This window comes from Panthera pardus, unplaced genomic scaffold, assembly GCF_024362965.1.
Source record: "Panthera pardus isolate Hobbes unplaced genomic scaffold, ASM2436296v1 HiC_scaffold_11, whole genome shotgun sequence".
NCBI lineage: Eukaryota > Metazoa > Chordata > Mammalia > Carnivora > Felidae > Panthera > Panthera pardus.
This window is the reverse complement of record NW_026526666.1, coordinates 32,115,204-32,259,382: the sequence shown is the minus strand read 5'-3', so window position 1 is coordinate 32,259,382 and position 144,179 is coordinate 32,115,204. Positions and strand designations below refer to the sequence as shown.

Below are 144,179 nucleotides of genomic sequence, written 5' to 3'. Positions count from 1 at the left end.
GACTTTAAACTTTTATTAAAAGACATTTTTTGAATCACTTCTTTTGCAGTTTACTCTTTTGCTGGTTTTTACAAAATAAGGGAATACTGTGGTATTTTCAGACTGACACCTTTAACACAGTATCTGATATCCTTTTTTACCTTTCTGAGGCAATGCATCAATGTCATAGTGTTTTGAAATGTACAGAAAAATAAGCCAAAACATGAGCCCAAATATCACAGAATAATCAGAGCAGGATTCATTTAAGATATTTCATCAGTGGTTAGAGTCCAACAAACTATAGTGTGGTGTTCAAATTGACCACAATAGATATATCCTATAACATTTATCAGAGCCATTCATTCCTAGAATATAGAAATTAGGTTAACTATCCCCAGGGGTAAGAGTGGATACCCAGAAAGGTAGTCATAATGGCAGAAGGATGTGCCTCCACCATCTTGGACTGGAAGAGACTTGAGATTTTATTCATATAATCAGATAACTCACTTAATTCCACTGCTACTATGTCAAGGGCATCCACCCAAAGACCATGTGAATGTCTTTGTGACTCATCGTCCCCCAGATGTCTCAGGGATGCTCATTTAAACCCAATTTCACCTAGATAAAAATGTGAAGGGAGGTGAAGGGATAGGTATGAGGAAATACAGTAGAGTGAGATCTTGCAAGCAGATAACACTTCTAAACAAATGACTTACTAATTTCCAACCCCATGCAAAAATTATTTCACAATGGTTCTAAAGGAAGAACTCTCTAAAGCCTGGTCATAAATGCACTACAGAAAAGATTTTCTTCACCTAATTGCAATGTTGCATAGTGTTATTTTCTTGAGACTACAATATCTAAGACACATGTATCTAAAGACTCATACTTCAGAAAATAGGAATGTCAGCCAAATGTTAAAGAATCAAATGTATAAAACTGACCTACATAAGCTATTGTGGGCTGGCTCTGTGTGTATGTGTGTATATGCACATGCACACATATGGAATTGCATATCTTTGTTTGAATATGTGTATTTGTAGTAAACAAGCAGTTATTTTATCCTAAGCATGTATTCAGCAGAAGTGAGATGGTGTTAATACTACCTGATCCAACAATTTTGCAATCTGTGCCCCACTTACAGGTTTTCACAGAGAATTAATTTGTTTGCATTATGACTAAATACCACATTCTCTAAGATGAAAGGAAAAGGGGATTAAGTATAGTATAAGGGGAGTTATATACACTTTAACCTCATATAAGACAGGTATTACTGCATCTGTATACAAATGGGGAGAGTAAGACCCAGAAAGCTTAAGTAACCAGCCTATGATCACACAACTAACAAATAAGAGAACCAGAATTTTAGAGCACATAAATTTGGCTCCAGGACCCAGGCCTTTTCTCACTATACCAGAACATCATAAAAATTTCTTAGAAAGTAAAAGGTTTAATCAAATTAGTTAAACCATCAAATAACTAATTTAACTTATTTTTAGTTCATTTATCACTCAAAAAAATCATATCTGACCTAGTGCCAAGAATGTCTGTTTCATGAAAAACTGTGAACCAGATTCTGTTAAAGGAAGCTTAGGAACAAATGTGTGCTCAACACTCTGCCCCTTTTGTGTGCCATGTTATCGATTAGAACCTTATTCCTAGCTCCATTTTACCTCATTCTTTTTTCTGTTTTTCCAATTAGTCATGTTTTACATACTCTTGTCAGTGACAAGCAGTGCTTTCTGGAAGAAAGCATACCATAATTGAACACATTTTCTTCTTGTGCATTACTCAGTTGTTTGGGTGGAACACTGGGTCAACCAATGTTTTAAGAACCATTTTCCCTGCCCCTAGTTTCTGAGATAAGGGATATTTCATTGACATGTCTACACTGTACTTAACACAAATAAGTGATACTATATTGTAAGATCTATTAACTTTATATCATAGTATATAAGTATTGTTCATTTTACATCATAGTTTTAAGTGATGGGATATCAATAATAAGTGTAAACATCAGGGCACTTGGGTGGCTCAGTTGGTTGAGCGTCTGACTTCAACTCAGATCATGATCTCATGGGTTCGAGCCCCACATTGGGCTTTGCGCTGACAGCCTGGAGCCTGAAGCCTGCTTCAGATTCTGTGTGTGTGTGTGTCTCTCTGCCTCTCGCCTGCTTGTGCTTTCTCTCTTTCTCAAAAATTAATACATGCACATTTTTTAAAAAAGAATAAGTGTAAACCTCACTCAATGAATTCATCTCCTCTAATGGGGAAATAGTGCATTTGTAGTTATATGGAAATTACAGTCTTGTTGTCTTTATTTGGAGATTAAGCATGGTTAAAGGAGATGAGCACCAAGTTAACAAGGGATGGGTTTGTGATGGTTAATTTGTGTGTCAACTTGACAGGATTCTGGGTTGTCCAGATATTTAGTTAAACATATTTTCTAGATGTGTCTGTGATAGTGTTTCTGATCAACATTTGAATCACAAAACTAAGTAAAGCAGATTTCTCTCCCCATTGTGGGCAGGATTCCTCTAATCTGTTGAAGACCTCAATAAACTAATAAAGGCTTGCTTTCTGCCTGACTGTCTTAAAACCGAGAGACATCAGTCTCCTCCTACCTTAGGTCTTAGATTTGAACTAGAACTTACACTATTGGCTCTCCTGGTTCCTAGGCTTTGGACTCAGACTGGAACTATACCATCAGCTCTCTTGAGTCTCCAATTTGCCAACTGTACATCTTGGAATTATTAGCCTCTAAAATCATGTTAGCTAATCCCTCCTGGTAAATCTCTTTTTATAATCTGTACATGCACATGCATATGTACACACACACACACACACACACACACACACACACACACACACACATTGGGGCTTTGGGGATGGGATGAATGTATTTTTCATGTGAGAAGGATGAATTTTGGAGGGCCAGGAGTTGAATATTATGAACTGAAATGTATGTTGAAGCTTTAACACAAATGTGATGATCTTTGGAGATGGGGCCTCTAAGAGGTAATTAGGGTTAGACTGATTGGGTCACAAGGGTGGGGATTCATGATGGTATTAGTGTCCTTATAAGAAAAGATACCAGAGAGTTTGCTTGCTCATTCTTCCTCTGCATGCATGCACTTAGGAAAAGCCACATGAGAACATAACAAGAAGGTAGCCATCTCCAACCAAAGAGGGATCCCTCAACAAACCCAACCATGATGGCACCATGATCTTAGAACTCTAGCTGCCAGGAAAGGAAATCTATTTCTGTTATTTAAGTCACCCAGTCTATGGGATTTTGTTGTGGCAGTCCAAGTAGACCACGATATGTATTTTTAAAGGCTAGAGTTGAATTCTATCAGTTCCTACATATGCCTTTTCCAATTATGTATTCCAGAACTGGGGGAATAACCACAGGATGGGTTTGTGTCTTAGTCCATTCAAGCTCCTATAGCAAAAATACCATAAACTGGGTAGCTTACAAATAACAACTGTGTATATCTCACAGTTCTAAAGGCTGGAAGGTCCAAAATCAAGGTGCCAGCAGATTCGATGTCTGCTGAGAGCCCACTTTTTTGTGCATAGATGGCACCTTCCTGCTATCTCCTTACATGGTGGAAGGAACTTGGGAGCTTTTTCTATAAGGGCACTAATCCCATTTACAAGGGCTCCACCCTCATAAACTAAGCACCCCTCCCAAAGGTCCCACCTCGTAATACCATCACATTGCACATTATGTTTCAACATATGAATTTAGGGGTGGGGAGCACACAAACATTCAGTCCATAACAGTTTAGGATCCACTGAACCCACTGTGAGATGGCCCCGGGCCAAAATTCCATTCAGCACTTGACCTCCTTTAGCCTCAATTCTGACTGGTAGACCACAGTGACATTTTCCATCTCCTGGAATTAATGTCAGTTCAGAGCCAGTGTCCAACAATCCCCCCAAAGTGTGACTATTTTCTTTTTTTTTTCTTCCAATGCACACTAATGCTGATAAAAGGCCATAGGACCCTTTAGGAAGGCTGGGGAAAAGGTTAACAATATAAATTTTGGCAGTGTAGCAGGGCCCTTCACCAAGGAAATTCATGGGGTTCTGGGTTTATAAACAGACTCTAGTCTGAGAATTGACTGAGTCCTCATGACTCTCTGTTTTGATTATTAAAGTTAACTGCTATTCACTTGACCTAGAACTCTCTTATTTAACAGATTAGGTAAGAATTTAGTAGCCTGCCCATCTACTTCACTGCTAAGGACACCATGATGAACTAACCAATACCATAGGTCTACACAACTCAAGACTATTCTGAATACTGCTTTGACTCTGTTGGCCATTATAATAACCACACCCACATTGTCTTTGGCAATTAAAGACCACAACATGGTCCGGGCCACCTCAGGATTCAGTTATCGCCACTGCACTTAGTTGTCTAATTTAAAAGCTGCAATTCCCGCTGTAATTTCTACAAAGAAGAATGAAGAGTCATTCAGGATGCTGGGGCTCCCTTCACAAGTTTATTCCTCACAGTGGTGGTAAAAGTTGTGCCCTCTGGACTCTTTTAGGGTAAAAGAACAGGCCTTCCATGATAAATCTACTCTGCCATGCCAGAGTTGGGTGGGTCGGTATGTATGAGTGTGTGGCCCAGAGTACAGGGGACAAAAGATAGTGTTTAAAAATTAAAACAAAACAAAACTCTCAGGTAGAGTTTTCCATTACAAAGTGCTTTACCCCTTGCAGTACTAATTCTAGCAAACCACAATCTTTGGAGCAAGGACTTGGCTTTTTCTTTTAGTTGAATGCAGTCTTTCCAAGGTTGGGACATCTCAGTACCCTTCACAAACATAGTGTGAATTTTCCCTATCTTCCAAAGATAGTGACATAGCTTTTTTTTTTTTCTTTCTATTTCCAAGCAAGAGGTAAGTGCCTACAAATATAAATGAGCCACAGCTTGCAGATGAAGGGCCTGATTGTCTTTTCAGACGCTGGCATGAATCAAAGCCAAAGGGGAGGAAAGTATTACCAGTCCGGCATTGACACTATCAACAAAACTTGAAGAAAATTGAATTCTGTATTTAAAATGTCATTAACTGTGAAAATAATCTAACTGACATGCTAAAGAACAAAAAACAAATTAAAAAAATTTTACCCCAATATCCATTCTAATAGTTTAGCTTCACCAGTATACACAGCAAAACAGACTGGTTTTTTTTTAATTAAACTTGCATACCTTCAAATTAAAAAATCATCTGGGAAAATGATTTGCATATTACACAGTATAAGTGCTAAGACTGCAATTGGTTTGCCTCCTAGGCTGGTGCATTTGAGATACAAACTTTTAAAATTTATTTTAGTGAATACTGTTTATATCTGCATTCTGATCACGTATAAGGCTATTTTTCTCAGAAAATTTTGGAAACATTTGGTTTTACAAAATAAAAAAAGCCAACCAACCATTTATTTTCTGTTCCTTCATCTATGGGTACTCTTTAAGTTCATGAATATGGGTATCAATGAGTCACTTTATATCATTTAAGGACAGATATGGAAAATCTGAATTTTAAATATCAAACATTGTTTTTTAATTCCAACTGATATCTACGATCGCATATCCCATCTTATTTTAATGATCTATTTATGTTTCTGTCTGCCCCGCTATACTGTGAGCTTTTTGAAGACAGATTCTGTCTTACTCAGTTTTTCACATCCAGTGACTAGCACCAACCCTGGCATGAATCTTTACTGGCACGATATTTTCAGCCTAAGACCTCTGTATGAAGATTTTTCTTTAGTTCTTACAATTGAATGGAATGCAGCATTTCAGTGCAGTAGGATTCAGATGAAAAAACATCACAACACAATCTTGCTAGCAAGCCAGCTGCTCCCTTGTCTGCAACCTCTATTAGCATTACGAAAATAATAACTTTGTAGTAATTGAATCCTAGAAAATCTCCATTTCCATTTTGTGTAGAGCCCAATGCAGAAGTCCAGGAGCAGGAATTCTGCAATCCTGCTACTTCCTCTAAGACCCAAGATGTCAACCCTATCCCTATCCTCTTCCTTTTTTTTAACCCCTGGTACATAGAATTTAGTTACCATGCACTCCAGTTTATGACACATGAATTATCATCTGTCCGTACCAAAAAAAACCCCACTCATTTCATTTGCCCCTGCTATAATGTATTAGATATATATTTCCTTAGACATAAAAGTTTCCTTGAAAAGTAGAGTGTACTTGGTTTATTTAAACTTAAAACATAATTTTTATATATGTAATATTTAATTACTAAATGTACTAATAATCACATGCTATTTCCTATGTGTTCACCTAACATTATGCTTTTTGGTTTCTGTTCATTTTGCGTGTCATTGAGTGAATATAATTCATTAGTTCTGACTTCTGTATTCCATCATACGAATCTACTAAAATTTACTTATCCACCTTTTCAATACCTCTTAATCTTTGCTACCACAAATAATCCTACAATGGACATACATTTCCACTTGTGGACCTTATCTATGCTTTGTTTTTTTGAGTAGTATAAGATTTCCCTCCAGGATGGAGGCACCGGTTTATACTCCAATTAGCAGTTTTTATAAGTTCCCATTTCTCCATATCCCTGCCAATATTTGATATTAAGCATTTTTTAATCTTTGGCAATTTAATGGGCATAAAGAAATATTTCCCATATATAAAATAGTTTGTGTCTTATTTTCTAGTTAGTAGTTGTTGCTCTAAAGAGATGTTACTGTTTTCCTTTTGGACTGTGATACTTGCTGTATTTTTCAGTGGATAGACTTTTTTAATTTAAGGAATACTTATTATTTTTCAAAGAAGTGTCTCCAATAAATATTGAGAACTTAATGTATAGTAGTCACTGTGTTAGGACCTGCAGATACAACAGTGAAAAAAAAACCAGACAAAATCCCTGTACCCAAAAGATCTTGTGGTAAGAAAACCAGAAAATAAACAAGGTATGTAAGGTAGATGGGGAGCATGTACTAGACCAAGATGCTGAATTAGCACAACTTCTGGATCTCTCCCCTAAGGCCAATCCTACCAAAAATATCAAGATACTGAGAACACTTTGAGAAAATATTTGGGACATTGCTGTTGGAGAATGTAAGAAAGTGGACAGATTCACAATGTATTTTGGAAAATCTAGCCAGTGACTATATGTGTACAATGAGTTTCTAAAAGAAGAAGTGGTAACCATTTTGATGATGGTGACTAACTTCTTAAAAGTCAATAACATCGTGGGAAAGCAGGACAATAGCCATGCCACACATATGACATCTTTAACCCTACTCCAACCACAAATTAAATATCCAAATTGTATTAAAATTGGTATTAAACATAAATAGAATTAATCACAAATCTCTCAATAATATATTTCACGTTTGTGAAGATACTATTAAGTGCTTTTTGCATTACTGCCAGGTGTTTGTAACTATTCCAAAAATTCCTAGACTGAGATGTTTTTAAATAAGAAAAAATTAGATTTCATTTTTGTCACACAGGATAATCCAGCTACCAATCTCAGGTGAGGATTCCCACCACTTGAAGGCAAAGAGCGTAACAATGCCAACCAGCAGAAACATGAGCCTACTGACACTGGCCCACTGCATCTTCTATGGGTTAGAGTTTTGGGGGAATAACTCAACACACAAGACACTAGTTGGAAAAATGCTTTACTCACCAAAAGAAGAAAAGACACAGCAAGATTGGTGTCTGCACTGTGAAGCCAGTTTCTCATGGCCAAAGGGTCTCTCCCAATAGCCCAGGCATGGGCTATTTACCCATGGGCTACAGAAGAGTGGAGAAGAGTAGGATTGGCCAGGTGCCACATGAAAGACACACTTAATCAATACAAGAAATTCATTGCACACCCAGGACAGGGAAAGATTACTCCTAATAAGAAAGAGGAATCTGGGGCCAAGCAATATCTTGGTACCCAGCTTCCACATTAGGGAACGGTCGAGGCCCAGGGCACTGATTGGGTAATCCCCTGGTGTGCAACAGGTCACGTGATGACTGTTCCCCCAACAGTTTTTATAGGCAGCCACAATTTAGTCTAACTTTTCCATTCTTAAGTGCTTTTTTACATGTGCAATAGAAGGGCTACTGATATGAAATCACAAACACTATTAACAAAAAGCTATCCAAATGTTGTATGACAAATTCAGATTTTTAATCCATCCTTCTTCTCCAATACATGTCATGTTAATTAAGAAAAACTGCTGATTTTGGAAATAGGAAAAATCAAATTATACTGATTTGTAGTGTATCAAAACAAGTGTATCACAGAGAGTTGAGTAAAGCTAGGAATAGAACAAAAATTTCATTGAAAACAAAGGTATCTGCAAAAAAAAATGTTTTTCAATGTTTCAAAAGCCACAGGTGGGTTATGGAATTCTACCAGAGCAAGTAATTTCAGTCTCTGTTTGGAGATAAAATTGCTTAAATCTATATCACTCTAATGCTTACCATATTTGAATCAGAACAACCTTGTTAGATACCTGCTAAGAACCTTCTCTCAAATCTCCTCCTCTCCTGCTAGGCTTATTGTCACTGGTCCACAGAGGACTGTTCATTTTTGTGAGTTTACATATATCACTTATACCTTATTTAATAGGCTCTATCAATTTAAGAGCATCAACGAAACTTGTATCAAACTGCAGGTAGGCAAAAAATCTAATACACTACCAGGGAGAGCATCCATGGAAATATATTGAAAAGGCCAAAAGGAATTTAATGCAGGCTTCTTTTAGGCACTCTAGTTGTGGAATGGAAAGGTGTCTATTCCTGGGGCACCTGGGTGGCTTAGTTGGTAAGCATGTGACTCTTGGTTTCAGCTCACAGTTCATGGGCTCAAGCCCCATGTTGGGCTCTGTGCTGACAGCGTGGAGTCTGCTTGAGATTCTCTCTCTCTCTCTCTCTCTCTCTCTCTCTGCCCCTCTCTCTCTCAAAATGAAAGAAAGAAAGAAAGAAAGAAAGAAAGAAAGAAAGAAAGAAAGAAAGCTGTCTATTCCTTAGAAAGAAGAAGAGGTCTACTCCCCAAGTATATAGAGTTCACATACCATGTGAACAAAACAAAACAAACTGAGACAAAAAGGACTCAGAGTTCTAAAAGACAAAATACACTTCTCCTAAAATGTAAAAACCATACTCTGAGAATCTGTAGCCAGTTTTGGACTACAATCTAGCGTTTATAATCTTTTGGAATGATATTTTGGTAAACCATGCTACTAGGACATTTCTGTTTTCAGTTATACTATTGCCCATATTTGTGGCTATGTATGTTTCTCTCACTTCAAAGTGCAAACTTGTTTAGGACAGGGAATCTGGTATCATGGAAATAAGATGGGTTCCAAAATTGGAAGACTTGAGGTAGAACATCATACATGACACGTCCTGTGTACTGCCACTCAGGCAAGTCACTGAGGCTTGGTTTTGTTCTCTGTAAATGAGGACAGCCATATAGCTACTTCCCAAGGGTTTAAAATGAGAATCTGTCTAGAAAATGTGTAAATTGTAGAGCATTCTACAAATACCGATGACTATTATTGCACATTCTTGTGTCTCCCAGAGTAGCACAGTGTTGTGAACATTCACAGCACTCAATACCTGCTTGTTGACTGGGATACACTTGTTGGAAATAGTGAATTCATCTTATATGATAAGAATTGGGAGGTTTCTTCTTCATAAGACACATTTCAGGGGCAGAGGAAACTCAAATTGTGAAGCCAGCCTAGTTTTCCCTGTGACCCACGCATGTTTAGTGGCCAAAGATGTCCCTCTGGTGTCCAGGAACCTTTTATTTCCCCAGTTTAGCACCAACCCCTCTCCAATCCTCAGTTGCTACTTCTCAGAAATTTTAGTTACATAAAATTCAAAAGGTCAGTTAGCCAACTGGGTAAACTAAGCTTTGTAAATAAGGAAGAGAGAAGTAGAGGATCCAATAACACCCCCACTTGCTGCCATTATCTCACTATTTCCCATTTTGTACACATCAATTAATTTCTCACAAACCCTGGGTCCCACTCAGAGCAATATTAAAAGCCTACTTTAAAACATTTTAAAAGTATATTCAGTTGTTGTATTTAATAGTGCTTTGGCCTTATAAATTTCTGTAATTGTCATAAAAACCCTAGGTTCCACCTGGACAAACTTGGGGCTCCACCAGTAGTGGAGTAGTACTGGCCACCAGTTAAGAATCACAGATCTAACAAATGAATGAATGATGATTCCTAAGAAACATTTAAGCTCAAGGATGACATACTCTTCAGATGTATTTTCTTCAGGCAGGTCTTCATGGGTCTTGTGCCAGAGGTTTTCAAAAGCTCACAAATACAAATAAAACTCTATTATATGGTATTCTTCTCTTCTTCCACTCAAGAGTGCTCCATGTTGGGGCGCCTGGGCATCTCAGTCAGTTAAGCTTCTGACTTGGGCTCAGGTCACGATCTCATGGTTCAGGTTAGTGTGTTCGAGCCCCGTGTCTGGCTCTGCGCTGACAGCTGGGAGCCTGGAAGTTGCTTCGGATTCTGTGTCTCCCTCTCTCTCTCTGCCCCTCCCCTGCTTGTCCTCTCTCTCTCTCTCTCTCTCTCTCTCTCTCAAAAATAAATAAGCATTAAAAAGTGGTTTTTTTTTAAACAGAATGCTCCATGTCTAATCAGCAAACCATAACTAGGAGTAAAGAATATGAAGTCAACCAGTGAAAATGTGAATATCTATTACTCATTAGTTATGTGATCATATACAGGTTGCTTAGCTAGGCTATAAAGGGAAAAATACAAGCAACCACCTCTAGCCCCACTATAAACCCACTGGGACCTTTAGTGCTACTCCTTCCTCAAAGTACTATAAAGTACTATATATATATATATATATATATATATATATATATATACACATATACACACACACTATATAGTATTATATATATATATATACAGTAAAGTACTATATATATATATAGTATATATATATATATATACAGTAAATATATATATATATATATATATATATATATATATATATATATAGTGTGTGTGTGTGTGTGTGTAAAGTGTTACTGGCATGTGATGGCATTGGCTTCTCCAACCTTAACAAGACCTTCAAATGATACTGTCACAAGATGAGGCCCCAATGCCTACAAACAAAGCAGATGCTGCCATAGACACCCAAAGGGACCAAGTCCAAATTCATCCAAGACAGGAGAGACTCTTACCTTAAGGATTTCTTCATTTTCCATTTTTTAAAAATCAGAACATTTAAACAAAAGACCTCTCTGTATCAAAAAAATACACACAGATGTGTATATATATATATATATATATATATATATATATCTGCATGTATATATAAATGTACATCGACCACCAATGTGACTGATACTTCCTACACTTTATGTGGTATATCACCTGCGAAGCCATGTGTGGTACTAACCCCCTCTTTATAAGTAAATGAGATTTTATCTTGCCATTTAAAGCCTTTAGAACAAATTTCTATTATTCAACAAATTTCTATTATTATTATTGTTTAGTAATGCCCAGCCTATACATCTATGATACAAAAAGCCTGTAACATTAATACTGTCTTTCCCAGACAATAACACAACGTCATTATAATCAAGTTCCACCATACATTAAATGCCTTGCACTTTCTAAACGAGAAAAACAAACATTAGAAACATTGAAACCACTTTCTAAATACTTTTCAATATTTTGGAGTCTGGTAAAATTTCTAGTCAGTCCAAAATGTTTACATTGCCAACATACACTTACCAGTGCCACTCTAGCCTGCCTTTTCTCTGTTTGTCTTCTCATATTTCTTATATTAACAGAAAACAAGCTATAGCTGTAGCAAGGTATGCTTATAGTTCAAATCTGGACAAAGATTCCCAGGAAAAGCAAGCACAAAAAAATAAATAAATAAAAAGAATCAAAATATGTTGAAATTACATTAGATTCCCCTGTTAAATTGAAATAAAAATTTCTTTGGAAAGTTAAAATTCTCTTGTTTGTTCCCTTTAGTTTGGTTTTGCTAATTTTATTTGTTTTTAGGGTAGGGAGGGTTGTTAAGGATTTGGAACAGGAGACAAGTACCTTTCATTTTTTAAACATATTGGGTTTATGGACTGATATTAATTTGTATATAGGTATGTTAAAGAAATCTTTGGGTGAGCCTTTGAGCTCCAATCTCATGGCCATACCCGAGTCTAGAAGAAACTTCATTCACATTAAATGCAGGGAGAAAGAACATGTTTATAATCGGAAAAAGAAATCGTTTATAATTAAGCAGAGCTGAATGCTCGAACAGACAATATGCAAGGAATAAAAATGAAAAACATTTCGGTCCTTCTTTTGCTTTCTTGGTCTAACACATCTCTCCTTGATGAGCTAGTCTGACCACAGCTGGGCTTTACATTTCTGTAATTAGCACAGCAGAAGCCCAGGCGAGGGCTCGGCTTTACTTCTTCTATTGTTTGCACGTTGGGGGGCAGGATTCTAAATGTCAGATGCTTCTTCCTATTGCAAAGTGGCCTACTAGCTCCTTAAAACCAGTTTGAAAACCTTTCAAGAATCATTGAATTGGGCCCCATATCCCACATTAGATAGAGATTCCAGCAGCAGGGACCTCCAAATGGCTTGTCAGTTTTCTCAGGAAAAAAATAAGAATAAAAATAAATGAGCTTTTAAGCTGCCTTGTGGAAAGCTCGGGTGTAAATATAGAGGTACTGGACCCTGCCCCTGGGTTTCATTTTCATGTCATTCCACAGAGAAAGGATGCTTTCTTTTAAGTCAGCACAGAAACCTGGAGGAAAAGCCAAATTGTGACTTCTGTGTGTAAGCTTTAGAATTCTGAGATGTTCATTTTCATACCTACTTACTGACAGCTAGGTCTCCCAAGTCAGTAAATAACTGAAGAAGAAAAAGTTTGGATTCTTGTTTTCCTGACAGTTATATAATATGTAGGCCCTGTAAAACACTAGGCACTGATTTTATATCACTAGAAAACTGCCGGCTATCCAGACACCTAAAAGTTTTATATAGTCCTAATTACTGCAGCATAGAGTGGTAGGGAACTAAATCAACTGTTCCATTTTTTTTCCCCTTGTGAGTTGCCAACCCCTGGAAATAAAGCTGAGGATTAACTTAAATGGGAAAGAACCCCTATGTTGCTTAGGTTATTTGAAAAGTCCATGCAACTTGGACACACATTCTCTTCCTCTTTTTCTATTTTTCTAGGTTAGATGAAACTCTAAAGACCATGATGAAAAACATTACCCTGGGAGCCATCCAGGTCAGCCTTGTCTAAGGCCCATTACTGAGTAAACACGGTATAAACTTCCATTGAGCAAACTGGGCACACCACCACAAAACCAAGGAGCAAGGTCACTGATTCCTAACATGAAGGGCAGCGACCAGGATGATGGGGGAAGGAGGATAGAGTAGGATAACTTTTCTTTCACCCCTGGTGGGTCTTGAGCCCACCCCAAATTTGAGAACCACTACATCACACAAAATTTCCCAAACTCTACTTTTCTTGTACCAGAAAGGGAAGAATGTGGTGCCAGCACCACCATGACAAGTCTTGATGGAAAGACGAAACCCTATTTAGAAGATAGGAATCATTTCACCGATGAGTGACAATTTCTTTCTCACATATCAATAATCTCATCAAGCAGTCAAATGCTTACCTAGGGTTAGCTTTTAATTCTTAGAGAATGAAATGAGGTAGACAGCTTAAGGAGAGGAAAAGTCATTAGAAAAAAAGAGTAGCACCTTGTACTCACTTGGGTCTGCTCCACCTTTAACCGTAGTCTCTAGTGATAATGCTCACCACTCCCCGGAACTTCCATAATTTCTCTTCAGACAAACATATTATTTGGCCTACAGTAGAAAAGATATTGTGGAGAGTCACAACACAATTCATGTATTTGGATCCATTCCATTTCCCTTCCCTTATATATGTGTTTTTATGTGTGTACCTACATGTATGTGCATGAGTGTATGTGTGCTCATGCATGTATATGTGCCTGTAAAAGCATTCATTCTCAACAATACAGCTCAGCACAGTTCATCAGAATTTTCTATAATGGTGGAAATGTTCTACATCTGCACTGCCCAATATGGTAGCCACTAGCCACCTGTGGTTTGTGTGACTGAGAAATTAAAATTTTAATTAATTTTAAGTTAAATAGCCACATGTGACTAAATAATGGCTACTGTATTGGCCAGAGCAGATATAGAGGCTCAATGTCTTTATTAGATATAATAATGGCACATGTTGGCATAAATATATGCCAGTATAAATGTTTTAGTTGTCCACAGATCAATCCCAAATACATAGAAGAGTAGATTGCATGTGGTATATATAATACATATATACAAGCATATGAATGGATGAGTCTTGACCAGCTCATTTGTCAGAAATAAGCTATGTAGTCATTAAGGAATTCAGGATACCAGCAACTTCCATGGTTGTTCTAAGGATTGCCATTCCATTTAGCCGAAATGGGAGAAAGCATAGAGGCTATGTCGGAGGTTTTGATAGGTCAGGCCTCCAAACAGGCTACTTCCACTTATGTTTCATTGACTAGAACTCAGTCACACGTGCTTCTATCGGCAAAGATCAAAAATATAGCTATATACTTAGAAAGAAGGTTAATAGATTTTGATAACCAGCAGTATATGCCACTACAAGTGTATATATATACGTATATGTATATGCACATATTACTTGTAAATAAAATAAGATGTTTTCCCCCCTCTCATCCCAAGGTGAAAATTGGTGAGCCAATTTTGTCCCCCTGGCAGCAGTATCACAATAAGATAAGGAATCTGAGTCCAGAAAGTGTAGCTACTTCTTCAAGGTCACAAAGCTAATTAGCTGACCAATCAGAAATGATTCTCAGGTGTTCTGACCGCCAATCTAGTGTTATTTCACTATACTATAGTGAATCCTCATATTAGTGAATACACAACTCAGCATCCCACTTGTCTCCAATGTAAATGAGAGAGAGAAAAAAATGAACAATGTCTTATAAGATATGATATAGTAGCTGGTTGGGGTATTTTTGTTTGCTTGCTTTTTGACTTGGTTGTATTTCTTTTAGGGTTTTTTTTCTCCTTGTGTAGTAAATAACACAGGAAGAAGTATACCCAGAGTTTCAATAACCATCATTTGTAAAACTGCTGGGGAAGAGGAAATGGAAATCAAGTCCAAGAAAAACTCACACCCAGTCAGCCTGCTAATGACCAAATGACTTCTACACGTCACAGTGTGTTTTGCCATCTTTGCGCCCCTCCATGACAAAGAATGGTAAGTGTCAGGAAGGGTGGTTTATACCTTCCCAAGTGCAAATCTAAGATTTGTTAAAAAGAGAAAGTTTCTCAGGGTTTCCAGTACCAAAGAGATCAAGGATGGCTGCCTTTTCTAAGGAAATAGCATGGCCGCTGTTTCCAACCAAGCACCAGCTAATGGAAAAACAATTCAAAACGGCACAGCTCACAAGCACCTATATGAAACATGCACTATGTTCAGAGTAAAAAACAAGGGACGGATGTCTGTAACATTAGAAATGGCTTTCGAAACCTATGAAAGTAATTTTAGAGCTACTTTAAAATATTTTATGCAGGAAAGATAATGGTACTGTTATACACATTAGAATAATTTGACAAGAACAAAGTTGATGGTCCTGATGTTGCAGCGGGTTGAAAATAATGACATTTTTATCAGGTTTTATTAGAGACTATTGTAACTGTATTTGAGAGTGAGAAGAAACTGTAAATTTTCAGAATTATTTTAAAGTCTTTTAAAGTACCTCCAGAAGTAAGCATAATCCAACTTTTCCTTTTAGTGACTGCTTAATCTTGTATGGTAAGAAAAGTTATATTCTTTCCTTTTAGTAGAACAGGTAAAATTGTTACTTAGACCATCAAAGCCATTAAATTTGTTTTTCAAAAGAACCATCTCTTAGATTCCATAACACTGTCATTCTAGATACCTTCCTACTACCATTTTAATGAAAGAAAAAATCTGGCTAAAATTGCACTATCTGACCTTCGCATTAATAGTCTTGCCTCTTGCCTGTCAAGCTAATAAAGAGTTCAGGGAATCATAAGGACTCATCTGGAAACGATAGAATTTCTGCTTTTGTCTTTCTTCCCTGGACACTAATGGCTTTTTGTCAGTCTTCTTCACTCAGTGTATGACACATGAAGCCTTTCCATTTTAGATGTCCATTAACTTCAAGCACTATGACAAGAACAAGGCAACCCCCTAAAGAAACTAAACTCAAACACTCATATTAAATTTCTCCAATTCCTCAGCTTATAAGGTGCTGTTTTCAATTGTCAATAATGTTCATAAGAGTAAGCGGTATCCACTGCTAATTAAAACAAGCTGTTTAAACAAACACAAAAGGTCACCAAGACTGCAGATCAACATATTCATGTTATGGTTTGGTCTCCTGGTCATTACCATGTGATGATTTGTTTCTATCTTGTAGGTACCTATTTTTCTAAGTAACAAATGTAGAAAAGAAGCACACAGAAAGCAACAGTCCACAATAGGTGCCAGGAGGCCAGGGTGCCAGTGATGCAGTGGGTATTGTTTCCTGGAGATCAATGATGTGCAGCATTATCACAGCAAATGAAAGCAAAGAAATTTTCATTTACTTTTCCTGAGTTCATAGAGATCAAAGGCATAAACTACAGCGAAAATGCAGTTTTTATTAGGAAAAGTGACACCTGTAGTTTTCTGCAAGATTTTTAAACAACCTTCTATCTATATAGATGTGCTATTAAGGCACAAATAAAATGTAATACCTTGTCTGACATGCTGAGCAATGGCTTATTTTAAGTTTTATTTTCGTGCATCTAAGACTCCTATAAAATATTTTGAAACTATTTGCTCAATCTTTGCTTGAGCTCTGACATTTGAAACTGACTTTTCTTTTAAACTTGTATTCCCTAACAGTATATTAATTACATAGAGAATATAATCTCTGAATTAATATCAAACCAATTGAGTAAGCCAGTAAAAGGAGTGAGATAGACTTTTTAAGCTTCTTAATATTAAGTTGTGTGATTCAGTTATTATAATCAATTCCAAATTATCCACAGAAGTAGAAGGGAGGAATAATTTAAATTAATGAAACCCAGAGATAATTCCCAAACCTTACTTTAGCCAATAGTATCAACAATGTCCCCCAAAGCTTTTAGCCAAAATATTTATGCACAATTGTGTTACTAATTTACAGATTTTTAATTCATTGTATTTAATTTTTTCTGGCCTAAGTTATAGCAGATGTATAAATGAATCTTGAGGGAAGAAAGAGTAGAAAATAATCTTTGTCGCTCATATTACATTCCTGTCTGAGTGATAAAAACCTTTACATACATCATCTCATTTCATTCTGTGAGGCTAGTAATATTACCCACAAATTGAAAATACAGTTATTAAATCTCAGAGTTTACGTAAGTTATTCAAAGTCATCTACCTAGCAAGGAGTGGAATCCATGTAAACACTCCAATTATATAATCAAGTCCAGCAGCCCTAGAAGTTGTCTCAACTCAATATGATCCTTTTACTTTAGCTAACCAGAAGAAATACCGAGTTTGAAAGTTTTAAATGGCATTTATTTGCAGGACATAATGGAGTTGCCTTCTTCCATTCTAACCCTATGATTATACATATCGTGACTTTGCTTCCAACTTTACAGCATTGTAGTTGTTTGGCACATGGAAACACTTCATTAGTTACCATACAGTGAAAACAATACAGCTGGATAGTAATGTTGACTTTGCCATTCAATGCAAAAAAAAAAAAAAAAAAAGAAAAGAAATTCAGATGTTTTTATCTAAAGAGCTATAACGTTTAGACATTTGAAAATTGTGGTTCTTACATTCTGAAATTCTGCAGAACTTGTAGCCATCAGTTAAACTCCACTCAACTATATTCTCATTTTATTGCCTACAAAATTAAAAAGTAGGCACTTTGGGTACATACAGCACTATGAAAAACAAGCAACCTCAAAATCAGAATCTACAGGACAGTGCATTAAAAGTTAAATCTGACACTTTTCCTACTCAGCTAAGTAGTCTCTACTCAAAAAACTACTTTTATCGAGTATAATCCAAGCCAAGATGAGTATTTTGCCAAAACTTCAGAACCCATTTATACATCACCAAATTCAGTTCAAATTGTTTTGCATGAGTAAAAGCATGACAAACTGTGTATTAAATGTTTCTATACCTTAGGGGAAAGACTAAGCTGCATACATATTCAAAATAATATAGAACTAGGATGTTTAACATAAAAATAAATAAATCAGAATATTGGACTAAATGTCCTTTAACAACCTTAGTTCATAAAGTATAATGGAAAAGACATTTCCACCTTTTTTTTATTTTCTCAAACATAAAATGACAAAAAGAACCTGAAGGCACTTTTGATGACAAGAAAACAAAAGTTCATTCAACTTACTACCGCCACATAGACTCTCCATTGCCCTTCTTTTTCTTCTTCCTCCCCACTTTCCTAGGCGTTAACATATTCACCAGAACCTTACTAGGAAAAACCAAAGAGCACAATATTCAAACCCATTGATTCTTGCTATATCTTAGCTACTCTGATAAAAGGTCTGGTGGAGAAAGGGTTTACCCCACAAAGCGAGGTGCACCATTGATGATCTGCAAGACTGAATTTCTCCAGGCAATTGAGAGCTGACTATAAATGAGGTGCCCCAATACTATTAGGGAAGCAGTAGCTCCAGTATAACATAGAACACATTTCATGAAATGTACAGTTGTTCATTACACCTTAAGAAAATTAAGACTTCATTGCATGATCACCTCTGAACATCAATCTTTATAACAAACCAGAAAGAACATAGGACTTAAAAGAACGCCTGGGTTCAAATCTCAGCTCTCATCCTTGTTAGTTATATGACCTCAGGATAGTCATTTAATGTTTCCAGAACTTAGTGTTTTCATGCAAAGTTAAAATAATAGAGCATTAATTTGTTGCAAGAACCCAATGAAAAAAGACACGTTAAGTATCTAGCACAGAATCTGGCACCTAAAAGGTACACAATAATGTCAAGGAGAACTCTGATAATGCAGTTATTCCAATAAAGTGATATGTCAGTGAAAATGATCCAATAACCTCATCTTATCGATCTTCAGTTCCCATAAAAATGACTTTATAAAAAATCCACCATATGTAATTACAGAGTACAGCACACCAAAGGAAAGAAGAGGAACTGGGTAGGCCACAGTGAAAACTCTTATATTTCTGCCAGAAGCTCATGTGCACACATTTGTGAACTCATGGTCAAGACAGGATGAGAATGGGGTAGAAATATTTGATTCGATTTTAAATGAAAACTCAGATGGCCACTTGATTTTGCATAAGAGCTTCAATGGCAAGGTTTACAAACTTGGTGGTCAGTTACTAATTTAATAGTACATAATAGGTGCATGTGTAATTCTGTCATAGATTAGAGACCTCCAGGCCATTTTAAAAAATATAACATATTTGTACATATTATAGGAAAAGTGATAATAGTGAGTGACCTGTGATTTGAGGAATGCATTGAAAAATACAAGGTCAACTAAATATTGAATATAGATCCTTTAAACAGTGTTAAGAATAAGTTCAAATATGATATATCTTATACTTGGGGTACAGTGAGAAAAAAGTAGAAGAAAAGATTTTATGACTAGTTACTTCTAGACAACAAAAATGTATAAATATGTTCTGCAATTCCATTTTATTTCTGCACCAAGATATAATATGGGAATTTAATAATAAACTGCATTTGAGATCAACAAAAAAGTTCAGCTGATAACTATACACTAGACATTAACAAATGTAATTAATATGAATGTCACAGCACAAGTATTTTAAATATGATAATGTATCATATATACTCACAAAGATCACTCTCAAAATAACTCTTGGGGCACCTGAGTGGCTCAATCGGTTAAGCATCTGCCTTCAGATCGGGTCAAAATCTCATGGTTTGTGGGTTTGAACCCCGTGTCAGGCTCTGTGCTGACAGCTCAGAGCCTGGAGCCTGCTTCAGATTCCATGTCCTCCTCCCTCTCTGCCCATCCCCCATTCTCACTCTCTCTCTCTCTCTCTCTCCCTCTGCCCATCCCCCCCATCTCTCTCAAAAATAAGTAAACATTAAAAACAAAAACAGACTCTCAATGATCCTTGCAACAGAATTCCAGTATGAGTAGGTAGGAAATCCAAAGGCCTTTTTTATTTTTAATTTTTGAAGTTTATTCATTTATTTTGAGAGAGAGAGACAGAGTGCAAGCTGGGGAAGGCAGAGAGAGAGAGGGAGAGAGAGAATCCCAAGCAGGCTCCATGCTGTCAGTGCAGAGCCCAACACAAGGTTTAATCTCACAATCATGAGATCATGACCTGAGCCAAAATCAAGAGTCAGATGCTTAACGGACTGAGCCACCCAGGTGACCCTAAAGGCCTTTTTTAATTTGAATTTCCTCCATTCCTTTTAGATCCAGTTGGCAGTGCTTCCATTAGTACAATTCTCTTAAAACTTCTGTGGGTCTTCTACAAATCTTATTAAGGTTCACTCTGCTAGACAAAAGCTACACCCACAGATCTTGTTTCAATATGTCCTTGTCTACTGCAAGTTTCCTATAATTCTGCGGCAGAAAACCACCCTAAATATTCTTAGAGGCTCTGTTGTTCAGTGGAAAGGTTTTGTGAAGAATGCTTTTCAAATATGTACAGGGAATTTTTTTTTTTCTGTTATATAGGCACTACCTTAAATCTTTCTGGGTTTTCTCACAGAGAATTTTAGAGTCAAACACATTGGTTTCACCATGTTTTCCTGACAGTGCCTGGATTATATTTGCCCAGAAGTCTTTTCTTATTTTTAGCATTGTTTGCTCTCTGGAGAGCCTAGGCATGAGAAACAATTTTTTGTTTTAACTCAGCTTCTTCATATTTAACTGAACTTCTTTGAACTTATCTTGTTCCTCTTGCATTTTACTCTAAACAAAAGAAAAGACCAGGTAGCAAAGTCAACACTCGGCCTGGAAATATCTTTACCAAGATCATCCAGCTTATTAAGTACGTTTTCCACTTTCTGTGTTATCACAAGTGACAGCGCTGAAACTTCCATAAAGATATAACAATGATCCCCTTTTCTCCAGCTGACAATAGCATGTTTCTCACTTTCTTTCCAGAATAGCCTCCTGAAGGGCTCCACTAACAGTCTTTTCAAGTCTCTTCCAACTTCCACTCACCACCCAGTCCCAAAGAAACTTCCACATTTTGGGGGTTTTGTTTTAGCAACACCCCACTTCTGGTACTAAAATCTGTATCGGTTATTATGGTTCTGTGACAAATTTCCGCAAACACAGTGACTTACCACCATAATAATCAGTTATTACCTCTTGTGATTTCTTTGGATCATGAATTCAGAAAGGTCTCAGCTGGGAAGTTATCATTTGGGGTGTCTGATGTGATTTCAGTCAGATGTCTGCTGTAGATTCAGTCAATGGGAGGCCATTTTTTATTGAAAAGGAAGGAGAATTCAGAGGGTAGAACCAAGAGCCCAGAGGCCAAAGGGAATCATTTCCAGGCTTTAGAACCGAACTTTAATCCAGGGACTGGCAATGTGTGCCTGACCGGGCTTCAGAATCCTTTGGAGCAGTGACTTGTATACCTCTCATTTTTCCCAGTCTGAAACAGGAGAATTGATAGAGGCAATCCTTGGCTGAAACATCATTGTATTTGGTTGGATGGAGAATCACATAACATATTGCTTTAGTTCAAAGACCTTCAAATAAACAACCATACTCAATGAGTGTTAGTTAAGTAGCCTTATTCACATCTGGGCCCAAGTTAGATGATGAGATCCTGGTCCTAGAGCTTGCACTGAGGCTGTAACAGCTGAGACTTTTTGGAGCCCTGAGAGGGAGAGGTTTATTATGCATTTGAGCTTGATGTGAATTATTATGGAGGGGACTGTGGTTACTGGCCCCCAAGAGCCTTATCTCCTCATGTTAATTCCCACATCCCACATTGAATTAAGGCTGGCCTATATGATAAATAGAATATGACAGAAGTGATGGTATTTGACTTCCAAGTTTAGGTCATAAAAGATATTTCAGTTTTTGCCTTAGCCTCAGGATCTCTCACTCTTGAGGCAGTGAGTCGCCATCTCATGAGGACACCCCAGCAGCCCTGTGGGGAGCCCCATATGCAGAAAACTAACACTCATGACCAATTGTCAGCAGTGGTGAGGGAACCACCCTGAAAGTGAATCCCCCACCTCTAGTCAAGCCTTCAGATGACTGCACCCCTGACCAACATTTCACTGCAAATGCATGAAAGACCCCAAGAGATGCCCACCTGAGGTCTTTCCAAAGATTGAGCACACAGAAAACATGAGAGGTGACAAATTATTGTTGTTATTTGAGCAACTAAGTTTTGAAATAATTTGTTACACAGCATAGTAGCTTATACAGAAATACCAGATGAAGTAAATGTTGTAAATAAATAATTATTCAAAAGTAAAAATACAGTAAAGAAAACATAAATTATGTTTTGTAGCAGAGAAGGTACATTGAGAAAAAAGAGAAAATGTAACAGGAGTAAAGATATTTTGACTCAAGAGAAGAAAGTTTATGTGTGTTTTGCAGTGCATTTTATTTCAGTAGTAAGATCTAATGTGGGACATCAGTAAGACACTATATAAGAGATCACCCAAAAACCACATGTGATAATTATATACTAGACATTAGCAGGTGCAATTAACCTGGAATTTCATTGTACAAGCATTATAAATATGTTAATGTCATACATATTAACAAAGTGCACTGAATAACTTTTAAAAAAAACTGTAAGGGTCTAAACTTCATACTTCACAAATGGAGACCATGTTGTATACTTTCAGAATGTATGCAAAGTTAATCTTTTTATTTTTATCATTTAAAAAATATATTGTCAAAATTTCTTTTAAATGAATTTCTTTAAATAAACATGGAACCAAAAGTTTGTTTACTCTGATTTGCCTGCAATAGGCAATATGTATTAACCTATCAACTTTACATATAAACTAATTGTAATTATTACAATCCATATAATTTAGCAGGTTTTTTTTTCAAAAATTACACCCAAGCAACACCTTTCCATATGGCCCATTAGTAGAGTTGTAAAATGCAGCAAATATATGATGCTGTATTGAACATCTGTGTTGGTTATCCTATGGGAATTTTTAATAAAGGACCAAGCAGCATATTGATGTTAATTCTACGTTACCGGGACTTTAAATAAAAAACTAAAATAAATAGCATCCATTAAACTGATCATACTGTTGTAACTCAAATTGTGTTTATTATGCTAATGGAACATGAAATTAAGAAAAAGACCTTTATGCCAGTGGAATTAATTAATGAGCTTTATGAAGGCATTGGGATGTAATTTATTTCTAGATAAGTAAGTCTAATTTGCAGTTCCACGGGTCTCTGCAATGCTGATTGTAATAGTTATTCCTGCAGATGTGCTGCTCACAGCATGTCTTTCCATTAGAACTGAACACCTCATTATATAAACTGTACCTAATTAAACATAATACAGTGGCGACTTGTTAAACTGGCCTTTTTAAGTCAGCAGCTGCCTAAGCTAATAATACTGTACACAAGATTTATATCATCTTCCCTATAACACTGATATTAAAATAGACTGCCCAAGGGATTGATAACTAATTTACCAGTATGTAACAGGTACATTTCTGATTCTGTGATAAGAGATTAAAGACCAGCAGCCCATAAAAATAAAATGAATTCAAGTCCATTTGGAACTCAAGAGTACTTGGGGAACTTTATTAAAACTACATACCTTTTTAAAAAATCAGTGAAATAGTCATGAAAAGAAAGTGAACACTAAAAGTAAAAAATATAAATAAATAAATGTGAAAGATCGAGAGGTCCTTCAGGTCTTTTTCAAGTGCATACAAAATTTTTTCAGAGTCAACATGCTGCAGTTACAATCGTCACTTAAAGTCACATCTAGATATGAAATATGGCACCTTTCCACTAGAGATAAGGAAAGTACTTAGAATGCCAGACCTTGCTCTGCTTAAATTGGGTTTTGAACTGATATCCTTAACAGAAACTATAATCATCTTCCTTTTTTTTGACTGTTAGCCAGTAAGGTGAAAATAATAGTTGTGAAGCTTGAACTCCATAACACAAAGTATAGCATACACAGAGATACCTATGCAAATTCATGTTCTCCTCCAACCCCACACTCACCTGGTTATACCATTCATCCTTCAACACTCAGCTCAGGCCTGAAATGCTCTGAAAAGCTATTCTTGACTCACCCAATCTATCTTAGGTATTTCTTGTTATATTTCCTAAATATCAGTGCTTCTATGTAATTATTGCAGGTATAACGCTGTGCTAAAGATGTCCAGGATGTCTCTCCTCCCCACCAATGAATTATAGGACAATGGCTAGCTAACATCTATCACCGCAACCTAACTCCTAACTGGATCACAGTGCTGCTTAATAAGTATCAGTTTATTGGATGATTCAAACAATCCTCGGCATGTGATTTTTCTGTTAATTCTTTCTGCATTCAACTCCAATAACTTTACAGGGATATAGCAGGTCACTGGGTAAATATTTGCCACTTTAATCCATCGATAGACACTGTTAAAACCAAAGTCCGTTTAACTTGTGTACTAAATACTAATTTCACATCAGACTTAGAGATGCCACACTTCACCCAACTTTGTATTTCTAAGTCATCTCTTTCTGGTCTCCAATAGCTACTTCCCCTTCCACTTATTCACAGGGAATACATTCTAAGACCCCCTAGGGGATGCCTGAAACCATAGATAATAGCAAATCCTAAATATACTATGTTTTTTCCTGTACATACACACTTATGATAAAGTTTAATTTATAAATTAGGCACAGTAAGAGATTAACTATAACAATATACTGTAATAAAAAGTACATGAATATGGTCTCTTTTAAAATGCCTTATTATACTATATTGACCCTTCTCGTGATGATGCAAGATGATTAAATACCTATGTGATGAGAAGCAGTGAGGTAAAGGACACAGGCATTGTGACATAGTATTAGGCTACTATGGACCTTCTGACCATACGTCAGAAAAAGCATCTTCTGCTTCTGGGCTGCATTGACCATAGGTAACTAAAATAGGAAAGTGAAACCCCAGACAAGGGGGCGAGTTCTGTATATATTATTTGAGTCATGAAAGACTCTTCTCTCAACAGTTCCAAATATCACCTATTAGAAATATTATGAAGTTTCCATATGACCACTTTGAAACATTTAAACATAAGGCATAGTAGGTTCTGATACTTACAAATTGGTATTTATTTGTGGCAAATAGTAGAGCCAGTATAATCCCTGCTGTTAGCTCCTCCTAAAATGTTTATAAACCCTGTTATTCTCATTCTAGGTTAGCAAATGGCATCAACCCCAGGTTAAAAAAAAAAAAATCCATAGACTAGCCAAGAACCAATGGCCAACATGGGCTGAAAAAATAAACTAGGCAAATCAGATTTCATTTTGGAGAAAATTAGAAAAAAAAAAAAAACATGATTAGTTAGAAATAAAGCTGCATGGCACTCTCAACAATAGCCAAATTATGGAAAGAGCCTAAATGTCCATCAACTGATGAATGGATAAAGAAATTGTGGTTTATATACACAATGGAATACTACGTGGCAATGAGAAAAAATGAAATATGGCCTTTTGTAGCAACGTGGATGGAACTGGAGAGTGTGATGCTAAGTGAAATAAGCCATACAGAGAAAGATAGATACCATATGGTTTCACTCTTATGTGGATCCTGAGAAACGTAACAGAAACCCATGGTGGGGGGAAGGAAAAAAAAAAAAAGAGGTTAGAGTGGGAGAGAGCCAAAGCATAAGAGACTGTTAAAAACTGAGAACAAACTGAGGGTTGATGGGGGGTGGGAGGGAGGGCAGGGTGGGTGATGGATATTGAGGAGGGCACCTTTTGGGATGAGCACTGGGTGTTGTATGGAAACCAATTTGACAGTAAATTTCATATATTAAAAAATAAAAAATAAAAAAATAATAAAAAAAATAAAAAAGAAATAAAGCTGCATGTGAATGAGCTGCATTCATGAGACCGGGTAAGATCCATGGTAGGCCAAAGCCATATAGAAGCTAATGACATGAAAGCACAGAAGAGACACAGTATCAGGTGAGAAGTGTTGGTCAGAAAAGAGCAGCACGATTGCTCCGTTGGAAGTAGAGATGCTAACAGAGAAACAACTTGAGCTTTCCTGTTGTGATTCCATTCCACACAGGGAAAAGTCTTTTTCTTCAGTCAGCGTAAGTACATATCTGGTTTTTTCATAGCCAAAAGAACCAAAATCAAATGCATCATTAAAAGGGAGGCATATAAATTGGTATAATGCTGGTTGCTATAATAAATAAACCCCAAAACTTCAGTAGCTGTTCTATTAAAAGTAGGCTGACGCATGCATTCAAAGGCCAAAGAAACCACTGCTTCCAAACCACTTGCAATGATTACACCAGAAGTGTGGGTTTGAAGATCTAATGAAGATACCAAGTCTACCAAGGAGAACTAATAACTCCAACAAAGACGAGAGAGGGAGAGAGAGTTTTCATTCTATTTGTTTCTCTTTTTTTAAGTTTATTTATTTTGAGACAGAGACAGTGTAAATGGGGGAGGGGCAGAAAGAAAGGGAGAGAGAGAATCCCAAGCAGGCTCCATACTGCCCACTCAGAACCCAGCACAGGGCTCAAACTCACAAAACTGTGAGCTCATGACCTGAGCTGAAATCAAGAGTTGGACACTTAACCAAATGAGCCACATAGGTGTCCCTCTATTTATTTCTTAATACAATTCTTTCAAAGCATGGAGAATATCAGAACCATATCTGAAAGGGTCATTTTCTGCACTGTTCTATCACTGTCGATCTACCTTAAAGAGGAAGCAACAGGGAATAATGGAAGGAGTCAGAGACCTGATGGAATCCTGTCTTAATAGTTGTGTAACTTTTAGCAAGACTTTTGACTATTTCTGACCTTCGGTTACCACATCTGAAAATGACATAACACCTACTTTGCAGCTGTTGTGTAAACTAAAAGGACAATATGTAAAAGTTCCTATTTTCTGCTACAGCTTTGAAAAGTACCCTGAGTGTGGTACTATTCTTTTGATAACATGATACATCTAGATTCCTTAGAGGATCAGAATTTCTCTTTTCTGCCTTCCCAAACAACTGAGTTCTCAAACTGTGGATATCACAACACAATTCTGTGAATTTCAGAACACAACTCCTCAAATATCCAGGTGATCTTAGCTGTATGTTAGGCATCTAACCAGCAGTGCAAATTATTCTCCAAATCTGCACCAGCCATGATCCATTCAGTAGAATCTTAGACACTTTGTTCTGAATGAGAAGAGACAGGATGTAACAATTGTAATTTAAAGTGTCCCCCAACCCTCTCCAAACTGCTGATAACAATGAGGTTACCCAAACCCAAATTTCACTGTCACCTCCAATCAGAGACCTCCAATCAGTCTTCTCAAGCTATCTCAGGGAGTTCTGGGGGCTGTCCCACACATTCCTACAAATACCACATCTTGTACTTACAGTGTGCCTCAACCCTCCACCCCCTGCCTCTAGGTTTCTCCTGCTTGGGAAGTCACTTGAGGGAAATTTTCACCAACATTGCTACCAGTGCCATCATTAAAAACAAAGATTCTCTGCATGGGATGCTGTCTCCTATTCATAATTTTTTTTAAGTTTATTTATTTATCACGAGAGAGAAAGAAAGCATGAGCAAGGGAGGGACAGAGAGAGAGAAAGAATCCCAAGCAGGTTCTGCACTGACAGCACAGATGTGGAGCTCGAACTCATGAACTGAAATCAAGGGTTGACGCTTAACCAACTGAGCCACCCAGGCACCCCAATGCTGTCTCCTATTTAAATTCATATATACAAAACTCCAAAGGCCACAGGGCTAAAGCAAGACTATGTTATCTTCAAACCTCACTACACTGAAGCTTCCCTAGGCTTTCACAGAAATGGACAGGATGCACACCTTTATTATTCTATCATCTGGGCCTCAAACAAAACTATTTCTGTCTTCAAGGTTTAGGGTCTTTGCAGAAAGCTAATCTACTCCTTTCCTCTAAGAACTGCATGCCCTCCTCCCCTGTTCCCTCACTCCTCTTACCCCACTCCACTTCTAACAGAAGTAGCTTGTAAATCTCTGCCCTTCATGCAAATCAACACTAAGGGCCATAGGCTCTACCAATGTTTCACTCAAGTCCAGGCATGGGAGAAAGCCAATGAGGGTACAACCAGAGCTTTGGATACAATAAAATATACAGAAATTCACATATGAGGAAAAACCCAATCAAAATACCTCTAGACTAGAAAAAACTGTCTTGTCCTGTAAGTTCCATATGCTCAATTATAAATAACATGAGACCCAAACTACACCAGCTCACAACTAAGTTGGTAATTGGTCTCTTTAAAGATTTGTCATACAGAGGTCATCACAGGTTGACCAAAGAAAACCAAAACTACTAGATGTAGAAGTGTAGCAATCAATGTACAGAGCCAAACCTTCCTAAGTCCCTTAACATCAGAAGCCAAGCTGTGCTTCCTGTAACTGCTGTAAGTGAAATATACCCAGAATTTGAAATCCATGTTTTTTGAGTTTATTTACTTTTGAGAGAGAGAGAGAGAGTGCAAGCAGCGGAGGGGCAGAGAAAGAGGGGGACAGAGGATCTGAAGCAGGTTTTGCACACACAGCAAAGAGCCCAATGTGGGGCTTAAACTCACTGTGAGATCATGACCTGAGCTGAAGGCACGTAACCAACTGAGCCACCCAGGCGCCCCTGAAATCCATGTTCTTAACTACATCCTGAAGTGTCTGAAATAATTCCTTTGGAGAAGATTCTATTTGATTCTTGTAGAATTAGCCTTTAGAGTCTCTAAAATGAGAATACTTTACAGGTGCCCTTAGAAACAAGAGCAGAAAAGTGAATGTTGTCACATCAAAACAAAAACACCATTAATTGAAGATAATGAGATCACATTTCAGTGCTTGAAGGTGGATTATTGCTATCTTGAATCTATCCATTTAGCTCCAACTTCACAACCTCCATTTTTGTCTAAGGCGCCCTCATTTCCCATCTGAACTACCACAACAGCTTCCCACTTGCTCTCTTGCAACCTCACCTGTATTCCTGTTTTCTCTTCACCCAGCAGATCCCCATGCATTCTTCAAGATGCAGTGTAAATGTCAATTCCTCAAAAAAAAAAAAAAAAAAAAAAAAAAAAAGAAGTATAAAAGAAATTCCCTGACCATTCTTGTCACAGAGAGATTAAGATCATGTGATAGGCAGAATACTGTCCCCTTCCCAGTGATGTCCTAATTCCCGGAAAATGGGAATATGTTACATTACATGACAAAGGGAGAAAGAAGAGTTTAGGTGGAATTAATATTGCTAATTAGCTTAACTAAGATAGGGAGATTATCCTGGATTTCCCAGGCGGCTTCAATGCAATCACAAGGGTCCTGAAATGTGGAAGGAGAGGAGGAGATCAGAGTAAACATGAAAAGAACTTAACCTGGGCACCATGGTGACTCAGGCGGTTTAGCATCCAACTCTTGATTTTGGCTCAGGTCATGATCTCACAGGTCATGAGTTCGAGCCCCATGTCATGCTCCACGCTGACAGTGCAAAGCCTGCTTGGGATTCTCTCCCACTCTCTGCCCCTCCCTGACTCATGTGCACACATGTTCTCTGTCTCTCTCAAAAATAAATTAAAAAAAAAAAAGACTCAACCTGCATAGCTTTGAAGATGGAGAAAGGAAAGGAGCCACATGCCAAGGAATGCAGGTGGCCTCTTGAAGCTAGAATGAGCAGGAAAACAGATTCCAGCCTAGAGAATCTAGACACCTTGATAATAGCCCAGTGAGATCCATTCTAGACTTCTGACTTCCAGAATTGTAAGATCATATATCTGTATCAACCCAGTATCAGTGAACACCACTAGAGCCCAGACTCTAGCCCCAACATACCATTTCCCTTTAAATGAAACTAAGACTGTTTAGAAAAATGGCTAACTTGGGCTCAAGGACGGTAAATGTACAAAGTTGTCTTGGAACACGTATATACCATGTCACGAGAAAATTATCAGACTAGCGGGTGATATGTATCTATATAACTCAAGAGACAACTTGAGGGGAGAAGCCAATGATCCAAAGATAGGAAAAAATGAGCTTTATTTAAGGAGGATAAGATTACAATGGATTGAAATCTATAAACTATGCTTAAATCCATGAATTCAGAAAAATTTTATTAACAGAAAAACTGAATCATCTTTGGCAAGTGACAAGAAATCAATTCATCGTCTTGAATACCAAACAAATAAAAGGAAAATACCAAGAATTAATCCTGGCTTTTCTATGTGATCTGTATCAATAGATTGTAGACAATGGATAAGGAAAAGTATCTCATTATAAAATTATTACAAACTCATAAATAAAAACAACTTGATAGAATATCACCATTTTACAAACCTCATTGAATTAATGAATTCAGGTGTTGAGTTGTCAATGGCAGTTAAAAACAACAAAAAAGCAAAAACCAGGTAACATGTGCATCCTGATGAAAAGAAATATAAGCACACCTGTAATATTGCCAAACGATTAAAAGTGAATCCTCCAGCCTCTGGATCCAGCTGCCAATATTCAGGAAAAGAAGAGAACAGAGGAACGTGTACAAGTGCTCCATGAGTATACAATCAGAAAAATACAGACTGTGGGAGCCTTAGCAAAAGCCCAGTTTCTTTAATAGATAAATTGTAAATCAAAGAAAGGTAAATTGTCAAATTTTGATTGTGTATTAAAAGAGACTCAAAAGACATCAATTTTTTTTAATATGCAAGACTAACCTATAGTGTCTGGGGAAGTCAGCAAACCATGAAGAAAGTTCAAATAAGTGATGATTATAGAAGTCAGAAGTACTACTTTTGAAAGGAGAGGCTATAAAGAGGCCCTGGGGTGACCAGGAAGTTCTATTTTTGTCTCAGATGGTGGTCACAATGGTTTTCACTTTATAACAATTTACTAGCTACATATTTTGGTGTTTTGGTGTTTGGCGATTCTTGTCCTTGCATTTTATTTTATAATAAAATGTTTTTAAAAATATGAATGCAGTTTCTAAGAACATAGACCACAGAGAAACAAAGAAGCAACTTCTTACCCCCTGATTTGGTTGTAGATACAGATAGAAATGAATGCTGAGGAGATTCAGAGTAATATAGTTATCAGTGGTATTATTTTCTTACAGATTTTTTTTTATTCTTAGGAAAATGTACTTAAAGAATGAAAGTAAAGTCAGATTCACCTAAATTGTAGAACCCTTGAGAGCCTAATCATCTTTTCCCCCATAACTTTTTGCACGATTATTGTGGTTGGGAGAGTAGATAATCATTTGTGACTGACAAAATTACAAACAGCTACAAATCTTCCAATAACATTTTCATCTACACCATGGGAAATTTAAGAATTGGGCCTTTCTTTTCTCCTTAATATTGTCATCCCCTAGGTTTAGCTGAGACTAGAGGTAAAAATAACAAATCAACTGCTTGAACTGAACCCCATCCTATTTAATTAAACAACACAGTTGACCCTTTCCAGCATAATTATTAATACTTTTAGATGTTTGCTTGAATTTTTTTTTACTTTCATAAACATCAGAATTCCACTCAAAACTAAATTTCCAAAACATAACGGGATCAATATAATCGATAATGAACCACAGAATATAATGTTTAGACCCAATTGCTATGAAGTGAAATAAAATTGGATATTTCCCTGAAAATATATTAAAGCTAATAGAGACAGAAAGTGGATTAGTGGTTACCCGGATCCGGGAGAAGGAGGGAATGGACAGTGACCTCTAATGGTTATATGATAAAAATGCCCTAAAATTAGTGCGATTCTTGCACAACTGTGAGTAGACTAAAAGCCATTGCATTGTGCACTTTTAAAGGGTGAATTTTATGGTATGTGAATTATATCTTAATAAAGCCATTTTACACACACACACACACACACACACACTCATTAATGAGCACCCTGGTGCTTTCTCTCTCCCTCGCTCACTCTTGCTCTTACCCAGTCTTTTCCTACTTTCCCTTGTCCCTTGACCTGAAAGGTAAACAAATTAATTCTTTAAAAAATCTGTTATGCGTGCTTTCTCTAAATATCAGGGCATGCATACAGTTATAAGAAGTTTGCATCCTTTTATTTTACTTACTTCAAATTAGAGCTTTGGGAATTAGTCATGCAAATTTATGCAGAATAGGAATAGGAGTACGGTCCTAATTCAATTCAGAGACAGGAGCACTATCCCTTTAAAAACCAGAACAAACCCTACCTCACTGTTATTGTGATCTTTCTGATTTCAAGAAATAGCAACTCTTTCTGATTAAAGTGCCTCCTCACTATTATATGTATTTCTAATAGACATTAATAGCACATTACACATATTACATCCATTAAGTGAAACACATATCAGCAAATTTGTGTGCTGCATGCATCGAATGGAGCAGAAATGATAGCATACTTGATTAAAATACTGGGTAAAAGTGTTTCTATCCAGAAGTCTCTAGGAGAGATATAATTTAGTTTATGTATGTATAAATTATATTAACTGCCTTGGATTCTAAGTGTTTAAGTGTGATGCTACAGTGATTTTCAGCAACATATACCTCTCCTACATTTCTCATGCCACTACAGATTAGATATGTCTTCAAAATATAACTGCAACACCAGAATTTTATCTTATCTTTTCATGACTTCTATCTATAAACCAAATACTTCAATAACGTTTTCTAAGTTCAAACAAGACTTGTATGGTTTTTGCATCCGAAATTTTAAAGATGTAACTGGGTTTTAATTGAATTCCATCTCCACATTGTCCCTGATTATTTGAAAGGCATAGCAAATTGTACTTATAGCAAATGCTTAAAGCTTAAACATTTTATTTGCGTTTGTTTCAAGGCCAGAGATTTATTGAAACAATATCAAAAAAAACATTTTTTAAACTTTAGTAAATACAGTGTCTCATTTTATAAAGCAAAATACTCAAAATTTGTGCCAGTTTTCCTGTGGTTTGTAAAATCTGGTGTACAGTATGTTTGCTGAGTGAAGCCAAATCATCGGGATAGAAAATACGGTCCCAAGTTAATACATCACTTTACCATCTAGCATTTATCAAACATGTAGAGGAAAGTAGGAAAACAGGGCTAAACATGTTTTACATTTTAAGGTAGCAAAGACATTGGAACATTTCCTTCAAATTAGATCTCTTTCCCTAAAACAAACTAGTTCTCACTCTGAAGACACATTTTTTTAAAGGAATTTTTTTTTTTTGAAAATAACAAAACAAATTAAAAGACAGGTCTTTCTGTCCATGATGATTTCTTTTTCCTTGTTAGGGAAAATAGAACACATTCACAGTATCATTGTCCCTTTTATGTCCCTATGTGATTTTAGTCACAGAGATATTTAAAAAGTAGAATTGGAGGGGCACCTGGGTGGCTCAGTTGGTTAAGCCGCCGACTTCGGCTCAGGTCATTATCTCGTGGTCCGTGAGTTCAAGCCCCGCGTTGGGCTCTGTGCTGACAGCTCAGAGCCTGGAGTCTGTTTCAGATTCTGTGTCTCCCTCCTTCTCTGACCCTCCCCTGTTCATGCTCTCTCTCTCTCTCTGTCTCAAAAATAAATAAATGTTAAAAAAAAATTTTTTTTAATAAAAAAATAAAAAATAAAAAATAAAAAGTAGAATTGGAAACACTTAGTTAAGCCAGACAACATTAGACTAAAACCACGGCATTCTTATACCCTGATTTCTTCTCATGCTGGAGTCCTATTTATGATAAATGGTTTGACCCAGTTACAGACAGTTCTGATCGGTAGCACTAGGAGGTTGTAAAGTTCATGAATCCCTTCTCTCTTTTTCTCTAAGACACTTTCTGTTTATTTCCTTTTCATGCCCCAAAATTGCCTTTTTGCAAAAGCCTAAAATTTCCCATCAATTCTGTATATTTTTAACTAAAATTGCACACCTCATGCACCAAATAACTTGTAACACTGAAAAGCATGTTATAAAGCCACTAAACATGTATGAAACCTGTTTCTAGTATGACTTGTCATTTCCTGACAACCTTATATTAAACTCAAGGCATAATCTAATTTATCACACTAGTTTTTATACATTGGTATAACTCAGACTTGACAATGAATCTCTCTGCTTAGCAAAACAATGATTAAATTAAAAATGATATTGTACGTGATAAGGGATATGCCAAAGTATTAAATATTTGCTGTTTTATATTACTAGGAATGATTCTTCAGCAAAATGAGCATGGTAGAATGTACTCCTTCTGCGAGCAGAACCTTTGTTTCATTCACCATTTAATCCCCAGAACCTAAAACAGAATCTGGCACATATCATAGGTTCACCACAAACACACTAACTAAACAGAACTCTTAGTAGTAAATTAATAAATAAATGAAATTCAGGATGATTGATAACTATCTAAAATGCTTCATGTAGATACCTGAAATTTGAATGTGCAGAGGGAGCATAAAACAATTGTGAATTTAATATATAATTTTTTTCATATCCAGTGTTAGTAAAAATGTAGAAAAATAAAAAAGGAATCATCTACTGCTGATACAAATGTAAATTGGTACATTTTTGGATGATAACTTACAATATACATTATAAGCCTGAATCCAAAAACTCTATTTCTACCAATTGATTCTATGAAAATAATCAGAGATGGGCACAAATGTTTACTGACAAAGATAATAGAGTTGTTTATAATACTAAAAAATTGAAATGCTTTATGTATCCAAAAGTAATGGAGTGATTAATTAAATTATGGAACAATCATAAAATGAAACACTATGCAGCTATTAAAAATTGTCAAAAAAGTATTCAATAACATGAAAAAGCAGTTCTGAAAATACTGTCAATTAAAAAGAAAATCACAAAACAGCATGATCCCTTTTTAAAAAAAAGTGTATTATGCATATTCACAGGAAAGAATAGAAAATACTTCAAAATACAAATGGCAGTCTTGGGTGCCTGGGTGGCTCCGTCAGTTAAGTGTCCTACTTCAGCTCAGGTCATGATCTCATAGTTCGTGGGTTCAAGCCCCACGTTGGGCTCTGTGCCGACCACTCAGAGCCTGGAGTGTGCTTCAGATTCTGTGTCTCCCCTGCTCACGCTCTGTCTCTCACTCTCAATGATAAACATACATTAAAATTGTTTTCAATACTAATGGCGGTCATTTCTTGCTGGTGGGACTGCAAGTGATATGTATTTTCAATATTTTGTTATTGCCATTTTTCAATATTTTTCCAAATCTTCTACAATAAAAAGACATTGCTCTTGAGGTCAGGTGATTTTAATGATATTCATTTAAAAGCTAAATACAAAAAAATATATATATTGAAACCAGACTAAGCAGGGTTTGAAATTAAGTTCAAACACAATTTTCTTATCCTGTCTCCTTATGTATATAAGACCATCGGCATTGCAGGGTTTGGCATAGGGCCTTGCACATAGTAGATGTTCAATAAATGATACCTAATTATGATGCCTAACTACATCCAGTTAATGCTACACACAGGTATCTACAGATGAAAGTTAAGAAACATATTTTTGGAAATTTTTCCATTTTAACATCTTTATCCCCATCTAAAACATATTTCATTGCCTGTTACACAGGTCAGATAAAAAAATAATAATTGAATATGGAAGGACCATGGAAATTATAGCCAAAGCAATTGCTACTGGAGTTCACCAATGTATTTTTGAGCATATTGCTCAAACGCTTAAAATGTAACTTAAAAAAAAAATCTATCTAAAACATTTTATAACTGGCCAGCTTCTATGACAATTTAAATTTTTCCATATGGCCAACAGCTGACAGTATTATGCCAGCTTTAGAGTTCCTCTCTTTTTTTATATAAATACGCACTTTCAAAAACAGATCTCAATTATTGAGAAGAGAACGATGAATTTTTATAGAGTTCATGTTGATATAGGGCTTTGTAATACTTAACTAAACCTTTGTAGTATATCTTTTATATCATTTTTCTCCATAGCACTCATGGAGTTTTAACTCCATGAAAATCTGGAAGAGGTGGGTTTAAGGCCCCGTTAGCACTATTGATTCCATCATACCAATTTTGCACTAATAGCTTAGCTCAGTCTGAGATTTGGCTACTGAAGGAGATCCAGACTTAGATTTCAAAGATCTACAGTTGAGTCCTAGCCCCCTCACTTCTAACTTAGTTTCCTTGCTTCTAACATGGAGATAAAAAATGTTTGTATCACATGGATAGTAAGAATCAAATGAATTTAGACATAAGCAAAACTTTGTCAAAGCTAAAACCATTGTATGAGTCTCCCAAATAATGTTTCTATAAATTGGCCCCAGCTCTGCATAAAAATGGGGTTCTGAGCTTGCATGAGTTTGGGAAACCTTTTCCATGTTGGAGAATCACTGGCACATTAACGCACTAACACTGTGATTTTCAAGATTGAAGAGGAGACTGGTGGAGAGGGGTAGAAACATTTCAAAATCACCTGGAGAGAATTATCAAAATGAACATACAATCCCACACCTCCACCCCCACATACCCAGCAACCAGACCCAGACTCATCCTGGAGAAGAGCATATACTTGTTGAGGTGAGGACAATAAATCTGTTTTTTAGAAGTATTGAAGGGTTTCTGACGTATGGTTATGTCAGAGGATTTAAAACTACTCTATTAAAGGTGATAATTTCTACATTAACATACGGGTTTAACTTTTAATCCCATTATTTCACATGTTGTTTTGAGTAATATCAATTAATAACCCACACAACTAGCATTCTTCAGAACACATCTTAGAAAACACTCTGCAATGTAAGTTAGCATTATTGCAATTACCATTCACCACAATGGCTTGAGAAAACCACATGAGTAGATAGACTGAGGTCGCTCACAGACCCAGCCCCTGCATGGGACTCTTAAGGTTCTCTATGAAGTCTTGGAAAGTTGCTAGGTAAGGTTTACTCTGAAACCAGGCAGGTACGCAATCAAAATACTCAACTAAGGGAAAATATAGAAGAAAACGTCTATTACCTGAGGACAGGAAAGGTTTTTTGTTTTTGTTTTTGTTTTTGTTTGTTTAGAAATTCACGTACATACTTAAACATAAGGCACAAGATAAATGAGTACTCCTACACAATAGGCAAGTCTAGTTTTCACAATTGTATTGTCCAAAAAAAAGTAAATCCTCACGTCTAAGTGTGCCACTTATTCTTGCCTTTGTTTATTCATTCACAAAATATTTATTGCATATCTACTACATAACAGCTTTAGTAGTGATTTTTTTCAGAGGCTTGTGTACCAGTTACCATTTTTTTTCGCAGAGAATTTCCTGCAGTGATCATATTCTGTAGCAAGACTTTTTAGTCACGACAGCTGGGCAAAATTTGAAATGGTGACCTCTCTCAATTCTGTTCTTTATACCCACTTTCTTCTTCACAACATGAGGCTTCTAGTACAAAACACCACCAGTATTCACTTCCTGACCTAGCAAAACAGAGATTTCCCCCAAAACAACAGACTGAACATTCAGGCGAGAGCAATTGCAATGCCTTGCACATAATAGGAGCTATACAATAATTTAATTTGATGTTTTTTTTAAGGTAGATCCTTTTGTTTAAAAAGTCATTTAAAAACATTTGTGTACATGTGATCAACACAGATTACGTACTATTTAACAACTGGAGAGTAGGGGATAACACAATTCAGAAATTTGCCTGTGAAGCATTTAGTATTTCTGGCGTATGAAGTCTCTGAAGGATATTGTACGTGTGCTCATGTGCTTCTGCAAGCTTATGAGCACTGAAGTGATCTGCTCATTGAGGTTGCCTCCTCTGATGTGTCTTGGTGTGTATTTCTTTGGATTTATACTGTTTGAGATTAACTCAGCTTCTTAAATCTGTAGGTTTCCTTTGCCACACTTAAAATTTTTTCAGCCATTATATCTTTGAATATGTACTGAGCCCTACGATTTTCCTCTGTTCCTTCTGGGACCCAGCTGATAGAATTGTCAGATCTTTTTTTATAGTTCCATAGATTCCTGAGGCTCTGTTAATTATTTTTCAATCTATTTTCTCTCTTTTGTTCAGACTGAGTTATTTCTAGTGTTCTATTTTCAAGTTTGTTGATTCTTTCTTCTGTCCTCTCCCTTCCACTGTTGAGACTATCCAATAAGATTTAGTTTTGGTTATGGTATTTTTCAGTTCTTGTACTCCCATTTGGTTCTTCCTCATATCTCCCATTTCTTTGCTGACACTTTCCATTTCTTCCTTTGTTTCAAGTGTACTCATGGAACTACATGCTCATGGAAGCATTTTATGATGGCTGCTTTAAAATCTTTGTCAGATAATTCCAACACTTATGTCATCCTTGTGTTAGCCTCTGTTGTCTTTTCTTGTTCAAGGTAATATTTTCCTGGTTATCAATATGACACATGATTTTGTTGTTGTTGTATTCTGCACATCGTGTGTATTATGAGACTTTGGATCTTAGTTAAGTCTTCTGTTTTGGCAGATCTCCTCTGATGTAGCAGTGGCTGGGGGAGGGGAGCTGCCTCATTTCTGCTGGCTGGGAGTCCAAGTTCAGGCTCCCTACTAGGCTTCCACTGACATCACCCTGGCTGGGAGAGAGAGAGGTGCTTCATCACTGCCCCACACATGGCCTCCACTGACACCACTGTTGAAGGGACTCACAAACTCTGGGAGTAGGTGCACGTCCCAGATTCCCCCATTCAGCCTCTCTGACACAACCTCAGTGAGGAGTGAGAGAGATGTCTCATTACTTCCAGGTGAGGGTACATGGCCAGGTTCCACATTTAGCCTTTGCTGACAAGAGAGGGAATCAGGCCACCATTTTTTTTTTCCCACTGTGTTTGGCTGGAGTAGGGAGTGGGTATCTTCTAAAAGTTTTTTGTCTTGTTAGGCTGACCCTCCATGCTCCTTTGGCTGGAGATCAAATCATTCATTTACTGGGGCTTTCTATGTGTTTGCAATTTTAGCATTTCTAGGTTTCTGGCTTCTCCAGCACCCAGTCTGGGGTGTAAGTGGCAAAAATAAAACCCAGAGAACTCATTGCCATGTTGTTCCTCAGATCCCAAGGCCCCTAACTAATCTGCCTTCTTCTGTCCATCTTTCAGAATTTTCTCATGTTTGTTTTATATGTAATATCCAGAGTTTTTAACAGTATTTAGCAAAAAGAAGGGGAAGAAGTGTGTGTGTCCTGTCTTTTCCAGAATCAGAAGTCAACATATTTGATTTTAACATTCTCTATGTTATATGTGTTATTTCTCCTAAGATTTTTGTGGCCTGACACTCTAGTGATTTCATTCATTTGGAGGCTTGCTTAGAAATGTTTTTCATGACTACCATATCTTTGCATATTTCTCCGAAAGATTTTCATTTCACCGTTAAAATTTTCTTAATCTGCAACATGCACCCAATTGCGTTTTTGCTGCAAACCCACATTTCTTGGAAGGTATCACATCCAGAGCCACAAAACCCAATTTCAATGAAAGTACAAAGGTAGTATACGATTATTCCACATGGGCGAAGGATGAGATGCTACTCATCATATCTTTCATAGACTTTTTCCAAATGCACACAACCAGAGTCTGATTATTCTCTTAATTTCAGCCTCACCTGAACAGATGTTCCTAGTTGATTTTCTTCTACTTGTGCACTGATAGTCTCATTTATTCTGATTATCATTTTGTGTTTTTATTGAGCATGATCTTCTATTTGCTCATTTTCATTCCCCATTCCTGTTTGAGCACCTCCATCATCTTTCACACAGTTTGCTTTTGATGTCTGAAAGAGCCAATAATACCCACAAATCTGCTGTGGCTCAGATGCTCACTACAAAAGTCTTTTCCTATTCAGTCCATCTCCTGAAGATATTTTCCTGGCAGGCAATAAAACAACTTTGGAGAAATAATGTCTCATTTACTTCTCTCCACTTAATTTGCTTTTTTAATTTTTTCTCATCTTGGGAATTTGCATGAGGGAAAAACTCCATTGTTTTTTGAGCCTGTTTCATGGACTAAACATAACCTTTGACAATATTTCAGTGATACGATGCTCATTTGAAAATTTTACTAAAAATGTAAAACCTGTTTGGTGTAGCATGCCATGCTAACTATTGTTATTTCCACATCTGCACTATTTTGAAACAAAGGGTTGTAAAAATCCAAGTCATCTTGTCCAGACCATTCTGTTGCTTAACAAAGGGGTTTCACGAAACTCAATAGGTAGGTAACAAATTCGCACAAGTAACACTAATTTGTAAGCTGATTTGAAGTCTCTGTACCATCTACTCTCTTATTTTCTTTCCAATCACCCAATACAGGGTAGGAAAAAAGTAAAGAAAACAGGATTAAAAAATTATAGAAACATTGAGCCCACTGCTTTGTTTTTTCCCTCTTTGTGGCATGAATAGAATTGCTACTGAAATCCTCTTGGCTCTTATGATGTCATTAGAGAAATGCCCTCTCACAAATCCTTTCCATTTGTCTCCTTCACTGCCTGCTCTGTAGTTGAAACAATTCTTTTCAAAATAATTTATAAGTTGTTTTGTATGACACCAGTGACATTTGTTACAGACATCAAGTTCAGCAAAAGATGCCAAATTATTTCCATTTAATTCATTTATCGAATGCTAAAGGCTATGGCAAGAATTTAGAGGGCATGTCACTTAGTATCTTACAGCGAGGAGGATGGTTTTGTTCCCCATAGGATGAGCTAACTGGGAAAGCATTGGTCAACAGGAAATCTTTTAGAGAAGAAGCAATGGTGGCATTGAACAGAGAGGCTTGAGACAGAGGCCAAGATTTAACCACTTCAAACAGCTGACTTGATTTGCTGTCATTCTTTTATAAAGTGGCTATTTTCTACTATTTCTTTAAAACTGTTTTACTTGTTTTTTCAAATTGTCATATCACATGAGTAAAAGTGATTCTTTAGATAAATCTGACTCTTTAACCTTAATTATTATCAAATTTTATACTAGCCCTATACGCACAAAGGGATTCTATTTGAAACATAGGTAGAAACCATGTTCAATTTCCCTCCCTGTACTGTGCGCTATATAGTTTTCATGCAATGCAAATATTTCCCCAAACTATTTCTCTCCATTGAAATTTTACTTGAAGAATTTATCATCACAGCATGGGGTTTATAGGACTCTGCATCTGTCTTTTGGACAAGAGAATGCCTTTTCATCCATCTCTGCCCCTAGTCTTTTGAAAGTGTGTTCAAAACCACAGGGATCAGTGTCTGCTTTGGCTTCATTGACTCCACCCAATGTTAGAAAACAAGAATTGTCGGATAAAACTATTGCACCACTCTCTTATTAACTTCTATTCTTTCTATGTTTATAACTCTAGCTGTACAGCTGTCCATGATGGTGTTTTACATGTAGTGATGCTCAACCCCAAAGAAGAAAATATTCCTAGATTTATACTGAATGACGTCTTCACTTGAACTACTTTTTTAAACGGAACCATTTTAACACATGTTTCACTGTTAGTTATTAATGTATTGTGGGTATTATGAGTTCACACAGACAAAAACATCTGCATGGGAATGAAGCTCTTCACTAGTCCTTACAAATGAGAAAAGATTCTGCAACTGATAAGCAGAAAACTTCTCGATGTTGAGGCATGTGCGAGATGCCACTTAGAATTGTAATAAAGACCACAAAGGAGTAAAGATTCTTACCAAAGTCAGCTGAACAGCCTTGTTCAAATGGATCCCCAACATACCTAACGAGAGGACAGCAATCACACCATTGAGTTGTCATGTAAACTGGCCTTTGACTATTACTAGGAATCCCCTGCTGTTCTAGCCTCACACTGGCACCTGCGCCCTAGAACCTTCCCTTCTCGTAGGATGGGAAAGGAGGGATCATTCATTCTGGGATGTTTAATGCATCCATGTTAAATTCTTGATATACTATTCAAACATTTGCATGTTGATAGCACCTTGAGGTCTTTGAAGTTTATTTTTGCGCATTTTCTTATCTCTTGGCCCACATATTCCCTTTCCTTCATCCATCTGCCTTTATTTCTCCCACCATATCTATCTATATCTTGCAAAGAAATGAGACTCTAACATTTTCCCTTGCAGTACTTCTTCCCTAGAGTCCGTGCCAACAAATTGCAACCATTGATGGGCCCTGGTGTGCTAGTACGCTTCTGCGCATCGCCACTAGAAACGGTAAGAGACAATAGCAAGCACAGATCGAGCATCTAGTGTGGATATACAGCTAACATCCACCACTTGGCAAGCCGTGTTCAGGGAGGCTTACTTAGCTCTCATTCCGGGATTATTATAAAAATAAATCTTTTAACATTTGTTTGGGATTAAAAGTGAGGGAATCTAGACTCACATTTTAAAATGCACATCCTGATGAATAATAAATACACTTAGTAAATATACATTAAGAGAGAATTATATTTTCTGCAGCTTGTTGTGTTCACTGAAGGCATTCCGCACATAACAATGAATTAACAGAACCCAAATACCAAATCGAGATTGGAGGAGTTGAGTGTATAATTTGTACCATCTCCTAGAGATGAAAGAGGCTGAAAGAGAATGAAAGGGTTCTGTGTGAGTGTAAAGAGAAGCAACCTGCAGGACAACCCAGGGCAGTAAATGGGAGGCTACCAGGGGGGGGTGCTGGAGAGAGGCCTGGCCTCAGAGCCAACAACGTGGGTTATACTCTTGCCTTGGCCAGCAGTCCTCTGCTTCTTGGGTTCCTCGGCTGCACTGGAAATTCAAATGCCTTTGAGGATCACAGGATCTCATGGCTGCAGAACTACATGCAAGCCATGTAGCTGACAAACATGAAAGAAGGGCCGAAGTCCTGCATTTTCAGGATCTAAGAGACAGCTAAGAAAAATGATTCCATCAAATGGGCCACAAGCAAATCTGTGAAATGAACTTTCTGCCTCCTTAGCTCCTCCTCTTTTTCCATGTTCATTTGCACAAGTCCTTCCCTTCCAAGCCCCCAGCAGTGATCAGGAGCTCATGACATCTACCTTCCCTCTAATTAGTGTTCGCTTTTATGCGCACTCCCTCATCTGCTGGACAACACCCTCCCGGACCCACCACGTCAAAGTTTAACCCCATACTCTGTTTTTTCTGGACGTCATTCTCTGTTGACACCAAGTCAGAAGAAACTCGGGCTCAGCAATCAGATAGTCTAGGTAAAAACCTAGCTCCTCCGCTTGCCGACTCTAAGACTTGTCAAATAACTTAACCCTCATGTGTCTTTGTCTCCTCATCTGCAACCTAAAGATAGTAATAGTACCAGCTTCCTAGCATTCTTGTGAGGGTAAATAGTAAGGATAAAATCTCTGGCATAGTGCCTGGCTCGTAAATAAGCCCTCAGTAAATGTAAGTATTATTTGATCTAAAATGTTAATGATGTCAGTCTAATGTCACTCCTCTAAAGCAACTCCTGATTTCACCAGCCGCCTTAACATAAAGGAGAATAGAAGTGTGTGATTTTTAAACACCATGACAAGGTGCTGAGGGAGATACTTTAGGGCAGGGGGCGGAGGGACCCTTGGGACAGGCTATTCCAACCTTTACTATAGGATATTCCAACACACCGGACCAGCCCTACTTGCTGGGATTCTAAGAGCATGTTCATCCACACATCCCCTCGTTCATTTGTGTAACAACAGAAAATGCAGAGGCCCGAACCGGAAAACAGGAGGGAATATCCATTTATCTGGACATTGTTTACTCTGGGGCCGTGTCACATGATCTGCTTTTTATCCAGAACTGGGTAAACAGAAATACTTTTGCAGAAACAAGTAAACACTGTACTGTGCAGTGATTTCACAAACAACTATTTAATAGCCCATTACCTGCTTTTCCACACAAACGATCACCAAACCTCCTTTTTTTGTGGAATGGGTGTTCATCTCTTTGTTTATGGCTTGAGGGACGGTGGGGAGGCAGAAGGGACAGGGAGGTGACACTAAAATTACTTGTCCCTCTTTGAAGCTTTCCAGGTAAGCTGTGCCCAGATTCAAGGACAATGTGTTAAGACTGACTCCTGTGTCGCCCCTGAACAGCCCTGGGAATTTTAATTGAAATTACTTTTCAGCACTGGCATGCTGCCTTATTTGCAATTTGTATTATGAAGGACGATTTTAAATAAGAAGGGCAACTTTTTTTGAAATCCAGGCGCCAAAATTGTGTGTCGGCAACCCTCCCCTCCCCACCTAAGAAATACACACAAGATTTTTTTTTCATTAAAGGACAGTAAACATCTTTGGATATCGATATTCAAAAGCCAACTAAAACAAGCACACAAGCTGTAGTGGGAGAAGGTCCCCGAAGTAGAAAGCTATTCATGGAAATGGAAACAAGCAGAAGAACAAACAGAAAAATCTCCATGTTTTCAGCCTACATTTCAAAGCTGCACTGAAGTCACCCAGTTCCCCCGCCCCTTACCAGGCATTTCCTAAAAATTCATGAAACTCCATAAAACAGACTTTTCTTTTCCTTTTTCAGTATTATTTTCCCTTCTCCATTCTGCTTTAGCTTACTTACTAATGTAACAGAATATTTCTAAAGAAAAAACTAAAAACTGGTAACTCTCCATAAATGCCCTTCCTGCAAAGGCCCCCACCCCCAGCTCTCACTTTTATAGTGTTCTGAGCTGCTGGCACACTGCTTTCCTGTGACTTAAGAACACTTTTCCCCAGGAGGAAGTACCACAGTAAGCACGATTTACTTTTTCCAGAATGCGACCAAGTTGCAGAAAATGATGCTCAGCTAATTCTGAGATATGATGGCATCTTGGAGAGGGAGGGGGAATCAAATCCTGTTCCTGAAAGAAGGCAATCTCAAAAAACCTCCAAGTTCTTAAAATGTAATAACACGAAGAGCCTTTTCTCGGGGCCCAGATATGTGCCAGAGATAATGCTCCAAGAGAATAATTATTTCCCTGTGACAGGCTACTATGATTATCTAGCCCATTATGAGTCGAGCCTTTGAAAATCCAAAGGTAAGCAGCAGTTAAACAGCTATAAACAGTGGTTAATGAGAATTTTGAGGGAGGATGATGAGGTGACAACACTGTGAAACCCACCACAGAAATGAATCCTGAGTATGAAAAGAATACGTTTCCCAAATGGCAGACTCCATACACTGCCCCGTTTTTCTTCGATGATCCTCTCCTTTGTCCCCCCATCTCTCCCTTTCCTTCTTTCTCCCGTCCTGTGTTCATTTTCTCCAGTTTATCTTTCTCTCTCGACTTCCTCTGCCTCTCCCCCACACCCCTGCTTTGTCTCTTCCATCGCCTTTTTTCTCTCATTTCCACACATATCCTATGACTTCCCTCCTCCAGTGCTGTGTCACAATATTGCATGGAAGTTTACTGTAAGCATATTTGGGTTCCCTGTTGTTATTTTTTTAATCAAAGTTAACTCTTTTATATCACTCTTTCTGGGTACGAAAGGAAGTCAAGTTACGATGCTTTTTATCTTCATATGATGTGCCTGTTTATTTGAAAGCCATTTGCCAAAGATAGGGAGCAAGGAGGTAAGGAATAAAATACATGATCCTTACCCTCAAAAAAATGCCAAAGCTCTAAGAACCTTTTCCAACTAGACTCCTTTTATTCCATCTGCCTTGTTCCCCAAATCTTTTATTTTTTTTAATATTTATTCATCATAAATTTACTGAGTGCTTAATGTTTGCCAGGAAGTGAAAACATACAAACAATTGGTTGCCAGAAGGAGGGATTGTAAGCAACGGTTTTCTACTTTTTACTCTCCAATTTATTCCTTATTTTTCTTTGGGAGGATACTAGTGCAGAAAGAAACAAAAGAGCAGGGATAACCCCCTACACACACACACACACACACACAAACACACACACACGCGCGCGCGCAACCACACACAAGCGCGCGCACACGCATACACACGCGCGCGCACACACGCACACACCACAGAGTGGCCTAAAGTATTGGAACGTCTGCTTTCCTCCTGTCCCCAGTCCTTGCCTCTATGTAGACGTCACCTGAGACTTGGCCTTTCTTCTAGGCACACTGCAGAAAAAGAATTAGGCAATGGGGGTGGGGAGGGGAGACAGTATCCAGAGGCGGAATTCTTCCCCTCCCAGGTCTAAAGATCTAAAAAAACACCAGGAAAGGAGTGCAGCCGTACCCTGATGCACATAGGTGAGCACCTGCCCTGCAAGCTGGATATTCTCAATCCCAAATGGCTGAGTTTCAGAGGGGTGAAATCGCTGGCTCAGCAGGTACATAGCAGATTCTAACCCAGTCATCTGGTACCAAGACCCCTGCGCTTCCTGCTCTACTCCAAGGTTGCCCTGCACGCCTTGACAAGCTCCAACAGACTCCTTAGCACTCTGGTTAAGTTTCCTTCCTACTTAAGTGATCCTTCAACCTCTTTCCTCAGAGCCCTGTCTCTGTCTCCATTATAACATTTATTACATTGATGACAATTATTTGCTTCTCCATTACCTCAACCCCTCACATATGAACGGCTTAAGGACAGAGTAAGCATCCTACTCATCTTTGTAACTCCTGAGATGTTTCATATAATGCCTCATACAGAGAGGTTCAACAAATGTTGGTTGCATTGAAGTAAGATGAACACCAAAATATGGTAAATTAGAAAACCTATCTTGTTCTAAAAGAATAAATGGCAAAGCAGCTAGGTTATCACAGAAAGAAAAGAGACACTAAATCCAAAAAAATTACTTATACTGCTTCAGATTGAGGTCAAGAGAAACAAGTTTTCAAGAGGGACCTATGAGAGACACAAGGACAAAAGAACCCAGTGGGTTGAGCTGGAATTGTAAAGTTGATAAATGAGGCAGAAAATGTGTATTGGCCAACCCTGACAAGGCAACAGCTAAATTCCTCAGGAGAAAGCTAGAGAAGAAACAACATCTATCAGTTGGGGTTCTAACATTATAAACAATTAACTGGCCATCTAAAAAGCCTATAATCTTGCACTCAGACATGCCTTAGACAGATGTAGAACTTTTCGTGACCAGTATTTTTTTCAGCTTTATATAATTGTACAATTGTGCAATTTGTATAATTGACACATAATATTGTAAGATATTTAGAGTGTACATCAAAGTGAGTTAATATACATATACATTGTGAAAGGATTCCCCATTATCTAATTAATTAACACATCCAATCATCTTACTTACTTATTGGGTGCATTTAAGTTATAGTCAGTTAGCAAATTTGAATTATACAATAATGTTATTAACTATAGTCACCATGTTTTACACTAGCTCCTCAGACTTTATTTTATAACTGAAAGTTTGTATCCTTATACCAACCTCTCCCCGTTTCCCCCCACCCCCAGGTAACCACTTTGCCACTCTCTGTTTTTATGAGTTTGACTTTTTTTTTTTTTTTTTTTAAGATTCTACATGTAAGTGATCCCACATAGTATTGTCTTTCTCTGTCTGGTTTATCTTGCTTGGCATAATGTCCTCAAGGTCCATCCATGTTGTTGCAAAGGGCAGGATTTCCTTCCTTCTTTTTTTTTTTAAATTTATTCTCATTATTCATTTTTGAGAGAGAGAGAGAGAGAGAGAGAGACAGAGTGTGAGTGGAGGAGGGTCAGAGAAAGAGGGAGACACAGAATCTGAAGCAGGCTCCAGGTCCTGAGCTGTCATCACAGAGCCCAACACGGGACTCAAACTCACAGACCGCGAGATCATGACCTGAGCAGAAGTCGGACACTTAACTGACTGAGCCACCCACGTGCCCCAGGATTTCCTTCTCTTTTAAAGCTGAATAATAGTCCTTTCTCAATAGAGATAGAGATAGAGATAGAGATAGAGATAGAGATAGAGATAGAGATAGAGAGATAGAGAGATATAAACATCTGGTAGAGATATAAACATCTTTTTATCCATTCATCCTTTAATGGACACTTAGTTCATTTCCATATCTTGACGATCGTGAATGATTTTAGCCAGTATTTTAATTAAACTTAAGTTGAGAGGTATACAACAATATCCCCACCCTTTCCACACTAAACTGAAGTTTGAGCAGATCTTCAAACAAAGCTCTCTTTGAACTGAATCAACTGTAGATAAAAAATGCAACCTTCACAATGGGGTAACATCACTTCTCTTTACAGCTTTTGTTCAGATTTCTATTGCTTTAAAATTTTTTTCAAAATTTTTTTCAACACATAGTGATAAACTCTTATCATTGAAATTACATAATTCTGCTGGAGGATTTTTTCTTTTAATTTGGAAGAAAATGTTATTGATTTTATCTGAAATGCTTTTGTATATGATATGCTTATATTTATGTTACTTTTCTCACATAGAGTATTGAAAACCCAATTTTATAGATCTGCAAATAAAATGGATTTAGTAAGGTAATTTATTTAGAATGGTGGAAAAATATGGTATTCTGGTTAACTCAATGTTTTCATTAATTGAACTACCCCCTACTCACCATAAGTTGGAAACTGAGCCTCAGAAACTTGGTACAATACTCTAATGAGACTTAATAAGATTTTATGTTTTAATTTTATTGGGTGTTGACTTCTTAGAAAATCATCATTCCAGACATTACAACTCATCATTGCAAATTCTCATTATACAGTTTACCAAGAGAGAAGTAAAATTCTAGCCATCGTCTATGAAATAGAAGGTGCACAGGTGATTTTTAAAGGCCCAAGGACTGATGTTGACCTGGGTCCTGGGCAAAGATGTAAATACACAGTTCATTTTAAGTGCCTCCTTCCACCTGCCCCCCCATCAATGTCTCCATTTCTTTCTTCTTTCTTCCACCCATTTCCTGTCCCCTTTCCATCCTCCAAATTCCTCTAATCTGCTTTTTGTTACAGCTCATCACTGTTGAAGTAATAGCTAAGACATTATTAGTTCATAAGAGACACAGATGAGATTACCACAGTTCCAGGAATATTTGTACTCCTGCAGAAGCTGCACAAACAGTTGCCTTCCAGACTAAAGGAAGAAATGATTTGTCCTCAATACAAAAAGCACTTACTAGCCTTAACCTTGGCTTTGTAGTTCAATCTCCCAGCATGTCCTCACACAAGCCTATAGCTTTCATTCCATCCCATACCTCCCTGCCATGCCACCTGCTTTTCCTTCTACCTGGTAGACTCCCACCCTTGCCCCCACCCCTCCAACCCATACCACCAACACCTCTCCACCTTGGTGACTTGCCCTTGGATGTAGGGCCCAAGAGAACACTGCATGGAAAAGCTTTCCCAGGCCTCCCATTCTGCATTAGATGTGCCCCCAGTGCTCTGTGCACGTTAGAACACTTACTATTTCATACAATAATTATTGGCTCCTTTCTGTTTTCCCCACTAGCTAAACTGTAACTTCCTACAGGCTTATCATTCTTCTACTTTCAACATCTAGCAAATTGCCGGGTACTCACAGCTCATTAAGGTTGAACAAATGAAACATTGCAATGAAATGAAGGAGGTCTGAGATAGCACCACTTCATGGGGGATGGGATAAGTAAATACTGGAAATACTAATTGAAAATGTTGTCACCCCCACTGTCGAATATAGGACTTAATGTGCACAGAGCCCAGGGTACTATAAAGCTTCCTGGTTTTTTGTTTTAAAAAATCCCTGATACTACCTTATTAACTTTTCATTTGTTCCCTTCCCACTAAAGTAGAGCACAAAGCAATCCCGTTATTTAGGCTTCCCAATTGTCTAAGTTCCAGATAAATAGGCTTACCGAGTTTGTGTGTGCTTTTATGCACTTTAATCAATATATTTCCCAGTTTGAACAAGACAATAAATTAAATCCTGTCTTTTTTAAACTAGTTTCCACTTACTCAAAGATGTCACTACACAACTTGGAAGCAGACTTGAATAGTGAAAAAAAGAGTTTCTTTGGCCCCAAAGTTAGTTAAACCTGCAAGTTTCAGTCCTGGCTCTGCCTCTGGCCTTGACTCTGTGGCCTTGGGAAATTTACATAACATTTATGCGCCTCAGTTTCCTCATCTATAAAACATAGGAGTTGGACCAGGTGATTTTTAAGCACCCTGTTGGTTTAAAATTCTATTATTATATAAATCTTTAATTTGAACATAGAGCAGGTGGACCCTGAAAAGTACTGGAAATGACGTACTGTACTGTCACACAAAGAAGATAATCTCCATCACGGGCAATTCAATTTAAAAATCACGGCAAAGTCAAATTTGCACGCACCATGTCTGAGTGGCCAAGAGTAATAAAACGCGCACATGGAAGGAGCAGGAAGCAGAGGGGAGGAGACCCACACACTCTGTGAAACAGTACACAGCCTAAATGTATTTTCTCACACTGATGTATTTTAAATTTGTGACTATGAATATACCACAGTGAACAGCTTGAAGTTCTTTGGAACAAACATCGTCTCTTCTAAGGTCACTCCTGAAGGAACTGCAATAATAACATTTGGCATATGTAGATAGAGTGCTTTGCAGACTGGAGCATGGAGAATTATGCTCTGCATGTTCCAGAAAAGATGATCCATGATTCAGATGGAAAAAAATGTCAGGTACATTTTTGACAGTGGCAGCAAACCCAAACAGTAGAACCATGCAATCAATATGGACGCCCTCATTAAAATCCCCAAGTAGCTGTGAGTTTGATTTTCAGCAGGGTCTGGACAGGAATAATGGATTTGGTGGCCTGAAGGAACATTAGAGGTTTTAATAAAAGGAACTTAAAATTACCAGTGTTGGCCCTGGTTCCTAGGAAGCCTGGCTCCGAGTCCGCAGCAACACAGGATGAACCTAATTCCTTGCTTCTCCGATCCGTGCTATTCAGTTTAAAATGACATTTTATATACAGCCTGATAATTCCTCCTCAAAATAAACTCATAAAAATTGCTTTAAAATTCCTGATCAATGTTTCCAGTTCACATAGATACTAAACCGAATTTCCTAAAGCCTGAAAAGCTAATTATGCATTCAATTAGAGTTTCTTAATAAAGATTAAAACTCTGAAGTCTATTACAAGCCCATATTTAATTCAACTGCCATTTTATCCATGCCATGGAAGTGTAAGTGGTAACAATGAATATAAATTATAATACATGCCATAGAAAGAATGCTATTTGTCCAAGTACGTTACTATAAAGAATTAAATTTTGCTATCAGTTCCATGATCTAGTTAAAATTGGTATTCTTTATTTGGTCTTTCAATGTAGTCCAATTTCCTACTTTGAAAAACAAATTCTAGGGAATAAAGAAAAGAGATTAATTTATCATTAAGACTCTGCTTAATTGAAGTCAATTCCGAACAAACTTGAATTCAATTTCTGCTCATTAAATTGAATGTGCTCCGCGTTCCTCTCTGCATTGCTTTGAGCAAGCAGCTGAGAACAAGGGACTAACATCAAAATTATTAAATTGAGGAGATTTTATTTGGTCTTCACATGCCAGAGCCGCTTTGATGAGGAGCTGTTTTGGCACTGAAAGGAAAGAAGAGCAGCTGGAGGAAAAATCAAATGAAACTAAGCCTTGGAAAATTGAAGAAAACGCAAGCTTAATAATATTTAATAATTAAATTTCCACAAACAATAGCGGCAAATGAAGTAATCTGCAAAGTCTGCATTTGCATAATTGATGCCGGTCCCCTGTAAATGAATAATGAAGATAATAAAAGATGTTGCTAAAAATGGGCACAATAACAGCAAATTTCATCAAGCCGCGCTCTCTGATTAATCTGCTCTTGCAAATCAGCAGCGAGAGGGGAGCGCGTGATTAACCGCGCCGAGGACGGCAGCAGGCGGCGGCGCTGCCCTTTCTCTGCGTGTCTCTGGGCGCGTCCCGCCCGCTCCCCGCGCCGCCCGCGCTCCTCTCGCCGCAGCTGCCGCTGGGGCTGCCGCGGGCGCCGCTCAGCCGGAGCGCGCCTCCGCCCGGCCCGCCCGCGCCCCGCAGCCGCGTGCGCTGCTCCGCCACCTCGCCGCTGCCTTTTGTCGAGGCTGCCCGGCCCCCGGGTCTGCCCTTCCCCCACCCCCAACCCCCTCTCCTTCCGATCGCCAGTCCTGGGGGCTTCCCGCCTGGCCTCCGCGGGGGCGCCCCGGCCCACAGCCTAGACGCGGAGTAAATGAATAAAACGTTCGCAATCCGCGTGGGGAAGGGAGTGGGTGACTCCAGTGCCAGTCGGCCGCGTGCCACCCCCCCCGCCGGCGCTGGGATAGGGATTCCGGGCAGTTGGGAATTTATGTTTGGGAACGAAGGTGAGAGGTGCTGGGTCCGCCCACGAGGGCAACAGCCTCTCTCTCAGAACCCTGGAAGAGCTGAGTAAACGTGCAGGCGCTCAGCTTCCTCTCTCCCCATCGTCACGCACAAAAAGAATGGGCCTTGAAAAGGATGAGTTTATTATGCCACTTTTAAATGACTATTCAGAAAAGATCAGGAGGCACAATAAAAAAATGCTTCCCACCCTGCCAATTCCCTTCCCTTAAAGAAGGAAAAAGGAAAAAAAAGAGAGAGAGAGAGAAAGCAACCCACAAAGGTAGGCTGGACATTTCAGATTTTTTTTTTTTTAATCAAAATAGCATTTTCCAGTTTGCGACTTACATTTTCGAGTGTATTCTTCTCAGGGCCAACCCAAGGGGCTAATAAAACCTCTGAGAGCTGTTATGCCCAAATACATTGCGTGCGGGAGTTTGTGAAAGCAACTTTGCAGAGTGCAAACCTTAGAAGATGAAAATACTCCGAAAATCACACAATCCTCTTCCAACCGAGGCGCCGCACTTTTCCAGCCCTCTAGGATAAAGTTGTCTCAGGAAAATAAAACTGTTGATAAACCATGGTTCCAGACTGTTACTTATTTTACAACCCTGGGTTTGCAATCGATCATAGCTTGGGCCTAACAGGACTGACTGGGGCTTTTCATTTGTTTATAGTGTGTGCAGTGTTTTATCCCTCAAATGTACCATGTCAGCTACGTAAAATAATGTATTATTTCTGTCCGCATCCTGGATCCACCTCCACAGTGGTTTTTGTTTAAAATAAAGGCCTTGGTTATTTTCCATTATTACAGAGTGGAAACTACAATACTAGACATCTGAGAACACATCTTTAAAATCCAGTACTGAGTTGGGAAAAACAGAGAGGAGCTCTTGTTTACTTCATTTGCAGAGCGAAATTGCCTCTATCTTACTTGACCGGTTTTAATCCAGTTTGACAAACCATGAGCTTGCTTTTCCTTCAGAAAAGCCAATATGCCACCCTGAGTCCCAAACTCCATCTTTCTCAGTGTCATGTCACCAAATATACCTGTGAACTCCCTTTTTTTGCTAAGCAAGTGGTTCATACATTGCAATTAATTTTTCTGGTGCAAAGACTACACTGTAATTTTCCCTGACTCCTCTCTAAAAGTACAAAGAAATGCTAGCATCAGACAATGTTGAGCCAGAGGGAAACTTCCCTGATTCACATGGGAGGAAACGGAGACCGAGAGAAGTGAAGTGACTGCCCACTCTCACACAGGCCCTACCGCGAGCTCCAGGTCTCTGTGCTCCCGGACCATTGGTCTCTCACCACCTCCAGCCTCTCATGGAAGGAAGGAAACTGAAAAGGGACTCAAGAGCAATATTTCAAGAAACACAGGGAAACCAAGGGAAGGCGGTAAAGAATTAATGGGATGTGGGAAAGGTTAGGAATGATAAATCCAGGTGATAAAATGAGTGTCAAAGAATCAGGAGCCAGATGGTGGTAGAGGAACCAGGGAAGGGCAGAGATGGTGTAAAAACTAATCTGCCAAAATAAGGACCGTGGAGAGGAAGTAAGTGGTTTTTAAGATGTCTCAAACATGGGGTCGAAGCTAGGTCAAGAGAAGAACAGAAAAGTCCACAGGAATGTTTGTAGACTGGCAGGAGGAGAGGATAAGTGCACTGGTGTCCAAAAGATTCTTTCTGTGCTGTGCTTCTGAGGAAGAAACGGTGACAAACTGCCTCATGAGAATGAACTAGTGGAGGATCGGAGACACACAAGGAATGGCTGCAGTCAAGGTGAATTGTAGGCAGTTGTTTGAGTTTCATCCCAAGAGCATGATGAGAATGTCAGGGCCTGACCCACAGCAAGGGTGCTTCATCTGCTCAGAGACAGTGTATCCTAAAACCATCAGCCCTCGGATGAAAAGCAGGCTGTCCTCGGATGAAAAGCAGGTGTCACCTAGCAGCCCAATGCCAGGCAGAGAGAATTTAGGCTTCCGGATCCCCATCTGTGCCTGCCGGTGGAGGACACCACTCTCCCGGTTAAGACCTGGAATTGTGCATTCGGGAAGGGCCCTGAACAGAGGCCCTCAGGGTTCTTTGTGGTTTCCTGTTCCAAATCACCCTAGTGTATAAAATAAGAATGTGTTCTACGGTGTTCCTCGGCTTATCAGTTCTCATGTAAGAAATGAACAATCCTCATGGTCACTTGAAGACATCCACACTTTGGAAACGCCTAGGCTACCAGGACGTGACAATAAAATTCATTTCAATCTGTCAGTCTTAAAAGTTAATCAGACAGGTATGCTTTAGTCTATTCTTGGCTAACATTGAAGCTATGAAAAATTAGGTGATGTTTTTAACCAACTTCTTGGGTTTTTTCCTCTCAGACTTCTCTTTTTCTTTCTTTTCTTTTTTTCTCTTTTTATTTATTTATTTATTTATTTATTTATTTATTTATTTATTGTTTAGTTACTTATTTTTTTAAAAAGACTGACAAGTTTGGGCAAGGGCCTAACACTCTAAGCAAATGAACTTGGCAGCAGTGTTTCTGAAACCCTGGGTTCTGGAATATTTTATGGCTCTTCATCACCTTTGAGAGCTGTCCTTATGAGGCCAGGAATCTAGCTGAGTTCCATGTGGGTAGAAAATGTAATGCTCTGGTTGCCTGGATACTCTGGTTAACCGATGGTGACCACATGCATTAGAAACCAGCGTCTGATTCGTAGAAACTTTGAAGGAGATGCCAGCTCTCCTGATATGCAGCAATAGGCAGAAATTGTTGGTAATCTGGCAAATTAAAATATTCATATTGTGTGATGTTTACTGTCTGTTTATATCCCGAAATTTGCACACAGTCCAGAGTTATTATTTCCTCCAAATAATTTATCTCTAGTGAATAATGATGTTTTTTGTTGTGAGCCCCTGGTCCAAATAGCAAGTCTTTCCAGTCACGATTATCTACAACTATTAAATGTTTTCCCATTCAATTAAACTTTTCTTACAGAAAGTTTTATTAAAATTGTCAGAAATTATTTAAAAATTAGCATATAAACTAAAGAAAGCAATATTTAAGTAGGATACCCATAAGCCATTTAAAGCATAATTTATGGATATATAGACATTTTAAACAATTAGGGATTTTTCCCCACTGGTTATTAATTCTTTTTGATGATAGTTTTTCTGTCTACCCTCCTCCCAAGCTAAAAAGCACAAGTTATTTATAATTCCTGGTTTGTGAAGAATTTTTGAGGCTTTATTTACAACCCCCTCAAAACGAGTGTCAAAGGCTGTGCATCTGCCCTATTTCTATTTACTCTAACCTCTGTCAAAAGCTCTGCATCTGCCCTATTTCTATTTACTCTACCCTTCTCTCTAGCAGGAAAGCCAAGAGAAAAGAGAAATAAAGGAGAAGGCTGCAATTCTAAATTCCTTAACTCCTGCTCTTTTCCTATCTCACCATATTGGATTTAATCAGCTTGTGCTGAGCATGTGACAGACACTGGGGTGAATAAATAGAATCCCCGTCCTCCAGGAGCTTAAAGACACCTGGGGAATACCTACACGGACACAGATTATAATGTTTACATAATGCAGCAAGTGCAGAAGCTCTTAGTCCAGCCCCGAAACTCTGGGATGTGTTCATAAAATGAAAAAAATGGGGGAAATGGTATGACCATGATCTCCTTGCCAACTTTTTGATGGTCTTTTTACAACCATAGACATCATCTTGCAATTCCCCATCTCCACCAGGTATTAAAAAGGATCACTTATTTATAGTTCTAGTACACTATTAGCAACATAGCTCTGATTCCAAATGTTCCCATAGAATGCACCTTTCCGAAAAACTTAGGTTAAAAAAAAAAATATGCCAAGCATACCTTGTTCAGTATTGACCTGTATGGCATCGATTTCTTAGAGTGTTGTAAATATGAGATTCATTTTAAATACGTGTATGAGCATACCTGAATATATACATGTTTCCTTCTGGATGTGAAACTTCAACTCTTATGGTGACTTGAGATGCTGTTAAGAGATTGGTCTAAAAAAACAAATATAAAAATTATCAGGCAATTAGGAATTGGTGGAAGTTCTTAAACTTTATGCATAGTATTACAAACATTGTAGCCTGAGAGCGTTGACCAACGAGTCTGACTACTGGTTGAAAGAAACCATGGCTGGAGTACGTCATGATATACTTCGGGAAATGTGAAGAAAACATAGGAGTGACAGCCAATGTAGAGTACTAGGAGCCTATATTCTCAGAGACCATACTCTAACAAACGTGTTGTATCTCGCTCTATCGTTCACCTGTCTGTAACAGGAACTCTACTCCACTGGCTTCACCAAATAGGAATTTTTCATTTAGGGGGAGGCAGGCGGGGGCTAGTTCAATGGCCCTGAATTTCCTCAGAGACTCAATTTCCTCTGTCTTTCCTATCATCCTCAGTGTGTATGTTTTCCCCTTATGGTCACAAGATGGTCCCTTTCCCTCCAGGCATTGTGTCTGCATCCCAAGTGAAAAGAAGGAATGGCAAAAGGTATGTAGCAGCTGAGTTTGTCCCTTTTAATAGGAAAACAATTGGTTGCCAAGAGCCTCCACTGGTAGAGTTTGCTCACGTATCATTGAATAGAACTAGTCACATGACCTTAGCTGTAAAAGAATCTGGGGAGGTGGGAAATTTTAACTGGCACATAGCCCAGTCTCAAACCAATCCAAGTTATCTTGATAAGGAAAAAAGAAGACACAGATATTGTAGAGAACTGGTGCCAATGCATTCAGCCTTTCCAATTCTATAAGGTGTAGCTCTACAGCCCAATGCATGCAACTTCCCTATATTTATATAAAATGTAGCACTGTCATAAAATAAACATATCAAATAATTTCCATATCTCCTTTTCTCAGTACATTTTCCTTGGGTAAACAGGAAGTATTTTCTAAATGTGTCAAGTAGCCTGACCATTTTTAAAGACACCCAATATTTCTATAACTAAAGATATATACTCCATTCTGGATCTTAACCTCACACAATGTTATATTTTTAAAGGCTTTGTGTCCTTACTGCTGGAAGTTTATTTGCTGGCTTATAATAAATGCATGCATAACATTAAGTAATGCTTTAATACACAAGGCAGGTACGAGGGTTTCTGAGCAACCCCAGGAATTGTGATCTAGGTCAGCGATAAAAGAAGAGACAGGATGATATATTTTTATCATCATATATCACTCTCATTAAAAAGCATTTGTTAAACACCCACATGCATGTATCATAGTTGTCAAAATAAAACAAAGAGATGTTTTACTCTAATCAACTCTTGATTTTATTAATCCTGTTACCTATTTTCTGTAAACCCTTTCTCCACTCAGCAGTACCTCAACAAGAACAGAGTGGGGAGGGGGGCAGAATGATAAAACTCAAACCAGTCAACATAATTTTGTTATTAGCTATAGTGAAAGGTTTGCTGAGGGAGAGATTGACGCCATTTGTAACATGAGATTTGTTTGTCTGTGGATTTCAATTATCCATGCTATTTCCCTATTTTCAGGGCTAATCAAGAGTTGGATAAATCTGAAACTATTGCTTTGGAGCAAGATTTGGTTGCTATCTGTCAGAAATCATAATTAAGATCAAAAAGCATTTATTCCACCCTACTTTTGTGCAAGGCATTGTACTAGCTGGTAACAGTTAGGGACATTTGGAAAAAAGAATGTTATAGCAGCCCTCTCACCACATGCACATTTTCTTAGAAAAAGCAAGTAATGAGTACATAAGTGTATAACCTTCAACATGACGGGAGGAAAGAGTACAAGTAGTTTTTTCCTCAATAATTAGATTCAGATTCTTAGGAGTCTGGCTGAAGGCATCAGCTGACATGTATCATCTCATCCAGTTATCCCAAAAGGGAAGTTTGAATGTTCAATTTACACAAATGTGTTGACTTAGGTTTTGCAAATTAAAGACTTTTTTTTTTTTAAATGTTTCACGCTATGTCCCACATCAGACCCTGTCTCAATCTTCCTTTGACTGAAGTACAAAGAGACGGCTCTGCCGATTTCGATGTGACCTTGGGAAAATCACTCACTTAACCTTTCTGGGCTTCCCTTCCTTCATCTTTAAAATGGGGGCAACACTGTCTATTCTGTGAAGCCACTGTAAAGTGTAATGTGTTACAGTAATATAAGGTATTGTTGTTTCATTAATCCAAATATACTGTTGAGGAATCTTTTTTAATATACCCAAAGCTTTATAAAAATGCAATCAAACAATAAATACTGTTTGTAACAACTTTCCAAACATCAGCAAATGGAGATCTATGTCATAATAAGCTATCTTATTGTACCATATCTTTGAACATGGTATTCGAACCATATTCAATTTCATGAGTGGACTCCCCTATATTGATGTTTCCTCTACAGATTCTTACCAGTTCGTAAGTGGCATTTTCTTTCTTTTTCTTTTTTTCTAATTATATAGGTTTCAGGTGTACAGCTTTATAATTCAACGTCTGTATGCACTACAAACTCATTGCCACCCCAAGTCTAGTTAATACCACTATACAGTTAACCCCTTCATCTTTTTGGCCCACCTCCAAACCCATTCCTCTCTGGTAACCACTAGTCTGTTCTCTGTATCGATGAGTTTGCTTTTGTCTTATTTTATTCATTCGTTTGTTTTCATAGGGTTTTTTTAGATCCCACCTATGAGTGAAGGCATACAGTATTTGTCTCTCTCCATCTGGCTTATTTTGTTTACCATAATACCCTCAAGGTCCATCCAGGCTGTCACAAATGCAAGACTTCACTCTTTCTGTGGCTGAGTAATAGTCCATTGTGTATATATACCACATCTTCTTTATCCATTCATCTCATCTACTGATGGACACTTGGGCTGCTTCCATAACTTGGCTATTGTAAGTAATGCTGCAATGAACATAGGGGTGCATATATCTTTTCAAATCAGTGTTTTCATATTCTTCAGATAAATACCCAGAAGTCAAACAGCTGGACCATATGGTGTTTCTACTCTTTTTTTTTTTTTTTTTTTTGAGGAATCTCCATACTGTTTTCCATAGTAGCTACATCAATCACAATCCCACCCACAGTGTTCACAGGTTCCCTTTGCTTCCACATCTTCTCCAACACTTGTTATTTCCTACCTTTTTGATAATAGTCATTCTGGCAGATGTGAACAATATCTTATTGTGGTTTCGATTTGCATTTTCCTAATAATTAGTGATGCTAAAATCTTTACCTAATGTTGGAGTCATTGAGCATTTGAGTGACTTCGAGCTTTGAATAATTTTGCTGAAGTATCACATGGTCTCAAAGACCAGACAGCATTAACAAGCTAATTGGGCATTCTCTGGTTTTTTAAGTGAGTGCCAAGGTAGTATACAATGGACTTCTGCTTCAGAAATTTTGTTTAGGGTAATCCTACTGTGGAAATGGAAACTACTTTCCAAGTTTGCTGAGGTAAATGGTCCTTAGCCTTCAGAAAGGACAGGTGGGCAAGTAGATATGGCCATTATTTATTTAGTGTCAAGTACTATTAATACTTATGAAATGTATCCAAAGAAACCTTCACATTTGTATGTGCATTTTCTCCTTTAAGGAATGCACTAACTAAAATTAAGAAGACATTGCTGAATGGTTGTTCAACTCTTTAGTCCTTGATATCATTATAAATCTTTTTTTGGGAGACTAATTTTTATAGGAAAACATGTGTGTGTGTGTGTGTGTGTGTGTGTGTGTGTGTACACATATTTCAAAAACATTTGATGGAAGAGTTTTTTTATTATTATTTCTTTCTAAACTTCTGCTCATTTCTTCTGGTGATTTGTAATGATAGGTTCATGCTAAATAACATCAGGTATTGCACTATACTATTTATAAGGCATGCTTCCAAATATTTGTGGGTAATTTCTAAAATGGGTTCTGAGCAGAGGATCTTAGAGAGGAAAAAGTATCATTAGTATCCCTCCTCGGCTAATTTAGCCAAGTACATTCCAGAACTCTCCCAATCAGTATATTAAGCAGATGTGGTCTTTGTCCACCTAGTATGTTGTGTTAGACCTTTCAACACTCTGCAGTCTTTTTATCACTCAGCTGCCAAGTTCCCTAGGGTAATCATAGACAGCTTGTCAATTTAATTGCAAAGAAACAGGCTTTCTTGTGACCATTCCAATTTTAGCTGCTACTTTAAATTGTACATGATAGTTCTTCCATGCTGTCTGCCCTTTAAACAGTGTGGATCTCTGCAAGCCTCTTAATGGTGATGGAAAGAAGAGGCAGGGATGAAAATTTGGCTTGCTGATAGAGCCTACAACATGCATTTTATTAAGTTGCTGCTTTAGGAAAGGAAGCTTTTCCTTGAGCCCTGTATGTCACCATTACATTGCCAACACTAAATTATTTTTTTTCTTTTCAGTGTTCCACTTTCATGCATATTTTCCTCCTTTCTGGGTGATAGAGGATTCATAGGCCATCTGGATTCTGAAACATCTGGACACTGAATTTCTGCAGAGGAGAATCAGAGGAAAGAGACGATCAGTGGTACTGGGTGTCTCCGGAGAGATTTAAATCAACGATGATATTTTGGTTGCTCCCTTTGGAACATTAACACAAAAAGTGAAAGGAAAAAACAACACATCACAGGAACCCAGTGTTCTAAGAATACCAAGAGTATATAAGAAGGTAGGACTTTTAATATGAATTTAAGTCAAGAACTGGATACATCTCTATATTTGATGTCATTTCTAAAACTTCCCCCTATTTTTTCCATTGTTATGCATTTTGGATTTAATGTAGTTAGATATACTTTTAACACTGCTGGGTGTAGATGGCGCATCCTTTGAACCCATTTTACTTTAAGCCATGTATAATTCAATTCAATAAACCCTTATTTATCAAGTTTTATATGTAAAGTCACAAAACTACCATACTAAAAATGCTGAGATGTTCAGCTTGGTAGAAAGACTAGTCGCGAGCACCTCTTGGGTAAATCAAGAAGAGTTACATTTCTAAGATACACAGAAGAAGATTAGAACAAAGAGATAAACAATGTTTCCTAGGACGGTGGGAGCTGTAAACTTCTGGAGCCAAAAATCAAGAACCAAGGTGATAATATATGAATGAGATAGGGTCTCGGACCTTTAGAACGTTCAAATGCTCTCTTACAAGCTCAGCTTTAGGTATGCATGTGTATACGTGTGTGTGTAAGGATCTGCAACAGGCTTAGAGGCTGCTCTGGAAATGTGCAGGGGACCACCTATTCTAGGCCATCAATCTTGGTGTTATACCATACATAACATGAGTGCACGGTTTCCATACAGTCTAGCCAACCCCAAGCAAGTGCTTACCTATCACCCTCAGGCTTTCCCCACTAATGTAGCCGGGTCCACTGCCTTCCCTGAGCTTGAGCTTCAGAACCAGAACAAGGGCCAGTTGCTCAGACTGCTCAGCGAATCTCAGGAAGCAGCCCTTAGACCAGTAGTAAAGCTTCTCCTTTGTGCAAAGGCACTAAACTCAGCTGTCAGTAAGTATGCGGAGATGTATAGATCCTGTGATTTATTCCCCACACTGTTAAAAAATTTTTTTCTTCTATTATGTTTTCTCTGGTAAATATGTGGGTTCTTAATTGATAGATTTTCTTTGCTGAAAAAACAGAAATTGCTACAAAGCACTCTTTAAAGGACATGAGTTTGAAGCAACTAATCTTCCACAACTTCAGGCAGATTTCCTGAACTATGTGATGCTTTGCCATACTTAAAAAAAAAAAAACTGTTTTAAAACATGCCAGTTTAAGTTGATTTCTAGGAATCCAGAACAGTTCAAAAGAAAAAGAATTCAACAACAAAATTTTAGTAACTATTTTTTTAATTAGGCATATCTACATTTAAATATAATAACTCTCTGAAATAAGGGACTACAGACATATTCTCTGTTTTCTGCAAGTCCATTGTGCCCTCAATTTCCTCTAACTGCATCTTTGGTGAGTCCCACAATGAAGTACAACATTAGATGTTCACTTGTATGATATCAACCTTGTATGAAGAGAATGAATAAAAAATGAAGTTCTTAGCTGTGATCTATTTCAGATTAGCCATTTTCATTTATAAAACTGTTTATTTTACTTTGTCAGCTTGAAGGTCAATCCAACTTCAAATTGCACCTTGTAGAATTTCAACAAAGATATGAGGCCCATCTCTGCTTCCTTTAAGACTAAAGGGGAAAAGCTGAGTCTTAACACGGGTATTAGGCAGAGCTTTATGAAATGGACCAGATCAACACTGATAGAAAACTTGCAAAGACACTCTAGTTTGAAGTCAAAACATCAGGGCCTGGACAAGGTGGCAGATGGCATCAGGATTAACAAGCATTAATTGTGGACATTAACCCACAGCAAGCTATAAGCACAAGTTCAAAGGAACACTTGTCACGCACTAAGGGAGGAATAAACCACAAAAAATTATAACAGCTATCATTTTACTTACAGTGTATCAGGGACTATTCTGTGCATTTAAAATTTTTTTAATGTTTACTTTTGAGAGAGAGAGAGAGAGAATCCAATGCAGAGAATCCACGCTGTCAGTGCAGAGCCTACATGGGGCTCGAACCCACAAACCCTGAGATCATGACCGAGCCAAAATCAAGAGTCAGACGCTCAACGAACTGAGCCACCCAGGTGCCCCTATTCTGTGCATTTTTAAAATTTTTTTAACATTTATTTATTTTTGAGAGAGACACACACAGAGTATGAGGGGGGTGGGCAGAGAGAGAGGGAGACGCAGAATGTGAAGCAGACTCCAGGCTCTGAGCTGTCAGCACAGAGCCGGATGCAGGGCTTGAACCCACGAGCCGAGCCGTGAGATCATTACCTGAGCCGAAGCTAGACGCTTAACTGACTGAGTCACCCAAGCACCCCATTCTGTGCATTTTAGAACGATCATCTCACATCTCCACACTAACTCTTTCAGGTAGGTACTACGGTTATCACATTGTACAGATGATGAAGCTGAGGGACATGGAAGTTAAGAACCTTGACCAAGACCACACAAGCCAAGTACATGAAGAAACAAGGACTCAAAAACCCAGGCAGAAAGACTCCGATACTCGTATTCTGAATGAGAATGGTATGTGTATATGCAGTGAGAAGAACACTATGAAGGACACAACCCAGTATGCTCAGATACTGATGTACATGAAAGCAGGCCCAGTCCCTCCTACATAGTACCATAAACTCTTACATCATCACACTTTACTATAATGATGCATTTCACGCCTGCCCCACATGATTGTAAGCTTCACTTAGAGACCATGTCCGTTTTGTTCACATTATAAGGTCAGTGCCTAGCATATCACCTTGTCACATTGTAGCCGTTTGATTAATATTTGTAGACTAAATATTCAATAATTAGATCTATTGAATATTTATTGAAATGTGATTTCTTGTGAGTCACTGTCCATTCCTTAAAGAGGCTATAAATAAGGCCACAGAAGGGTGCCTGTGTCGCTCAATAGTTTAAGCATCTGACTTCAGCTCAGGTCATGATCTCACACTCCTTGAGTTCCAGCCCCACATCGGACTCTGTGCTGACAGCTCAGTGGCTGTAGCCTGCTTCGGATTCTGTGTCTCTGCCCCTCCCCCTCCCAAAAGTAAATAAACATTAAAAAAATTTTAATAAGGCCACAGAGTCCAGTAAAAAGAACATGAAATTCAGACACAAATAACTTAGGTTCTGATCTGAACACCACAACATCTGCAGTGCTGTGGTCTTGGACAAACCACTAAACCTCTGAAATCTCAATTTTATCATCTGACCAGGAAACACAGTAAAAATACGTTTCTTAAGCAAGTTTGGGGTGTCCTACAAACTATCATTATGATAACGACAGGTTCTTCTATTTGGTGATGAAATATCTAAAAAGCCAAATATTTTTTATGGATTCTGGAAACAGGAACACAGAACAGGAAGTCATAAATACCAAATGCTCACTTCACTGAAAAGACCCTGTATCCTCAAACTTAACCTGAGTAGGCCTGGCTGCTTTTCTTGTAATATATCCCATCTTGGAACTTGTGCTATAGGAAACAGCAGCCTGGGTATGCCTCTGGGATTAAAGCATTTCTTAAGTGATTCAGATCATCAGAACTTCTGCCCCTTAAAATGGGCTGGCTTTTTAAAAAGAAGTTTTAAGTACCTTGAATTCTTTACCCAGAGCTTAACTCCCCAGAGGCATGTTAGGGCTTTTACTCAAGTAGATCTTCTCAATATTCCAACCATTCTTCCTGAAGATACTGCTTCCTCTTAGGTTGGCTTTTTTTGGGAAGCAGTCTTTTGTCTTCAGTAAGGAAAATAGTTTTGCTTTTTGCTTACATATTTTCCTTTTCCGAAAGGACCAAGCTCAGAAACTACTGTGAGATAAAATCATAGATGCACTATTTCATATGGCCTGAACCCAGATTTATTTTTTTCTTTGATGGGAATTTTAGCAATGCCCATAAAATATATGGCTTTCCTAAATCAGTCAGTCACAAAAAGGAAGTATGCCTGTATTTGGCAAGTGAATTTAAAAATGGATCCTCATGTTGTAATAATCCCTTTAAATTTTTTTTTTAATGTTTATTTATTTTGGAGAGAGAGAGAGTGTGAGTGGGGGAGGGCAGAGAGAGAGGAAGACACAGAATCTGAAGCGGGCTCCAGGCTCTGAGCTGTCAGCACAGAGCCCGACACGGGGCTCGAACTCACAAACTGCTAGATCATGACCTGAGCCAAAGCCGGACACTCAACCGACTGAGCCACCCAGGCGCCCCTGTAAAATCTCTTTATAAGTGGAGTTAGTTATTAAAGTAATTTTACCACTTTAACCTTACTTACACCGGTTTTAGCCCCAGCTGAAAACCACAACTTTTAAAATATTCTTTAAAACCAAATTCCACTATACCAAAAACTATGAATAAGTCTGTTATTAAGTATAATAAAAGCTGACATATTTTTTATGATTATAAGCATTACTAATATAAAAACAGATTTTAAAATTGCACACACGGGGCGCCTGGGTGGCGCAGTCGGTTAAGCGTCCGACTTCAGCCAGGTCACGATCTCGCGGTCCGTGAGTTCGAGCCCCGCGTCAGGCTCCGGGCTGATGGCTCGGAGCCTGGAGCCTGTTTCCGATTCTGTGTCTCCCTCTCTCTCTGCCCCTCCCCCGTTCATGCTCTGTCTCTCTCTGTCCCAAAAATAAATAAAAAACGTTGGAAAAAAAAAATTAAAAAAAAAAAAAAAAAAATTGCACACACATCTCAAAAAGTGACCTATCCAGGGGTTCTTGACTGTGGTCCATTCATAAAAGTAAGAAAGTCTTTGAATTTGGATAAAAACAAAAATTTCACTTTTATTTCCAGGTCTGATTAAAATGTTACATTTCCTTTCATTACAGATGTTAGGAACCAACCACAATAGTATTGGTAGTACCTGTGATTTTGTCACCAATACAAAACACAAACATTTTCCAATTATAGTTACTGCAAATATTTCAAAATATCATTTTTATCCATTACTAGAGCATGTTAACTAATTGTTAATAAAAAAAGAACCATATTTCTAGATCACAGCATTTTAATATTTTCTAACTGCGTTTCTGTATAATTAGATTCCTTTGTAACCCTATATAATTTACTTCATGCATTTAAACACTTTGTTCTGAGAGGGAGTCCATACACAGGCTTTACCAAACTGCCAAAGGGCTCTTTGGTGCTCTTTGGCACCAAAAGAAGTTATGAACCCCCATATTTTAAAAGCCCCATATTTAAATAATTTAGAGTATACTGTGGACTGAATTGTGTCCCCCCCAAATTCACATGCTGAGACCCTAACCCCCAATGTGACTGTATTTGGAGATGGGGCCTTTAAGGAAGTAATTGAGGTTAAATGAGGTCATAAGAGTAGAGCCTTGGTTCAATGACATTAATATCCTTATAACAAGAGATACCAGGGCTCACTCCTTCTCCCTGCTAGTGAGGACACAGCAAGATGGTAGGCATCTGCAAACCAGAAAGAGAGCTCTTACCAGAACGTCTCATGCTGGCAGCCTAACCTTGGACTTCCAGCCTAGACAACTGTGAGAAAACAAATTTCTGTCAAGCCACCCAATCTGTAATATTTTGTCATGGCAGCCTGAGCTGACTGATACAGAGTAACATTAGCTCTATCCTTTTTGAAGGCTTCCTTACCACTTTCTGTGGTTGCAAACTTGGGTGTCACTGGGGAATTCACCGTACTCCATCAAGATGCAAGCCTCAGAGCCATTTTTAAGGGAAAAGTCCTAGAAGTTATTTAAATAGATATCCTAAAAAGGAGCCAATCTATTAGACAATAATACATAACATTTTTAGATACAGCTCTGATTTGTCTCAGAAGTAAATGGCAATTGCTACAACCGCTATCAGATTCCAGATTCTACTTCCATTGGCAACATTATTTTCCCAAGTCCCCTGTGCTCCAACTCCCTTCTGAGACACTCCACTGCTCCTTGGCAGGCCCCCCCCCCGCCCCACAGGAAACCCCACAATTCACCCAATTAGGCAGCTGGATGTCCCGACTGCAGGTGGCTAATTGTGAAAAGGATTTTTGTTAAGGACCTATCTTCCTACATCAGCACTACAACCGACACACCATACCATTTCTGGTTAACCTTAAAACAATCACGTGAAAATAAAGAGGACTGTCAGTAGAGCAATTTTATAAATAGCTAAAATTAAACAGAGCAAGACTGGCAGTGCTAATGCATAAGCAAAGAACTGACTTCCTGCATTTCATTGAGAATTCCTGATAGCAAACTGCAGTATGTTTATTATACATTAATTCAACACAGCATTCAAAATGAATTTATGCCCTGGCTGAAGGGTGCAATATTGAAACTAAATATTATTTATTATCTTAATATTAGTAACCATACTAAAAAAAAATGTGTTAACAATTCAGAGTGTTTAAAAAGCTAAGGATACCATAGCTCTACTTACCAACCAACAGCTCTTGCCTTAATTTATGCAAGTGTAGCCCTATAGCTAAAAGCTTTGTATATTTGTTTCCCCATGGTATTAGTGCTCAAAAATAGGACACTCTTTCAAGGGCACCTTATAAACACAGAACTATAATTTATTTGGCAAATTAAAGCTCATATAAAATGTGCACACAGAGGTACAGATTAACATATTTAATTTCAATATTACCTGCAAACCTATTTTTTCCCATACACTGTTCTAATTAGTCATATAAAATCGAGTCTGTGTATTATAAGCAATTATTTTAGTGGAAATAGAACTGGATCTGAATTAAATATACTGTAAAAAGATAACACTTTTATGGAAATTAATATATCCATTTGTATCTAGAAAAATGTGTTCTAGTTAAATGGCAAGAGAATGTTGAGCATTCCAAACCTGATTGCGATAAAAGTTGAGTTTTTTTATGATTTAATAATACAGAATAATATGCAATCTTGGCATTATACCAATATTTATATTTTGATGATATTTCCAAGTTTCCAAATCCCCAGTAACCATTAGATTCATTTTTGTAGTGGAATTTTTCCTATTAGCAATATTAACTCCCCCTACAGTTGAACATGCAAATTGTTTGCGAACATTTTATTTAGTAATCGAGTCTTTTCCTATTTAAGCCTGTCCTGGGAACTACAGTGTTGTAGGTACCAAGCTTCCATTGCATTAACATAGTTGAAAATAGATGTTAATAAAGAATTATGCCTGCAGGTAAATGGAAGCTATAACTTTAGTGGCAGAGGCGTTAAGCTTTCTAAAAGTTGTCATAAACGGACATAAAGGCTTCACCACATAAGGAGATTTTTGAAAAGGACAAATTAAATTGAAGACACCTTGACCTAACACCGGGCATGTGAGTGGAGATGATCTAATGCTCAAGACTATCAGCGGCTCAGATAACCTCCCCAGAGAAAACTTCCCTAAACACCTGATCTCAGAGGGCTCTCCTGCCCTAGCCACACCCATTACTTACCTCCCCATCTGGTGTATTACTTTCATAGGACAAATCAAAGTTGTTCATTTCCTTGTTTACTATTTGTTTTCCCCATTAAAAGAGACTCTGTAAGGATAAAGGCCAATCAAGCATTTAGTGCTTCTCCTGGCACAAAGAGGAGCTTGATTACCATTTTTTGAATGAATGAATGAATAAGTGAATGAATGAATGAACAAATGAGTGAGCTAATGAGATATTTCTTTAAAATATTTCTGTAAGATTATCTAGTATTTGACTGTCAAGTAATCTCATAGTTCTTAAAAGGTCTTTAAGCTATTCCCTTTGATTCAGGATTAGCTGCCCATTGTATTCACAAAAACAGGGGCTAGAATTGTGTCCTTCCCCCTTTGAGTACCCTCCCAAGCAGATGAGAATCTGCCTTGCAAATTTGCAAATTACAGTGCATCTTGTGTGAGGAGAACCCACAGAACTCCCTGAATGATACATGATTGTTTTTCAGCTACCCATCCTGGCCTCAAGTAACTCTTCCTGCAAAACACCACCAAGTCCCTCTCCTGTCTCTCTGTGCTAACTAAGTCTCATCACTCTCACCTCGTGAATGGTTTCCTGGTTAGGGGCAGTTAAAACTAAGAAGTCCAACTAGCAAAGCATGCTAAGATTCACCATAGTTAACTAATTTTGAACATTGTCACCCTTTGGTCTGCCCAGCTTCTAAAGACTTTCAGAAAAGGCAAGCCCACAAAATTTATTATCATGTGTTATAATGTCAAAACATTCTTCCTCCAATATCCCTCAATCCTTAGTAGAGGCTTTTCTTTTTCTTTTTGGATTTTCATTGTAGACAGACTATAGCTTGTCACCACTCGTTAACCGTGCCCTGTTCTAACATTACAGCAAAGGACAAACAGGTCCGGCCACCTGGTCTCTTCTGTAGCATTCATTATTTTACATGCCCAGTTCCATTCTTCTTCCCAACTTAAAAAAAGGCTTCTGCAACTCTCAGTCTGGGTATCACACCGCCAGCCATACCATACCTGGTTTCTATTATTCCTCTCTAGCTTTTATGAGGTTTTTATCTTTTTTTAAAATAAAATGACTGCAAAATTAAATATTACTCACAATCCCACCTTATTTTGGTCTCAGTCATTGTACCTCTAGAGCCGGTTTTGCAATTCTGCCATTCATTCATCCTGCTTTCTCCCCTTGTATTTAATACACATTTTAAGCAGAAACTTCCATTACCCTGTCCTTGAAGCCCTTCATTATTCACTTCTTTCCAGCTAAAAGATTTTAATTCATTGTTTTATAGTCTTTTTCTTCTTAGCATTTTGAATGGCTTCCCACTGCTCATGAGTTCAAAATCCTCACGTGGCCCCTTACGCAATCTGGCTCCTACCTTCCCTTCAGCTGCATTTCACATCACCCTCCCATGGCACACCATGTTCTTGCCCCACTTGCCCGTGATCTGTTCAGTGTGCACCCGCCCCTGGCCGCCCCAGGTTGCCTGCTCAGACAACTGCTCTGTCTTAGTTGGCTGACTCCTTCCTACTTCTCCTTCAGGTCTCCTTGAAAGCGCCACTTTCTGGGGCATCTGGGTGGCTAGTCGGTTGAGTGTTCGACTCGGGTCATGATCCCAGGGTGGTGGGATCAAGCTCTCACTTGGGGCTTGACACTGAGCCCCTGCTTAGGATTCTCTCTCTCTCTCCCTCTGCCCCCCTCCCCCACTGGCACTTGTGCTCTCTGAATGAATGAATGAATGAATGAATAGTGCCACTTTCTGTGGGAGGCTCACCCTGAGCTGACCGTCTTCCACCAGAGCCCCATGAGGTTTTCCTTCATAGAACTTTCTCATTATTGCAATTACATCTTTAGCTCATTAAGTATGTGTTTAATGCCTGAAGCATGAAGACGGCCTGGGTCCCTGGTCCTCTTGTCTCTCTCCAGCCTCACAGCTTTGGCAGTCTCATCCACCTCAGGGTTTTAAACACCATCACCATACTGACAATTCCCAAAACCAGATGCAGGCATACATCCACTCCAGAGTCCTTTCCCAAACTCCATCCGGCCTCTCGAATCTAATTTCCTACTTGGCAGTTGGCCTACATAGACTTAAAGACAGTATCAAACTTCACACATCTACCTCTGAATTCCAGCCTTCCGCCGAAAACCTGTTCTACCTGCAGCCTTCCCCCATACCCATTGATGGCAACTCCACCCTTCCAGGCGCTCAGGTCAAAGAACCTTGGAGTCCTTCTTCACATGCCCTTCTCTTTTACCTTCATCCAATCTCGGGAAATCCTGTCAGCTATTCCTTCAAAATATGTTCAAATTGTATCCATTTCTCACTACTTCCCCTGGACCTTCCTGGGTCTGAGCCACCTCACCACTCTCCTGAATTAGTGTGTGAGCCTCCTGGCTGGTCTGCCTGAGAACCTTGTCATCCACACTCTGTTTCAACACAACAGCTGCGTGGAACTTCTAAAATTCACGTGAGATTGAGTCACTCTGTTGCTCAAACTCCTGCAATAGCTCCCTATTTTCCTTTAAGGAAGAACCAAAGACATTACAGTGGTCTGTATTGTCTGTCTGACTTCATTTCTTCGTTACTCTGCTTCAACCACACGAGCCATTTTGCATTTCCTCAGAGGGACAGGCACATTCCTCCTAAGGATCTCACACTGACTGGGCTCTCATCTGGGAATGCCCTTCACCCAGATATCCCCATGGATAAGCCCTCACCTCCTTCCAAATTTATTTTTCTTCTTCTATACTAATTATCACCCTCTAACATCCTATTTAATCTACTTGTTTTTTTACATCTGTTATTTTTTATCAACAAGAGTATCAAACAAGGGTTTCGGTTCTGAAGTCACGGGCTTTGTTGACTGATACATCGCAAGCAGCTGAAACACAGTAGGTTCTCAACTGTTTGGGAGATGAATAGAGAGGAACTTCCTATACAAACTGGACTTACATGTGTTTCAAGGATAAGAGAAACAGTGTGTGAGAGAGTGCTTTGTGGGTCCAGTCCTCTTCGATGAAGACCTCAATCTTTATTCTTTCTACAGAAGTCTGCACCGTTGTCAATGGTATATTTTTTCCCACATAATCTATTTACATATACCTGTAACAAATACACTATTGTTTCATGTGAGTTTTTAAATAATGAACAGCATCATACAACTGAAAAACAAAAACTCTTTGCAACAAGTAAAGTTCTAAGTGTGTGTGAGATTATTGTTACTTGGGGGTGGGGAATAAGGGACTCTCAAAACAAGTGATGAAATACAGATTTTTGCAGTAACCCTGTACCTTAACTCCAGCATGACCCTTGAATATCCCTCTTCTGAAAATGGAGTGCCCTATGAAAATAGAAATAAATGCAATTTCCTTAAGGTTAAGGCAAAGATTGAGGAAAATAAAATTCACTTTTCTAAGAGATGGTCTATTTGGCTTGTTATTCTCTGTGTGTTCTAAAGGATTCTGGTGGGATTTATATTCTATTTCTGAAAAAAGTGCCGAGAGTTCTGGACTTAAACACATCACAAAGGATGTTTTCTCAGTCTTCTAAACATTTGATGCTTAAGTCTACTTCTAACTCCTGACCTCAAAGTTGATGTAACTTATAATTTACATAATATAAATTATATACAATATATATAATTATAATCTAGCATTTACTTGTTTCCGGAACATTTGACTATTTTTAGACTAACTTACTGCATTATTCATCTTTATTATCCACATATAATAATCAGATAACACTACCTTCAATGGTCTCTTGAATGAAAACCATTAATTGGTTCCTTTGAACTGCTTTTCCCCTACTGAAAGCTACTTATTTACCTTAAAAGTAGATTATGCCACTTTCTCTTTTAAAGACCTTCTCCCATTATTAGTTTTTGTAACTTTGCCAATTTTTGTATAATTTTTGCAGTCTCCATCAATATTTTTAAATTAATTATGATTTCTAAACAAGTTAAAATAGGCCTAGAATAGGTTCATTGTCATTTAGCCCGATAAATCTAGCAAGTAAAATTGAAAGCCGGAGTCAATGAAGCCACGTCGGGGTATCATTGCCAATTTAGCTATCAAAAGTAATCCATGATGATAGAGTTTATTACAAAGTACATTTAACACATTAATTATTAATCTACAGTGCAAAGCTTTTAACAAAAGTCTGTCCTTGATTGCTTTGTTTTCCCAAGTAGTTAGAGTCTACAGTTTTGTAATCTAAGACTAGTATTTGGCGCCTTGATCAAATTCCCAAAGTTCTGTAATGTCTCTTTTTATTGCCAGTAAATCCAGATGGAAGTGGCTTTTAGTGTTGTGATTGAGTGTGAGTTTATTAATGTTATCTATTAAACACACACTGCACATTGCCCATGTAAGAACTTTCGGAATCATACTTGATAAATGTATTAAGCAAGTCCAAAAGGTTTCAGAACAAAATGAAGACTTTAGTATGTAAATTAAAACACTTTGTTGGCACTTAAAAAGCATCTTGGACATAAAGTTCTGACTCATTAATTATATATTAGAGCAAAGCCTCTCATCAATAAAGTTTTTTAAACTCTAGGCACAAGTTCCCAAAATGGACTTTAGCTGAAATTCAAGGAGAAGGAGAGAAAGGAAGCCAATCAGAAAAATAGTAGCTCCTCACAGGGGAGGAAGGTTGGGAGGTCAGGGGACAGATGTAAACTGAGCTGTGGGCATCATCTACTATTTTGGAACATTTCTGCGTGAAAAGACTAACAGAGAATTGATAGCGTCAACTCCCACAGAGTTGTCAAAAAAATAACTTTGCAGAGGCAGGTATATATTCTCCAACTGTTGATCCTTCCATTAAAGACCCAGAAAAAGTCTCCCTGTTCACACTTCCAAAACTTAACACAGATTTTTTAAAAAAAGGAAATCATCAGTAGATGGAGTATTTAAAATGTTTTACATCCTCCAACCTTTCCTAATATTCTTTCCTTGAATAATTTTCCTTTAAAAATCAAGTTGTTGGGGTGCCTGGGTGGCTCAGTCAGGTAAGCATCTGACTCTTGATTTTGGCTCAGGTCATGATCTCATAGTCGTGAGATCGAGCCCCACATCAAGCTTCATGCTGGGCGTGGAGCCTGCTTAAGATTCTCTCTCTCTCTCTCTCTCTCTCTCTCTCTCTCTCTCTCTCTGCCTCTCTTTCTCTCAAAAATAAAAATAAAATTAAAATCGAGTTGTTCACAATAGCCAAATTATGGAAAGAGCCTAAATGTCCATCAACTGATGAATGGATAAAGAAATTGTGGTTTATATACACAATGGAATACTACGTGGCAATGAGAAAAAATGAAATATGGCCTTTTGTAGCAATGTGGATGGAACTGGAGAGTGTGATGCTAAGTGAAATAAGCCATAAAGAGAAAGATAGATACCATATGGTTTCACTCTTATGTGGATCCTGAGAAACGTAACAGAAACCCATGGGGGAGGGGAAGGAAAAAAAAAAAAAAAGAGGTTAGAGTGGGAGAGAGCCAAAGCATAAGAGACTGTTAAAAACTGAGAACAAACTGAGGGTTGATGGGGGGTGGGAGGGAGGGTAGGGTAGGTGATGGGTATTGAGGAGGGCACCTTTTGGGATGAGCACTGGGTGTTGTATGGAAACCAATGTGACAGTAAATTTCATATATTAAAAAAATAAAAAAATAAAAAAAAATAAAAAATAAATAAATAAATAAATAAATAAATAAATAATCGAGTTGTTCACTTAAAAAAACTAAAAAAAGATACAGGCCATTATTGTTGCTGAGGTCCCAGAACAGAGGCCCCAGATGTGCATTTGTTGCAAAATCAAACCCATCTGGGGCTCTGTCTGATAGGCAGTGGGACTGGAGATCACCTTCCTCACCCCTTCATCCCCCAGCGTGTAGATGAGCTTAGGGGAGAACAGGACAGTGTAGATGGAAGGTCAAGGAGGCACAGGGGTCAAGCTAAGTTCCAGCGTTAGGGCAGGGGCTAGAAAAGAGTGTGGCTTTAGAACAACACAGTGAAGAGCAACAGGATGGTCCTCAACCTGCACCCCATCCTTTCCCCCTGGGTCAAAGCCAAAATCACAGCTAGAAGAATCTTGTATGTGAAAAGCAATATAGAACAAAGCCCTGTATTACTCAGGTCTCTGTAAGCATACAGCACACATACCGAATGTGCTTGGTGGCCTAACACCAGGGCTGACACAGGTGAGAAGAAGGTATGCCTCCACGCTGACAGGGGCCAAGGGTCCCCAGCTGGGAGCAGTAAGAGATCATGTCATAACATTGGAGTGCAGGAGATGCTCTTTCTTTACCTCTACCCCTGCCCAAAGACTTCCTGCAGTAATCAGAAAGGATTTGGGTCAGGAGGTAGAGATTAAACCAAAATTTACTTTTTGACTCCTCTTGGGACCCTATCACACAGACTTGACTGTGACACCATCACTCCTTCCCCTCTGGAACCTGTCACGGCCTTGAACACCACCTAAGTGAGCGTTCAAATCGAAATGTGGAGTCCAAACAGAATCCCCATAGTTCAACCAACTAGCTCCCTCCAGAAATTCCGTGCTCAGACAGTGAGAAAAAGGCAGGTGAATGCACTTCTTACCTGCCTCTGTGAAGCATTGCTGAGCTTGGCACCTAAAGCAAGTCATTTGTTTACAGTACACTTATAGTAAAAGGTTGGGGTGACCAGTTGTTACATCTCTCCCCATCCTCTGCCGCTCTGTGTTTGAGTCTTTGCTACTAATTGACAGTTTCTAGGTGAGGGATCATTCATGTAAAAGAGTAAAGATTTGTTACTTTACTTGCACTTTGTCAGCAGGACTCACTGCCAAAGTTTTAGGTCAGAAGAGCTCTGGGCAGCTGGAGGTGACCGCTCCAGCCATCCCAGGAGTACAACTGGGGCCTCTTTTTTTTTTATTATTGTAAAAGAGCACAGGATATGACAGTTGAACCAGTGCATCACCACAAAGTGCAAGTGGAGTGACAGACAGAGTGACAGACAAATTAAAGAGTAAGTTCTGTCTAGCAATTTTGGGTGACAGCACTTAAAATTTTTAGCTCTAGGATTGTTTAGGAATGACAGTATGCAGCTGAGAAAGGCAGCCTACCCACTATAAAAAGGAATTTGTGTGCGAACTTAGAAAACGCAGCCCTCCAAACTGAAAAAAAAAAAATCTTTACGTATGTTTTTAAATAGTAACCCATTAACCTTTTACACAGTCTTCAAATCATCTAAGGCCACATGTCCTCATTAGCCCAATGTTTGGATCAAGGCTTTCAGACAGATTTTGTTTCACCACCCCTGTAGAAACCCCTAGAAAATGGATTTCGCATACATGTGTTGTTGTCATTGTTCTGACCAATGAATGGACTGTGCTATCACAAACATCAGCTTCTGACCAGAAAAAGGCATCATGGTAAAACATCTTCTTGGTAAGGCGTTCACTGCACGAGATGACAAATCACACCAAAATTTGCAATGATCTCCTTGGGAGTAGTACTAAATAGGGATAAGTACTCGTCACTCACTGAGTACTTACCATCCACGGGAAAACTGTGCTAAGTACTTTGTACTTATCCATCTCTGACATATCTAATGGACACTTAAGAAGTGTATGTTGGCAAGGGGCGCCTGGGTAGCTCAGTCGGTTGAGCATCTGATTTCGGCTCAGGTCATGATCTCACTGTTTGTGGGTTCCAGCCCCACGTCAGGCTCTGTGCTGACAGCTCAGAGCCTGGAAGCCTGCTTCAGATTCTGTGTCTCCCTCTCTCTCTGCCCCTCCCCCACTCACACTCTGTCTCTTTCTCTCCCAAAGATAAATAAACATTAAAAAAAAAATTTAAGGGGCGCCTGGGTGGCGCAGTCGGTTAAGCGTCCGACTTCAGCCAGGTCACGATCTCGCGGTCCGTGAGTTCGAGCCCCGCGTCGGGCTCTGGGCTGATGGCTCGGAGCCTGGAGCCTGTTTCCGATTCTGTGTCTCCCTCTCTCTCTGCCCCTCCCCCGTTCATGCTCTGTCTCTCTCTGTCCCAAAAATAAATAAAAAAAAATAATAATAAAATAAAAAAAAATAAATAAAAAAAAAATTTAAGAAGTGTGTGTTGGCGTGTTGGCAGGAACGAGGAAAGGAAGAGAGTTTTGGTGTAATTTAAAACTTTCACTGAGCATTTACTCTTTTGTCAGTCATTTTAAGAACCCAAAAAGCAAGCTGTTAAGCAGACAGCATTATTCCTTTTTTCCACTGGAATTTATTGAAGCAGGTCCCACACCCAGCCAGAAACATGCCTAAATTGCCTTTTGAATATTTGCACTTGTGGCCTTCAATCACAGGTAACCCGGCTGCCGACAACTAAGACTAATAGCTCAGAAGTTAAAGGAAATGACCCCGACTTTTCCTCACTTCACAGAAACTCTGAAACGGCTCCAGATACCATGAGCTCCTTACTTCCCCTTTGCTTTTTTCACTCTGAGGATTTGAAGGCAAGCAGCACCCACCCCACCCCCCAGGTGTGAACAACAGGAGATTACTCATAGATGGTATAAACAGAAGGTGAGTGCAAAGGTCCAGGCCGGGCCTCAGTTGTCATCTAAACAGACACATCAGCTACAAAGCTTGTCCAAACATTCATCACAAACAGGTTTCAGAATGCTTTATATGGATCGGAGCCAGGTTTTTACCTTGTCGGTATCCCAGAAAGATGACCTATCTCAGTGCAATGAACTTTCAAATAACAATAAAAATTATTTGATTAGAAGAAAGAACGGGGCGGGAGGGTGAGCCTCCTGTGACTCACACAGAGCCTGAGCAAGGCGGGAAGAGCTGGCCCCCTACAGAATCCATACCACAATGCAGATTGAATTCAACAAGCTATTCAGGATGATTTTGTGACTAAGCATGAAATTGAAATTACACCGTCTCCTGGGTCAGAGTGTTGTAAACACTTTTTCCTTCATTATTTCAGAATTTTTTTTTAATACCGGTGCTTTGTTAGAGCTCACAAAATAACTAGTTTGTAAACTACAAGAAGAAATGTATGTCTTCTTATTTCCATTGTGTTGGAAGGACTTGGTAAGGAATGTTATTGTTAACTATCACTTACCATGTTGTCACTATTATTATTAATTATTATTACCAACCTAAAGCTCGTCCTCCACAACCACACACTTTGCATCTGCAAAACAATATAGACAAACAGCCATTCAAATATAATTTGTGTTTCTTCCTTTGTTCCCAACCCAGTCTGATTCCAACTGGTTTCTTTTTTTTTTTAATATGAAATTTATTGTCAAATTGGTTTCCATATAGCACCCAGTGATCATCCCAACAGGTGCCCTCCTCAATGCCCATCATCCACTTTCCCTCCCTCTCCCCGCCCATCAACCCTCAGTTTATTCTCAGTTTTTAAGAGTCTCTTATGGTTTGCCTCCCTCCCTCTCTAACTTTTTCCCCCTTGCCCTCCCCCATGGTCTTCTGTTAAGTTTCTCAGGATCCACATAAGAATGAAAACATATGGTATCTGTCTTTCTCTGTATGACTTATTTCACTTAGCGTAACACTCTACAGTTCCATCCGCGTTGCTACAAAAGGCCAGATTTCATTCTTTCTCATTGCCAAGTAGTATTCCACTGTATATATAAACCACAACTTCTTTATCCATTCATCAGTTGATGGACATTTAGGCTCTTTCCATAATTTGGCTATTGTTGAAAGTGCTGCTATAAACACTAGGGTACAAGTGCCCCTATGCATCAGCACTCCTGTAGCCCTTGGGTAAATTCCAACTGGTTTCTATTCACCTCCGGACTCATAGCCCAGACTTTCATTTGCTGCTCATTCGTATCCTTTCAGGCTTGATATTAAGGGGGGGGGGGGGGGGTGAGGGTGAGACATAATTCTCTTAAAAAATGCATTTAAAAAGTATTTAATACTTATTCAAAGGTTAATTTTAAAACCCTGTGAAAATTATGGCTAGAAATAAACTTTCTTAACCTGAGTAATGACATCATTGTAAAGCTAGAGCAATCATAATATTTAATGATAAAATTATAGAATAACTCCCATTTAAATCACAAACAAAACAAGATGCCCACCATCCTATTATCACTGCTTCTATACAATATTATCATGGGTGTTTTACAATAATAAGGTAAGAAGGTAAAATAAAATGTATAAAAATTAGGAAAGATAAAACTGCTGTTTCCATCCAACATGACTATCTATAGAGTATATTCAAAATTATCTACAAACTTTTTAAACCAGTAACAGAGTTCAGCAAAGTGATCAGACAGATAAAAGTAATTTAACCAGCTAACACATATTATATTCTTATTGTGGGCCAAACACAGTTCTAGGTACTTTCCATATATTATTAACTAATCCATTAACTAATCTAATACAACAGCCCTCTGACAATAATACAATTACTATTTCCAAAGAAAACTGATGTACAGAAAGATTAAGTAACTTACTGTTAGAGGTTGAACTGTGTTCCCCAGAAGACACGGTGAAGCCCTAACCCCTGGTACTTGTGAATATGACCCTATTGAAAATCAGATCTTTGCAGATGTAATCGATTTAAGATGATACCGTTAGGGTGGGTTCTAATCCAACATGATTGATGCCCTTTTAAGAATAGGGAATTGGGGCACAGACATGCACAGGGAGATCATTATGTGACAACAAAGTCAGAGAGTGGAGGCATGCAGTTGCAAACCAAGGAATGCCAAAGATGATTCGCAACCATCAGAAGCTAGGAAGAGGAAAGGAAGGAGTCCCCTGCAGTTTTCAGGGGGAACGTGACCCTGCCAACAGTTTGATTTCAGACTTTTAGCCTCCAGAACTGTGAGATAATAAATTTCTGTTGTTCTGAGCCACACAGATTGTGGTACTTTGTTAGGGCTGCCCTACCAACCTAATAAACTTGCCAAGAATCACACAACTAGTAAAATGACAAAGCTGGGACATAAGATCAGCATACCAAAATCAATACACTCAACACCAGTAAAAACAAGTTAGAAAATGTAATGTAAAAACAGATACTATTTACAATTACATAAAATACAAGGTGCCTTAAAATAAATATAATAAAAAATGTTTAGGCTACAGTCGATTCTCATTATTCGTGGTAATTATGTTCTATAAAGTTGCCACATACACTAAAGTAGCAAATACTGAACCATTGCTCCTAGGGGAAATACAGGGAAGGGTTCCTGCAAGTTTCTGGTCACATTTTCACTGACTGATCAATATATAACTTTGTTTCATGTGTGTTTCTGTTTTAAAAGACCTTGGTTACTATATATTGTTGATTCATTAACACTAAACTCACAGCCAACAGCACTATAACTCATCCCTGAACAAAGCTTACATAACACATGTATTTTCTCTGAAAGGCACATCCCAGCCTTCTTGCCCTTAGGAGCACTAGATAACACTTCAGCACTATGCTTGAGGGGTATTTTAAACAGTTAAATCACTGGAAAAGGGCAGAACAATATGAAAAATATGGCACTAAATAAACTGCAGAAAGGACACTCATGTTTACAATATGAGAACTAAAACAAGAAAACAAAACATTGCTTTGCTGGAACTCAGCTGGGAACATGGGTGTATGTTAGTCAACTCAAATTTTTTGCTACTCTGCACGTGTTTGCCAATGACCGTGAATGCACGGTGAGTATTGATGTGGAAGACCACAAATAAATTTTAGGAAGTAGACAAATTCACAAATATGAAATCCACAAATAATGAGGACCAACTGTATTTATGGATAAAATTATAAAACCTTATAAGGGGACCAAAGGGAAAAAAAAAAGACCTAAGTAAATGGAGATAGAATATGGTCATGAATAGGGAGACTCAGAATTATAAAGATATTAATTTTACTACAAATTAATTCCATCAAAATCCCAAGGAGTATTTTTAAAGAACATGACAAGCTGATCCTAAAGTTCAAAGAGAAAAGGAAAGAACCAAGAATCACTAACATAATTTTGAAAACTAAGTGTAGAGACTTATTCTATAATATATTAGAATAGTTATATTAATTAAGATATACAGGTCTAGACAGATAGAACAGGAGAGCAGAAAAAAGAGACCAGAACCAACAAACACTTACATAGAAATGTTGTTTGTGTCTGAGATGGTATTACAAATCAATGAAGAAGGATTAATTATTCAGAAAACATGATCAAGACCAATAAATTATCCAAGTAGGAAAAAAGATAGCTTCCTACTTCACATCATATCAAAAATGAATTGGAAAAAAAAATGAAAGATCCAAATGTAAAAAGTAAATAGTCAAAACATTTGGAGGGGCGCCTGGGTGACTCAGTCAGTTAAGTGTCAACTCTTGATTTCAGTTCAGGTCATGATCTCACGGTAGTAAGTTGAGCCCACAGCAGGCTCCTTGCTAGGTATGGAGCCTGCTTAAGATTCTCTCTCTCCCTCTGCCCCTCTCCCACTCACGGGCATTCTCATTCTCTCCCTCCCTCTCTCTCACTTTCTCTCTCTCTCAATAAATAAATAATGAATAAATAAATAATCAATCATTGGGGAAAAAATAGAGAAGATAATTAATGATCTCCAGGAAGGAACAGGTCCATTTAGTAGGACAGAAAAAAAGCACAAACCATAAAGGAAAAGATAAATAAATTTGACATTACATTTTTAAAACTTCTATTCAAAAAAAGACACCAAAGTTAAAATGCAGTCTATGAAGCTGAGAGAAAGTATTTGCAATGCACATAATGAATAAAAAGTTAATATGCAACATTTGTATACAAATCCTATAAATGAATAGGAAAAGGACAAAAATCGATTAGAGAAATAGACAAAGAACATGAATGTACAAAAAATACTCAACAGCATTAGTAATCAAAGAAATGCAAAACTTATTTTTTTTAATTTTTTTAATGTTTATTTTTGAGAGAGAGCATGAGTGGGGAAGGGGCAGAGAGAGGGAGACACAGAATCCAAAAAAGCAGGCTCCAGGCTCCGAGCTGTCAGCACAGAGCCCGACGTGGGGCTCGAACTCACAGACCATGAGATCATGACCTGAGCCAAAATCAAGAGTCGGACTCTAAACTGACTGAGCTACCAAAGTGCCCCAAAATGCAAAACTTTTAAAATTGCATTTCATACTCATTCGATTGCCAAAAATGATCATACTTCCTAGTCTGATAATCCCACACTTTGGTAAGAATTTGAAGGAACAAGCACTTCCAACAATTCTGCTGGAAACTGAACTGTAAGAAACACATTAAAAAAAAAACAATTTGTCAATACCTACTAAAGTCAAAGTTGTGTGCATCCTTATACTCTGCAATTCATCCTCCAGGTAGAACCTTGGAGACACTTCTTCACGTGTGCATAAGATGACATGTACAAGAACGTGCAGTAGAGCATGATCTGTAACAGCAAAAATCTGATTCTACCTACATGTTCATCAACGGCAGATTTGATTAAGTATGGTTACAGTCACATAATAAAGTATATAGGCACTAAAATGGATATATCAAAAAACTAAGACGCAGAAGGATGTATAAGAATTTCATTTATAACAGTTTAAAACAGGGGCACGTGGGTGGCTCAGTCAGTTAGGTGTCTGACTCTTGATTTCAGCTCAGGTCAGGATCTCACGGTTCATGGGATGTAACCCCATATCAGCCTCCATGCTGTTGGTGTAGAGCCTGCCTGGGATTCTGTTTCTTTCCTCTCTCTGCTCCTTCTCCCGGTCTCACTGTCTCGCTCTCTCAAACTAAATAAATACACATTTTTTTTAAGTTTAAAACAAAGCAATATTATATATTATTTATTGATATATACATATATCATAATTGTATGAAACATTCATGGGAAAGATTTAGAACAGTAATTTTTTCTGGGGGAGGGAACAGTATCACAGAGGTCTAGTCAATGGCATCTACAATTCATTATTATCTTTTTAATCTATAGAAGGTTAAAAGTTGATACAAGACAGACTAGGTGAGTGTTTGTTGTCATGTCTTATATAATTTTTTGGGTGCTGGCAATATTTAATTTAAACAGAAAATGTTAAAGCCTGTTGAAGTTGGAAGAACTTGGTGTCAGGTTAAGTCCTAAATTCAGCACTTGCTGTTGAAATTTAGAGCCTGCCATCAAGTTCTATAAATAAGATAATAGAATGTAGGAATTACACTTAATCCTCTAATTACTCTCAGCTTTAATCAAGCCTTTATTAACATAATGTGTCTAGCTCGGGGTCTTAAAACCTGAGAGGGGATTTAGGGAAGAGTAATCAAAACAATGAAAAATAAGTAGGTGATATAAGGAAAGGCAAAGAGAACTGGGATGATTTAGACCAGTGAAAGAAAGCAAAGGGGGAAATATACTGAGGAAGATGCACAGTTTGCTCCTTTTACACTGTCTGTGCCTCAATTAAGGCTGAATAAAATTAGCTGTTTTGGTTATCTACTGCTATGTAGCAAATCACTCTAAAACATAGTGTTTTAAGCAATGATAATTCGTTATTTTGCTCCTGAATCTCTAATTTGATCAGGACTTCAGTGAAGATGGTTCTTTGTGGCTCAGTGTGGCATCAGCTGTAACAGCTCACCCCAGGTGATCCATTTGCACAATGCTCCACTCGCATGCTGGCAAGTTGGTGCCGGCTATTGGCTGGAGCTACACTGGGACCACTGGCAATGATCTTCAGTTCTTCTCCTTTGTGGGCCTCTCTATGGGTTTCTTGGATTTCCTCACACCATGATGTCTGGATTCCAAGAGGGAGATTCCTATGGGGGCAGGGCACGGCGTTTTTCTATCCTGTCCTAAGAAGTCACAGTCACTTTCACCAAACTCTATTAGTCCAAAAAGTCATAGAGACTCACCTAGTTTCAAAGGTTAGGGGTGGGGAACTAGCGAAGAGGAATGTGCACTCCACCTCTTGATGGGGGCATGGCATGGTTATAGAAGAAGTCTGGGTGGGAAGATATTGTTGTTTCCATGTTTGTAAAATACAATGTGCCACACCGACGTACTTGCTCAGATCTCTCTCTGGCTCAGTCTCTTATTCTCACTGCTCCCATTGAGATCTGATCATGCCATTCTCTTGTTCAGCAATGAGGGACATTGTTCTCCACTCTTCACACACCAGATTTGTTCTGTGGAGCTGCAAGGCTTCATGGAGTCTTGCAATATGTAATATTTTATGTAATAATTTACATGATATGTATGGAATAATTTATGGAGGGACCGTGAAACATTCACTTCTGTGACCAAAACTTAGGAAAGGCTGACCAAAAATATTGATGCTTCAGATGCTTTTCTACTTGAGGTTAGCTAAAATAACATGACAGGACATTCATATTTCATGTAACCTGGTTTGAGCCCATGTGCAGACGTATCAGCAACCCCGGTGAATTTGGAGGAATTTGCACAGCAGTATTTCTGCCACACTCAAGACATTCAAGCAGAATGTAACTCATCAATCAAGTCAGATTTTAAAATATTTTCTAGCCTAAAGAAAGACAAGATAGGCCTTGGAAAGTTTTTCTTTAAAGTACTCTAAGGTGTTTGACCTGGGTTTTTTCAGCACAACAGTCAAAAGCGGTATTTGTCAATTCAAAGATCTGATAGTTGGTCACACCATTAGGCTTCCATTTTCACGCATCCACCAAATGAATACATTGTTTTCTTGTTTTTTTTTTGCTAAACTCAGAAAATTACCTACCACTTTACACCAGAAGTCCTACCACTCCTTTCTTATGAAACTGTTAAATATGCTCCCTGAATGGATATCAGCTAGACCTGGCTGACATGTGAGACTAGTTTGCCCTAGGGACAGATAGGACTGAGAGGGTTCTTGGACTCTGCCTCTATTAGGTTGGACATAATAAGTTGCTGAGAATCAACCAGTTTTGTCCAACAAAAAAAATGGGAATATCAAATGGCTGTATATATATGCATTGTTCAGAGTGAAAAATTTCGTTGCAAAACCCAAGTCAGGGATTTGATTCAAGGCCAGTCTAGAATGAGCCCTAACTAAAGATTCAAATGGTTTTTCCATGTACATAATGTTTTTATGTAAAATCCCACGAAAGTAGTATCACTAACTGTTAAGTGAGTCCACCACTTCAGTTCTTCAGCAAACAACTAAGAAATGCCTGTTTATCTGGGCTGTCTTTTAGCTGCTATGCAAATTAGTCAATAACATTTAAATAGGACAGTCTCTAAGAAGACATGTGATATTACTGGATAAAGCTGTTGTGGATTTTTTAATGGACCAAATTTCACTGGAACGGTTGAAGATTTTTGTTTTCTAAACTGTGAAGTGGACAAACTAATCTCAATTTACCCCAGAAGTTAGAAGTAATGAGAAGAATCCTTAAGCAGTACTTAATAAGTACTTAATAGTATAATTATGATCCATAAAATAGATATCCACAAAAACATGGCCAAAATGATTGGGAATTATGATTAGTATAACATAATAATAAGGCTGTGGCAGAGTTTAGAAGGTAACCACCTATTTCAATCGTCACCAAAAAACCCCACCATATGCTAAGAAAATTAAAATCAAAGAGACATATAATTTAAAAGCACATTAACTTCATTTGATAATCTTTGGGAATAAACATAGGCTTGGGAGACCTTTGTGAGTGTTTCTGGGGAGTACGAAGTATACTGCAGTGGTTAAATATTTCTGATGGCTTTTGAATTTCTCCTGTCTTTATAAAGCCTCAACTGTACTAGGTGTGCTCCAAGTTGTGGGTTTAACAATGAAAGGATAAAATTGTGCATTGCACTACCCTGAGCTTCTCTTCTGAGTATAGTCAGTAGCTGACAGCATGCAGTCTGGATATGTGAAAAAGACGAGCCATTTTCTACACCCAGCCATGCAGTTCCATCCCAAAATTCTTCTCTCCAAGCACAACCCTTGGTCCGGAGACAGAAATATGAGGACAAATTCAAAACTTCATATTTTTTTCACATGTAGTGACAAGAACCCCACGATCACTGTCCCACCACATTTGAATCTGTACTGCTCATATTTCTTTGAATTCCTCAAAACTTGGATAAAGTATGCCTTACATGATCTTCAAGTAACACATTTAGCAGCATTTCTGAAAATATGTTCCATAGAGGTCTAGCTCTACAACATGTTAATAAAATGATTATGACATAAAAGAGTTTATGTCAATGCTGGGTTAAGCAAATTTATTTATTTATGGTAATTCCGATCAGAATTTTTTATATACCAATATATATTATAAATCTTCTAGGGTATATATAGCATGTTGTATATAGCATTCCAAACTTGTTTCAGTCATGGAGACCATTTTGCAAAAATATCTCAACAACCAAAAGAGTATCTTGTGAAACTTGGATCTAAGCCATTTCTTACAATATTTTTTTGATACCAATGTTAACTATAGGTTCCTTACTGATAAAATTCCTTTCCAGGCTTCTTACTTCTCTCCTTCTGAATCTACTAACGTCTAAATATTTGTTTGGGAGTTTATTTATTCAATGAATACGTATTAAATGCCTACTATATTCAAACCACTATTATGGGCTTTGGAGACACAGAAATGAGCAATTTTTTTGACAGTACAAGTGGGGGATGGGCAGAGAGAGGGGGACAGAGGATCTGAAGTGGACTCTGAGTAGACAGGCTGACAGCAGCAAGCCCAATGTGGGGTTCAAACTCACGAACTGCAAGATCATGACCTGAGCCTAAGTTGGATGCTCAACGAACTTAGCCACCCAAGTGTCCCAGAAATGAGCAATTTTTAAAATTTCCCTTTCCTTATAGAACTTACATTCTAAAGGAGATGTCAATTTACACATAAATAAAATTTCAAGATTGCAGATATGGATAACAGCTAATGAAAAAAAATAAAAACAAGATAATGAACTAGAGAGTTTCTTGGTGGTAACTAGAGTGTTCGTGGCATTTCATAAAAGCAATCAGCATGATTTCTTTGAGAAGGTAGCATTGGAACTAAAGGAATATAAAATGAGCCTTTCCCTTTACTAATCTTTCATCCTCTGTATTACTTTTAATCAAAATAATACTTGTACATGGTAAAAAAAATAAAAATATAATGAACAGTTTATAATAAGAAATAACTGCTGCTCTGACACTCTGCATCTTAGCTCTAATTCCAGAAGCATCCTCTTTTAATAGTTTATTATGTGAGATTTTCTCGCGATCACCATTACATGGAACCCATAGATGGAGTTTGACAGAGCAACAAGATGGAAAGATCATGGGTTTCTCAATGATCTTGAGAGTATTGTATCAGCCCTAAAGTTCCTTCTTCCATGCAAGAGAGAAATAAATCTATCTTCCTTAAACCTCTGATATTTATCTATTACTTGTAACCAAACCCCATATGATACAGGATCCAGTATTATATCCCAGGCAACTCAAGGGAAAACATTCATAACACGCAAGTCAAATGCATCACATTCTTCTATTTCTACAGAGATAGAATCATGCTACATTTTAGTGTGCTTCCTATTTGGGTTGTGACTTTCCTGTTTCTTGTTTGTTGGTTGGTTGGTTTCCCCTTTTCTAATTCTCTTTTCTGTTTTCTTAAAAGAGAAGAGATGTGCCTGCTTCACCTGGTCATTCATGACATCAGCTCTTAACCCATTCTAATCTTTAAAATGTGTCTCTTCTACTTGAGTCATGCTTCCAGGGTGATTCAGAAGCTTCCAGCCAAACTGTCATGCTGCAATATCTTTTCCCTAGACTCTTGGTTTAATGCCACAGTTTCTTTTATGGCCATTTTTCTCTTTCATGGATATTTACCCTCATTTTTCTAGAGTACACCATAATTTTCTAAGCAAGAAGAGTGCCTGGAAGTAAATGTTCCAGGCTCCTAGATGTTTGAAGAAGTCTGTTTTCTCTTCATACTTTGATTGGTTCTATTTTTTTTTTTCTCAGAACACTGCAGGCTTTGTATTGCTCTATTGTCTTCAAGACCCCATACATTTGGGATTGCCACCTGCCAGCCTTATTCCTCTTCCTTTGTTTTTGACCTATATTTTCTTTCTGGAAGCTTCTCAGACATACTGGTTATTTCTGATATCTGAAGTGCCATGATGCTGTTTAGACAGGTAGTTCTTTTTGCAATCATCTCAACATTGGGTGGGATTTTTCTTTCTTTCTTTCTTTCTTTTTTTTTTTTTTTTTTTTTTAGGGCAGAGAGAGAAAGAGAAAATTCCAATCAGGCTCCACGCTGTCAGCATAGAGCCTGAGGTGGGGCTCAAACTCAAGAACCACAAGATCATGACCTGAGCTGAGATCAAGGGTCAGACGCTTAGCCAACTGAGCCACCCAGGTGCCCCTGGGTGGGATTCTTCAAGACCAAATATTCAGCTCTGGATATTTTTCTTCTAATGTTTGGTTAATTTCCTTCCCTCTGTTCTGTCTTTCAAAAACACCCATTAGTTAAGGTTAAATAACTAGACAGATGCACTGTATTTGCTAACTCTGAACTGAAGTTCCTTTAGAGTTTTTCCTGGCAAGTCAGATCTTTCCATTGTCACAGTCCCTGCTTAAGTGTCCTGGGTTGGTATTTTCTCAATTAAAAAAAGAAAAAGGGGGTACCTGGATGGCTCAACCAGTTAAGCCAACTCCTGATTTCTGCTCAGGTCATATTCCCAGGATTGTGGGATTGAGCCCTGTGTCGGGCTCTGCACTGGGCATGGCGCCTGCTTAAGATTCTCTCTCTCCCTCTCTCCCTCTCTCTCTGCTCCTCTCTCTCTCAAAAAGAAAAAAGGAAAAGAAAAGAAAGCCATCAACAGCCTTCTATTCTCCTTTCATCTTTTAGAAATTTGTTGAAATAACTCATCTACAGATGGCATCCCTCCTTTTCTTTTGGTTTATTCTTTTGTGTTTACTATATTTTATTTTCAGACCTGTGTGTGCAGTCTGCCATCTTGCTAGGAAACTTGAAGTTTACCTTGGGTAACACAGTTGAAATTAAACTGCTGCACCATACTCTCAGCAGTACTATTTTTAAATATAAGAATATGTTGTACAACGTAAGTAACACCAAAGCACAAGTTTAAGTATTCAAGTATTTTATCACTATAAAACAGGATACAAAGGGCAAAATACACCCAGGTTTTCTTTTCTTTGAAAAAAAAACTGAACAGAGTGCTATTCTTCTTCTTCTGTTGTTATTTTTCATTTTCATGTAGAATGCAGCTCTTGATATATAGCTTTAAAAACATTTTTTTTTTCATTTAGGTGATATCATAAAAGCTTCTCTGTACAAAAACTTAAATGATTTTCAGTAGCAATTTTCCCTGTGTCCTTGGACCAATTTCTGATTCTTTTAAGACATGTTACCCACTGCGATATTAACGTATTACTATAAGAGTTGCAACAGCAGGAGACAGCTTTTTTCTTCCTCAGGAGACATAGAAGGGATGTGTGCCTACACTTTGTATGAGAATTTTCTTGACATCTAACTTATACTTTTGGCAGCATAAGTGCTCTATAGTAACACTTCTCCACTTTAGCAAGCTTCTTCTGATGAACTCAAGGATATGTAGGCAAAACATATTTCTCTATAACTCTCATAACTAGTTGTTTATAGATAACTGAAATATATTTATTCAATAAATATTAGAGCTGAACACCATATTTTGTCCAGGGATACCACAGTAAGTAAGACATCATGCCCTTCAGGAACTATTGTGTTTAATGAAGAAATACAATGAAGTAAACAGTAAATTTCAAAAAAAAAAAGTCACCATTGCTATTGTAGAGTAACCATAAGATGCCATTAAAGCATATAAATGGAACAGTGAACCCCATGGAGGCGGAGGGGGAATCTAGGTGATAGATAGCTTCCTGAGGAGGTGACTCCTGAGCTGAGTGATCCTCAAAGGACCAGCACAAATTAGCAAAGGGAAGGAAGTTGAGATAGATGGGATAAAAGGAACATTCCAGGTGTTCAGAACAATGCGTGTGAAGGCCAGGAGGCAGGAGCAGTCATGAGCAACAAGCAAAGATGGTAAGAAATGGAACTGGAGAAGGAAGCAAAGACTAGATTCAAAACTATTTCCAGTATTCCATATCTAAGAATGTGGACTTCCTTCTGAAACAAGCATTAAAAAAAACTATGCTCAGTATAGAAGCAAATCCTTCATACTCGCTTTGAGCAAATTCTGATTTTTTTTTCCATAGGTGAAATAATAATGTCACAAACTTCCATTACAGGTTCACTGCGTGCAAGATACTGTACTTGGCCGGTAGGAGGTAATAGCATTCAGCCTCAGGAATCAGTGTGAAAACAGAGCAGAATATTTGGAACTGCTGTGTATCCTGGTAAGAAGGGAACCTGGGTAGCAAGAGTGCTGGGTGGCAGAAGATAAAACTGAAAAGTTACAGGGGCACCTCTGAGGCTCAGTAGGGTAAGTGTCTGACTCTTGATTTCAGCTCGGGTCATGATCTCACTATTCATGGGATGGAGCTCTGGCATTGGGCTCTGTGCTGACAGCATCAAGACTGCTTGGGATTCACTCTCTCCCTCTGTCTCTGCCCTTACCCTCCTCATGTGCTTGCTCTCTCTCTCAAATAAATAAACTTTTTTTAAAAATAAAAAAAAACTGAAAAGTTATGTTACAGCTTATATCATAGTAAGGACTTGGACTTTAAATAATAAATATGCTATCCAAGTTTTCTGAACAAGAAAATGGACTCTGTGTGCGTTTTACCCAAAATGTGTATTCCTCCTCTTTATTACAGTGCACAAGTCGGGAAATATATCACTTGGCTTGAAGCAATTTAAACTCTACTTCTCTTTTAGTTAATTAAGGACCCAGGCTACCTAAACGAGCCACAATGGCTTGTTTTAAATATTGATGCTGGACACCACTCCTCCAAATACAAATGGAACATTCATTTCAACTTGCCCTCAAGGAGCTCGTAGTCCAAAGTTACAACCCAAAGCAGTTTTCATAAGCCCCCACCATATTTTTCTCTACTGTTCAATGACAGTGAAATGGAATAGCCATCAAATTTCATGGTAATCCCATGGCTGTACATCTCTCCATCCTTTCCTCTGGGCTTCTTATTTAATGAACAAGTTAAAGACAGTGGGTTAAGTTGACCCACATTCCTTCTCCCAGGGAAACTACTGAGACACCATTATCTTCTAATAACCAGAAACTCTTTCTACCTCCTTCTTACAAACAGGAGCTGATTCAGTTTGTTTGGACATGAACTTCATTCATTTGGGAGAGGAAAGGGACTCTTTAAGAAAATAGAAGACAAAATTATATACAGATTCCTAGCTTTCCTCTTTTAAGAAGTTGGAAGGGATCCTCACAAATAAAGGGCCAAGCTTTATTAGCTTCGTGGCAAATTCTCCTCTCAGGAAGGACAAATATATAAACATGCAATGTACTTTAAGAGTTATTAACCAAATGTGCGCCTACATTGGGTGTAAGAAATCTATCAGAAACATGAAAACTCCATTAAAATCCCCTGCTTTCTGCTATCATCATCCACATTTGCCAAAACCTTGACTTATCACAGGAAGCAGTTTTCACCTGAATATTGAATCAACAGGGAAATTTTTGTGCACAGCCTGTCCTTTCTCTCTCTCTCTCTCCCCCCACCTCGTATTTTAACAATTTTACTGATTCTAGATTCCACACCTTGACACTTTAGCAATGAACATTTGCCTCATATATGCCCTTTCAATAAGTTCCATCCAGAGAGCTAGGCCATTTTCAAATGCTGGCACCCATATAGCTAGGATAATAAGGTAGACGAGATGTGTTTTATCAGGTAGAAAAAAACAACAGGGGGAAAAAAAGCTGCTTTGGGGCAGTGTCCTTAAAAGTCAGGTTCTGAAGCCAATGTTGGCTGCTACATTTAGCTGCTTAGTTCCGTGGAAACCAGTTGTATGACTCTGCAGATAAAAGGCTGTAGACCTCTGGAATACAGGCAAGTAGCACCTCATTATACAAATAGAAGCAACTCAACTATGCATGCCCTCAAACTGAGCTCAGTGTTCTGCTGCATTTCAAAAATATCCATCTGTTCCAAGAGAAGAAACAGGAAGTTTTGTTAATTATCTCTCACAACCCACTAGTTAGTTTCCAGAAAAATCACTAAAGCCATCTTTCCTGAATAAATTTAACAAGTAAGTTACAAGATGCAGCACAGTAGATAAACCTTCCATTACTCCTTTTAAATGAACCAAATCTATCAGTTGGCCAATTGCACACTCACTGCCTCTAAATCCCTTCCCGTGTCCTCGGTGCTCAACAGCCATAATTATTTCCTGGACATAACTTTTTTTCATGTGGCAATGTTGATTAATAAAGCAATATCACACTAGATATATGCAAAACACTAGATATTACACAAGCATTCAAGAGAGATTTTCTGACTGATTTGCTTTAAGCACAGTTCAGGGTCAGGATTCCATTAAAATATCTCACAAATTTTCACACTATTAGACAAAATAAACTCATGGGAAATATCTTCTTCTTGGTTATTAGCTAATTTAAATAGGTGTCTCTAAAACTTCATCCCAGTCCAGTTACGTCGTGTTGAATAAGATCCATGCCAGAGTGCTATAATGGTATTAAGGATACACATGCCCATTTGGACTCCTGCCATCATTCTATAAATCATTGCCAATTATGCCAATAAAGCAGCCTGGGCAATGATTGATTTCTTAGTTATGCAGTCAGCTGCTCTTCAACACTTTGTTTCCCTTCAAATGTCTCAACCATGGCCTTGTTTCCTGAAATCATGATGGCTTACATACCCCCAAAAAAGAGACAACTGTACACATCTGTTGGTGAGAAAAAGTTTAGAAAGTCAGTGAAGCCTCAATAATTCCATCTAAGTGTTGGGAAAGATAATGCAAATTTGGGAAAACTCTGGACTGTGAAAGATTTCTTTAAAAACAAAGTACTTGTTTTTCCTACTATTATATATCTACAACAATTCAAATTAACCTAACAAAGAATCACTTTTTGAAGTGCTCCAAGTCAGTGAAATATCTGGTAAGTCTATAAAAATATAACAAATATTTAGCATTAGCATGACAGTTGACTGTTAACTGGGGTCACTTATTCACTGGCAAAGACAAGCACAATATTATGGAATCTTTGAAGCAATCCGCTTTTATTTTTAGTAGAATCAATTATTTGCCAAAACTTAAATGTGTTTTTAATCAAATATCTTGCATCAAGCCTGGATATTTGCTATTTATTCAGATATTAAACACTAGGCCCAGCTGGAAAACAACGTGCTAGAGTGGGAAGTGGATAGACCCTGAAGCCAAACAGATTTGGATTCAAATCCAGCTTCATCCTTCACTAGGTCTACAGGATTTATCTGTTAATTCAGCCAACAAATATGTATCATACAGCTACCCTGGGCTGCAGATACGGTGGTGGCAATGAGACCAAAGTCCCTATTTTGTGAAGGCTAACTTCTCTAGGTTAAATTCCCTCTAGTGGAGAGAAGAAAATAACCAAATAAAGGAAGAAGATAATTTCAAATAACCTTAAGTCCGCAGAGAGTGAATGGAGGGAGGCTGGAGTGGGAAATATGTTTAGGTGGTTAGTGAAGACCTCAAAGGGCAGATGATGCCCCAGGTGAGACCTGAATGACACGGAGGGCCGGGCATGTAAAGGCTGGGAGGGAGCAGATTATTCAAAGCAAAGAGAACAGCACAGTGGTCCTCAGTTGAAACCAGTTTGGTGTGTTTAAAGAAAATAAATAAAGCCGCGGCGTTTTTCTTTGAGTGACAACTGTCTTCAGATGTGAGATGAAAATAGCAATAATGCCAATTTTGCAGAATTATCATTGGGGATTTCATTTTCAAATGCCCTCAGGAGTCCCTAACACATCTTAAGACACTCAAAAACAAAAGTAAATGTTATTGTCATTACCATTAATGTTTGGGGGCACTGAAATCTGGTAACTACTTCAATATCTATAAAACTGAAAGAGGTTCATCCACTCAGAGTTATGGATAATTTCCAAATAATGCTAGTGAGCTGTGTTTATCTAAACCACCAGAACTGAGCTTTGCTTTATCTCCTCATAGAAACAGACATTCATGTTTAATTTTAAATGCTCATGAATATATCTTTTCATCTTAAATACCCTTGAATATATGTCTGCCATGTGCAAAACATTTTGTTAAAAACCAGCATTGCAGGGTGTTCCACAAATCTTGTGCATGTGTGAAAACTGATATTGATAAAGTGGCAATGAGTCCACCTGGGTCACTTATAAATATGCATATCTTCTGCATTATCAATACACAAATGTTCAAGCACATGGACTGTGTCAGAACTGTAGCACTACTGTGACTAGAATTACGTGTTCATAATACACTTTCTAAAGTAACCCTGAAACCAGTTAATTGTACTAAGTATAATCAAATTCATAAGCATCCCTCTTAACATTTAACTTTAAGTCACCCCTGGGTGATAACTGACTCAATCATACTACTTCATAATTATTACCCTAATATTTACTAAAGCCTAAGCTACTTAATTCTTCCAAACAATAAAAATGTCTGCACACCAAGAAAGCTACTTTCAAATATAATTCAAATCAAACAGGCCAAACCTTGGAGCTATACAGAGAAAATACAAATAGTTTCTAATTCAGTAAGAAATATTATCAATTAAAAGAAGCTATCTTCTTTATTTAAAAATGCTAGTTGTCTAGGGTGCCTGGGTGGCTTGGTTGGTTGAACATCCAACTCTTGATTTTGGCTCAGGTCATGATCCCAGGGTCTAGGGATCTAGCCCTGTGTTGGGCTCTGCACTGAACATGGAGCCTGCTTGAGGTTCCCTCTCTCTCTCCCTTTGCTCTCCCCTGCTGCTCACATGCTCTCTCTAAAAAAAACAAAAACAAAAACAAAAACTCACCAATATGCATTACTTCCTTCTCTATCTTTATCTAAGTTCTTTGAGACCCATAAGTCACACAGAAAACAAATCATCTTGGTTCCACTTAAACATCCTTGTCTTAAAATCAAAAAAGAAAATGAATTTGGGCAACAAAATAAATGACGTAACACTAGATTATAATCCAAAATGTAAAACAGATATCCATGGGTCTGTATTGATATAAATAAATGATTAAATAAATGAGAGAGAAGAGACAAATCTCCTATGCAGAAACTTTCCAAACAAATTGTGTAGATATCCTGTCCACAAGGAGATGAAGCATAACTCTGCACATCTTAAGTTGTGGGGTATACATAGTAACTTCCTTCCAAAGAGTACAGTTTGGAAAGTGGGCAAAAAAAGAATAGCATGACAGTGGAAAAAGCTGACAAACACTCCCTCAGCTAGGTGATCAAGGTCAATATCAATAGTGATGAGTCATATTGATAGTATACATCTTTGAGATGATGCTCTGAGAGATGATGTGTTGAGAATGGTACTTTACCTTGATAATCTTCTTTCCCAAAACCTGTAACCCCAATCGATTTATAAGACAAACATGAGACAAATCTCAATTGACGGCTGGTCTACAAAAGGCTTGAGTACTCCAAACTCAAAGTCATCCAAAACAAGATAAGTCTGAGAAACTGTCACAGCCAAGAAGAGCCTAAGGAGACATAATGACTAAATGTAATATGATATCCTGGATGGGATCCTAGAACACAAAAAAGACACAGGCTATAAACTAAGGAAGTCTGATTAAAATATGGATTTCAGCTTAAAGAAAGAAAACAATGTACATTCACAAGTCTCTGGAATCCTTTGAAATGAGCCTAAGTGAATCAGGAGTAAAATACACTATTTTCATTTATTGATTTTCCTTTTTCTAGCACAGGTTACTGGTTAACTCAACATAAAAACACCATCAATAACTAAGAGGTAGCATTTGAGGAAAATATCAAAGTTATCAACCCCCATCCTCAAAAGGTGTTTTAAAAGTTTACTGATTTAAATAACAATGGTAACATTTGTAAGTGATTTGGAAAAGCAAGGAAAAAAGCTCAAGAGTCTCAGCTACCTCCTAGAAATTGCTCTCCTGTGGAACTCTTCCCAGTGTGAACACTTACAGAAAAATAACAGCTTAATTATTGGCAGACTTTTCCTTATCACTTACTATGTATGAAGAACCTCTATAAGCCTTTTATATTAAGTCATATAAGTCTCATATCATCGTCATTATTATCCATCGTGCTAATAAGGAAATTGAGACACTGAGAGGTTAAGAAACTTGCCCATTAACCAGACTAGTAAGTCACAGAGCCAGTTTTTTGTTTTGTTTTGTTTTTAATGTTTATTTATTTTTTGAGAGAGAGAGCAAGGGAGGGGCAGAGACAGTGGGGGACAGAGAATCAGAAGTAGACTCTGCCCTGATAGAGAGAGCCTGATGCAGGGCTCGATCTCACGAACCGTGAGATACTGAACTGAGCTAAAGTTGAGCTTAATTGACTGAGTCACCCGACTCAGTTTTTTAACCAAGGCAGTGTGGTTCCAGGGCATGTACATTTTCTGAATGGGCTACATATCATCCCCACTTCTCTTTCTCCTGAGGGCTCTTCCAGAGCTGCTCCAAGTCTGCCCTGAGTGCCTCCTTTGCCCCACCGCTGAGTGTCCCCTTTGTCAGCCACCACCACCACCATCAGAAAAACTCCAGGATTTCCGGTGGGGCAAATCAGTTTCTTGTCCACAGTAGTTTAGTTCTCCCGGAAGCACATTCTGAGATAGAGTTTAGCATGCAGGATGTTGACTACAGAGTTCCCCATGGTACCAATACCTGTAGAAGTGAGATGGCAAGTATAAACAGGCAGGGAGAAGTCAAGCTGTCACGCAGGCCCAACCAACCTCGGCAGACTCACAGAGAGTCTGGGTCTAAAATGGCCCCCAAAGCTATCTCCAGGTGGGCCAAGACAGCCAGGCTTCCATTAATTGCATGATAAATTACATAATCACCCTGCCTAAAACCTGCCATAATCAGCACAGAAAAAACAAACTCTTCAGTCCCCTCTGTGGTCATGCCCATTCCAAAGCATATGCTGGGTTCCCTGTGGGTAGCTTTGCCCAAGCAGGGCCCATTTGGAGTAGGTAGTAATCAAAGTGATTTTATCTGACAGGTATCTCCCTTTCTAGCGAAGTGTCAGGTATGAAGTTTGAAAATCCACCATTAGAAATTCATTCTTTTTTCTATTTTGAAGTTTTTTGTCATGAAAACACTTTCACCAAATTGCAAAAAAAGTCCTCCAATACAAACCATTTTCAACTAATCCTGGTGGAACTTAATTGATTGTAGCTGTAAGCAAAGAAGAGAACACTTTGAAAGAGAAATGGGGCACTAAAAGAAGAAGTAAGAGGATGCCAAAATTAAATACTACCTTAATTCACAGGTTTACTGACAGTCAACTCTGCACCCTAGTAACAAAGAAGTTACTCCTTTCTCTTTACCTTCATGTCATTTCAGTGCCCTCAGGACTCTAGAAAACAATAAAGACATTTCATGGGACATCATATGTTTCATAATTGCATTATAGTGCATAAAATAGAGTCTGATTATTTCTCTGAAACTGATCTCTTCCCAAATGGGCAATGTTTACTGCTACTTGGACCTTCTTGACTTCTGTTGCATAATGCCAGGAGAAATATGCCTAGAGATATCCTTAACACAAACTATAGTCCTAGCAGATCATGTGTAAGTTCCCACAAATACAACCAAGCATTTAATATGTGCCCTTATATTTATGGATGTCAATGCAAGATGAAGAAGATGTGAAAATTACTAGAAACCAATTTAAAGCAGCTGAAGCAAATTAGGGCTTTAGGGCTCATTGAAAAAAAAAAAAAAAGAAAGAAAGAAAGAAAAGTAATGAAACAACCAGCTCTAGGCAAACCATATGTCCCATCCAAATTCTTTATTAATGGAAGTATAGCTACATGTTAAAGAGGATTTAGTTCCTACGGCAAAGATGCCAATAGTGATATGAATAGATTGTAATTTTTTATTCTCAAGGTGAGGGACCAAAAAATTGTGCAGTTATTTAGAGGCAGTTTCTACAGTGACCTTACACTCACATGTGTGAAAGACCTCTACATTATTCTCGACAGTGCCCAAAATTCAGTGTACTCTTTGAAATTTGGGGAAATGATACATCTTGATTTTGCCAAGATTAGAAAACTTCATTCTCTACCAAGAATCTTCAAAGTAGTTGGCCTATATCTCTTGACTACAGCTGAGATTTTTAACAATTACCACAAAGTTACCAAAGCTTGAAACATTGGGAGTAGGTCAAAAGCTACCTTCTAATAGTAGTAATAATCTATATGGGGTCACAATTTCCATATATGTTAAAAAAAAAAGTTGGCCAGAGAATGTGGCATCTCTGAGCAAAAATTAACATCCAAAGGAATTTTCTTCTCAGATGACATCAAAAATCACCCTTCAAATGAGCAAATCATCTACCAGCTTTTATCAGCATATAACAGAGACAAAAAAGTTTATATATAGGACATGCCACAAAAATCGACTTGATCTCACTAAGTTATAGTGAACCTTTCTCTGAAAGGTTCTCCATCCCCAAATACTTACATTTTGCAAAATTGGTTCAGTGTAAAATCAAAAACTTGGAAACATCATTGTGAACAAGAATTGGGTCAAAACTCAATGTGTCTTAGGCTCATTAGTACGATTTTCTTCTGATTCTCAACCCACACACATGCTTAATTTCCTCTGGTTGAACTTTTTAGCTCTCCAAATTGCCAAGTGTCTCTTAAACTTACCTAACCATTGATTAATCTTACATTTCAAAGACTTTATTATCAATTATAGTACACTATCATCTTGAATTAAAAAATCATTAAAATATATACAATGGAATACTATTTGGCAATGAGAAAGAATGAAACCATGCCATTTGCAGCAACATGGATGGAACTGGAAGGTATTATGCTGAGTGAAATAAGTCAGTCATAGAAGGACAGATATCATATGTTTTCATTCATACGTGGATCTTGAGAAACTTAACACAAGACCATGGGGGAAGAGAAGGGGGAAAAAATAGGTACAAAGAGAGAGGGAGGGAGGCAGACCATAACAGACTCTTAAATACACAGAACAAACTGAGGGTGTCTGGGGGGGGGTGGGGGAGAAGAGGAAATGGGTGATGGACATTGAGGAGAGTACTTGTTGGGATAAGCACTGGGTGTTGTATGTAAGTGATGAATCACGGGAATCTACCCCAAAAACCAAGAGCACACTTAACACACTGTATGTTAGCTAATTTGGCAATAAATTATATTTAAAAAAAGAATAAATTAAGAATAAAAAAACATTGAAAAAGATCCAATTACCCAATTATCCCCATTTTTTATAAACTACCATTATGAGTAATAATTACATTATAATTCTTAATGCCCTAATATTACTAGTATTATTAGTACTAGTCTGTGTTTTTACCTACAATATTTGAAGTGTGCTTGTTGATATTCCTTATCATTACCTATGATTTAGGGTGAAATATTATCAGAGTTTGACCGTATAATTTGTTTTCTTAAGAGGAATCAGCTACTCTTTGATTCCTCTAACTGCTAGTGATCAAGGTTGCTCTTTAATATTTGAAAATACCGGAACAAAATCCACCAATCACTAATCATCCATATACATGCCTCTCTGGAACACTCCATTACCAGAGCAATAAAAAATGATGGCGCTTTTGAGTACAGCATCAGTATTTATATACTGTAGATAGTTTTACAGTTGAACATGTTATTATGTTTATGCCTAGCAGTTATAGCCATGTTCCCTGTTTAGTGATGACATACTATGAGAGTACTCATAGTAAACTAACTAGAAATAATTTATACACTATCATCATGAGATGGACAGCCTGACACTAAAAGTCCTATTAACTATAACATTAAATGATCCTTTGAATATTACTTTCTCCAGGATGAAGATACTCTGAGGTCAGCTAATTCAAATATTAGACTGCCTCACGATTATGCTAGCCCCTTTTTTCTATTTAATATGTTGAATTTCAAAGTGTGGTTTTAATTATTTTGCATTCTTAAATGCTTAACGTGTACTCTGTGTAAATTATGAAGCCACAGAAGTTTTGATCCATGAGGTATACTGATCACATAATTGCATGGTCATGTAATTCCCTTAGTAGGTCTCTCACAAAGTTCACTCAATTTTTTCATTTCTTTCAATGTGTGTGATACCAGAATTCTTTCAACACATGGTATGCACCTATCAGAAGTTTCACTACCCTGTTTTATTAAAAGCATGGAGGGTGTGATTTCCAATCCTTTATAATTTCTGGATTTACTAATTAAATTGCTTCAATCGTGTCAAAGGCACTTTTTATCACTTAGAATATTAAAATCAGCCCTTTTTGGAGAACAAAGTCAATCAGAAAAACTCTAAAAGCATGAAAAAGTGTTTCCTGTGTTCAAATGACTTAAAAGGAGCTCAAAGGAAATTCACCAAATTTAAATAAAAATTCATTATCCTAAAGAAAATAAGCCTGCAAATTAAAGCCACAGCAGCCAGCACCCTGAAAACAAGGCTAGGTAAAAGGCAGCCCCACCTACAAAGGACACACTCTCCTACTATTCTTATTATGATCTTTCATCCATGCCTCTAATCTGTTTAGATGTATAGCAAATTCTTCATCTGATGTGGTCAGTAAACGGGGTGTTTTGATTAATGTGTTGGTCAAGGGAGACAGAAATTAAACATTTTCAAACACCTATATGTGGCAACTACACTCCATTGTATTCCATATCATAGTTCTCATGATGTCCTGCAAGGTAGGTATCGTTAGGCCCATTTTTCAGATGCAAAGACCGAGGGTGAGTGATGTTACAGAACTCTTGTGAACTCACCGGGCTAGCAAATGAAGAGGCATGATATAAATCAAGTTGTTCGATTCCAAAGCCCCTACCCCTACTTTTGCATTCACCATGTTGAATATGTATACCATGCCATATACAAATGACTACTTTCCGGGGAACTCGAATATGATAAAAATAAATTTGGGCCATGAGAAATATAATTTATTCTCTTTGAAGATTCAAAAAGCATTTAAGAATTTTGTCATGCCTCAGGGTCATCATTAGAAACATCAGTCATGCTTTCATTATCAATATATCAGAAGTGCCTATTAACAGAGATTTATGGTTAATGGAATGACAAGGAATATATCTGTACATGTGTCTGCTTTCTACATGAACATGACAAATTTCAGACTTCCAAGACTATCTAAGTAACCATTTCATGATTATACATGAAAATATGATTTCTCATTAAGCATGATTGCACAGGCTGTTTGCACATTGCCCTCACATGAAGCCTTTTGAAATTACTCAGTGCACAGAGCATGATATGCCCATCATCATACTTGCCCTTTAAACTCCGTGGCACATTAAGTCCAGGCTTAACATCCAAATCCCCGGAGACCTACTGCTTTTAATCCCTAATTAGGAAATGACCTCAAGTAGCCCCTAACATCATCCAAAGGAAAGGACTGTTTCATTTGTTTTTCCAATTTGTCAGACTAATGATAACCCCAAATAAAGTCACTTTCATCACATTACCACCATGGGGCCAAATACTGCTCAGCTCCTCTGAGCATATTCTGGATTTTTAAAGAAATTTTTAATGATTGAAAGTTTTCCTGACCCAAAACATAAATTCTCCACCAACAGCCTTTCTAACCCTGGCTTGTGGGTTGAGGAGAGATTTGGAAAACAAAGGCCTCCCCTGGCCTCCTTAGCTCTTCATAGCCTTTGGATGCTGCCTACTCTACCACGTTGACCTTGATTCCCCCCACCCCAAACTTGAATCTTAGCAGACACCGGATCCCATGCCAAATACAAAGTTTTAGTCATCTGTTTCAGTATCTTTGTATTTCTTCATTGCCATGGAATGCTAGAATGGGCAAGCCTGTAAGACAGAAAAATAATAATGTGCAACCTATGCATGTGCACAGTCTAAATGAATCTAATCTATTAGTGTTCTCTCCACAAGTTCCATTTTATTTATTTTAAAATGTATTTATTTATTTTGAGAAGGAGAGAGAGCAGGAGCAGAAGAGGGGCAGAGAGAGAGGGAGAGAGAGAATCTCAAGCAGCCTCTGAGCTATCAGTGCAGAGCACAACACAGGCTCGATCCCACAAACCAGATCATTACCTGAACTGAAATCAACAGTCAGATGCTTAACCAACTGAGCCACTCAAGGGCCCCTCCCCAAGTTCCATTTTAAATGATACAGCTACATGTCATAGATTTAAAATCTTCCTCTTCAGATGGCTTAACTAAAACTATGATAAACAAATCCTTTCTGATTTATAGGAACTTCCTAAAAGATCTCCTATTTGATATGTTATAAAAACTAGGAAATATGCAACTGTTAATATCAGAGAAGGAGGTAGTCTGGGAAAAAAAATCATATGGTCAGATTTATTAATGGTCTAGAAGATGCAAGAAAAGCAAACAAACTTGAAAATTTGCATAAATGTGAAGCTTAGAATATATTTCAAACTTTCAAGGGCTAGTGATATTTGGAAAGGAAGAGTAAAAATTTAGAAAATCAAGGTAGCTGTATTAGTTTGCTAAGGTTACTATAAACACAGATTTGGTGCCTTAAATGACAGAAATGTATTTTCCCACAGATCTAGAGGCTGGAAGTCTGAGATCAAGATGTTGCAGAGTTGGTTTCTTCTGAGGCCTGTCTCCTTAGCTTGGAGATGGCCATCTTCAACCTGTGTCTCCAACATGGCCTTCATCTGCGCATATCTCTGTCTGAATGTCCTCTTCTTATAAGGATACTAGTCATACTGGATTAGGGCCCACCCTAATGACTTCATTTTAATACCTCTTTAGCAACCCCTGTCTCCAAAACAGGATTTGTACATATAGATTTGGTGGGAACACAACTCAGCCCATAACAAAAAGGACATGGATTTCTGTTATGAATGATGCAGAGCAAAGTGACCCATTGTGGAATGAGAGATCAGGACCTGAAGTATAGATACCAAAGATGTTGCTATGGTTACATGAACAAAGGCAATATTAAAAGCAGCCTGAGTAGATGGGGCAATAATTTAATCATGAAAACTTGTAATAAAAATTGTGAGGTTTGATACAAATTTTACAGATTTTTAAAGAAAAGACAAGAACATATGATCTTCTATTCAAAATTTGGTTCTTATGTTCAAATATACATTACAGATACTTTCATTCATTCATTTTATTCTGTCTATGTTTATTATTGGCAGCCTACTATGTGCTGTGTTATATAACCAAAGCCCAAATAATAGACAGTGTTTTGTTTTCTGGTGAACAATACCAACTTAAAAGTGAGCCTTTGGCAAGTCAGTGTTAAATCAGCTTGCCTTTCATTTTAATTGTTTACTTCTTTTAGTTTTTATCAAGAGTAGGCAATATAAATTTTAGCTAGTTGTCAAATGAAACATATGTAGAAAATAATTACATATACATATGTATGCCATTGTTGTTTGTATTCAAACACACCATGGCTAAAGCAAAGGTTTCCCTGGTACTTCCACATGTTTAGAATAGTAATTATTAATGGGTACCCTTTCTTCAGTGGCAATATTTGAATTAAGAACAGTCACTATCAAGATCTGGAGCCCTCACTGGTGCCATGAAATCTGCACTCAGATTGTGCCACTTAATGACTCTGAAGATTCATATCTGACTTTTCCCTTAGCTCTAGATTTGAATAGCACTTCTAAGGAAATAACAAAAAGGATGTCTGTAAATCAAGAGATCCTCATGAAGAAGCTTATCTTTATCCTAAAAAGAAGTGATAAACAGATAGTCATGACTAAATAAGACCCTTCCAGGATACCAAATGGCTGCTGGCAATTCCATGTCACAGGTTTTCAGGTAGTTAAATACAATTTTCAAAATGTCACCTTCAAACACCAAAGCTTGGTAGGAAAATTGCAAAACCCACAAAGGGAGAAATCACTATAATACAGGATGTCTCTGTTCATTCTTAATGGACTCCTATTACTCGAACAGACCATGTGACTTTAGAAAGTCTTTGTCTGCATTAAATTGCAGAATGGTTTGAACATACTACAGATGCCATGGAAAGCAAAGATGGACAATTTGTTTTCAAGCTGAAAACATGTAATGGTTGCCTAGTACAGAGATAAAAAATTGGCAGATGAAGTAACCCAAATTGACTTGTAAAACACTTGAAAACAAACAACTTTTCATTACACATCTCATTTCTCATCTTTAAGCTTTGGCAGTGAGCATTCTTTGGAGAGCTGGTCTGATGAAGAAAGCTTTTACAGCTCCATTTCATGAAAACCATTGTTTGTGTTTCTGAGTTCAATCGAAGTCAAAATTAGCAAGAGAGCAGGAAGAGTTAAAATGCCAGTTCCAAAGATCCTCTAGAGATTATTAATCAGCATTGCCTGTTCTCCATGGAATCTTTTTCTTATAAGTGAAGCAAGTCTGGCATTGCCAGCAAATGTCAATGCCATGCAGAGAGAATAGATAAATTTAGAACAAATGATTTCCCAGTTAAATAGGGACCAACAGTGAGTTTATAATAAAACAATTTGCACACAGTTTGGAATATGACAATGGTAATTGTTCTTACGTTGAAAACAAATCTCTACCGATGTGTGCTTGTGGCAGAGCAGAGCATGTCCTGATATAGCCCTTCCCACATCTACATACAGTACCAGGAAGGCCATTCAGTATTTGTTAATACTTGCCCAGCTTAGACAAGATCGTAACACATTGGGAGGCATGACTACACACAAGAGTTTTCAAATCCTTATTTTGAGCTAGAAATACAATATTCAATAGCAGATATTTGAAAGCAGAGAAAGAATAGAATGCCCTTTCATCTTCAGCTGGTGGTTCATATTCCTGTGATAGGGAACTTCTGAAAATGTTTTAATCCTGCCAGAGCACTGACTCTCAACCTGGATGTACAATGAAACCAACTGAGACGCTTTAATAAACTGATGTCTGGAATCCACCCCAGAGACTCTGATTTAAGTGATTTGGGGTGTGGCCAGGCACTGGAATTTTTAAAAGCTCCCCAGGTGATTCTGAAGAGCAGACATGGTTTAGGAAGACTGTTGGGGGGGAAAAAATGAAATAATCAGATGACATTTTGCCATTTAAAGCTATAAAAGTTAGACCTACATAAAGAGTTCATATCCCATTTTTACTACCATCACATCAATCATCCAAATCATCATAGAAGATATGAATAATACAATGTTTGAACTAGAAGGAACCCAAAAGATCATTTAGTCCATAGATTTTCCAAGCAGGGGTTCTTGGGTTTCTGGAAGTCCTTCAGGTAGTGTGTCAACCTCTCAAAATTGCAGCTATGTATATTTTTTTTTGAGAAGAGTGTCCATAGATTCCATCAGCTTCTAAAAGGAGGAGTTGGCCCCCAAAAGTTAAGAACCATTTATGTAGTCTAAATCCCTCAATTTGCAGACAATGAAACTGAAGACCAACATGAAAACAGCAAAGAATATATTCCTCACCACTCCCTCTAAGACATCTCAGAACTAAGCCATGATGGCCCATATGTTTTTACACAAACTGATTAAAATCCCAAACAAACAAAAAAAAAGGAGCCCCAAACAGCCCACATTCTGACTGAGTGAAGATTTCAACCAGATAATTGAAGTATCCAGAACTGCAGAAATGGTAATATTTTTGAAGACTTTCTTAGACTTCACAGAGTTCCACCAAATGGGGCCCCTGGCTAGGACCGTTCCCCTCAAGGATTTCTCTGATTAAATATGAAATCAGGAAGTGAGCAAATGTTAGCCAAGCCCAGGCAGAGATCATGTAGTGCTCCCAATGTAGTGTTGTAACCTCAGTTCAATTTCTCCACAGTTTGTATCATGTTTGACTTATACCACCATTCCATAACCTTAGTAAAGTGCGGTTCCTATATATACTCATCAACGATGGCCTCATTGTGAGTCCACAGCCATTCATGAGAAAAAGATTCTCTAAGAGAGGTTACTGGTATGTCTACATATCACTCGCATAACACATTACAACTCTACGTGGCAAAAACTAGAGGCTTTTTCTGCAACCAAGACCCAACTCTAGACAGAAAGTAGAACTTTATAAGACATGTTTTGTCTTTAAGTTGTTGCTGAGACTATTGGGAATTATTCTAATATCTAATTTTCTTCAACTTTCTAATTCTGGCATATTAGAATAGAATATTCTATATTTTTGGAGAATATTTTTGGAGTTCCCTCTGGTAAGATACACATAATATTAAAACTATTCTTCATTCAGTGTCAATATACAGAGAAATCTATCCAGTTAAACAGGTATAAGTTAGTAAGTTTGAAGGTTGGAGTCAAACCTGTGCCTACCTAACTCCCACAGATATTTTGATATAGTTATGACTAGGATAGAGTACAATGAGCATGGGTTTCAGGATCACACTTATGTTTAAATCTCAGTCCTGCTCTTTATTAGCTATGTGACCCTAGGCAAAGTACTGAGTCTCTGAGACTCAATTTTGCTTCTGTAAAATAGAATTAATTGCCCCTCCATCAGAGGGTTGATATTAGGTGGAGGCACTACCTAATACAGTGCCTTGAATATTAAAGGTACTCAGATGTGATTCACCTTCTGCCAGTACCTTCTAAAGCTCATGTTCTTTCCACCAAGCCAAGTGACTTTTCAGAAATATTCCTATCCCTCTTCCTCACCTCAGCATCAATGAAAACTGAGGGGTTTTTTTTCATCCCTAAATCTTGGCAGCCTCACTTAAATGGTCTTTGATTTCTTGATTGTCTTTTAGATAGACTTTACATTTATTCACTGAAGCTTTTCAAATATAAAGCAGAAAACATTGCATTAATGAACAAAAGATGTTGAATACTATTATTCCCCTGTGCTTTGTATTCTTACTCCAGTTGCGATAATAGAGTAAAAGCTAATACCAGGAATTGAAAAAAGGAAAGGAGAAAAGAAAAAAAGAGCCAAATTGAAGGGGAAAAGTAGGAGAAATTTAGGAGAGGAGGAGGTATTCTGGCACCTAGTCATTCATAATTCTGGACTGAGATTTATTTACAAAATGGTACCCAGTTTCTTCACCCATTCACTAAATATTCTCTGAAGAAAGCAAGTGTTTAATGGAAGACTAAAGGATCAGAAGATGTCAATCCATGAAGAAAAGGTAGGAAAAGGTTCTATGAAAATGGGATAACATCATAGGGTTGAGATTTGCTCAAGGGGCATTAAAGAAATTAATGCCTACCAGAGAGTATTTTGGAGTCCTAAGAGATACAGCAGTAAAAGGACCTCAGTGTCATGACCATGTCATGTAGCCCTTGGACATTCTCTAAGCTTAGTAAGCAAATCTAGTGACATAGGAAGAAATAATAATAGAAATAAAATATTTCAGAAGTTCCCTAAGAACCTAAAGAAAATCTAAAAGAAAAACACCTAAAAGAGGCCCATTTTAGGTTTTCCTCTGCTTTTTCACATGTAGTCATTTCCCAATAATTTGCAAAATGCTTTAGAATTTTAAACAAACATCAGACTATACATAAAAAGAAGAAACAAGCCTATGTTTCAGATTGGTGATTTCAGGCTTGATGTATAATTACTGCTCAGCATTCAACTGTTAAAGTCACTTGGATGTATTTCTCTCATCTTTTAATTTATCCACCATTTTTAAAGCAGCAGCCTCAAAACTGTTTGCCAGGGCACACAGGAATTTTTTTTCTAATTTTACATTGTTCCACTTGGCAAAAAAAAAGAAACTGATTATCAACTACATTGTCCATAGTTCTTAAAAACTGGTCATACATTCCCAGGGATTCCCAACCTTGAATTTCCTACGTGAGTAATTCTCCAGGCTGGAGACATGGCTGTCAGACCTCAGAATACTGTCAGTGCCTGGAATACCGTTCAGAGCTCATTTAAATTCATATGATAAGACTTCACATGAATGATTTTGTGTTTGCAAAGAAAGAGGGACGAAAAGTCATTTTCCTCTCCACCTCAAGCTTAGGGTTAGCCACCAAGGGAAACTACCCCTCCTCAGTTTCCCCCTGAAACTCTATGTAAACAGCTTGAAGCCAAGGGAAATCAACTAACCTTAGCTAGTAAGATCAAGGGTTATGTCCCTCCTCTGGGACAGCTCTGGTTCCGATCCAACACAGAGGGAAAGATCCAATGTTATTACGTGCATGCCTACTTCTTCCTTACAGGTAGCAAAAATCAGGAACAGGAACAACAACAACAACAACAACTAGATAAATAAATAAATGAGCCAAAAACAAAGCTAAATACGAAGGGAAGGGAGCTAGCTCGAAGAAGGGAGAATAAGAGATGAAAATCGCATGCTAATAGAAATGGAGCGGATGGATGGTTGAGATAGAGATAATGATGCCTCCAGCAGTGTCAAGCACTGCTTTTTTCTCCTCCTGAAACTACCACGGGCACCTTTACAAAAGTTGCTATCTCTTTCCAAAGTTGGATATAATTTATCTTAAAGGCATCTTACTGGTTAATACATCTTTACAATAAACCCTCTACAAAGTGTAAAGAACTGAAGAAATAAATTGAAGTGGCTTTTAGTGGTGGCTGGGGGTACCAGATTGACAGCTTTGGAAATAGATGGCTTCTTTTCCTCCGAAGACTAGATACAGCCTGATAAGCAGAAGTGTGAGACTTCCCCAACTGCTTCCCCACTGTGCCTTCACCCTGACAAAGTAATGCTGGCTTCGTGAAAGAAAGGACAAGTCACCTTACCCAGGCAGTTCTCTGCTGACACTACTCAAGAACTGCCATTTAGCACCAAGGTGTTAGGAGCATTTTCCTCACTACCAGCAAAACAGAGGCACCACTCTTATTTCACTTAGAACAGTGAACAGTCAAATCAGATAGTAATGACTTTTGACTACCCTCAACTCCACTGGATTCAAAGCGCTGAACTTAAAAGTGAAAACTAACTTGAGTTTCCCATTACAATTTTCCACAGCCATCTAGTCCTCTAACAGTCCCCAGCACTAAATCAGGTAATGCAGTATAGTGTAGCTATTTTATCTGGTTCTCCCAAAGATATTTGAAATGAGTACTCCGCCATCCATGAAATCAAATGAATCTCGGGGACATTTCTATTTATGCAGTGTGAGGGGGATCTTTCAACAGAGAAAGGAAAAGCATAAAAAAGGATGGAATGCTTCCAAGAGAACAAGTAATGTACATTTTCCTTTCTGAAAGAAAAGCAGCAAATACGTATGAAAAATTGAGGGGCATGAGTTAAAGTGGAGTCTTAACATCATTTATTTATATACTGAACATAAGAACCACTAAAGTCATCTTCATCACATAACCTTAAAATGAGCAGAGACCAATTTAACACGACTATCAGATTACAGTCAGTAGAAGTTAGAAAACATACGCTTTGTTTATCTTACACTTTCCTAAACAATCATGCACAGCTTTCCTTTGTTCCAGGAGTCATTCAAGCATATAATAAAGAGTTCCAGCAAGTTGAAACCTCTTGTATCTGGTTATTTTCAGGGAGTTGTAAACTTGCTGCCGCCAAGTCAGTAGTTTTCTTATGTTGTCAGCAAGGATTTTGAAAAATGCCATCATCCCAATTCTTGTTAGCAAAGAGCTTCTCTATGTTCACTCCTTTCCATTAACCCTCATTAACACTTTGCTTGCTCTTTTAAAATAATTTGAAACATCTCTGCTGCTTTCAAGGTAGAAAGCTCCCGTGTTGCAGTGATCGGTCCTCACTTACTGTTCCCTCAGCTGTTACATTTTTCTCACCCTGGCTTTTTGCTCCTGTATCTCAGAGCAAATCCCCTACCATCAGCTTTATGGGTCCTCAACTGGTTTTCCCATACATTTCAAATTTTGTCTTGTCTTTGCTCTTCTATTAGTTCATTCATTCCTTCCTTCATAGAACAGACATTTATGTAATATCTCCTCGTGTCTTCACTTGTCCCATATACATGTTGGATCGAATTCAAGATAAAATATTATGCAGTTGTAAAGGCACTAGAATAGAAACCCTGGATCCCTTGTGTCAACTCTGTCATCCATCAAGTATGTGATCTTGAGAGACTCACTTTCCCTATATACACCTCTGTTAATAGGGCTATGTCATATCTAAAATCACTTACAGCTCTGAAATTCTACAATATCATTGTAACCTCAGGAATTCAGTGCAAACAGATAAATCCACACCACGATGTTAGTAGCTCTGAGATACCAGTTTCAAGATACTTACATTTTCAGTGGTTGAATACAGGGGCCCTCCTAAAGGAAAGTAAGGAAATTCTGACTTTCATACATTGGGCATTAATGAGCAAGCGGAGGAGTACTTGAGTCCAAAGTGCTCAGGTTCCATTTAGACTAGTCTTGACTATTAGGCTATTTGCTGCCTGCAAGTCATCTCCTGCCATTCTCCCTTTACCCACTCCAAGCAGGCCTTCACCTCCACACGTCCAACGACTGCCCTCATGAATGTTACCAAATGACTTCCACAGAGTTTGGTCCACTAGTCAACTGTTACTTCTCATCTTACTTTACTCCTCATCAGCATTTGACATATTTTATCATTCCCTCCTTAATACACTTTATTATTTGGGCCTCTATGACTCACCCACCTCTCTCCCTAACTCACTGGTTACTCCTCATTTTTCTTTGCTGGTTTCTCTTCTGTACCTCAAGCCCCTAATGTTGGAGTGCTCTCAGCACTGACTTATTGGTCTTATATTTTGTGTGCACTCACTCCCTTGGTGATCTTATCCAATCCCTTGATTTTAAATTCTATATATATGCCAAAAAACCCCACAAATTTATATCTTTACCCAAGACCTCTTTTCTGAACTCCAGATTGATATATCCAGACGGCTAACAGGCTTCTAAAAAGAGAATTTCTGATGTTCTTGCCCAAACCTAATCCAGACAGTCCAGTTGATGGAAGCTCCATCTTTCCAGATGCTCTGTCAAAAAAAAGTCTTCGGGGGCATTTTAGTCCCTTTATTTCTTTCATACCCTACATCTAATCCATTAGGATATTGACTCTAGTTTTAAAAATGTATCAGAATGGAATTACTTCTTACCTCTCTCTCCTAGAGCTGCAATAGCTTCTTAACAGGCTTTCCAGCTTCTATACTTGCCCCTCAGAACCTTCTCTCAACACAGAAGTCAGAGTGGTCTTTGAAACACTATTTCAAGCACTCCATTGGATCACCAACGTTTTCACAATGGCCTACTGGTGCTACATCATAGAGGCCTTCCATAACCCCTCTGATTTCACCTCCTACTACTGCCTCCCTTGCTCACTTTACTGCACTCACATAGCCCTTCTTGCCTCAAACACAACAGGCATAGCCTTGGTGTCAGCTCTTCTGCCTCACACACATCTGCACAGCAAATTTCCTCACCTCCTGCAAGCCTTTGCTCACTTCATGCCTTTGCAATGAACCTTGACCATCCTACCGTGATCAGGCACTCCTCATCTTTCTTATCTGAATCTACCTTTCCCTTTTCCATAGCATTTATCACCTTCTCATGTTCTATATAATTTACTTATTACAATTTTTGCTCATTATCTGCCCTCCCATGCCAGAATGTAAGCCATGAGATGGCAGGAATCCTTTCCTATTTGTTCATCGATGTATCTCAAGTATCTTCGGTACCTCGTGTTTTATATTCGTTAACAAATGATGAATCAATAGATCACTGAGTGATGGGTAAATAGGGAAGACTGGTTTTATAGCTATCAGATAATAGCCAACATCACACGAAGCTACATGTGAAATAATAAGCTTAATACAACTTCATTCTAATTATACAATCAATGCCCAATCCTGCTGTCCCTTCTTGATCATTTGATATCTGTGATGGATAGAGAGTCTTTGGAGTTCATGTCTCCTCACTGTGGAGACCCTTGCCCTTCATCCACCAGAACTCACAGAAAAAAATTGTAATCTTGGGCTGAAGAGACATGGAGAGTTCTGTACTCATCCTGGCAGACATAGAATAATGCCTATAAGATAGCTACCTTATATTTCTGCTATAAAAAGTATAAAAAAGAAGAGCAGTAATTAACAGTTATTGAGACCTAACCCTGTGACAGACATTATTCTGAGGTTTCACAAGTATAGACTCATTTCTTCCTTGCAATAACCTCCACCCCCTGACCTCACACTTCTCTCCCCATTATTGGATGTGATCCATCTAGACAACAATCAGAAAGTAACAAAAGTGCAAGTGGGTCAGAAGGGAAGATACAAAACTGAAGAAACAGACCGTGGCCTTTAACATTTCTAAAGAAAAATGTTATCTCTGTTAAGCACAGCTGCCATATCTCCATGAAGCCAGGTTGAGAAAATGTTTATGTTGACACATTGAAGGTCAAATATTCCAGGGTAATTAGATTTCTCCAAGGTGAATTATGGAGACATTCTAGTTAGAAGCAGATACAGAACTTTTGCTGTCCAGCCATAAAGCAGCACTGACTTGACAAATACACGTAGGCACATTTCTAAGCATTTTTGCTTGTAGCTTAATCAATTGTTTTACATATTTTCTGTTACTAATCTTTTACAAATTTCATTAGGATCATAAAAATTTACTAACTTACCCATCCAGAATTCAGTATTATTTCGAGTAGCTTTTTATTACCCTATATTTTCATCTCCATAAATACAAGAAAAATGCAATTTCAACTTCTTTAAAGTCACCCTCTGCCTGCTTTCAATCATGTTAACCTTCTCAAAGTTGAAGACCATCACTTGCCCAGATATTTTCATCAACTCATTCAGCATACATTTATTGAGTTGCAATTACAGTGCTAAGCCCAAAGAAGCATAATCCACAGTCCCTCAATCAGAGAATTCAGCGTCTAATAGTAAAGGAGAAACAAATACATTGAAATAGCTTCCTGTAAGAACCTCAATGTCCATAAAAAGAGAATTAGATAAAGGAGACATTTATTCCCATGAAATTGAATACTACAATTTAAATGAATAAATTAGATTTAAATGCATCAATATGGCTACTTTTTAAAATATATTGAGTGAAAAAAGCAAATTTTCAAAAGATGTATGCAATAATTGCACTATGTTCTCTACAACAACAAAAAAGATTATAATATGACATTATGTATTGCTTACAAATATACAATATGTAACAAAAATTAAAACCACAGATTGAGAGGTTAGGTACCAAAATCAGATTAGTGGTTACTTCTGGAGAGAAAGAAGATGAATGGGATTGGAAAATGTGTAATGTGAAATTCAACTTGATTGGTAAGGTGCTATTTCTTTATTTAAAGAAAAATATTTGAAGCCAGGAATTTTAAATGGTAAATTTTGTTAATCTGGGGTGGTAGGATATATGGCATTTTTCTATATTTTAATGGTTTTCCCCCTAATGTCTTCCAAATGTATAAATGAGAGAGAGGAGAGTGAGGACAGGTGTCGCACTGAAAACACCATTCACAATAAATGGGAAGTGCCAAAGCTACACAGAATGTACCAGAGATAAAAGCAGATGTCCAGAGCAGCAGTAGGAAGAGCTGTGAGGTTAAAATGGGGAGGAACCAGTGGATGGGAGCGTTCCTAGAAACCTTCCTAAAAATGCAGATGAAGTCAGGCGTGAAGAATGACCAAAAGTCATACACGCTGAGATGAGCAAGAAGGATATTCCAAGCAGGAATGGCAGAAGGAAGGACAAATCTGCAGAAAAGAGTACGAAGCATTCAGCAGAGACAGAGCCTCGGGAGACAGTCTCAAGTTTGAAACTTAACTCTGCTACTTATTAGCTTAGTGACCTTGGGAAAGTCACTTAAACTCTCCAAAACTGATTCTTCAGCTTGGACATCGGATAATAATATCTTCCTGATTGCATGATTGCACAGGCCAGAGAAAATATATTCCAAGATGCCTGACATATAGTGATGCAGTAATGCACACAAATAAAGATTATGATTAATGATTATTAAACGGGACTAAGACTCATGTCTCCTGATTCCTGAGTCAGTGATCTTTTCATAACACTGCATTGCTGATTTTGTAATTTAGCATTATCTTATATTCATGTGGCCAAACTTTCACAGTAATAAAGCAAGTGACCTCGATGGAGTCCTGGACAACTCACTGAATCTTAATTATAAAATATGCCTCTTTAAAACAGTATGGAAGTTCCTCAAAAAATTAAAAATAGAACTACCATATGATCCAGCAATTCCACTTCTGGGTATTTATCCAAAGAAACCAAAATCACTAACTCAGAAAGATACATGCACCTTAATGTGCACTGAAGCATTATTTACAATAACCAAGACATAGAAACAACCTAGGTGTCCATCAATGGATAAGTAAAGAAACTGTGGTGTGTGTATGTGTATATATATATATATATATATATATATATATATATATATATATATGTAGTTGACCCTTAAACAACACAGGTTTGAACTGATCAGGCCCACTTATATGCAGATTTTTTTCAATAAATACAGTACAGAACTGTAAATGTATTTTCTCTTCCTTATGATTTTCTTCATAACATTTTCTTTTCTGTAACTCACTTTAGTGTAAGAATACAGAGTGTAATAATTTAACATACAAAATATGTGTTAATTGACTATTTATGTTATCAGTAAGGCTTCCAGTCAACAGTAGGCTATTAGTGGTTAAATTTTTAAGAAATTAAAAGTTATACATGAATTTTTAACTGCATCGGGGGGGGCAGTGTCCGTAACCCCCACATTGTTCAATGGTCAACTATCCATAGTAGAATATTATTCAGCCATACAAAATAACGAAATCTTCCCATTGCAACACAGATGGACCTTGAAGTCATTAAGCTAAGCAAAATAAGTCAAAGAAAGACAAATACCATAGAATCTCACTCATATGTAGGATCTAAAAGAACAACAATAGCAAAAGAAAACAAAAAACCAATCTTGTAGATACAGAGAAAACATGGTTGGTTTTCTCTGGTGGTTGCCAGAGGCAGGAGTGTGGTGTGGAGGGTGGCCAAAATTGGTGAAGGGAGTCAAAAGGCACAGACTTCTGGTAGTAAAATAAATAAATCTCATATAGCATGGTGACTCCAGATTAATAATACTGTTTCGCATATTTGAAGGCTACTAAGAAAGTAAATCTTAAAAGTTCTCATCACAAGAAAAAATTCTGTAACTATGTAAGGTTACAGATGTTAACTAGACTTATTGTGGTGATCATCTTGCAATATATACAAATACTGGATAATTATATTGTACACCTGAGACTAATATAATGTTGTATGTCAGTTATATTAAAAAATATCTCTTTTTGGTGTGCAAAGCAGCTCCAGACTCTACCTCTCACTCCATATTGTTGGTGGTTTTCTAAAACATTTCTAATTCTTTTGTCTGTCCTATATATGACCCTGAAACAGTCAAAGGCGGAACTTTTGGTCAATTGGCTTCCCAGTTGTTGAGTCAGCTGCTGGCTAACATTTGGAATGCCCAATTTGTCTCAGCCAGGATTTAAAATAGGAAGTTACACGTTTAATGCCTTTATGTGCCTGGTCTTCAATATTTACAAAAAAAAAAAAACCAAACAAGTGCATAGGACTTTGGTCACATTACTGTTATTGATAAAGCATTCACAGATTTCTTCAATAGATTCTAATATATTTTTCATTTTATTTAGGTTGTTATGCTTGTTTAGGTTGAAAGAAAGTTTAAAAAGCATTAAAAACGACAACAACAACTTCATAAGACTTACACGATGCTGGGTTATGTGAATGGTATATGTTACTCTGAAAGTCCCCAGGCCTCTTTTATCATAGTCAGTATCAGTTAAAGGGAGGCTCCATCCACATGATTCCCAAGCACATCTCATTCCAAAGCAGATCAATGGTACCTTGCCACTCTCCTAAGCCAGCTGCAGCATGAACTCAGCCCAAATTTGGGCAATTGAATTATTTTTCTCAGTGAGGTTTTAGCAACCATTATTACTCTCCCAGGAAGTTGTCCTTTCTTGGAGATAAACTGTCATGACAAACTCTGTTTTCTATTTAGCACATATTTCCAAATTCCATTGCTCTGCATGGAAGAGAAGAAGCATATGTTGCTTCTCAACACCACTCACTTCAAACGACTGAGAAACTCAGGGTTGTTTAGGCCACAGGAGCAATGGACATACACCATCCAGAAATCTCCTATTGTCTGACAAAAATGCCACAAGCTTGCATTGATAACATGCTATTTTTGTTCACCATTAACCCATTACCGCTGCCAGCAACCCTTTAAAAAAAAATCAGAGCTCTCAAAAAGACTCAACCATCTCCATACCTTTTCTTTCATCTCCCAAAGAACAAAGAAACAGTTCTGTGATTTTATCAGGGTTAGTTAACAATATTAATTAAAGGCACTAACTGTATCACATTGTGTTTGGTTGCAGTAGTGCTGTCACAGAGGGGATTTAAAATGTTCCAAAAATGACATCTCAGCCCTTGAGAAAAAACCCCACACAAAACCACAGCCAGGATTGGTTCTAGTGGTTGACATTTGGATCTATGTTCGAGACAAGGAAGCCAGAAAGAAAATAGGCCAAGAATCAGCAATCCTTTTAATCCAATGTCCTTTCAAAGTAATGGGGAGCAAAATATGCCACCCTGCAAAGTGCCTCTTTAGCACAGGATTACTTTGAACTGAAGGCAACTAAGAAGAAACACTTCTCTGCTGCCCCCCCCCCCACCATTGTCCTAAAAGCAGGATACAGATTTGTAAAGGGGTCCACTCTTCCCTCTACCAGGAAGGACAGACATTACTGAAGATAATTCTGGACACTTTTCAGCCCCGAGGGGGCACCAGAGGAATCTAGATAATAAACTCCATTAACTAGAATTTATCTGCCATTAGTTTCCCCATATATTAACCTTACCACAATTTGCCACCCTAGAAATTCAAAGTCTTTTTCCTTAGTCTTGTCCCTTCACTAAAAATGTATAGCATATTGTTCTTTTGTTAAGTGCTAAATGCCCAAGTTCTAACCACCCCTCTGAGTTATTCATTACTGATTACTCCCATGTGTACATAAGACGCACTTGGTAATAAACCCGTTTGTTTTTTACCTGTTAATCTGTCTTCTGTCAGTCTAATTTGCAAGGCACCAATCAATGCACCTAAGATGGGTAGAGGGAAAGAGAGTTACAGTAAAACCTTGGATTGCAAGTAACTTGTTCTGTGAGTGTTCTGCAAGATAAGCAAACATTTCTCTTTTTTTTTTAATTTTTTTTAATGTTTACTTTTGTTTTTGAGACAGAGAGAGACAGAGAGAGACACAGCATGAGCAGGGGAGAGGCAGAGAGAGAGGGAGACACAGAATCTGAACCAGGCTCCAGGCTCTGAGCTCTCAACACAGAACCCCGCGCAGGGCTCGAACTCGTCAACTGCGCGATCATGATCTGAGCCGAAGTAGGACGCTCAACCAACTGAGTCACCCAGGTGCCCTGATAAGCAAACATTTCTAATAAATTTTAACTTGATAAAGGAGCGATGTCTTGCAATACGAGGAGTACCTGATGCCAAATGTCACATGATCACAACTGAGCCAATGGCTCTTAAAATTCACTTTGATATACAAGGGCTTTGGATTTACAAGCATGTTTCCAGAACAAATTATGCTTGCCAACCAAGGTTTTATGGTGTTTTCCTCCCCTACAAGAGCATACAGGAGGACAGGATGGGGCTGATAAACCGCCTTTTTCTATCTTCTCTAAAGAGATTACCCATCTCTGAGATTATTGGTCTAGTGTCTTCTATGATCATAAAACCTCCCAGTAATTGTGGGTAAGGGATAAATGAAGATAGGAAAAGCCATGATTTTCTTTCCATTTCTAATTTTGGAAACTTCTGAAATTAAAGGAAAATTTTCTCTTTTTTAAAAGAAGCAGAGGCCAGTAGGCACAGTACATCTGATGATGTTTTAAAGGAAACGTTTTGGAGTTCATCCCCACGGATGGGCTAGGCAACAGCAGAGAAATCTATGGAACTTCGATTAGCCATCACAGTTTTTCATTTTATTTTTTGATTAACTTTTCTCATGCATAGCTGAAAAACACTAAACAGAATGAAAGGCAAGTTTTGTAATTAGACTAGATTGCCCAGGGCAAGAGAAAAAGAGACACAAGCAAATCCTGTAATTCAGCTCCTAAGTAACATCCTCCACATGATAGAGTTCCTTCATACATTTTTTAATCAGGTTTTAAAGTTTTGCATGTATACACTGAAATGAGTGTTTCTTTTGGGAAAATGTATTTGTTTGCATCAAGGCTTTCATTTTTCTCTTAAATACAACTTTGCCCCCGTACTTTATAACATATAGTACATAAAGGTATGTGGAGGCAGAAAGGAAAGGAAAAATATCATGAGAGACAAATACATGATGAAGCTTACATAAGTGACGATAGCTCTTTTAAAAACACTATTCACTTGGAGATAAAATTGGGATGTGGACCAAATCATACCCTCTGGGATAGCAAATAAAAAACTAAGTGTAGTATCCTTATTATGTGGAAAAGTGCAGAACTCCTCATATAGAAAAATATCTGATTTAAAATAAAATACACTTTCATTTGACAAAATCTTCCATGTTATCTTTATGGCCAAAACAGAAAACTGTGGATGATGTGATAGAATAGTTGAAGGAGTGTACCCAAAACAGTATTGATGGTTCAATGTCATCCTGCAGCAAGGTTTCTCTTTGCCTTGGGACCAAGAGCATTTTTCATCAATAAGTTATATAAAAGAATAAGCCCAGCATATTAGTAACAAGTATACAAACTGAAAGGATTAGTGAAGATGGTAAAATAAGTATGTTAAGATTCCAGAAGGACTCAAGAAGTATAGGCCAGAACTAACAAGATATCTTTAGTAAGGATAATTCAGGAAGGTATAGTTCTACACTGGGATCAAAAACTTGGGTGCAAATTTAGAAAATGATGGAGAACTAGGAGCTAGGGTCTGTATTAGAAAAAGTCCTAGGGGCACCTGTGTGGCTTAGTCGGTTAAGCATCTGACTTTGGCTCAGGTCATGATCTCTTCATTCCTGAGTTCAAGCCCCGAGTTGAGCTCTGTGCTGACAGGTCAGAGCCTAGAGCCTGCTTCGGATTCTCTCTCTCTCTCTCTCTCTCTCTCTCTCTCTCTCTGCCCCTTGCCCCCCCCCCCAAAAATAAATAAACATTAAAAAAAATTTTTTTTGAAGAAAAAGTCCTGAATATGGAATTAGGGAACACCAGTGATTTAAATCAATTTAACTTGCTTATTTCCATCTATTTTCTCATGTAAAAATTGGGTATAACAGTATCTACCTCTTGGGACTGTTAGGCCATTTAAATGAGATGACATGTGAGACCAAATCTTATAGCAGTCTATGTGGACTGAGGTCTTATGAGCCCCCACACAATGTCAGGATCAGTTCAAGCAGTATCATGCCTCTACCATGGTTAGCACTAGTCAAACCAGAGAATAACACTGTGATCAGGTATAGGGGCCTTGATTTTAGAGGAAGGGAAGAGAGTTAGAAAGTGTTTATTGGACATCCATTTGTGAGTCTAATAGCAGGTTCTGGGGATATTCATTAGAAGCCATGGTCACTATCCTTAAGGAGCTCTTACTCTAGAAACAAAGGATGAGAACATCCATCTAGAAGTTGGCCAGTGTCTTACCAGCTCTGTAAGCAAAGTCAATGAGAAACAGTTGTCCAAGTCACCTACTCCATCTAACCCAGTGTTTGTATCTACACAATAAACATTTTTTGAAAAATGAGTGATATAAGTTTTGCTTGGAAAGAAGATAAAGGGAGAACAAGAAAACTCTCTTTAATATTTTGCAATTCTAATTTCAGAGGGAAGAGATCTATATTTGTAGCTCTAGAGAGCAGAACTGAGGCAAAAGGGTGAGAGGACAGGACGCGGATCTGAGTTTTCTACAGAAAAACTTCACACTAATGAGAGCTGCTGAAACAGAGGGGACTCGCCTAAGAACTGGTAAGTGCCCCATCACCGAAAGTGTCCAATAAGGGGCTACCCAGGATGGTCAGGATGTTCTAAGGAAACTCCTACACGGAGCGGTTGGAAGCCGAACTATATGGGAAAAAAATTACTTTCCATTTTAGAGGTGCTCGTGGAAGAATTACAAGGCTGTAGTTCTAAAATCCAGTGCCTGTTTGCAAAGCCTGTCACGCTAAGGGCTGGGAAATTAAACTGGGCAATAGCATTTGGTTCAAACAGAAAAACCAAGAGGGAAGATGACAACTTAAAAATTATCTCAATTTATAATGAGGACTCCACTAACTGTGTGGCATCTGGTATTGGTATGTATAGATGTACAGTCAGTCTTCAAGCTCCATGGCAGAAAGTTTTCCTGGAGTCCTTGGCTCTGACATGGGAGTCTGAATTAGAACAGCTATTCCATAACTGGTCAAGTGCATAAAGGAATTTCTCTCAGCGTGCTTGCAGAGGAGAGTCATTGCTTCAGATGTAACAGTTTATGTAACAATTCCCAGATGCAGACTCATGTCCCCCAAGACAGTTACTTCCCTATTCCTACCTAGAATAAAATGAAGCAAGTGGAGTTAACCCCAGACCGGAATGAAAGGTACACCCATGTCCTCATTAGGGGCTACCCTCTAAGCCCTAATACCTGAACACCTCATGCTGAATCACCCTCAAGAAAAATACTAATGATAGCACTGCTGGTACTCAGTCATGGCAGACACCATGAAGATGCTCATGAACGTCCTCTATTTGATAAACATTGTTCTATAACAGCAAAAATACTTATTATTGTAAGATTAGTTATCATATTTTATCTGAGCCTGAGAATCCTAAAGCTTGGCCTTCTTTGTGTGTGTCTATTCAAAGATCACAAGCTATGGTGTCTTTTTGTGAGATATTTGCCTTCATAATTAAGACACACTGTCTGAGACCTTAAAGTAAGATTTGGAGAGCAGACCAAAATTACCCCTTCAGGATATTTGTGTACTTGTACTCCTCTAAAAGTTATATGTCTTTGCTTTAAAAAAAACAAATCCGGGGCACCTGGGTGGCTCAGTAGGTTAAGTGTCTGACTCTTGATTTCTGCTCAGGTCATGATCTCACATTTGTGAGATCAAGCCCCATGGTGGCTCTGCACTTGGCACGGAGCTTGCTTAAGATTCTCTCTCTCTCTCTCTCTCTCTCTCTCTCTCTCTCTCTCTCAAAGAAAAAAATCTACTTAAGATACAAGAAGAAAAGAAAGAAAGAGAGAAAGAGAGGAGGAAGGAAGGAAGGAAGGAAGGAAGGAAGGAAGGAAGGAAAGGAGGGAGGGAAAGAAGGAAGGAAAGAGGGAGGGAGACAGGCAGGCTGGATCTTTCTCTTTCCAGGCCGCTTAATTGAGATCCAGGGTTTGTGAATCTCTGGCAACACAGGTACCCTGGTACCCTGCTCTTTTATGTTGGATACCACATCAGGGACACTGATTATACTTAAAAGCTAATATATTTATTTATGGTTCTTAATGGCTCTATCCATTGCTGCTTTACCTCTGGGCCTATTAATTAGAATCAAGGTAAAACAAACAAACAAAAAAAAACAATCCCAAATTTTCTAGCCAGAGTTGCATGTAGAAGCAAAACCAAAGGCTTAACACAAAAGGGAAGAAAAACCGTGAAAAGTCCATTTCCAAAATTAACAAATAGAGAAAGCCTGAAAACCACACACCCCAGGGCTCCATTTTGTCTTCAAGAAAAATCAGGATCTAACTTTTCACTCAGAAGTTTCCATCTCAGGCCACTTCAGCAGCACAACATTTCAATTCTATTATTTAAGAAATGGTTTGAAATATTCCCCAATTCCGCTTAACACATCCCAGAGCACATTTCCACGGTGTGTAAGTGCACTGCCAAACAGCCAGCTCGCTGCGAACACAGGTGGGAGAGCTCGGCCAGCAGGAGAGGTTACATTTGTTTGGCAACTTCCTTCAGGCTGTTAGAGCTGAGACCACGAGAAGCTAAATTGAGAAGTGCTTCTTGACGTCTGTTGTAAACTAAGCTGAAGAGCAAAGGGCACAGCCCAAGGCCTGGAACAAAGGACAGAGCAGGAGCGGTGATGAGCCACCTGAATGATCCTGTTCCTCAGCAGGGTCACAAACCAAAGTGCTTTCCGAGGCCTATGGCTGCCATTTGGAACCTCTGGCCCTTCTGCATGAACGCCAGACCCCAGACCAGCAAGTCAAAAACAGTACTTCAATCCACCTCTCCAGCCTATATTTAATTTTTTCAGCAAACATGGTAAAAAATAAATGAGGTTGTACTTAAGCTGTCAAAGGCCTCACCACCTTACCTCACCAGAGGACTTCCGACTAGTTGGTTCTACCTTTAGTGCTACCTCCATTGGCCACAAGTTGTTATGTTAAACTCAGCCTCAAAAACGCTTAGGCTGTAATCCACAATCCGTTTTTCATTTAACGTCTAAACGTTAAGACAAATAGAAACCTCATCAGTAAACAGTGTGACAGTTATCTTTTTAACTGTCATTTCTGTAAGCTGATACACATCCCCTCCTAAATCAAGCTCAGATGTATCAGTTGTTCAAATACAAACATATTTAGCAGATTTCTGTCATTTCCTCATATGTATATTAATTTGCGAATGACTCACTTCATACATCTTGATAAACCTGAAAAACTATCTGTTGAGTTATTCACAGATGCCGGTGCTGATGCTGGCAGGGCAGAAAGCTGACAATGTATGCAGGGTCAGCGATGGGAGGGGGGGGGGGGAGGAGGAAGTAGCTGAATGTCATGGCCCTGGGATCATTTTAATCTGTCTTGGGGTGCAAGAAGTGTCACAGAGGTTCGCCTGAAATAAAAGTGTCCCTTTCCCTTAGCTTGTTTTGTACCACCTAATCCTCTAACTCTTTATTAAACATTATCTTTTCCATCTGCTCTAGTGAGTGTTCAGCACGTTGTGGACCAACTCCAGGCTGATTGGTTTTTATGGGCAACATGATCTCAGTTTTATGCACATACTTAGGATTATCTCAAGGACAAAGAGGATGAACAATCCATTAACTCTAATAAGCAACTACACATCTCAAGATAGTTACAGCATATATTTGATTTCAAAAGAAAAGGCTGGATTAAAACATGTCCAAAAACATCTAACCTCCAACATATAGAAATAGAATTTTCTGTTCTCCATGCTCTGGCGAGCGCTCCTACTAGAAATCACATCTCAGTCCCACTCAATCAGACTTTCCAGCCCTTAAATCTTATTTTAAGATCTGACACTACAGCAAGAAAAAGATCCTCTTGAAAGCCCTCCTCGTGATGATCTGTGGGCAAAGTGTGCAGAAAGTACACGTGCACGCTCACACACACACGCGCGCGTGCACTTTTTTAAAGGAAAATGCATTGTTATTGCTTTATGTAGAAAACTTATTTCTTCAGTAACTTTATAATTACATGGTTTCCATGGTTTAAAATTATAAAACCTCAGTCATGAAAATTTAGTCAAATACACACAGTCACCTGAGAAAGCCAATTTATATTCTTAGCCAGTGCTACTGACAAGTATTGGAAAACCATTGCTAGTGTTTATTTCAAAATTTAGTCCAATGCAAAGTAATCTACTAGGACCTCATTTGCCCACATTATTGTTAAAAGTTTCTGCTTACTTGATTTTCATAAGAATTCCTTTTAAATACTCATCTCTCTTTGCACCACTGTTTTATTGATGAGCTCAGTGTTTCTTTGGCTGACCTTTCAAACAAAGATGCTTGCTTTTTCTGTTACTTTAAATCTTTATGATCCTGTAATAATAACAATTATGATGGCATCTGATCACACTGTATATATTAATGACAAGACATATCTGGCCACTTGTCTTCACAGCTTACTGATCTCATTGATGAGAGCTGTCAGGCTGCCTCCTTGCAACTTGTAATTCAAGGTAATTAAAAACTAGCTTTTTTAGCAGCTTGAACTTTGTTTTGCAGTGAATTGGAAATATCGCATGCTGCAGAAATAGAGAATGTACTAGTCACCTGCTCGGCCTTATGCCAAGAGAAGGTGTGAAAAACAGGTACAGGAGTTAATCACCTATCCAGAGTGAGGACTTTCAAGCCCTTGTATGTGTGTCTTTATTCATTGTTTTGCTCAAGGAAAGAATGCTAAAGTGCAGAGCCGAGTATCATCTTCTCATTGCAGTTTAGGACCTTATTTAACAGGTCAAAGCCAAGGTAAAGCCAAGGTGAAGAACGAGGCAGGCATGCATAAATGGGCCCAGGCTGTCCAGAAGAATGCACCAGCCAGCAGTGCCGGCCTCTGGGGATGGAAGAAGAGGGCTGGGGTGGCAGGAAGAATTACTTTTCACTGGGTTCTATTTTGTTCCATTTGAACATTTTACCTGATGTTCGTATTACTTTAAAAACAAACAAATCTAGTGATAACTAAATAGCGTTTGCCCTCCCAGCACCGTGACAAGCAATCCCAAAGGTCAGCACCAGCAAAATGGCGCAGGAGCCAAGGCTGCCACCGGGAGGCCCAGCTCCTCACTTGTTTTCCTCTTGACCGCAGCCAGTGTCCTTAGACTCTCACCCTGTTAAAGCAAGTGCCCAAGAAACTACCTGACTACTGAATACAAATGAAGGATGACAGTCATGCTTTCATACATACATATTCAAAAGCAATGTCCAACTGAAAGGAACGACACAAATCTTCATCGTCAAGACCGTTGGAAACCAATTTTCCTAGATTACACAATTGGTTGGGGAGGATGCCTGTGTGTGTTCCAGTTTGGAGGGAAAAGGAATATCTGTGCAGGGAAGAGGAGGGCTGTGATCATGAGCAGAAGATGGAGTCCTGGACTGGAGGACACCCCACCAGGGGCATAGGCGGGCCTGACCATGCACACCTCTGCACAGGATGCTGGGTAAACCGGGTCCTTACTCCCAGGCCCTCCCAATGGGGCTGGTGTCTGCGCGAGCCCTGAGCACAATGATACGCATAAAACACTGTCACTGCATCCCTTCAATGTGGTAGAGCAATTGCACCTGGCAGAACCCTGGGCTAGTGAAAGTATTTCTGCAGGGTTCTTAGCTCTCCATGAGGCTGCTCTAACCTTCCTTAGCTGCTTGACTTTCCTCCTTTCTGCCTTTCAATGCCCTCTTGTGATACTGCTTCAAACCCAAATTTTCTTTTTCTAGACACATAGGCATGCATTAGAACACAGTAAGACAAAAACTTACCTACTTGAGAATTAAATTTTTCACCTCTAGGCAAGTTAGTAAGGCCCAACTCATTCATCTTCTCCTATTTGCTGTTTTCGGCAATATAATTACATTACATGGCACTGACCAGTGAAAATGCTGGTAAAAGTCTTGTGTTATGACTCTGTGCCTGCCCTGCATGCCCATGTTATTCTGCATAGAAGTTAGCATGGGAACACCAGCTCCTGTTACTGAATAATCCATGTGAGATCTACTTTACGACATCTGCTTTTGTGTCCATATGAGAAATTATTACATTAAGATTATGCAGCATTGACCTTTTTTTTTTTTCAAAATGGAAACACCTTCTTTGCCTTTGCTTCTTAAAGTAATAAATGCCTACTTTCCAGAAACCTAACACCAGAGAAATACAAAGTTGTTAATAAGAGGCCTCTTCATAATTTTCTCTGACTGGGATATCCACTGTTACCAGTCTGGTATATATTTTTAGAGATATCTGTTATGCACAATCACTAATGAGTGTATATTGTACATCCTCTGCCAGAACTCTGTTCCAAGAGACAAAATCTAATGCATGCTATCTTAAGCACAAAAAAAAGTCTCACATCACTTAAAGAATCCTGGTAGTTTCAGGCATAGCTTGATCCAGGGACTCAAATGATATTACCAGGACTTGGTTTCTATTTGTCTCTCACCTTTGCCATTCTTCATGTTGGTAGTGTTCTTGGGGTCCATATCATGTCCACAAACAGCTCCAGGCTTACCTGTCCTCAGATTAAATTCTAGCAACAAAAGGTGGAAAATCCATTCCTACTATTTCTTACACAAGTCTTATGATCTGTATGGATCAACATAGCTCAAACGATCACCTCAAACCAATCAATATACCCAGGAAAATGAAATGCTCTAATTGACCAAGATTGAGTATCACACAAACCCCTGGAGCCAATTGTGAAGTCAACTCCTTCCTGTTCACATGGACAGAGAGTGGATGCCTCCAGAAAATCATGGGCTGTTGACAGAAAAGTAAATAAGTGCTAATAAACAAAAGCAACAAACACCCCCAATACATTTGCTTCTTTCACCAAAAGCATCAGAGCAGGCTACAAAATTTGTGGGATTCAGTTCGCCATGAAAATATGGGATCCATATTCAAAAAATCCTAAAAAGAAAAAAGTGGCATTAATGGTACTAAAATATAACACTATTTTTGCTCTTCTACCTTCTTCCTGTCAACTGATCATGGTGTTTGTTTTTTACTACATGATATTGTTTTAAGTAAAGAAAAATTAAAAATTCAATTAGCATGGATATAACTATTCATATTTATATTTTCTGTATCAGTTTTGAATGCAGATACAAAGCTCTTAACTCCTGTATGGATTACCAAAATTGTACAACTGGTATTTTGCAGCTCCTACCTACACACAGATTTCATTCTTAGGCAGAACAGTGGAAACAAACTCAATTGCTTTAATTTCACCTCTTGATAGGTGCACCTTCTACAACACTGTCTACCTGCAGCTTACGGATGAGTTAGGAAAGACTTAAAGGAAATGTAATTATGTGTTTCTCTCTGTACTTCTATGCCATCCCTGTACTTCTATGCCATCATTTTTGGCACAAGTGGTTAGCAAATACACAGACGTAAGACAAGCATGAAAGGATATGGTAGGGTTTCTCAGTCGTTCACGGTTCTCAGAACACCATTACTTCTTTCTGCATTCAAAGCAAGTTTTGGTTTGCATGGAACACATGGCCTCTTGGAGCCATCAGGGCCCCCATCTGCTCACCTGGAGATGGAAATCCCTTACCTTATACTCACTTGAATCTCCTTAAACTCCCACACATGATGAATTAACTAGAATTCTATGCTCAGGGGCATTGGGAATGCTATGTGTAAATGGTAAAGGGTGGGAAAAATGGGAAGTGGGAAAGGATGCCAGGCACACTTACTGCATTTGTCTTTTCTGCTCATGCACATGCTCCATTCTCTTACCAAATCTCACTTATAAAACACAAATTCAAAAATAAAATTCTTGGGGTGCCTGGATGGCTCAGTCAGTTGAGCATCTGACTTCAACTCAGGTCATGACCTCACAGTTCTTGAGTTTGAGCCCCACGTCGGGCTGTCTGCTGCCAGCGTGGAGCCTGCTTCAGATCCTCTGTCTCCCACTTTCTCTACCCCAACCCACTTGCTCTGTCTCTCTCTCTCTCTCTCTCAAAAATAAATAAGCCTTTAAAAAATAACTAAATAAAATTCTTAAGATTTCCAAGACAGCTACAGTCAAGTATTAAACCAAGTTCAGGAACTTCTGAGTGTCAGGCTTGTATGACTGCAGAGGTCACAGGCCCGAGAAGTTGGCCTTTGGTCTGAACAAACAGAACGTGGTTAAGGAAACCCACTGCTCAGAAAGAAAGGAGGTTCCACATAGAGTAGTGGTAACAGCTATGGCAAAAAAAATAGAAGAATTTCAAATATCTGCCCTGCAAGTTATGAGTACTCAATCAAACCTATTGCATGTAAAATTCATTCATTCTTAATGGTTACGTAGTATCCCATTGTATGATTGCACCATAATTTATTTTAACAGTCCCATATTAACATTTCAGTTCTCTCCAATTTTTCAATAAGGCTTTTATGAATATTCTTGAAAATTCATGTGATTATTTCCCTAAGATAAATGTTTAGTAGTAGAATTGCTGAGTCAAACAAGATGCATGTCTTAAATTTTTTATATACATTACCAGACTGCCTGTCAGAATGGTATACCAGTTTATACCAGTGGCAGTGTATAATAAAGCCTGTTTCCCCATACCAAACATAGGATATTACCATTTGTTTTTGTCTTTGACAATCTGAACGATGGAAAATGGTATCATTGTACTTTTTTTGAATCATGGCTGAGGATGAGCATCTTTTTATGCGTATTGTTAAATTTCATCTTTCACATTTCTGAACATACAAATTCTCTTTGGGACCCCCATCTCGCATTCAATGAGAGATGAAGAAAAGGGAATGAATTGAAACAATATGCTATTATTATTTCCTACCAAAATGAGGGACAATAATTACAGCCACCATTTAAATGAAGTGCTTACTACACCTCATGCACATTATACACATCATCTCTTCAAATCTTCACAGTCTTCTTGAATCTTAGAAATCAAGACTAGTGTTACCCCCACCCCCCATTTTATAGAGGAGAAAACAGAGGCTTGGAAAGTTTAAGTAACAGTTAGGTGGTAAAACAAGGACTCTGTTGGAACATGGGTCTGTCTAAAACCAAAGTCTTTAAAAACCTCCCTAAAACCCTGGTATCCAACTATATGTTCCTAAACTCCACCTAATGTTTCTCATTTTCATATTAATATGGCACCTGTTCTGCATCTGGTTGGATTTGAGCATAAAATAATCCTTAACCACAGAATGGCATTGTCTAATAGCTAGAAAGCCCTGAGGATGTTAACCAAAAGGCAGAATGTTACCTAAACTCTATCTGTCTGGCCAGAAGCTGAAAGGCAACTGGGAAAGCTGAGTGTGCATCACTCATCTTGAAGCCTCGTAAAAGAAGGGAAATTGTATTTGCAAGTCCAATTTCTGAATGTTTGAGGAAGCCTCGCAGGAACACTGCAGTGAGGAGTTAAAATGAGGACCCAGAGAGGGGATGTGGATAATATAGTGTGTGGGGCTCTCCACTGCAGGGTATGTAAATACTTTATACACTAATTCAATTACATTTTCAGATTATGCAGGAAGACTGATTTAAGCAACAGCCTGCACTGCTGTCCCATCACCCATGCATACATGCAGGAGCACAGAGTTAAGAGAGCTGGGTCGACCTTAACTCTGGATTTCTTGACTTTTATGGGCTTAAGTTGGAACTTTAATGTTTTATTAATGTCGAGTTTTTGGAGTTGGTATTCAAAATGTTTCAAGCAGAGATAAGATGGGTCTCAAAGACCTGGAATCTGTTCACATTGGCAGGTAGTAAAAAAAAAAAAATAATAATAATAATCCACTATTTTAGACAAATTATCAACCACTCAAAAAAATCAGTGGGATTATTTTTGCATAAATTATTAATGCTGCGTAAAGTGAAAATAATTAACATGCCATTCTTGGTAAAAGCATGGGTAGTGTACATAATTATGAGTTTTGGAAGTCCTGTTCTAATATATAACTAAATACATTCTTAAATTGATCATCTTCAGAGAAAGGGCAAAAAGAAACCATAAATAAAGAGATTTGCTCAAAGCACAAAAGAAATGAGCTAACCCTTGTAAGTGCCTCAAAGAGTCAAAAAATTCTAGGTTATCTTTCACATTATTTATATCTTATATTGATTTATGCAAGAAGTCTCTTCCAAAACCTTAAGGCCCTGGTTCTATGTGTGATTTTCTAGAAAGAAATTCAAAGATGACCCAAGGTTGCAATTTGTAGTAATAAAAACTTTTCTATCAGCCTAGTTCTCTTCTTTTTCAAATGATTTGGCCTTTGGAAAAAAGTGAGATTTATGTAATATATTTCTGAGAAGGAAAGAGCTGTATTATGTGTTAATTTCAGGGTTTTTTTTTTTTGCATCTGAATAAATAAATATATTTGATGGTCTATATTTTCCTTGAAAATGACAGATTAGCCTTTTGAGGGACCAAGGATCAATGTGCTATAAACATTTTAATCAGATTGCTACCATTAATGAATGTTAGCACTTTTCCCTAGTGTTGCTTCTGTTTCTGCCACCATCTATGTGACTTGCTTTGCCTCATTTCCTGTTCATTTGCAATACTCACAGGTTTATCAGACAGATTTTTATTTTTCGGGAAACTGAAGATTTTGAATCACATGTTTTCATATTCATAAATGTCTTGACTGAAGAACAAAGTGAAAAGAGATTTAAACTGTGCAAAAGCACTGCTTATGAAACAGTCACTCAGAATCATCTGAATAATCATCTCAACTAAAGCGACTGTTTGTGCAAAGACAAAAGGGGCCAAATTCTGTCCTTGGATGTGCACACACAGCTCCTATTAGCTTTTGAAAACAGCTATGTGAGTGTAGCCAAGGACAGTAGTTAGCTCAATTTGGTCTAATTTATCCAGACCACCACAGCCATGAAAGATAAAGACGGCTTATGAGACATTTTGCATGTCAGGACAGTAGCAAGCTTGGTGTTTTTCCAGTCCCCAGGGTTTCCTTCATCAGGCCAAATGTCAGTGATCACATCTGAGAAGTTTGAAAAGTACAGAGATCAAACTGACTTGCAATGCCGCTTACCCTACTTGGCAGCCCGACCTCAGAGAGTGCCATTCTTTCTGGGTTGGGGGCCAAACTCTAGCAAACTGAATTTACCAAAAGGAAACAGACTTAGTCATATGTAAATGAAATTAAACGTGAAGATAAAAATAAAAGGACATTGATTTGAAACAGTTTTTTTTTAAGACCGATCAAGAGATATTGAATTAATATGTTTTAGATAGTCTTAATGCCCTAGTTTAAAAGAAATATTCCAAGGAGAGTGTTTTTTAATAGTTTGCTAAAGTAAGTTGCCCTCAGAAATATTTATACCTATATACACGGCAGCCTGCAATGGCTCTTTACTCCAGAATGGGACCATAAGTCACAGGACTGGCTTTCTGTAAGCCAATGCTTAGAAGGTTGGTCAAAAAATGTCGTATCCTCTGCCAAAGTGCTGTCTCTATCTTGAATATCAGATGGCCCATCCTCATCATACAATATTACACAATCATCCAATAATGGGACTACCAGCCCCCTCTTTTGTCTTTCACTGACATTTTATATGGAAGAAAAATAGTTTGGCAATCTATTTTACACATCCATGTCAAACTCACACTGCCAAATGCACTGTTTATTGCAGCTAATGGGCACCCAGAGATGTTTGCTTTCTTGGTGGGTACTTGACACCTCTTGATTCTTGGGCACTTTTGGAATGCTTCCTGTCTGCTACACATGTCCAAGAGCCTGAGTCAGGGCATTTTACATGAGTTAAAAGTCCTACTGATGTCAACAGAATGTTTGACATGAGTGTAAGATGTATCACTAAGGCCATCTCAGAACTTTTCAGGGCATTGCAAGTACAGATTAAGAAGACAACACCTGGCATTTTCTCACCTGTGGGTCTTAGGATCAATGTTCTGCATATTTTGCCCAACTTCTCAATCTGTGCATTGAAGTTAATAATAAATGTACCAAAGCATTTTAAGCTTTTGGGGGAGAGTTTGAGAAGTACATAGAAATGCTATTCTATACAAAAGCAATAATAATAGCAATAATAGCTTCCATTTATGATATGGAATAAGCATTTGACACCTGATTTCATATGTGTAACTATTCTAAAAAATGGGTTTTATTTTTTGTCATTTTTTTTTAATTAAGGGTTCAAAGAACGTAAGAAACTTGCCTAAGTTCATATAGTAAATGATTCAAGGCTGAAGTGGCAAGTTGTTCTTCGTGCTTATCAGATCTGGGGGTAATACGGACCCAGGGTTAGATCCTCATCACGAAGCATGTCATGTTTTATTTCTATGTCTGCCCTTTCCTACAGTCATCAGAAAGATTCCTGGTTTCAAAAATATGAATTTATTTGTTGCCTTTTCTCAGTATCTTCATGGCTACAAATGTTTTCTCCTCCTTATAACAGTAGGTGTTGTGGATTTCTTTGTTTTTGTGTTTGTTTTTCTTAAAAAAAAAAATGAAGAAGAAGAAGAAATGGAGAAACACTCACAACATGTTTATATCTGCAAATAAAGCTAAATTGAATTGGTAATAAATGGCCTCTCAAGCATTATTTTCATTTGCTAGTGCTGCACCTAATGACTGACAATTTCCTCATCTTTATTCTCAAACAAGCTCAATGGCATTGGACATTCTTTGCTTTGTGTCAAAAAAGACAAAGTCGGGAATTTGCTTTATTTGATTGTCAAACTGATTTTTCAAGATTGGCAATTTGTATTCACACCTTGATATTGTTTGGGAACTCATCAGGGGCCTTAGTTACACCAAACAGGGTGAGAACACAAAAGCAAAGAACTATTAACTGTTTGTGTCACCAGTCATGTACCCAATATGCCATTTAACGAACTGGATCTTTGCCAGCTGAATATTTAAAGTCATCCTTGAAACTTTCTCCTTAGACTATTGTTTGTGATTTTCCCCTTTCTTTTTGCCAAACCTTTTGAAAAATAAAAAGTCACTAGTGTTTAAGTAGAGTAATTTTCCAACCCTATATACCTCTGTAGGCCTATAACCCTGATGAGTGAAACTGGTAAATGCTAACCCTTCTTTGGAATCTCTCCTTGAGCCCTCCAGAATTCAAGGCTGCTTTTTGAAGAAAGGAAAATCAGTATGGAAAGCTCTCTGAGCATGGTGATCCATATGAAAAGAGATGACCACGCCCTTTCTCTCCTTCTTTTGCCATTTTACTCCTTTGTTCTCAAAGTACAGCTAGAAAATGAATAAGGTCTGAGGATCTAATGTATAACATGGCGACTATAGCTGAAAACACTGTATTGTATAATAGAAATGTGCATGTGCTAAGAGAATAGAACCAAGATATTCTCACCAAAAAAAAAAGTGATATAATCGATGTGTATTAACTCAATGGGGGGAATTATTTCACAACATATACATTTATTTTTATATAATATATACAAATATAAAATTATTTATATAATATATAAAATACAAAATTATATAAAAATATAAAATATACAAAAATATAAAATGAATTAAAAATTAAAATGTACAGGGGCGCCTGGGTGGCTCAGTTGGTTAAACGTCTGACTTTGGCTCAGGTCATGATCTCTCGGTTTGTGAGTTCAGGCCCCACATGGGGCTCTGTGCTGATAGCTCAAAGCCTGGAGCCTGCTTCGGTTTCTGCATCTACCTTTCTCTCTGCCTCTCTCTCTCTCCCTCTCTAAAATGAATAAACATTTAAAAATAATACTAATAAAATAAAAATGTAGAAAATATTAAATATTGAAATATATTGAAATATTAAAATATATATCAATATATATTAATAGGTACATAAAATCATCAAAGTGTAAACATCTTATCATTTTATTTGTCAATTATACCTCAATAAAACTTGGGAAAAAAATAAAAAAGAAAGACCTGATTGACCATTGCTGGCATTGCCAGTTTGAAGATGGAAGGGCCATAAAAAAAGGAATGGAGGGGTGCCTGGGTGGCGCAGTCGGTTAAGCGTCCGACTTCAGCCAGGTCACGATCTCGCGGTCCGTGAGTTCGAGCCCCGCGTCGGGCTCTGGGCTGATGGCTCGGAGCCTGGAGCCTGTTTCCGAGTCTGTGTCTCCCTCTCTCTCTGCCCCTCCCCCGTTCATGCTCTGTCTCTCTCTGTCCCAAAAATAAATAAAAAATGTTAAAAAAAAAAAAAAAAAAAAAGGAATGGAGGGTGGCTGTCAGCAACCATAGCAGCCCCTGCTGACAGCCAGCAAGGAAACCAAGACCTCAGTCCTACAACTGCAAGGAACTGAAATTGGCCAACAACCCAAAGAGCTTGGAAGTGAATTTCTTCCAGAGTTTCCACATAGAAGTCCAGCTTAGCTGAAATCTTGGTTTCAGCTTTGTAATACCCAGAGCATAAAACCCAGTTGAGCCTATCTGGACTTCTAATGTACAGAGATAAAAAAAAAATTGTGTTGTTTTGCATCTCTGTGTTTGTGGTAATTTTAACATCCACAATAGAAAGCAAATAAAAGGACAACAGAGTATTTGCCTTCACATTATTAGAAATAAACATTTATAAAGAGTGTAAATGTAAAAGAAAGTTTGATTTGCAACTTTTTAAACTTAGATAAAGCAGTCTCCTCTATTGTTTGTATAATGTGTGGGAGAGGGGCAGGGGTAGAGGTGAAAGTCTGGCAGAGATGTATCCTAGAAATTAACATTGAACATTACTCAGGGAAGTTGAGTCACTCAACCAGCGTTTATTTTTTACCTGCTATCCACAAGGAATCATGCATTGCAAAGGAGATTGAGATTAATCAGACAGAGTCCTAGTAATAGATCCAGTAAGTAATAGAAAAATAAAATTAAAAGTGAGAAATGCTATAGTTTCTATAGGTAAAAGTGCCATGGTGAGATGGCAAGGAACTGAAGACAATTAGGATAATTTAATCAATTGTCAAGCCTTTTCCATTATTTCTCCTTAATACCACTTGAATCCATCACAGTTTTTACCTTTTGCTGTCCAAATTACCACTTCCCTGCAACCTGGCCATCTGGGGCTAGATTTCTGCCACAGCCTGTAAACCGGCCTCCTGCCATCCCTCCACCATCACTCAACTCATTATCTACTCAGAGACTAGAGTGTTACTTCTAAAGTGTGACTCAGATCATTTCACTCTTCTCTGTACTATTTTTCAATAGCCTCTTATTGTCTTTACATAATTTCCAAACTCTTTAAAATGGCTCACATGGCCTTCCATGACCTGGCCCCTGCCCTGTCCAGCTCTATTTCTTACAACACACTCACCAAACCTTCTGCTCCAATGACACCAAACATTGAAGTTATCTGAACATTCATGTTCTCTCTTCTTTGGAACTTGGGACTCTTATCCTTGGCCCCATCCTACCTAGGTAGCTTCTGCCATTCCTCAAGCCTCAGTTCAGGCTTGAAGTCCTCTTCAGCCCTTCAGGCCCAGAAATGAGTACACTTTCATGCACAGACTTTCCTTCCTGATTTGTACTTGCCTGTTTACTTGTCTTTCTTCTCCTCTACAGTGTAATATCCTTGGGGCCAGAGACCACATATTACTCCCCTTTATATCTCAAAAATTAGAGCAGTAGGCATTCAGTAAAGACAGGTATACTGATAGGCATTCTGGAAGCCAATGCAAGTGTCAAGAAGTCAAAAGAGTCAACAGTGTTAAAAGCTGAGAAAATGTTGGGGATGGTGGCTGGTTCAGTCAAAAGAAAAAGCAACTCTTGATCTCAGGGTTGTGAGTTTGAGCCCCATGTTGGGCTAGAAATTACCTAAAAAATAAATAAATAAACAAACAAAAACAAACAAACAAACTGAGAAAGTGTTGAAAATTGGAAACAGGCGTTAGATTTAGCAATAGGGAAGTCATCAGTAATCTTAGCAAGATCAGGTAGTTCAATGGGATGAGAAGAGAGTGGGGGCTGAGGAAGTTGAGACAGTGTTATCAAAGTGCTTCAGAGTTCAGGAGAATGTCTGAGACCCCTTTCTGTGGTAAAAAAAAAAAAAAAAAGGCCAAACTTCGGCCCACCAGATATGATTAGGACCCAGGTACATGGGAGCTACAACCAGGGAAACACAGAAGATTAAAATTTGAGGACACAGAAACAGTTCTCTAAAGGCAGGGTTAAAAACAAGGAAATAGCAGACAGGGATGATGAGCTAGGAAGGGAGAACAAGTGGGCAAGAGCTCCCAGGTGATTACCTGAGATAGGTGTGGCCTTTGCACCTAATCCCCAGTGTCCAGTGAATTCAGAGGGGGAGCTGCAGGTGGAAAAGAGAGTTGGCTGCACACAAAGGGCCAAGTGTGGACAAGACAAGAAGGGAGGTGGGGGAGGTTAAGGTAGTAGTAGATGGTGATCGTGTCCATAGGCTGAAGAGAGGGAACCAGGGGAGAGGGAAAGAAAGAGACTGACATGTAGAGGAGAGGCCAGAGAAGATGGAATCGAATGCATCCGAAAGGTTAGTATCAGAAGGAAGGTAAAACCCTCTTCACTCAAGACTGAGGGAGAAATGGCTAAAATACGTGTGCTTCTGTAGGTGAGTCTGCAGGTAGAAGCATGGAAAGTCCAAGGAGACTACTTAGAAACTGCTATATTCTCTGTAAATTATGAAGCAGGGCTAAAGGCTGTGAATGAGAAGAATAACACAAGTTTAAAGGTTGAGAACAGCTGCCTCATGAGGAATACTAAAGGAAGCCAACCAGGGACAAGTAAGAGGATTGCTAAGTTGCATTGAGAGCCCAGCTGAAGTCAGATAATTAAAGAATAATTATATTTTTCTGATTTTAATTTCCATACACACACAGAAAATGCTGTCCAGCCTGTGTATGTTCCCACTTCCATGAGAGAAAGAAACTGAGTTTAAAAAAAAGAAAACCTGATTGAACTATCTTTTATCTGTTTCTGAATTAAAATAGTTTTGAAGTTATCTGTGGTTGATTTCCAAATATTGGAAGATCGAGAATTTTTGTCAATCACAACCCTATCTATTTTCTGCTCGTGTGTGTGCTTCTACCTTTTCACATTTGGTTAAAAAAAAATTACAGGTGGGGAGAAAAACATCAGCCAACAGGGTTTTGTGGATCACACAGCCCCATGCAATTAAGGCACCATTGTTAATTTTCAAATTGTCATAATCCATTTGAGAATTTAAGACAATTCAAAAAACAATTATGACTGAATGAAAAGTGAATTGGGCAATCAACTGAGATGAAATTCAGCCCAGAGAAACAAAATGTTGAGAAAAAAAACCTAGAATAAAGGAAGAAGGAGAGGCATATGGAAGTGACTGATTGGGTAGGGATGGTCTGTAAAGACCAAGGTTACTTCACAAAAAGATGGTAGGGGTTTGTTTTACACTGAATGAAATTTAGTTATTTTGCTAAGTGCAGCAGATCTGGCTTTTTAATGTTTAAGTTGCATAGTAAATATGTTGAAGCCTACCCCGATGCACATGGCTATAACCATATATTGTTTACCTAAGACTATCGTACAGCAGCAAATAAACAAAGCCAGTCCCCAACAGACATTATGGAGCAGTTTGCAGAAAATCAGAATTTCAACTTCGTGTTCTGATTCTATGAAGGGATTAATTTGTGAGGCATGTAAATGAAAAATTTTGCCCTAAATCAACAAGTTTAAATCATCACATCTTGTGTCTTTTGTTTCTGAATTTGAAATAAATGTAGGTGGCAGGATTATCTTCATCAACAAACAACATAAAAGCACTCTGGAAATTCTGTCTGGATGACTACATTAATGTGTCCCGAATGAATTTTTATTTTTAAGTTTTTATCTCTGAAATCTTACATTCCACCCAAGCAAATAGGCCCATGTAAGAAGAGTCCAATATTATTGCATTATGGCTCCTGTCATTGTAAATTCCTCCTAAACCTTTATTCTCCACCAAGCTATTTCCTACTATTCCAATCTTCAGTCTATGCCTTTTTTAAAGGTATTAGCCAAGATTCATCTCCAGTCCCATGCCTTCCCTGATAAATCACATCCCATCATGATCCTTCTCATGCTTTGAATTCCCTCTGAACTCATTCATTTATTCACTCACTCATTCATACATCATTATGCATTTACCATATGAGACCCCGATAGCATCAAGTTCAGTGTTCTCCATGCAATCAAAGTGTATCTATTCTATGCTTCCTTTGGGGTCCTGGACCTATGCTAGGCACCATAAAGTTTACAGAAAGAAGAATATGTAATTATCCATTTTTTTTCAAAAAGATTTAAAGCAACTGGCTGTTTAAAACACATTAGAATACAGTAACATAGTCCACAAAATAAAAGAAAAAATTGAGTAATAAAGAGATAAAGAAAATTATATTAGAACTTTCCCCTGAGTTTCTGGCAGCTAAAAAAAGGGAAATTAAATGGATCATAAAGCTCTCATTCTCTAATAAAAGAAATGCTACTACTAAAAAAAGATTCTAAGTTGAGCAAGGATGACAAAAACATGGCAGTGTTGGTTCGATACTGACACAAACTCAGAATCCCTCTTTACATACCCATTCATCAGAGTAGCCATTCAAAATAAATCCTTTTACCATTTTTTATACAAATGATGTTCTTTTCCTTCAAGAAATTTGCCATTTAAAAAATAATCATAAAGCATGGTAAAAATTGAAGAACATTTTAGACCTAAACTGTGTGATGCTAACTTATTAAGTCTTCTCCTTCTTTGTACCCCCAGTAGCACCAGGTCTAGTCCTCGCCCAGAATGAGGGTAGAAAAACCTGCACCTGATTGACTTAGAATGCAGTATAAATTCAAAGAAGGAAGATCCTGGTAGTGAGAAATCTGCCTTGAAGAGTGACAACTGAAGCCAGGCCTTAAAGATGAGTGTTTGTTGAATGAGCAAACTAAAATTTTGAGTCGGTTAACGTTTTGAATAGATTTTCTTTAAAATCATAAGCAACTTACTGAATCTCTACTCTTATTTAGTGACTTCTCCATTGAAAGTGCATTTTCCAATAATCCTTTGTTCATCTCATACTGCCCCCTGCATTCTTCTCCTTTCAGGCTTTGATACATCAAAAATCCATAGAGAACAAGTCAGTTTATTAGCCTCTATTAACCACCAACCCAAGAAGTTTAATGGGCACTTTGTTGATGTCCTCAACTTTATCTTCTTGAGATCCCAACAGGTTTTGTGTCATCTGAAAAAGGAGAGGTTCCTTGTAAGTTTACGAGTTCAAGGAGCAGAAAGACCATTTTAGTTGCATCAGTAATCCAGTCAACAGCACCTATTAGGTTTGTCTGCTAAATCGTCCTTTCGTATTTTAACCACAAAAATGAATTCATTCTCATTTCCTCCTGTTGCTGGTAGTTAAAGGTTGCAATATGCAAAAGCCTATATGCCGTAGACCCCCTCAAATCAGTAAGTACTCAAAATTGTGTGCAAAATATGAATAAAATATTGATTTCATTAAAAATGTTAAGGACTACTTAATTCAAAAACATTTTATATGTTTGCATATTTATTTCTAAATTTGCATATTTGTTTGCATATAACTTGTAAAGATGAATGTTAATTATACTTTAAAATCATTTATAAATTGTAACTAAGAATGTTGTATGAATTTTTAAAACTGCCAAATTCTCAAGTACCACTAATTATAAAGTGTCATGTAAAGTACACTGGAGCAGACCTCATATTGAAAAAATATTGAGATCTTGACAAATAGAAAAGCAGAATTATTAACTGTGCTTGCTGATTAAATGATACCTGAGGCAAGCGAAACTTAAGTGACACTCTGTGCTTTTCCAAAGCATCCATTTACCTTCACTGAATTATGATGAGAAACTCATGTCCCTACCCAGACAAATATTTTACCTAACGCCACCATATCATCCCACATTTAAATGTGAGCTTCTGAGAACTATTCCATAGTCTAGCTGCACATTTCTAAAAAACGACAAAGAAAGGAAATAAATAAGGATCACAATAAGCAGTAAGGCTACTTTGGCAGTACTCTGTGTCAAATGAGGTGAGCTGAGAAGATCTGACTGTGCACTAATTGGATTTGTAAAATGTTTCAGAGCCATTTAAAAAACACTTACACAAGGTCAGATCTGAACTGGTTTCCAAAAAGAACCACAGAGAAGAATGAAATGTCCAAGTAATTACACTGGACATGTAGATCTCACACTCTCTCTATTAAATTGGGCATGAAATTGGACCTTTTAAGAGTACAGTAGGTTTTGCACGATTTTCTACATTTTCGATAAAATGTTTAATTATCCTAAGCACAGATATGCCATAGATAGCAGCGGCTGCTCATGTATTGTTTCTCCTAAATTAGCAACTACTGTGAGTCAATTTCTTTTGAAAAAGTTTGAAAGAGTCGCAGCATATTGAAAACGGACGAGTCGACTTCAGCTTATTACGTCACCTATAGTCTTGCCAACAGAAAGAGACATTGCTACCAGTTCGTCCTCCTCCACCGCCACCATGCCCCTGTCTCTATTAGTTTAGGGTTGATTTCTAAACGTCTTAATACAGAAAATAATTATGCTAAATTATTCCATGTTGTTATATTATCAGTGTCCTATCTGAATCCATACTAATATAATTAGAGATAAAGTCGACATTGAAATAACAAGTAGCTCTTAAAGTTCCATGCATCTTAAGTAGCATTTACTGTGCTTGCAGAACAGAACTTAGATCTCGAAAATAATTTGATATTAAAAGACAAAAGTAAACAAATTAGATTGTAAGTTTGTTTTTTCCCCCGGGTATTAATCAGCCCTAGTAAACCTTGTATTGTACTCTTCAAATCTGTGTTAATCAGAATTTAGGTTTTGAAACGCAAAAGGAAAAAAATTGTCTCCCTCTGGTGGGGAATATAATAAGTTTTTCTTTATTTCCTTTTTTTTGTTGTTGTTCATTTTTTCCCCTACAGTCAATGTCAGATAAGTTTCCCGATGCTCTAAAAGAGTACTCTTGAAAAACAAGATTTTATCATCTTTTGAACATGGCCAACACTCAGAAAATCCATATTCAAAGATGATCTTTACTTCTTTCACTTTTTCTCTGAAGAAAATAAAAGGATAAAAGAAGGAAAATATAAAACCAGCAGCAAGAAGCAGGAAATCTTCATATTTATATGAAATATCCAGCTCCTGATTGGATTGGGTTGCAAAATATCACTTTAGAACCTGTAGTTTTGAATTAATGCTACCGAATAAGTAGTTTCAGAAAAGGAAAAATCATAGAAAGCCCCCTTCCCCCTCCACCAGATCATCTGCCAAGAGTTCACTGGCCTTTTTCCTCTCTCTGTGACCCTGAAACACTTTCTCATTACATCACCTGTGATTTTGTTCATATGTTAGTCTCTTCAGTAAGACTATGGGTCCCTCAGGGTAGCACTACACTTCATGTATCTCCAGGTCACCAGTGTTCAGCTTGGTATTTCGCACCAAGTACAATTTACCACTGTACCAGGCAGTGTCCAAAGCTTTGGGCATAAACCATGGGCAAGATCTACCTGGTCCCTGCTTTGATGAAATTACAATATAATGGAAAATAATGTATTGATCTAAAGTACACTTTACTATAGAAGCTATATATTAAATAGTAGTCACCAGCCACAAAAGCCTACTTAATTTCTGTTGTAGCTGAAATGAATTAAAATTCCCCTTTAAGTAGATTCATGCCTAAAAGTTCTATAGGGTTATTCTCATTATAATGTGTAGAAAGATTTTTGAGGGGCACCTGAGTGGTTCAGTCAGTAAGCATTCAACTTCAGCTCAGGCCATGATCTTACGGTTCATGGGTTGGAGCCCCATGTCAGGCTCTTTGCTGACAGCTGGGAGCCTGGAGCCTGTTTCAGATTCTGTATCTCCCTCTCTTTCTCTCCCTCCCACAATCACACTCTGTCTCTCTGTCTCTCTCAAAATTAAATAAACATTGAAAGAAAGAAAGAAAGAAAGAAAGAAAGAAAGAAAGAAAGAAAGAAAAAAAAAAAAGAAAGAAAGAAAGAAAGAAAGAAAAGAGAGAGAAAGAATTTGAGCTAGAAGTTTTGTACACCTGGATCTATTCATTCAACAAACATTTATCAAGTACCTTCTATGTGTCAGACACTGTGCCGAGCCATGGAAACACATTCTGATCAAGAAGGCCAGATTATAAAGAAATTAAACAAACAAACAATAAGTTGAAGGTAGCTTGTCATTTGTGCTATGAGGGGAAAAAATAAGCCAACAGAGGAGGGGTATAGTAATCAGGGCTCAAGCAGGAAATCAATTTTATACTCAATGGGGAAACTGAAGAGAGTTTAATAAAGGTACTGTTTAAATGGTGTGGGGAGTATAAGATAAGCCAATAAGGAACATGAAGTACCTTGGGACTAATAAAAAGTGGGAGCCAATACTAAGGCTAGGCCTGAATGGACAAAAGAAAGGAGCAGTTACCAGAACCCAGAGAGAAAGCTATAACTGAAGGAGGGTCTCCCAATAGGAACTGTGGCTTTTAGTAGTGAACACAGCCACCAATGGCTTATAGTCATATTGCCAGGCCACCATGATAATAAATGCACTGACCTCAAGTTCCTCCTGCCTACCAACACCGTGCCAAGTCTCCCATTGGCCAAACCCAACCCAGAAGTCAGGGGGCAATGGAACCTACTGATATTGTCCTTAAAGGTCAACTCACTGGAGCAGGTGCAAAGATGCTCTAGAAGGGCAAATGGAAAATATGTTTATAGGGAGTCATTAGGTTTATCGAACATTAGAAGAGGTGACATTGGAGCTAAAACCTGGATACATTGTGGGGGGGTTGTTTTGTTTTTTTTTTAATGAAGACCACTGCCAAGTAGAGGTTTTGAGGCAAGAAAAATCTTGATGATCTAACTCGAACTAACTGGATATGTGACCTTGTACCAGTCACTTCGTATTTAGGACTATATCTGTAAGGTGGACAGAATGGACTATGATAATCTCTAAACTTCCTTTCCACTTGAACCATTTGGGATTCTCTGATTTTCATGATTCTGCTTCCTCTTATTATCTCTCCCATGATGTTTCAATAGCATGAGCATAAATTGAAAGTTTATAAATTAGGACCTACTCAGATTTTCTAAGAGTTGACAGTCCCAGAGGTGAGGGAAAAGAGAAACTTAGGAATTGCCTGTACTGGTTTTACTCATAGAGTTTGGAGTAAAATCTCTGGCCCATGTATGAAAGCTGATTAGGAGACCTGGCTCATGTCACAGCCAAATCTGACACCACTTCATAGAAAATATTTTAATTAAAATTATCCTGAGTACATGTTTTATTCCCTTTGAAGAATTCAATAAAGAGTATTTCCATTTTTAGTCAAAAGCCTTTATAAATCATATTTTAAAATTAGTGAAGGAAAATTCAAATGACATGGATCTTTTTCTTACAACTAACATACGTCAAGGTTTTATTGTGACAGTCACAAATGAGGTGCACTACATTAAATTATTATTCCCATCTCAACTGAATCCTTGGATGGGAATAAGATCATACGTGGGCTGATCCGTATGACTAGATCACATGACTGCATCACATTAATTAGCATAATATTTATGTACCAACTGACTGAAAACTGAAAGCTTCTTTCTTTTTATTTTTTCTTATTTTCAGGGAACCTAAACCTGGAGTTCTATGTAACATGTCAGAATTCAGTAGTAGAAAGGTAGACATTTGTCATCCCAACTTTACTCATTCATTCCCTTATTCATTCAGTCAGTATTGACTTACTAAATGCCATGCACCAATGTCTATGTGTTTAATAGTAAAGAAGGGCCAGGACCAGTCTTCATGGAGTCAAGTCATCTAGTAGGAACTGCCACCACCAGGTGTCACTAACTCCACCCCTCACCATTCACAGCATTGGTGAGTATGGAAATGTCTTTCTAACACTGAAAAGCTTCATATTCACTTACATCTATTCAAAAATAGGTATATTTTATATGTTAGGTGAAAAAATATATACTGACACAAGTTGCTATGAATGTAGCAATTCTTTCAATAAACTTGTATTCATCCATTGAAATAGTTTCTACATATATTTGAAGGGAAGTACTGCATCCATTTGGGAGACATACCAGTTTGCCCATCAACAAAATAGTACGTGCACATGGAATTGTGGTCCTCTTGCCATACAGCTTAACAGTCTGTAGTGAAATCTACAGACTTCACGGACAAATATTCTCTGCTAAAGCCCGTGATGAACTCAAGCTGCACTGTGGTCTCCACAGTTCTGATGCACTTGCTGTATAATGCCCAAAGATTAGTACCACATGCACATAGTGTTACTCTGTGTGTCACTTTCTAGCGAGGCTACTTTCTTGTCCCAAACATCTCACAGATAGTTTGTATGAAAACAGTCTCAGATGTTTTAGTTACAGCCTCTTCCATGTCCCACCACCTTCTGACTCAGGCACAACTGGATGGGAGCACAAGGAAGTCTGGAATCATCAAGGAAACCCATCCTCCTACCACAAAGGTGATATGTTTTGGACAAAGTATGTGTTTCTGATTCTCTGTTTTCCCAACCTTATCCCTGCCACCCAAAGAGACTTCTCCATCCCTCAGGTGAGTGGACTACCAACAAGTCCACTTTGCTAGTATGGCAGATATGCTCAGAGATGTCCAAATCCCAAAGGAAAACACAGCTTGATCTGCCATCAGGATACTCCACGTTGCTAGACAGTAGGTAACAAGTACCAAAGAGATATATGACCAATGTGCTGGCAGAAAAAGAGAGAAGGTAGTACTAACTGTGATGGGGGAAGAGTTTCCAGAAAGTGAATTTGATTTGGACCCGAAAGAGTAAGTATACCTTCAACTCTCACTGGAAAGAGAAAAAGGATCATCCAGGCTGGGAGAAAAGGAGAAGAGATCTGGAATACAGCAAGTGGCCTAAGGACTAGTGTTTTTTTAGTATGCAACAATTATTGATTTAAGCAGGTTGTAAAGTCTGTGTTGACCATTGCTTGTAGAAAAAGAGGGCATACCAGTTGGGGAAAACAGCATCCCCAATAAAGCAGATGGAAGAAAAAAGAGAAAAAAAGGCATGATGAGGACTGAACCTCAGGCAGAAGTGATCTTTTCCTCATTCAGACCCTTTGGTGTGTTTCATTCTGCTCAAATGATATTTATCACAGACTACTTTGCCATCAGTCTTTTATGT

General features: G+C 38.1%; 2 long non-coding RNA genes across 2 annotated transcripts; one reads left to right on the top strand and one right to left on the bottom strand.

Annotated features, from left to right (window-relative positions):
• Positions 1-60,703: 60,703 nt before the first annotated feature.
• On the top strand, positions 60,704-77,010 carry LOC128774244 (uncharacterized). The gene is made up of 3 exons (XR_008418761.1): positions 60,704-60,830; positions 60,922-61,145; positions 76,885-77,010. It is a non-coding gene; the product is annotated as an uncharacterized LOC128774244 (long non-coding RNA).
• Positions 60,763-122,280, bottom strand: LOC109246227 (uncharacterized). The gene is made up of 4 exons (XR_002071270.2): positions 122,184-122,280; positions 116,617-116,667; positions 71,777-71,826; positions 60,763-60,968 (listed from the first exon to the last, which is right to left on the bottom strand). It is a non-coding gene; the product is annotated as an uncharacterized LOC109246227 (long non-coding RNA).
• Between the last annotated feature and the right edge of the window lie 21,899 nt (positions 122,281-144,179).